Source organism: Rhineura floridana, chromosome 14 (genome assembly GCF_030035675.1).
Source record: "Rhineura floridana isolate rRhiFlo1 chromosome 14, rRhiFlo1.hap2, whole genome shotgun sequence".
NCBI lineage: Eukaryota > Metazoa > Chordata > Lepidosauria > Squamata > Rhineuridae > Rhineura > Rhineura floridana.
Window position 1 is genome coordinate 23,880,814 of NC_084493.1, and position 144,179 is coordinate 24,024,992.

General features: G+C 45.8%; 3 protein-coding genes and 1 pseudogene across 7 annotated transcripts in view; all 4 read right to left on the reverse strand.

Annotated features, from left to right (window-relative positions):
- Nucleotides 1–15,005: 15,005 nt before the first annotated feature.
- On the reverse strand, nucleotides 15,006–29,930 carry ZP3 (zona pellucida glycoprotein 3). 2 transcript variants are annotated; one of them, XM_061594901.1, is made up of 9 exons: nucleotides 29,490–29,930; nucleotides 25,686–25,804; nucleotides 24,974–25,077; nucleotides 22,948–23,125; nucleotides 22,731–22,851; nucleotides 21,562–21,653; nucleotides 21,316–21,464; nucleotides 19,374–19,496; nucleotides 15,006–15,256 (listed from the first exon to the last, which is right to left on the reverse strand). In XM_061594901.1, exons 1-9 carry the CDS (start codon nucleotides 29,886–29,888, stop codon nucleotides 15,237–15,239), a joined length of 1,305 nt encoding a protein of 434 aa, XP_061450885.1. In that variant the 5' UTR covers nucleotides 29,889–29,930; the 3' UTR covers nucleotides 15,006–15,236. The 2 variants fall into 2 exon arrangements, with proteins under 2 accessions (XP_061450885.1, XP_061450884.1); XM_061594900.1 differs by lacking the exon at nucleotides 15,006–15,256 and adding an exon at nucleotides 18,080–18,257.
- Nucleotides 29,931–33,435: 3,505 nt separating this feature from the next.
- On the reverse strand, nucleotides 33,436–73,765 carry LOC133369590 (uncharacterized). Its single transcript, XM_061594899.1, has 13 exons — nucleotides 73,412–73,765; nucleotides 57,480–61,410; nucleotides 54,364–54,422; nucleotides 52,658–52,818; nucleotides 50,773–50,897; nucleotides 49,560–49,618; nucleotides 48,680–48,816; nucleotides 48,443–48,567; nucleotides 43,611–43,669; nucleotides 42,843–42,997; nucleotides 38,840–38,949; nucleotides 36,858–37,005; nucleotides 33,436–35,258 (listed from the first exon to the last, which is right to left on the reverse strand). Coding segments are annotated over exons 2-13 (5,058 nt in total). The 5' UTR covers nucleotides 61,398–61,410; nucleotides 73,412–73,765; the 3' UTR covers nucleotides 33,436–35,256.
- Nucleotides 73,766–95,225: 21,460 nt separating this feature from the next.
- Nucleotides 95,226–144,179, reverse strand: part of C14H15orf39 (chromosome 14 C15orf39 homolog) — a 49,444-nt gene continuing 490 nt past the window's right edge. The window contains exons 1-4 of one of the 4 annotated variants that reach the window (XM_061595136.1): nucleotides 144,023–144,179; nucleotides 126,101–126,270; nucleotides 109,448–113,002; nucleotides 95,226–99,614 (exon numbers count right to left, since the gene is read on the reverse strand). The exon at nucleotides 144,023–144,179 is cut by the window's right edge and continues 488 nt beyond it. In XM_061595136.1, coding sequence (XP_061451120.1) covers nucleotides 98,791–99,614; nucleotides 109,448–112,943 — 4,320 coding nt within the window. In that variant the 5' untranslated portion in view covers nucleotides 112,944–113,002; nucleotides 126,101–126,270; nucleotides 144,023–144,179 and the 3' untranslated portion in view covers nucleotides 95,226–98,790. Of the gene's footprint in view, nucleotides 99,615–102,213; nucleotides 102,248–109,447; nucleotides 113,003–126,100; nucleotides 126,271–142,786; nucleotides 142,858–144,022 lie in introns of those variants that run through there. The other 3 variants (XM_061595138.1, XM_061595135.1, XM_061595137.1) reach the window with 3 other exon arrangements.
- On the reverse strand, nucleotides 137,703–137,821 carry LOC133370071 (5S ribosomal RNA; annotated as a pseudogene).

Sequence of the window (144,179 nt, forward strand, 5' to 3'; positions counted from 1 at the left end):
GAGAAATTCCTTGCAAAACTGTGTACATTAGTCACAACTGCCTACAAAAATGTATTTATTAGAAGACACTTGCACTAAATGCTGGAGGATTTTCATAAGGATTTTTTTAAAAACCCTCCAACTGCTGCACAAATGTGGGGAACTGAATTTAAGATTGGAAAAATGAGAAACTGACAGAACTGAAATTGACAGAACTTTCCATTGCTATTACCAGGGGTCTATTTTTCTTAGTCACAGTATTGCCCTGCTAGTTAGGAGGATGGAGTCTAAACTCGAATGTGTTGGCTCTGTCTATCATTGGCTCTGGCTCCATCTGTTGTTGGACTCCCTGCCTTCTGCCCTACCAGTCACCACTGCTGGAATTTTGAAGAAGCAGTACTCCACACTGCAACATTTTGTTGCAGGTCCCCTTGTCATTCCAAAGTAACAACCGGAAAGATAGTATTACACCTAGGATCAGAGTAATATGTAATTAGGTTATGAAGTAACAGCCACAAGGTTATAAAGCAAGCAGGTTATAAAGTAACAATCAAGAAGGACCAAGATCTTTGTTGTGGTTTCTAAGGGCTCCACGCACTGACAGAGAAATAAGGTGTTCCCTGCCCTCGCTCTAGGGCAGTGATGGATAATCTGCAGCCCTCCAAATGTTGGATGGCAGCTTCCATCATCACTGCCATTGGCCATGACAGGTGGGGATGGGTAGGTCTTATGGGACGTGGAGTCCAACGACAGATTCTCCGTATTGGCTCTGGGTGGAAAAGTGGCACTCAACAGCTGGCAGGACTCCTGAGAATGCTGTGGCCATTGGCAGTAAGTTTGTTGCCAGTTTCACCCAGTTTTGCATGTACCTCCCCCAAATCACAAAAATGAACCACTACCACCACCCCAACTTCACCACAGAGCTTCTCTGGGCAGAGTAAATAATTTCAAGGGACAACAGTCCAGTGCCACTCATGGGCAAGGTAAAGAAAGGAACAGTTACAAGGAAGCTTATGCATTTGGAACACATTGTGGTCAGGCTGATGAACAACTTCAGGTTAACTCCATATTCTTACATCACCAGAAGGTGGCATAGTTATAGCTATTGGGGTTTGTGTTGTTGTCTTTTGAGGTTCCAACCTTTAATAATGGATTAATCAATTAAAAGCTCCCCCCCCATCAACTAAAAAGGCACCTGCAGTTATTCAGGAAATACGTTTATTTATTTGTCTGCTTTGGTTTTGCTTTTTTGCATACCACTCTCCAGCCAGTTGGTTTCCAGGGCAGTTAGCAACAAGATAATCAATAAATACAATACAGTACAAACATGGGTGATTTAAAAAATAACCATGGGTTATATCCAACATTAGTTATACTCAAAGTAGACCCATAGAAATGAATTGACATCACTAAGGGCCCCTCCAGACATCCTTTTCATTGTACATTCATGATTATCTGTGCTCAGTTAATCGGATATACACAATCACACTTTCAGTACTGTTTGCATCTACAAAAGTTTCAGGGCAGACATACTGCTTTATTGTCAATCAGTGCATGTCCTATAGCTTCCTGCTGAAATCCTGCAACTTTTCATACCACAAATGTTCTGTTGTGTGTTTTTTTGTTGGTCCTGCTTCAAGTTGAATGCTGGTAGAAGGTGAACTGTAACAGGATCCCTGTTGAAGGAGCACACTTTACCCTGAATACAATCATATTGTGACTCTGGCTTTAAGAAAACATCAAACTGACATTTATCAAAGGTAATACATGTTTGAAAGGAAAGATCCTTGTTCTAGCAAACTAAAGTTGGAGGTGCAAAGAGCAATGTTTGCTCTTCCTTCTCTGTAAAAGCAAGAGCCAAAAAGGGGGAAAGTGTCTCTTCTCCAAAAATGGGATGAAGAAACAACAGGAGAGAAGCAGGAAATGAAATCAGCGACCCTAAGAGTGGCAGTCTAGCACCTGAAGGAAGGCCAGCACAGGTTAGGTTAGAAAACAGTCTAAAAAGCATGGAGGTTCTCCTTTCTATGTATCCTTCCCATGCAAACCCACCAGCAAGCTGAGTTGCATCCCAACACTTCCCACACTCTTTCGTTGAGCTTTAGTGCAAGATGGCAATAATGCAATAATACTGGGAAAGTCTCTCAGGGCTAGTAAAGTGTGGACAGTCCAGTGTAAATCCACCACTAATGTACTACTATTGCATCAGTGACGTGTTGAAGAATACACCCAAGGGGGGAAAAGTCTAAAGGGGCCCTAACATGGGTCCATTCATTTCAGTGGGTCTACTCTGAGAAGAATTTAGTTGGATACAACCCATTAAGACCATTAATGAACAGGGCGACTCTAGATACGTCTACTCATTTTAGATGGCCGGTTGGACTCTTTTTTAGTAATTGCATTTTGTATATGGATTTGTTTTCATTGTAACCCACTCTGAAATTGCATCTGCAATGAAATGTAGGAAATAAATAAAAATGAGAAAAATACTCAGGAGTAACCCGCATTGGCCTCAATGGGATCTACTCTCAGGTATGTGTGTCTAGGACCACAACCTAAGGGCAGCTGTTTAAGGCTACAAATCTAAACCCTACCAAACACAATACGATTTACTTCTGAGCAAGCCTTCATAGGATAACACTGAGCAAGCAAGCCTTCAGAGGATCACCCTGGAAATTATAATTCAGACTCAGTTTGAAAGCTGAAAATGCCTGGGAGAACAGAAAATGCCTGGCACCCAGACAGACAGCAAAGAAGATGCCAAGACCAGATGATCCTCTTTGGGGAGGGAGTTCCTTAAATGGAGTGCCATTGCTGAGTAATCAATTAAATCTCATTTGATCAATTGACAGACAGCCCTGCCTGTTTCTAATTTCAAGCATTCCAAGTCAGCCTGTGCATCTGATAGCCTACTCCTTCATAGCCTAATTTACAGGCTCTGGAGAAGCTTATCCAACGCATCATGGCTCCTCCAGATGGCCTATTTATTGAACATTCACCCTGATTTCCTTACCCTAGGCATGCAGGAGAACTTTGATTCATTTTATATTTGAAGCTAAATCTATCAAGTTCACACTTTCCAAAACAATATGAGAACCAAAACACAGACATCCTGTGAAATTTGCACTTATCTCTTAATTTTACAATGCAGTTCTCCAACCAACCAAGGTTTAGTAGCATGCATACATTAGGGGAAAGTGTGCATTAGTGAACATACAAAAATGCATTATATTAGGAGGAATTGCTTGCAAAATGCGTACCTTAGTCAAAACTGCATACAAAAATTAGTTTATTGGGAGAAATTTGCACTAAAAAGCTGGACAATCTTCATGAGGATTTTTTTTAAAAAAATCGTAAATCGCTGCACAAATGTAGAGAATTAAATTTAATATTAGATAAATGAGACACTGAGAGAATTGAAATTGACAGATCCTTCCATCCCCAGCTTGCACAAAGCTTAGGATAGAGACATTGCTCTGCCGGTTCCAGTGCATCTCCACCTCTCTTTTCTGAAAACGGGAGCACACGATGCTGGTCAAACTCTGCACCATTTTACTGTAAAATATGTTGTGATCATTTTGAGTTCATTTTTGTAAAAATAGAGCTTCAAACAGATTTTGCAACTGATCGGCAGATCAACCTATTGCTCTTCCAGGGATGGCCAATGGAAACGCTTTGCTATAGGCAACTACTGTGCTCACAGCCTTTCATGGAGTTTAGAGCATATCCAGTCTTTGTTGAGCACTTGTTCTGATTTGTTTGTGGGGAGTTATGTGACAAGCAGCATTCATCTTGATTTGCTTGTAGGATGTTTATACACTTTCCTGTTAATCATGTGTTCACGTCACATAACTCCCCACAAACTGCATTTCACTGCATTTCCCCACCACTTCCCTAACTGCAAAAAGTATGCTTGTTTAAGTGCATTTGTTGTGTCAGGGCAACAGAGCACTTTAATCCACTTTAATTGTGCAAGACTAAAGTTCCAGCATGTGCCAGAATCCTTTCTGCAAAACGGTGACCATCTGGAGGTGCTACAAATGGGGGAGACATTCACATTTGAAAGTGAACCTACCTAATTCACACTTTCCAATAAATGAGCCGAAACACAGCCATCCTTTGAAATTTACATTTTACCTTTTTTTTTTTTGCAGTGCAGTTTTCCAGTCAAGTAATGTGTACATCAACGCATACACTAGGGTAAAGTGTGTATCAAAATGCTTACATTAGTGAAACTAGCATGTGAAAATACAGTCTATTTGAGAAAATTGCTTTGCAAAAATTGGGCAAAATTGCAGATGAAAATATATATATTGGGGGAAGTTTGCACTAAATACTGATGGATTTTCAAAATAACCTTTTTCAAAAAAAGAAGCAGCAAACTGATGTGGAAATGTGCCTGAACTCAAGACTGGAAACATGAGAAACTGAAACTGATAGATTTGCTTCAATTACGTTTTGTAAAAGTCACCATCAGAGAGACATGAGGAGCCCCACCAGACCACTGTACATGCCTTCCATCTACTGACCCACTGATGCTTCTGAGGTTAGACAGCAATCCTCACGAATAAAAAGCAGCCAAGTTCTCAAGCTGCGGGGCCTGGGAAAGCAGGTCACGGCAGAGACAGTCAGGAATGAATAGAATGCAGTGGCCAATTCAGCACATTCCTCTTGGAGTTAACCCCTTGGGAGGAACGGGAGCAGACGGTATGCAGCATCCTTCCCAGTTCAATGCTGATTTGATGTGTGAGCATAATCCCCATAGCCAGATCTTCCTAACTGAAGGTTTTAGGACAGAGATGGGAGAATCAGTGGCCCTTACAGATGTTGTTAGATTCTTAGCTCATGTGAGCGCCAACCCACCACTGGCATGTGACCCTCAGAAAGTGGCCAAGAAGGGAATCCAGCCCTTGGGTTGAAAATGGTCCACCACTCCTATTTTATGAGCTGGCATAAAACCAGCTGAACTTTGATGGAAAGTGTTTTGTGTACCAGTGGAAGGCAATCAAGTTTTCATCCCATGGGTTCTTGTGCTATGAAACGGGCTCATGATAAATTTCACATCACTTGCTACCTAAACCTTTCAACTGGAGGCATCAGGGATTGAACCTGGGACCTTCTGCATGCAAGGCACATGCTCTCTCCACTGTGCTATAGCCCTCCCTGCTATCTCTCCAGGGCCTCAGACAGAGATCTGTCCCATCATCTGCTAGCCAATCTTTTAACTGATGCCAGGGATTGCACCTGCTGTCTTATGAACATAAGAAGAGCCCTGCTAGATCAGGCCAATGGGCCTTCTGGTCCAGCTTCCTGTTCTCACAGTAGCCAACCAGATGTGTATGAGAAGCCTATAAGAAGAAAATGAGTGCAACAGCACTCTTCCCATTTATGTCCCCTGGCAACTGGTAATCGGAGGCTTACTACTGGAGGCACTGTATAGACATCATGGCTTGTAGCCATCAATAGCCTTATCCTCCATGAATTTGTCTAATACTCTAAAGCCATCCAGGTTGATGGACCTGGCGGCATCTTATGGTAGCAATGGTCACAGTAGATGGGAGTTGGAGGCCAACATCATCTGGAGGGCCACAGGTTCTCCATCCTTGTTTTAGGATAACTACTGGGGAACAGAAGCAGAAGATGACAATTACGCTCATGCCCTGCTTCTGGGTGTTTTCCCCAACCCTACCTGGAGATCCTGGGAATTGAACGTGGGACCTTCTCTGTGCAAAGCAGGTGTTCTACCACTGAGCTACGGCCCTTTCCCAAATTATACAGCCACGAGAGTGGCTGTATACTGTAGCCAACGTGGATTTTTCGCATTCCGCAATGTTAAATTGAAAATACACCCCATGCCATTCTGATCCTTCCCATAAGCTCATTTCAAAACAAAACCTTACAAAACCTATAGTCCTGGACTCAGAAGTGCTTGCTTAACAACCCTTGTAAATTGTCATGGTGATACATAAAACAGTCAGAGAGAATCGAGAGTTCAAAGTCTAAAAAGCAAGAGAGAAAACCAGATCCCTTTTGGAGTTCTTTCTGTCAGAGTTCTCATAATCTATGGAAAGTAATTAAAAATCAGCCATGTTCACAGAGTACCTGTAATCCTATTACTGACCTTGCCCTATACTCTGACCTTCATCTTCTGCAGTTTAAAAGTTAAAAAAATGTCTGGCTGATTTTTAATTAATTTAAGAAATTTAGCATTGAACTCAATGGTAATGTCAGGCATGCTCAGTAAGAACCAACTGTCGGCACATGTCACCACATTCTTCCAAGCTACACAGGAAGTAAATTGGACTGTGAAAGACCAACCCAAATTGTCTTTGCATTTTGACAAATTTGTAGGGCAGTACAATATCTCAGACAGGAGGTCAGGTATCCTGCTCCCCTGGTGCATTCACTATGGCTGCCCAATTTCCCTGCTTTTTAAAGTTTGAAAGAAATATCTGTGGGCTATAGGCACGTTCTTAAACCACAAGGTTTTTTGCCTATTAGTGAATGTCTATCTAGTTTAGTATCCTCTTTTCCACAGTAAACAGGCAGATGCCACTGGGAAGGTCACAAGCAGTCTTTCAGATATATGGGACCTAAGTCATTTAGGGTTTTAAACACTAGTATGAGCACCTTCAGTTTGGCCCGGAAACAAACTGGCAGCCAATGCAGCTGTTTTAAAACAATGGTTGTATGAGATCTAAAGGGAACCCTAGCCAGTAATCTGACTGCTGCAGTTTGGAGCAGCTGAAGTTTCCAAATCATCTTCAAGAGCAGCCCCATGTAGAGTGCATTGCAATAATCCTGTCTGGAAGTTACCAGAGCACAGTGTACTGTGGCCAAGTCATCTTTTCCCCAAAGGAAGCTGGAAGAAAGGCACTCCTAGCCACTGACGCCACCTGAGCCTCCAGTGACAATGTTGGATCCAGGCATACCCCCAAGCCACAGACCTGCTCCTTCAGGGGAGTGCAACTCCTCCAGAACAGGGCACCTCCCCACCTCCCGGACAGGAGAACTTTGGACACCTCTGTCTTTTCAGAATTTAGCTTCAGTTTATTGGCCCACATCCAGCCTATCCCCACTTCCAAGCACCAGTCCAGCACCTCAACTGCCTCTCCTAATTCAGATGGAACAAAGAGATAGGGCTGGGTGTCATCTGCATACTGATAACACTTCACTCCAAATCTCCTGTACTGTACCAAAGGAGGCATCACATCTGATGGTCCATCCACTTTTGCCTCTGGCCCTATCCAGCACTGGCATGTGACCGGAGGAGGCTAAACTATTAGGGCAAATGACGCATTGCCCCACCAACCTCAGTCTACCCTCAGCCAGCCCCCACCTGCCTGCCTTCTTACTTACAACCAGCCTATCAACTTCCTTCTCCTTAGGCTCAGTGTTGCCTTTGTGGAACACAGCAGGGAGGAGGTTGGCATGAGTTGGCTGTTCCTGCCATTGGCTCTGGTTCTATCTACTGTTGGGCTCCCTGCCTTCCGCCCCACTAGTCCGAATGAGCACCAGCCTCCACTGCATGCAAGCCCTTACCCTCTTGAGCTGAAAAGGGTTTCCCAGCCCTGCTCTGCATTTGTGAGATATTTACAATGGGGGGAGTCATTGCAGGGGGCTAGGCAGGGCAGGTGTCTGTACCAATCAGCTACAATGGAGGCAAGGCACCAATGCCCTTTGACTTCCAAGCACTGTGCCCCGCATCAGCCACAGAGGATCCACCCTACCCGGTGCAAAGCGCATGCAGTCTCCTTGTTGCCTCTGAATATAGAGAAAGAACTTTGAACATAAAATGGCATTTAAGCCAAGGAGGAGAGGGGGAAAATATGAGGAGGAAATGACTGTGGTAAGAGTTTTCGGGCAGATCAAAGAACTTGCAAAGCACCTTTGGCAACAGCAGATAAAACCTCCTCCCTGCCAAGCCTCAAAGCAGCAGGTGTGGGGAGGTGAAAGCTTGGGAAAAGCAAGGCAATTCCCCTGCAAGTATAAAGCCACACATTCCAATTCCAATCTTCTTCAGTTACAGACAGATTCACACCCAGGCTCCACTTTGCAAATACTTCTGAAGACAATGTGGAATCTATTTCTTGTAGGATGGCCATGTGTCCTACTTGACAGAGGTCAGCCCTCTGTTTGAATGGCCGTCTGACCCAAGCCCAGCTTAACGATCAGTGATCCTAAGAAGAGGGAGGTCTTGGAGCTACCCCTTACCAATCAGGACCTGGACAGGTCGCCATCTACCCCACAATGATGGAATGCACTGGAATGCCACTTGAACCATAGCACCCATTTCTAAAATTGCACCACTTTAACTGCTCTGTTTTTATTTAACCTGTCGTTTGTTTTTTATTTAACTGTTTTTACATATATGTTGAACTATATACCTTTTCATTGTACTGTGAAATTGCTTCGAGATGCTTCATAAGAAGTGATTCATCAATGAAATTAACAATAATAATCTAATAATCTATAAATTAGCATGTATAACTTTTATGCAAAAATAAATAAAACAATATGCATACTTTTTTAAAAAAAGCATGATTAAAAACTGGGCAGATTTTATTTTGAAGAAAAAAATGGCAGCAGGACCTTGATCCAGAATCTGCTTCTGATCCAGATCGGCTCTCCATGTGCCGGTTTTCTGCTGCAACTTACACAGGCTACATCTAACCTTACATTTACAGCACTTTTATACCACTTGAATCAGCCATGGCTTCCCCCAAAGAATCCTGGGAACTGGTGTTGATGAAAGGCGCTGAGAGTTGTTAGGAGACCCCTGTTCCCCTCACAAAGGTACAACTCCCAGAGTGGTTTAACAAGCAATCCGTCTTCCAAGGGCACTCCAAGAATTGTAGCTGTGAGAGGGGCATACGGATCTCCTAACATCTATCGGCATGCTTCTCGAACTACAGTTCGCAGGATGCTTTGGAAGAACCCATGACTACTGAAGTGATATCATAGAGCTTTAAATGCCTGGTATGGATAGGGCCCCATACACTTACCACCTGGCTGTGATTTGTCTCCAGAGGTGCTGCTTGCAATGAACATGATTTTCAGGGGGCAACTAGAAGGATTGGAGGGCAGAGTAGGGTGCCATCACAGGAAACTGGTATGGGGCTTCAATCTGAATTGGAAACACATCCTGGATCAGAGCCTTATCACTGGGTTCCACCACTTCCCAACCAGTCTGATGACTCTCATTTTTGTTGTTATAATTATTGGATTGCATTCAACTAAATCTTACTCAGAGCAGACCCATCGAAATGAATGAACCTAAGTTAGCCATGTCTGTTAACATCACTGAGTCTACTCTGAGTAGAACTAGCATGGAATACCCCCCCCCGGTTGCTGTTGATTTTCTTTTTAATGGTATGAGCAGGGCCGGCACCAGCCTGCCTGGGCACGTGGCGCCTGCCTGTTCCATCTACCTCTCCACTGTCTCCTACTGCTGTGCACGCTGTACGTGCAGGGCTACCATCAACCAAGATGGCAGCGGAGGCTTCTTTAAGGGGCTGATGCCCCCCCCACCATCTTAGTTGAAGGCATGCATGCATTGTACACTATACGCGCGCACATGCTTGCCATAAACCAAGATGGCTGTAGGGGCATCAGCCCCTTAAAGAAGCCTGTGCTGCCATCTTGGTTAATGGTAGCCCATTAACAGTGTGCGCAGCTGCAGAAGACAGGAGAGAGAGGTAAGTGGAGCAAGTGAACAGGCGGACGTCCTGGAAGCTTCCTCCCTGCGATACATGGCAGGGACTCTGCCACAGATCACCACAGGGGAGCGCTACTCTCCCACCTGTACAATGGGCTATTCAGGGGCTCCTCTGGGCCACCAGAGCCCTCAGCCAGTGCCCAACCTGGTCACCCTTTGGTGGCAGCCCTGGGTATGAGTAACTTTTAATTATGCCTGTTTCTGCCCTGGAATCCTCCAGTGAAGAATGGTTTAGAAATACTTTAAATAAAATAAAAGTAGACACTTTAAGCATCTTTTAATAATAAAAAGCATACATATCATAATATGTCATTTCATCCTAATGAGCTTCTTGTATTTATGTTCTGGTCATTCTGCAATAATTCCTGCCTCTTCCCACACCCCCTGGCTATGCTACAAAATAGCTGGCCTGTTAAGATGGCTAGTTAAGCATTGCCAAAAAAGAGGACATGCATAAAAAAAGATTTGCATGAAATTTGAACATGCTAATTTGAATATATTCATGCATATTTAGAGATAATTTATATAATTTAGACAGAAATTCAGTCCATCTCACCCTAGTGGAGAACAAGCCTGTGACCACTTTGTGTTAAGTACTAGTTCCTGTCTATTTGGCACTGATTAGGCCTTATCTTGACTACTGTGTCCAGTTCTGCACACCACACTTTAAGAAGGTCCAGAGGAGGGCAACAAGGATGATCGGGGGACTGGAATCAAAGCCCTATGAGGAGAGACTGAAAGAACTGGGCATGTTTAGCCTTGAGAAGAAAAAACTGAGGGGAGATATGATAGCGCTGTTCAAGTACTTGAAAGGTTGTCACACAGAGGAGGACCAGGATCTCTTCTCAATCACAGAGTGCATGACCCAGAATAATAGGCTTAAAGGAAGTCAGATTTTAACTGAATATCAGGAAAAGCAACCTGTTAGAGTAGTACAACAATGGGACAAATGACCTAGGGAGGTGATGGGCTCTCCAACACTGGAAGGATTCAAGAGGCAACTGAACAGCTACCTCTCAGGTGTGCTTTAATTTGGATTCCTGCATCAAGCAAGGGGTTGGATTCTACGGCCTTATAGGCCCCTTCCAACTCTGTGGCTATGAGCACTAGCTGCCTAGAGCAATGCGTTTCCATTGGCCACACTTGATGGGGCAACGGGTTGACCTGCCAATCAGCTGCAAAATCTGTTTGAAGCTGACTTTTTAAAAAAATGCACTCAAGCTGATCCAACCAGGTTTACAGTATAAAGGGGCAGGGTGCAACCAGCATCGCATGCCCCCATTTTCAGAAAAGAGAGGTGGAGATGCACTGGAACTGGCAGAGCAGTAAATGTGTCTCTACCCAGTATCGATATAGATGAACCAATGCTCTGACTCAGTATAAAGCCGTTTCCTATGTTTTTCAGTTAAGGTGTACATACAGAAATCCCACAAACCACATAGCCTCTAAGTGGACAGCAACTGTTTTGCTTATTTAATATGCTACATGCTACCTCTAAGTGGCAGCAGAGGAAAAGCCATCACAAGCAATTTCGTCAATTTCTTAAGCAGCAGCTATTCTAGCAGGAAGGCAGGAGAACCTCTTAATGGAAGGTGGATAAACATTGCTGGATAAAAACAAGAGCTCCACAACAGGCCCAGCATCAGATTCATTAAGCTGACCTCAAGGGGCCTCTCTGAAGCACAGGCAGTGACATAATAGATTTGCACAGTGCTGAATGCTCCAAGTAGTTTGCAGATGCTGTGATGTCTTCACAACAAGCCTGTAATGGCAAGTCAGCACTACGCATGTCCTGCACATCGCAGAAGAGAGACCTGAACCATGGACACATTGTCAACCCTTGCCCCCTCCAAAAAAAAGGGAATAGCACTCCACAGAGGTTGCAAGAAGCAATCCTCCAGATTAACGTTGCTTGGAACACTGGGACCAAGAGATCCTTGTTGGCTTCGTTTACTGCCAGCATTTTAGTTAAGGCTTTGTAAACCTATTCAAGTCTTGTCCGATTTCTACAAATGATGGGTGTAAGCCACGAAAAGGGCACCTGTGGCCCTCCAGCTGTTGGACATTTTTATTATTGTTATTAATTTACTGCTTAGTGTTAACATAGCCTATTAAGCCTTTTACAAAAACCATTTATGCAAACATTAAAACTAAACATCAGTAATCTGGGGTGTAGTCATCCAGGATCTCAGGGGGTCTTAGACCCTTTACTTTTGGGGGGAGCATGGTTCTAGCAGGGTCCCTAAGTCTCCATCGTCCTATGAGCCAATCAGCATGAAAGGAGAGTGTGTTGGCCGCTGAGAAGAGTCTTCTAACATGCTTCCTTGTCTTTTCCTGCTGATTGGAGCCAAGCAGAGTATAAGGAGGCTAGTCAGCCACTGAGAAGACTCTTCTCAGTAGCTAACACACTCCCCTTTCCTGCCAGTTGGCTCCTAGGGATATCTGTTATGGGAGAAGTTGCATGCGTGAAGAACTGAGGAATGTGGAGAGTAAGCGAGGGGACGTGGCAGTGAGGGGACGTGGCATGATTATCATGAAGGAATCCTGCACTTCTGAATTTGTCACGACACTAATCTCTATAATTAAAATACAATAAGAACATAAGAAGAGCGTGCTGGATCAGGCCAGTGGCCCATCTAGTCCAGCATCCTGTTCTCACAGTGGTCAACCAGGTGCCTGGGGGAAGCCCGCAAGCGGGACCCGAGTGCAAGAACATTCTCTCCTCCTGAGGCTTCCGGCAACTGGTTTTCAGAAGCATGCTGCCTCTGACTACGGTGGAAGAGCACAGCCATCATGGCCAGTAACCAGTGATGGCCCTGTCCTCCATGAATTTGTCTAATCTTCTTTTAAAGCCATCCAAGCTGGTGGCCATCACTGCCTTTTGTGGGAGCGAACTGCATAGTCTAACTATGCGCTACGCAAAGAAGTACTTCCCTTTGTCTGTCCTGAATCTTCCAACACTCAGCTTCTTTGAATGTCCACGAGTTCTGGTATTATGAGAGAGGGAGAAAAAATAAAATGGGGGGGGGATCTCAGGCCCAGAGACTGAATGCAGCTCTCCATTCCTCTCAATCTGGACCTCAGAACTTTCCTCAGGCTACACCCATTGCTGGTCCCGCTTCACATCCTCCTTGAGTGTTTTGCCTGGCCGGAATGTGCCCTTGAACTCTGAGGATGCTTCTCATTTGCCTGAATGGGGGATAGAAACCAGCCTTCCATACAAAGGTAAATTTCACAGTCGTTGTTCTGCCCACTTTCACCTCTGGCCCCACCCAGCACTGGCATGTGGCCCCTGGAAGGTTGCCAAGAAGGGAATGTAGCCCTTAGGCTGAGAAATCTCCCCCACACACACACTAAAACAAGTTCTCCAAATGAGAGGTATAAGCTCAGGATAAGGAACCAGTACTTTATGTACCAATGCAAGATCCTGGAGCAATGGGCAAGATCCTAGAGCGGGTGGTTGCCGGCCAGCTCCAGGGGCTCTTGGATGACACTGATTATCTTGATCCATTTCAATCCGGTTTTAGGCCCGGTTTTGGCACTGAAACAGCCTTGGTCGCCCTGTATGATGACCTCTGTCGGGAGAGGGACAGGGGGAGTGTGACTCTGTTGATTCTCCTTGATCTCTCAGCTGCTTTTATACCATCGACCATGGTATCCTTCTGGGAAGACTCACGGAGTTGGGAGTTGGGGGTACTGCTTGGCAGTGGCTCCGCTCCTACTTGGTGGGTCGCCACCAGAAGGTAGTGCTTGGGGAACATTGCTCGACACCCTGGACTCTCCATTGTGGAGTCCCGCAGGGATCGGTACTGTCCCCCATGCTTTTTAACATCTACATGCAGCCGCTGGGTGCGGTCATCAGGAGTTTTGGGGTGCGTTGTCATCAGTATGCTGATGACACGCAACTCTATTTCTCCTTTTCATCCTCTTCAGGTGAGGCTGTTAACGTGCTAAACCGTTGCCTGGCCGCGATAATGGACTGGATGGGGGCTAACAAACTGAAGCTCAATCCTGACAAGACCGAGACGCTGTTGGTGAGTGCCTTCACTGCCCAGATGGAGGATGTTCATCCTGTTCTTGATGGGGTCACACTCCCCTTGAAGGAACAGGTTCGTAGCTTGGGAGTTCTTTTTGATCCTTCCTTGTCTCTCGAGACCCAGGTGGCCTCGGTGGCACGGAATGCTTTCTACCATCTTCGACTGGTAGCCCAGCTATGTCCCTATCTGGACAGTGACAACCTCACCTCAGTTGTTCACGCTCTGGTAACTTCTAGGCTAGACTACTGCAATGCGCTCTACGTAGGGCTGCCCTTGAAGATAGTTCGGAAACTACAGCTAGTCCAGAATGAAGCGGCCAGATTACTGACGCGGACCAGAAGGTCTGCTCATATAACACCTGTTCTGGCTCATCTGCACTGGCTTCCTATTTGTTTCCGGGCTAAATTCAAAGTGCTGGTTTTGACCTATAAAGCCCTACACGGCATGGGACCGCAATACCTGGTGGAACGCCTCTCCCAATATGAACCTACCCGTACACTGCGCTCAACATCTAAGGCCCTCCTCCGGGTGTCATCCCATCGAGAAGCCCGGAGGGTTGTGACTAGAACTAGGGCCTTTTCGGTAGTGGCCCCCGAACTGTAGAATAGTCTCCCCAATGAGGTACGCCTGGCGCCGACGCTGCTATCCTTTCGGCGCCAGGTGAAAACCTTTTTATACTCCCAGGCATTTTGAAGTGTATTTTAAATTGTATTTTATAGTGTATTTTATCAGTATTTTCATTATTGTATTTTGGCATTGTTGGTTCTTTGTTATTGTTTGTTTTGATATTTGATTTTGTTATACTTATTGTATTTATATATTGTGCTTGTTTTATCTCTTATGTACACCGCCCAGAGAGCCTTTTTGGCTTAGGGCGGTATATAAATTAAATTAAATAAATAAAATAAATAAATGCATTGGCAAACATGCTCATTCTTCTGTTCCTGGCTCTCTTTATGCCTTCAAGAGCTACATGCCAAGCAGAATTCGCCATGACGTTTGCCCTACCATCAGGATGCAATTCTCACAAAGAGCTTCATCTGCTGAAGTTCTGCTCCAGCCTGCTGAGCCGGCAGCCAAACGGAGCACACCCTGAAGCTGTGAGACAGTTGGCAACTACAGCAAGCTAGACACTCAAGCTAGTGTAGAACTTTTTTGTGATGAGATCTCATTTAAACTTTGGCCCAGCACATTTTTGCAGGGATCCCACCACCTTCTTTGCACTCCTGGAATCCATCAGCATCTTCCTGCCAGGTAATGACAGATCAAGCCAGTTCAAATAACATTATAAGTTTTATTAAGCTGCAACTGCAACAGATACACAGAAAAGAATAAGCAACATATACAAAGACATTGGTTCTTAGGTGCAATGGCCTCTTAGCTTGCATTCACATGGGTGACTTCCAATCACCTCAAACATCCTGGTCCAGATGGGCAGGGTCCAAGTCCAACCCCAGGTCCTCCTGAACATATTTAGCTTCTTTTCCATGTTTTCCCTCTTCCATTCAGGGCTCCTCCAGGTGACCTATTTATTAAGCATTCGTCCGGATTTGTTTGCATGAAACTCATGCTTTTTTTGTTCTTTCTGTTCTGATTTGTTTAAAGGGCAGTTATTTACAAATAAGCATCCCAATTTGCTTGCTGGTTGTTTATATGTCCTCCCATTCATCATTTGTTCATCCCACACTTTTCAGTGCATTTCCCAGTCACTTTCCTAACTGCAAAAAGTCTATTCCCTTTTTTAAAACTGCATTTGTTACACTAGACTGACAGAGTACTCTAAATGCACAAGTCTAAGTTTATGCTTGAATCTCTTCCACAAAATACTGACAGTGACTGATGGTGGCTGGTGGCTCTGTGACAGTGGGACAGCAGAATCCGCTCCAGGTTTTAGTCCTACCTTTCAAGCAACTGTGCAACGTCTCAATTTGTTTGCGGGGCAGTTATTCAAACAGAAACAGCAAACAATCTAATATCTGCATAAGCTTTGTGCAAGCTGCCGCTGGTACTATCAGACCAAACCTCTGATTCCCTTTAACCATTTCCATTCAAATTTGGGGTGTCTATTAGATTGGCTCCTTCTCTTTTTTCATCTTTCCCTTCAGTGATAATCTCTAATTCAATTTCTTGCCCTGCTTTTACTTTATTTCCAGACAAGATCATAAGGAGATTTTGTTGGAATAAGCAAGCTTGCATGCTTTTAATAGGGAGATGTCCCTTCTAGCCAGAATTTGGGGACACCTCCATGCTTATTTACTGTGATGTAATTTCCTGTTGACAGGTGTCATTTCCCCCTTTTTTCTTCTTTGTTAAGAGATGATGTTCTCTTATTCACAGATTCTCCACAGGTTCCTTTCCCAACAATCTCAACCATGAACTAAAATTTACTATCTATTTCTATCATTTCTCTCCAAGCTAGAGCCTATGTTTCCTGAACATAAGAATGTTTACTCACAACCTCTCGTAATATTTTTAGCAAAGAAGACTGTCACTGTTGCTTTTATTTAGCTAGTCTGTATGAGGGTTGGTTAAGTCTCGTTCTGCTTTGCAAAATCTATCTCTTAGCAGAGTATATAACTAAACTGTTTCTATTTCATTTGAACCAAACAGATTTTGTCTTCCAACACATACATCTTATGTCTCACACCCCACATACATACCCCACTGCCCTTCTCTCTCTCTTAACTTAGACATTTGTCTGACTGTCCTGCTGAAAACCCTGATCTAAGCAGGCTGCTGAAAATGTGGGCTCATCATATTTTAAACAAAGCTCTTACCCAAGCACTATCACTTCTGTGTCAAGAACCACTTCTGCTTATTTTGTAAGTCCTAACTACTTTTAGCTATGATTCTGTGCTAAGCCTGATATCAACTCTTTCCATTAATTCTTCCTACATTTGGTTGATCAGCCATATGGATTATATGAATATGCACATGTTATTCTAGTCCTACACGACAGGCAGTCATCAACACCAACAATGTCCGCGGCAGAATAAGGACCAATACAACCTTGGCTTTTAGCATCTTAAGCTGTAGACAGAAAGCTTGTATAATTCAGTAGAACAGATAAGAGGACAACAGCTCCTGTTCCTAAAATTTAGGGTTAGAGAGTAGTTGCAATGTTCTAGAGCAGGATGGGGATCTTTGGCTCTCCAGATATTGTTAAACTACAATTCCCAGCAGCCCTAGCACACATGGCCAATGGCCAGGGATGATGGGAGTTGTAGTTCAACATCAGGAGGGCCAAAAGTTCCCCCCACCCCTGCTCTAGAAGGGGAAGAAACAGCATCTTATAACTGAGGGAAGAGAAACAGAAGGACCGGCCCCACACTTTGTTTAACTGGCCATTTCCTCTTCTTTCAGTGGCCACAGAGATCACACACACACTCAGCAGTGTTGCTAAAACTACAAGCCTACCCACTTGAGATGTCCCGTGGTCTGGAGAATATTGTGGTGGTCAGATTCTCATGCCTGCATCTTTTCAAGGGCTAAAAAAAAGTTCTAACAGAGTTTCTTCAGTCTGGTCACTCCAGACATCAAGGACTCATATTAGTGCATTTTGCGAACTCCTAGAGGAAAGAGTTCCTGCACTTTTAGTAATTTAGGTATGGGAGGTGGCTGTCAGTGCCACCATTTTTTTTTCTTTTTAAAAGCACAGATGTGCAGATCACTCCATCTGCACCCCGTGATGGCTGGTGCCTATTGAGACTAGTAGGGTGTAAGGCCGGACGCCAACAGTAGATGGAGTCAGAGCCAATGACAAACAAAGAGAAGTCATTCTGATTTTGTTCCCAGCCTACTCCTGAGTTCTGCAAGTGCAATATAGAGACTAAGAAGGAAGAAGCAGTGCCCCACTCACCCTATTGGACCAGCCTCCACTGTCTGTACAGTAGCCGACTTGGAGATCTTTGTTTACATGCAATACTTAGCTCCTCAATGTACTCATCACTCTTAATTTAGGAGTAGAACATAGGAAGTTGTCTTATACCAAATCAGCCCCTTGGCTCTGTATTTTCTACACTGACTGGCACCGGGTCTCCAGTATCTCAGGCAAGCATTCTCCCAGTCCTACCAGGAGATCCTGGGGATTGAACCTGGGACCTTCTGCATGCAAGGCAGATGCTCTGCCACTGAGCTACATCCCGTTCCCCAGAGAGGAAACCTCTGGCTCTCCAGAAGTCACTGGCCTACAACTCCCATCATCCCCAGCTATTTGTCATGCTGACCAGTGCTGATGGACACTGTAGACCAACAGATTCCAGCCACTCCATTGGCCACCTCTGCCTCAAGACATTAAGCAATGCCTTTCTTACATACTCCCCCAGCCATTACAGTAGACAAGCCACACTCAAGTCCACCCATTTTATTTGATACAACTGGTCAAGATAGTTCCGTCATTAGAATAGTATTGGAGTGGCTCCTTTTCTTGCAGGCAAAGAGAAATCCCAAAATCACTGAGGCCAAAGAGAGGAAGACAGCTGCTATGGTCAGCCCCATCACTGTAAGCACAGACATCTCATGGGTACCTGACAAAGATTAATTAGTGAGAAACAGTGCACACTGAGTCCATTGTGCCTGTGCAACTCTAGGGCTGTGTACACAACAGATTATTAATGCCCACATGGATCACAGATACAATTTTTCCATGTGCACATTTGTTGACACTTGAGCTCTTTCATTTGAACTCCATCTCTGTTTCCTACCCACAATAGTGGGTAGTGCTTGAACCCATGGCACTCTAGCTACTGCTGGATTTCTAGCTCTTATCAGGCCCACGTAGCATGGGCAGGGGCCAGGGAGGATGAGAGCTATAGTCCAGCAACATCTGGAGGGCCACAGGTTCTGCACCCCTGAGCTATAGAACATAAGAAGCTGCCTTATACCAAGTCAGGCGATAGGTCCATCCAGCTCAATACTGCCTTCGGTGATTGGCAGCAGCTTTCTAGGGTTCCCAACAACTGAATATTGAACCTGGGCCCTTCTGCATATAAAGCATGTGCTCTGCCACTGTCCTACTACTATGAAACCTGCAAGTTTCTACTCTGTGGTAGAGCTATTGTTGGCCAGGAGGAGCAGCATCATTCAATTTCTCATTGCAGAACATCCTTAAAGACAGTATCACTTTTAGATCTGATCTTGCATGACCTGGAAAGGCCATGTTCACCCATCAAATGCTGAAGACAGATGGTGAAGGGCTACACCTTCACCCTTCCCAGACTCTTAAAGGTCATATGGTCCTTCCATTTGTGCCCTACTGACCTGCAATGCCTAGCAGCTGCAGTTCCCTACAGAACTTGCAAGGTCAAGCCTGTTGACTGTCTCCTAGCAAAGTGCAACCATCAAAGCACTTTAAATGGTTAATGTAGCTGCCTTGGAAAATATGGACCATCTAAGGCTGCAATCTGAAGCTCACTTATCTGGGAGTAAGCCCCATCAAACTCAGGAGGGGCTTACTTTTGAGTAGACATGGTTAGGATTCCACTGTAAGTTACCTTTTACAAGATCAGACTATTTATCTAGCCAACTATTACCTGTTACAATTGGCAGTGGTCTTTTCCAGCCCTACCTAGAAATGCTCAGAATTGAACAGGGGGACTTTCTGCATGGAAAGAAGGTGCTCTGCCACCAAACTATGACCTTACCTTTTGTCATTAGCCCTGATGTCCTTTGGTTTTCAGGAAGGTGCACTGAAGTTTTTTGGGCATCCAGGACAACAGGTCCTATCACAACATCAGCCTCTGCTCTTCCCACAGAAGATGAGTCTCCTGTAAAAGTAAACAGAAACTAGTTTAATCCAGTTCAAGTCCAGCTCATTTTAGTATTCTTCCTCCTATGGGACAATTGTAAACCAATCCAGACATCCAAGATGCAGTCAGGTTGGCAACAGAGGACTACATCTAATGGGATTAAGTTACAGGAGGTTAGGGTTTTGGCTGAACATCAGGAGAAACCTCTTGGATAGTAAGAGCAGTGGAAATGGAACAGTTGCCTAAGGTGGCTCTCCCAAGCTGGAGAACTTCAAGCAGAAGCTGAGCAGCCATGCCTGGGAGATGCTCTACAGCACTGGATCTCCTGTGTCGCACAGGGAGGTTGACTGGATAGCCTACAACAGGGGTTGGGAAACCTCAGGGCCCAGGAAAGGGAGACAAATGAAGGCCTCCCAGGCATATGCATCTGGCCTTCAGCCCTCTCCCTAGGACACACTCATCAACCCTCCTCCACACCCTTCTCAAATCTTTCTACCAAATTGGAATTCATTCTTGAACTGTGATGACCCCTCTTGGAGGGAGGAAGTGGTGGGTGCATTGACCTGTATGGCTAGAATGCAGACTAATGTACAAAGATAATGGAGAATAAGGCTATCAATAGGTGCTAAACACGATAGCTATGCTCTCCCCTCCATGAACAGAGGCAATATGCTTCCGAATGCCAGTTGCCAGAAGCTGCAGAAGGGGAGAATGCTCTTGCACACAGGTCCTGTTTGCAGGCTTATCATAGACATCTGGCTGGCCGCTGTGAAAACAGAATGCTGGATTAGATGGGCCATTGGCCTGATCCAGCAGGGCTCTGCTTATGTTTCGATAAGAATCATATATACTCCACCCACCACTTGCATGTGGACTCCAGAGGGTTCCCCAAGGGAATGCAGCCCTCAGACTGGAAAAGCGTCCCTACCCGTGGACTACAAAGATCCCTCCAACTCTATGTTCCCATGACCAAGGTGGGGAGACATTTTCAGTACAAAGACTGCCTTCGCCCATCACTAAACTTCCAGGGGCAGCATGTCCATAGAAGATGGGCCCCCAAATCAGGCCAAGTTCAAGGTTCTTGTTTTGGTGTACAAAGCCATATGCAGGTTGGGACCAGGATACCTGAAATATCGTCTTACCCCTTATATACCCGGTCAATCACTATGCTCTGCAGGTGAGGGCCTCCTGCAGATACCATCTTATCAGGAGGTGCATTCCACAAAACATAGGAAGCAGACCTTTAATGTAGTGGCACCTACCCTTTGGAATTCCCTCCCCTTAAATATTAGACAAGCACCATCTCTGTTATCTTTTCAGTGCCTACTGAAGCCCTTCCTCTTTCAACAAGCCCTTTAAGTAGAGACCTTATACCAGTCTGCAGCTGTGCTTGAATTACTTTAAGATTCTTAAAGATTTTTTTCTAAAAAGAAAAAGAGGTTTTTAAATATGTTTTGTTTTAATATGTTTTAAAGTCTTTCAGATGTTTTAGAGAGTTTTTAGTGCTTTTGTTTGTCGCCCTGGGCTCCTTCTGGGAGGAAGGGCAGGATATAAATTAATTAAATAAATAATAATAAATAAAATCTACATGCAAGCATTCATAGCAAGGAGTCTGCAACACAGAGGGGAAGGTTACCCTTCCATACCAATGTACTGCCACCTGCTCTGAAAATGTCTTCCGTGTTGCATTAAGGTATGAAAAATCGGAGGGATATAAAGCTTTTTTCCCCTCAATCCTAGCTACTGTAACAGGGGGGAAGGCCAGAGGGGTAGGCCACACAGGCTGGAGTCTCTCCCCCACCCCAGTTCCACAAGTTGCTCTGAACACAGAATTTACCATGCATGAGAACAGCAGCATCTCGCTGAAAGCGCTGTCCTGACCCTCTCCACCAGGGATTAATCCTGCCAGACTGGCCTCCAGGCGAGTCACAGTTCCTTGTCTCACAGCAGCTGCAGATGTCTACCACACCTTCAACTGGTGACCAGCTGTAGGGAAGTGGGTGGGGACAGAGTTACTCCTGCAAAGTTGTCCTCAGCTTCTCCAACAGTCCTGCCCTCCATAGCTCTCACTCGCTTTCCTCACCTGTTCCTGGCTTTGTTGAAAGAGCAAGCCTTGTTCAGAGGCCCAAGGGGCTGATCAGCTGCTGTGACTTTCAAGTGACAGGTAATATAGACCTGGGGATGGGGGGAAGAGAAGGACAAACTCATTACTGTAGGGACTGGGAATATGAAGCCCTGCAGATGTTGCTGGACTCCCAGCTCCCATCAGCTGCAACTAGCATGCCCAACACTCAGGGATGATGGGATTTGGGAGTCCAGCAACAACTGGAGGACTATAGGCTCCCCATCTTTGCAATACTGCTCTCCAAGCAGATGGTATACACCACAAGTCACTACACTTGATCAGACACAAATGGTATAACACCATTTCCCTTGTCCCACTTCCTCCAAGCGTTTAGGAGTTCAGGGGTGCAGCATTCACCCAGGTTTGGTTTCCTTTGGAAGATCACTGGCAGGTTATGGCAAGACTGGAGAACCTGTAGCCCTCCAGAAATTGTTGGGCCCCAACACCCATCAGGACCAGGCAGCTGGGTCAACGACCAGGGACGATGAGAGTTCAAGTAACTACATCTGGAAAGCCACATGTTCCCCTCCAGGCTCAAGGCACTGCACAACACTGGCTTCACAGAGACCAATAAGCTATTTCTTCCTGGTTGTAATGTTAAACCAAGGAACACAGCATGTAGTCCTATGTGAAAGCCATAGCACACAGTACAGCCTCTCTAGCAATGAGAGTAAAGGAGGCACTGTCAATCAGCTGATTGGCGATACCTGAAAAGCCCCTTGCACAGCACTTCCCAACAGAGCTTGGAAAAGTTACTTTTTTTGAACTACAACTCCCATCAGCCCCAGCCAGCATGGCCACTGGATTGGGCTGATGGGAGTTGTAGTTCAAAAAAGTAACTTTTCCAAGCTCTGCTTCCCAAGCGCCAACATTCAGCTGATTGGCAGTGCTTGCAAAGGCACTTTCATCCTAGCCCACCTTTCCCTGCCTTACCTTTAGGGCAGGTGGGCATGGCTTGGTAAAAATGGCCTCACGAGCCAAATGGGAAAACCTGGTGGGATTAATTAGGCCACAGGCTGGAGGCACCCAACCCCTGAAATATTGCATCTTCTCAGCTAAAGAAAAAAACAAGTGGGATTCCTCTTCGGCCAGGCTCAGGAAGCTTGATACGTTCAGTAATGTCTCACCAAGTCTCGGAGGTCTCCTGTGAATCTGAAGGCATCAACTGTGAACTGGAGCGAATCTTCTCTAAGTCTTGGGGACACAAAGGCTGAACTGGAGTCCTCTGATCTCCCATCAACTAGGCATCTAAGACACAACATATGATTACCAATGTTGCGCCACTAGTCTGCAGCAAGAGAAATTAATGCAACCTGGAGATCCTGGCAAATAGGACACTCTTACCCATTGAAGTCAATTAAGGCATATCTGGGAGAAGAGTCTCTGTCTGGGCTCACGGTGGCCACACAGGTGCTAATGAAGAGCCTCAAAGCAACGTGGTTCTCCGTGTTGACATCAGCCTGGATGTGCATGGCATCTCCCAGTTGGTACCTGTTAGTGGTTCTCTCCGCACTCCAGTCATCTGGAAGGCAAGTTTTCATACAGGGATGGAGAACCTCCGCCCCTCCAGACATCATTGGTCTATAACTTCCATCTCCCCTGACAGGAGCTAGAATCCACCAACATCTGGAGGCCACAGAAGTGCTTCTGAATGGAGACCGCAGGTGTCAACAGAACAGAAAAGCCATGGTTGCTCTGTGCCAAAGAGGCAGTTGCCAGCTCCCCCTACCCTCTGGCAAGATGTCCAAGCCTGTAACAATTCTATAGACAATAGCTCATCCGGTGAAGCTTCCCCACCACTGCCACCAAGCAGCTGTTTTAAGGCTCAGGACTTGTAACAACCGGTGACCAAGATTGCTTTCCTCCCCATCTGATTTTTCCCCCTTTTGTGTCATGGCTTTTAGACTTAGCCTGCAGGCGGGGGCGATGTTCCTTTAACTGACTGTATGCAAGCTACTTTGAGTCTGGGAGCCTTTTCATTGAAGATCAGGGTACAAGTGCTTCAAATAAAGAATCATCCATCTAGCCCAGGGATGTGCTGCAACCCTCCAGATACTACTGGACTACAACTCCCAGGGCTAGCACCAGCAGTCAGCCAGGTTGGGCACCAGCTGATGGCCTCTCACGCTGAGAGGGGCACCTGCTGCTGGGCTGGGCAAGTATAGCTCCCACTCCACGATCCAAGCCAACATCAGGTTGCAGAGCTAAGGGCCCCTGCAGTCTGGTGCTTCCTCCATCTCTGACCACTGGACATGTGCTGGGGCCAATGGGAGTTGGAATCCAACAACATCCGGAGGGCCAAAGGTTCTCCATCCCTAATGCAGTATGCAGTAATTGCTAAACTGGGAAAACTCTCCAGCAGAGGTCTCCCTCCCTTTCTCTTTCCATCCCCACCCCAATCCCCTGCTAACTGGAGATGTTGGGGACTGAACTTGGGACAATCTGAATGCAAAATATGTGCTCCATCACCAAACTGTAACCTCTCCCTACATCACCTGGGCAGTGTACTGGTTGCTGGGCTATACCATTGCAGGCAGGGTAAGGTTACACATTTGAGTGCTCCTCCACTGAACATCGATGCATACACAGAACTAGCACATCAGGGAGAAGCATTCTAGGCTACCATGTGTATAGGGAGTTGGTGCACCCCATGGCTAGAAGACCATGTAACTTGGTTCTAATCAAGAAGGGGGGCTGGCTAGTTTCTGCTGCCCTGATGCTAGTCTTTATGACAGCATTACTGATCTGAACTTTCCCAGACAGCCTGACGGCCTCCAGGCTTGAGGATTTCATCTAACATTTTTGTAGTGCCTGGGTATTAAATTGGTTAGAGCCCAGTTGAGCTAACTACTATCTATGCTGTGCAGGGATGGAGAATTGTGGCCCTCCCAAATGTTGCTGCACTTCCAACAACCATAAGCCCTAGGGAGCATGGGCAACGATCAGAGATGATGGGTGATGGGAGTCCAACTACATCTAGAGAGGGCCACAGGCTCCCATTCCTTGATGTGTGGCAGGAGTAGGGATCCTCAGCCTGAGGGGGCAAGTGTGGCCCTCCAGCCTCTCTATCTGGCCCTCAGAAATCTCCCCAGGCCACACTCCTCAACAGCAAGTAGTTTTGCCCAGCTGGAATGAACCTTGAACTCTGATGATGCCTCTGCTCCCCTGGATGGAGAATAGAGAGGGAAGTACGAGTGTGTATAAAAATTAGCCTACTGTACAACAGTAAGAATTGCATTCATTGCTCCACCCACCACTGGCATATGGCCCTTGGAACATCACCCAGAAGGGATTGCAGGCCTCAGGCTGAAAAAGGTTGCTCACCACTAACTTATGGAGTGGATGGTATTTTACTAAGGCTGCCACTTACCATTCATTAGACGCAGTGAGAAGGCCAACCTATTTTCTGCAGAAATGGTAGAGCTGAAGGGAACCCACGTCGGCTTAATGGCCTTACTGCTTACATTGTCTTTCCTGAAAGGGAAGTCTCAGTTACATTGGACGTACAACAGCAGGACCATTCAGTCAGTTCCATAAGAAGTTAATTCTGTTATTAGTCTGGATGAGAGCAGTCTCACGGGAAGTTCTAGCCAGCTGGATGCTAGCTATCAGTGAAGAAGATGGTTCAGATTTGACACTTGGAACGTGGTTCTGAAGGAGTTTTCCTGTGTATGCCTGATACGAGAAAGACAACCCTCTTTGTTTTAAGAAAATAAGAATAGCCTGCTGGATCATGCCAATAGCCCACTGTGGGAATCCCACAGGCAGCACCTCAGCACAAGAGCACTCTCCCCTCCTGCAGTTTGCAGCAACTGATATTCAGAAGCATACTGCCTCCAACCATGGCTAGTAGTCATTGATAGCCTTATCCTCCATGAATTTGTCTAATCCTCTTTTAAAGACGACCAAGTGGTGGCCATCACTGCCTCCCGTTTCTCAAGTTACATGTACTGTTCAGTTTACCTTCAGTAAAATACTATCCATTTCTTTTCTCTCTGGACTCTGCTAACACATTACTCAACCAGTTCTCTAAGTAACAATCCTAGGGAAGGAGTGATCAGAGGGGACCCCCCCCCCCTTACCTTGGATAGTGACACTCAATAGGAACTTCAGCTGGGCTGGTTCTGATGATGAGAGTATTACTTCCAGGGTTAGGACTATAGTAGAGGCTTATTCTATAAACTAGAGAGTCTGGAGTCATCTGCAAAGAGAAGTGCCAAAGATAGCTTTAGAACAGCCTTCACGAAACTGGTGCACTCCAGATGTTGTGGACAATAGCTGTGCTGACTATGACAGATGGGAGTTTGTAATCCACAACATCTGGAGGAAACCAGGTTGGTGAAGGCTGCTCTAGAGTCTGTAGCTGCTTTATATAAGGACAACACCTTCCTTGAAATAAATATCACATCCAGTGTTTGTCATCATTCCATCACAAGCCACAAGACATATTCCCTATTAAGGGTGAAATCCAAAGCTGTGTTATACCGGTTACTGTTGATCAGTAGTAGTAATTCTCCTTTCACAGACAGAAAAACCCTAAGAGGAAGTTTACCTGAAGGGTTACTTTCTTCCACAAGGACCTAACCCACAACCTGAGACCATCCTCAGAGGCCCATCTGCATGTACACCCACCTGTTGAGGTACAGTGGGTAGCTATAGCGGAAAGGACCTTCTCGGTGGTGACACTCCAGCTGTGGAATGCTCTCCACTAAAGAGATGCACCAGGCACCTGCTTTATGGTCTTCCACAGTGGGGAGGAGAGCCTGGCTGTGAGTTCAAATCCGCGCTCGTGTCTCCCAGGTGTCAAGGGCCAGCTAAAGATCACCCCCACAGTGAGTGGCTCAGGGGTTACGTGCCCTGCCACCTGTGTAGCCGTGGGCAAGCTGCATAGTCCCAAGAAGCCCAGTTGCCCCCCAGCTGGCAGTTGCGGACAAGGAAGGGGCTGGCTTGTGCAGCTTTGACAAGCTGATCAGGCCCTAGCCAGCTGGAGAGGACTAGCCTCAGAGGGAGGCAATGGGAAACCCCCTCTGAATACCACTTACCATGAAAACCCTATTCATAAGGTAGCCATAAGTCGGGGTCAACTTGAAGGCAGTCCATTTCCATTTTCCCTGCTAGTTTCCAGACCTTTTAAATTCTTTTAATAGGGATCAGAGGGAAATAATGCAGGTGCCTGGTTTTCTTGCTCACAGATCTTTCATGAAGAATAATGTATTTCTCTATGGCAGTGCTGGGGAACCTCCAGCCCATGGGCCAGTCTTGACCTGCCAGTGGGTCTAATTTGACCCAAGAAGCCATTTTCCCCTCACCATACTTTCCTATCAGCTGGTAGCCAAGGGAGTCCATCCTGCTGGATGCCGCTTTGGCAGTGTGCTTCCTGAGGGGAACGGGCTGGTGAAGCAGAGCCCTCTCCCCACCCCCATGGGCCAGCTTTGGCAGGCGGGTGGGATCATCCACCTGTCAGTTACCTAATGTCATCCTGACAGTGGGTGTTATTGGCAGGTGGGGCTGCAGGTGTGTGGGGGAATAAAGATATGGCCCACCAGGCCAAAAAAGGTTCCCCACCCCTGCTTTATGGGTGGAAAAAAACTATTAATGTCCTGGACATTTATAGACCTGTATCACTCAACTGAAACTGACCTACACTGGCAGGCAACAGGCAGTAAAAATGGGCAGCAGCAAGTTGCCTAGTATCGCATCACCACTGCCCCCCTCCTTCCTGGTGATGCTTCTGCCAGCTGTGCCACCAGCTCCTCCTCTTCCTCTCCAGCGCTGTGTATGCGGGGAGGTTTCACACACCAAAACACAATTTTCTACATGCAAGGGAGGGGAGATGCAATGAGCCAGGGAGCTCACCCACTCCACCTATTGTAATGGAGGGGGCATGGTAAGGGGTCCATGCAGATCTAGAGCTGGCCCTGTGCGTTGCTTAAGTAGATTAGCAGAAAGAACCTAGAACCACTTGACACATTGGGCACACATCCGACAAACACAAGATGTCTTGTGCATCCTGAAAAATTGTAGAATGTGAATCTTACATAGCTTGTTTATGAATTACATTGCTTCCTCCAATGAACCCAGGGTAGTAGACAGCCCCATTTCATCCTCAGAACACCCCTGTGAGGTAGACATTATTATGTGTTGCTTAATACATGAGACCCAGTGTGGTGTCGTGGTTAAGGTGTTGGCTACAACCTGGGAGACCAGGGTTTGAATCCAAACATAGCCATGAAGCTCACTTGGTGACATTGGGCCAGTCACTGCCTCTCAGCCTCATTAAAACCCTATAGGTTGCCATAGGTCAGAATAGATTTGAATGCAGTATATATTTACATTTTTAATACAGAACAACTCTAGGCAACTGACACATGCAATTATAAATACAACAATCTCAGCTTTAATACACACACACACACAAATAAATCACATAGTGGGCTTCGCGGATGAGTGGGGATTTGAACATCTCCAGTCCTAGCTGAACACGCTGGTCACCCTGCTGGCTCTGCAGCAGTAACACCATCAGCATTTGGCATTCACTTCTTTCTTTAAAAAGTTACTTCCCCACTCCAGGATGCCAGCCAGAATGTGATAAACTTTGAGCTTATTTTAAGACAAATAAACTAAAATTCTATTTGCAGACTGCAAAGAATGACAATCATTCCCATTCCTTTCATTTTTAGAAGTTTGAACTGAATGGACAATTCAAGATAAAGAGTTTAAAGCTCTAAGGCTACAATCCAATCCATGTCTACTCAGAAGTAAGCTCCATTGGGCTCAATGGGACTTACTCCCAGGTAAGTGTGTACTAGATTGCAGCCTAACATATGTACAGTGCACCAGGGACCTGCAAGAAAATGTTGCAGCATAGTGCACTCCCGGTTCAGGATCCCAACCACTCTATCCCATTCCTCCTGAAAGGTTTTGTTCCTTCATCTAGCATTCCTCTCTTAAAGCATTTGTTCATATGTCTGCAAGTGTCAGGGTTCCCCCAAGCCCACCAATAGCTCCCTCTTAAGGGCAGTATTCTTTTAACTACAGAAAACGGCACTTACACAGGAAATGCTCTGTGTGGATCCATTAGTAACACTCTTTAGATATATCAAAGATCATGTTCTTGAATGAATGAATGAATGAATGGACTGCCTTCAAGTCGATTCTGCTTATGGCGACCCTATGAATAGGGTTTTCATGGTAAGCAGTATTCAGAGGAGGTTTACCTCTGAGGCTGAGAGGAAGCTCTGCTCGTGTTCTTACAGTTAACAAAATTGTTATTAGTTTATTAACTGCTGCATAAATATTTGTATGTTATGACTGGAAAGAGGCAAGAACTCCCAAACTGGAAGACTGCATAATTAACCATGAATAAACTGATATTGTCAATTTCAGCCCCACCTGGAGGTGGGTAGGGATTGAACCTGGGATTATCTGCATGCAAAACACATACTCTACCACTGAGCAGACAATTTTATGATTGTTGTGTGGAAAAGTGGAGTGCTTTTAAAATGTACTGGTGTAACACAATGCAGGAAAAATGTAAATCAATATACTTTGTTAGGTATAACATGAAATATTTGTTTCCTCGCAACAAATGACATAGAACACTAACAGCATTATATGATTATAACACATATTTTCCTTTCTCATTCCATACTGGATTTCTTTACTTCCTTTTTTCTTTTCTCTTTAACATTGCATATGATGTACTTCTGTTTTACATAAAGAATAAAACTGAATAATAATAATATATACTCACAGCCTGAACATCAGAAATACAGAGAGCTTCCCTATTTTACCTATTCGCTCGTTAGATTTTGCTCGCTGTTTTACAACAAAACAGGACAGGAAGGAAAAGCCCTCAACACATGCATTTCATAAGGTCACCTTACCTGCAAAGTGCTGCCACACTCATGAAGCCCAGCTTCAAAGATCACCACATTTGCGGCATCATCAAGAGAGGTGTACCGGCAACCAGGAGAGCCCAGAATTAGGTCAGCAGCTTGGATGAGCCTCCCAGTCCCAAAAAGGTCCCTGTTCACAGTTACCACAATCTGAGCCTCCTCACACTGCGCAGTAACAGGGTTCAGGTTGGACAAGACCCTAGGCTGAGAAACATCCACCCAAGCCCAGGGAGAAGACTGAGATAAAACATAGCCATAGGGCTGTCTCAGTGGGGGGACGGTTCTGGAAGGAGATCTCCAATCCAGATCATCCCAAGGGCTGGAAGGCTCCACCACACCGATTGCTAAGCACAAAAGCATACCACTAAGATAGCTGGAGAGTCCCATTCTGCCTGCTTATAGAACAATCTATGATAGCCAGAGAGGACCCTGGGGGCCTTATATGCAACTGACAGGCTCCTTCACAGCTGTGTTGGGTTCCACTTCATGCTGACTCTCTTGCCTCTACTGCCAGCTACAGAACAAAGAGCAATGAGCCACAGCTGGAGACAGTGCAGTCTTGGCTCATACTGGGACTTTATCCTGAGAAACACTTAGCCTAAGGATGCTTCCTCCTGCCTTTGCTCTCAACTACCACACATTTTTCCAAAGCCTTGAACAGGGCCCGCGAAAGCTGAGGTCTCTAATCATGCATCTGCAGAGCAGAGTGAGTGCACCTTTCACTGTTTTATTGCAGGGGCCCCTGCAATCATTTCTCCAGTTCTTGACTCATTGCAAGCAGTCCTGTATTGACACCATTCTGCTCTCCCTAGCAGCTGCTCCATTGTTAGCAAAATATGAGTGCATGTGGCTGTGAGACTATAACAAGTATGTATTGGACAGTGCCTGCAACATCACCAGCAGCAAAGAATGTATCCCTTCACATGAGCTCTGCAGCATTTTAAAGCGCTTCCCCCACTTTTTAGTTCTTAGTACAAGCACGTCTCTGTTATAGACCTGTTTTTTAGAATGCCCATGTTGCTATCTTACCAACAACACACACCTATGAACATTGATGTGTATTAGTCATGGAGAAGTCCTGCATACACCAGTTCCCAGCCTATAGCAATCACATGCATCTGCTACAATAAGCAGGAGTCAGCTTTGGATATGTTATTGCAAATATTAACATAGGTGTTTGCCTTATACTGAGTCAGACCACTGGTCAATCTAGCTCAGTATTGTCTACACTGACTGGCAGCAGCTTCCCAGGGTTTCAGCCCCACCTGGAGATGTCAGGCATTGAACCTGGGATTATCTGCATGCAAACCATATACTCTACCATTGAGCCATGGTCCTTCCTTAAAACACACACATGCACTCTTCCAAAGACATGGCAAAAGCTGAATCCCACCCATTTGCTGTGCATGGGCATGACCAGCTGGCTGAGGAAGTGAGCATGTGCCCACCCTATGCCTATCAAAAGACATGCCAGTCCAGCTTCTACCATAATGATATGATTAATGAACCTTGGCAAGTGGCCAGAAGCCTGACAGCAGGATCAGTCCCACATCATCTAAAATGCATGTCGATTGATTTACTGTAAATTATAGGGTGGGAGGGGGGAGGGGTTTGCACTAGTTGCTTCTTAGAGCAAAAGCAGCATTAAGGCTGTCTTCCTGTGCACTTTTATCGGGGAGAAAGGCACCCTGAAGTCTGTAGGACTTACAGCACACATAGGATTGTACTGCAAGGAAATGTCACTGCCCTACAACTCTGGTGAGTTCCTCTATCATGGATTAGGGGAATGATGGGTTTCACACATTTTCATATATTAAAGGGCACCTTCAAATAAATCCGTAAAACCTTGAAGTCTCAAATCAGGCCAGTAGTATGCTGCAATATTTGGAATGTTATGCAATTATACCAGGGCTGGGGAACCTGTGGCCCTCCAGATGCTGTTGAACTCAAATTCCCATCAACCCCAGTCAGCATGGCCAACAATCAGGAATTACAGGAATTAACAGTCCAACAATGCTGGAAAGGACCACACGTCTCCTTGCCCTCCTGTAAGGGTCGACTCAAATTGACATTACTGACAGTGGCCAAATTCTTTCTGGAGCATCTGCCTCATGATTTTAATTGAGGAAACAAACAATCCCAACCCTCCCCCTTTAACTTCAGTATGCTTTATTTGTACTTTTGTTGTGTAATGAACCCTGCTTTTATTGGACTGTGACTGCAATAAATTACTGTTCCTCCAGCTGTTCTCACACCAGCTGAAACACTCTTGGAAGTAGATCCAGTGCCAAGGCGGTCTACAACAAACTTTTATGCAGGAAGGGCTTTCCTCAACAAAACCCCACATTTTTACCATGACAGCCGCCACAACCATTGCCCCTACATGCCCTTTAATGGGTAAACATGCTAGCAAAGCTCCTCCTAGTTGGCAGCATTACCCAATTAGAGCGAAGGATCAAACTTACATAGGAAGCTGCCTTATACCAAGTCGGCCCATTGGTGCATCTAGCTCAGTATTGTCTACACTGACTGGCAGTGGCTGTCCAGGATTTCAAACAAGGAGTCTTTCCCAGCCCTGACTGGGGATGCTGGTGACTGAGCTTGGGACCTTCTGCATTCAAGGCAGATGCTCTACCACTGAACTGTGGCACTTCCCTGCATAGTGTATGAGGTGCAGGTGGGCTCAAGGCAGGCACCACACAAGGGACTGCATGAGAGGAGACATAAGTAGATAGTAAGGAGTCAGCAGCTCGAGCAGTCTCCTCCTACCCTTCCCCAAAGGGTGCATGTGGCCTTAAAGGCTGAGGAGCAAACCTTATGAATGGCAATATGCAATAACTGAAGCAAAGGGGAAGTTGCCAAGTGATTGAAATCAGGTCAAGCATCTCCAGAACTAATGTCACAATTCTGCTGAGCAGGGATAGGGAACCTGTGGCCCTCCAGACCTCACTGGACTAGGACTCCAATTAGCCCCACCCCATTGGCTGTTCCAGATGGGGCAGATGGGGGCTGGAGTTCAAAAGACATCTGGAGGACCGGTTTCCCCATCTCTGGTATAGAACAGGGCTGAGCGACCTGCAGTGCCCCCCCCCAAGCTGCTGAATGACAAAACCCATCATCACCAACTATTGGCCATGCTGGCTAGGGCCTAATCAGAGTTGGAGTTGTTTTGCTAAGTTACTTTGAGTTTATCTTTCGGGGGGGGGGGAGCAACTAATATAAATAATAATCCAGCAACAGTTAGAGAGCCACAGGTTCTCTCATCCCTGATATAGAGGACTGGCAGAACATCACTCATGAGGTAACTCCAAGGGGTGAAAGATGTAAATTGGGTGGGAGAAAGCTTTGGCCCTCCAGATGTTGGCTGAACTGCAACTACCACCATCCTTTGCCACTGGCCATGCTTGCTGGGGCTGATGGGAGCTGCAGTTCACCAACATCTAGAGGGCCAAAGTTTCCCCACACCTGGCATCAGTGATGTCAAGAGCAGGGGTGGAGAATCTGTGCCCTCCAGATGTTGTAGACTGCCAACTCCCATCAGCCTCAGCCAGCATGGCCAATGGTCAGAGATGCCACAGGCTGCCCACCCTTCATCAGGAGATGTGTTCACTTGTTCTGAAAGTCTCATGAATGAGAATAAAACAATAACGTCACCTGCTTATCTGTACTATTCCCTACAGAAAAAGCATAGTGTCATAGAAGATGGTGGTCTCTCCAGCAATGAAGCTTCTTGCAGTAGACAGGATACTACGAACAAATGAAGCAGTCCCAAACCAAGTCATATCACTGATCCATCTATTTCGGCACTATTTTATACCCAGATTCACAGCAGCTGTCCAGGGTTTCGACACAAGCATCTTTCTCAGCCAAATACCAGCGATGCCCTAACTCACCTTTTCAACACATAGATTTTTCAAATAAAACACACTTCAAAAAAAGTTACATTACAGTTTATTCAGAACTATATTTAAATACATAACATTTAGAAAACATAGCAAGAAGCCTGAAAAAAGGTATATCGTGTTTAGTAACCAGGTTCAATTTTTTTTGCTATAAAAAAAGTCAGCCAGGGGATCATTCCAGGTGACCTGGAGGTGGCACCATTTGCCAGGGATAAAAGTGAAGTTGATGCTAAAGCCTTGCTGTAAAAACTGAAAAGATGCTCCCTTGAAAAGGCAACATGAGCAGAACATATTACATTTTTCCCTAGGAGGGACCTTTTAAATTAGGGCTGGGGAACCTGGAGCCCTCCAGATGTTACCAGACTACAGCTCCCATCATCCCTTACCACTGGCCAATGGGAATTGAATCCAACAACATCTGGAGGTAGATAGGTTCCCTACTCCTGATTTAAACTAGACATCCAGGAAATACAGATATAAGGCAACTAAACTAGCAAGGCTCTGAAGCCAGGAGTAGCATGAAGGAGACATTTGCAGATAAACCACTGGCATGTTTTGCTAACCCTGTGGTTAAACATGTAGTAGCAAAAATTAAAGAAGCTAAAAATCTCATTTGGAAATTGCCCACTTCTCCACAAAAGTGACTTTGCCCACTTCCTTAGTGCATCCAAGAATAAGATCTTGTGGATCCCAATCTGAGCTATTGGAAAGCTTGTTACAGAACAAGTTGACTTTGAGGGCAACCTGGATGACTCTTTGAGATCACAACCCTAACTGGACGTCTGTCATCAAGGTCATTCTTGTGACACTCTAGCTCAGTGTTTCTCAACCGGTGTGCCTCCAGATGTTGTTGGACCACAACTCCCATCAGCCTCAGCCAGCATTCCCAATGGTCAGAAAAGATGGAAATTGTGGTCCAACAACATCTGGAGGCACGCCAGTTGAGAAACACTGCATCTAGCTAGTAAACTAAACCAAAAGCCCCTCCCAAACTCTTCCAACAATGGATGCCTCCCCCAAGATCCAACATAAACTACGAAAAATAGTGGCAGAGTGAAAAGCACTCTCAGCAGAGAGATGCCTTCAGAGCTTCCAAGTCTGCAGGTTGTCCAACAGAAAGTATAGCCGGCAGATATTTATAACCAAGGCTCTCCCACCCACCAAATCTGACACACATATCCATCCCCAACACCCCTTGAGCTATTAACCCACCAAGATCTGATCAGGAAAAAAATCAGCAAACTTCTATAGACATACAAAGTGATAAGATACGCTTTAAAGACACATTTAAAAGATCAACTTAGTAATAAAAAACACGAGACTGCCATGCTGCTTTTGGAGGAGAGCTCTTTGCAATGACACCCTCCAGCCTAGACACAGCGGAAAGGTATAAACCTGTGGACCAGTGGGCTCAAGTTCTGGGACTGCCCTTCCCTATAGGTATTGATAGAACAGAAACAGCTGCCGCCTTACACACTTTCGTTCTGGACCGTTTGCCTTTCCTTGCATTAAAACCTAAGCTTTAAAGAGATGCCCAGTAAATCACCTGTGGCATTTATGAAGGGAAGCCATTACATGCTCTTTTTAAAATTTAGATGCCTCCACACACCCCTCCCAATTTTATTTAACACACGATACATCATCATGCAATTTTGCTTTGGGGTCAGTATTTGTGACTCTTCATATTCTGAAGTCACCAGGAGACACCTTCCTGCATCCTCAGCCAAACATCTTTCAGGATCACCGCAACAGGCGAAAAGGCCCAACCTCAGATGGCATGAAACATCCCATCTTCATCCCATCTTCATCCCAAGCCAACTGCTTTTGGAGGAGAGTATGAGCGCTGAGCACCATCCTGTGGGTTGAAAGGCAAACAGATTGCTATCAACTCAGCCCCCCCTAAATTAAACCAACTGATTTAACTGGGAGATTTTTCATGTCAGACTGAGCCTGAAGTTTCACTTCCTATCACTAATATTTCTAATCTGCTGGAATAAAAAAATCTAAGTGGCACAAAAATCCCTCAAAATATGACAGTACTGTACAAACTAGTAAAAGTATTATGGGTTTTATTCAACCTGTCCTACTCAGAGCAGACCCATTGAAATGAATGAACTTAGGTTGCTTTTTAAAAATGTGTTTTTAAATGTGTATATTTGTTTTTAATTGTTGTAAACCACCCAGAGACCTTCGGCTATGGGGCGGTATACAAATGCAATAAATAAATAGACAATAAATAAATAAGTTAGCCATGCCCATTAACTTCAAGGCTCTACTCTAGCATTTAATATCACCCAATAAAAACAGGAATTTGGTAATAAAAGGGTCCAATCTTATGGGTCAGGGAAAGTCTGGATAAAAATATGTCTTCAGAAGGTGTTTAAAGCAACCGATAGATGATGCTTCATGTGTGGCAGCAGGTAGAGCATTTCAGAGTGCTGGGACAAAGGTAGATGTCCATTTTTTGGTCACTGCCCTGTAATATTCTGTAGGTGTGGTGCCACACAAATGTAAAGTCCCCAAGATTATCTAAGTCAGGGGTGGGTAAGCTGTGGCTCATGAGCAGATTTGGCCCACAAGGATTTCCCCCAAAACCATGTCTCCCTGCTCCACATCTGTCATAGACACAGCTATAGAAAACAGCTGAACTGCCCAGGCATCAGTTACGAGTACAGTCTTGCTTGGTTTCTATCTCTCTACCCCCACTTCCATGGGCTAAATTTGATAGGTGGGAGGGACAACACACTTGTCAATCATCTGATGTCATCTCAGACAACTGACAGGTGGGTAGTAGATAAAGATCTGGCCACTAGGCCAAAAAAGTTCCCCACTCCCAATCCAAGTGATCTTAGACATCTGTACAGGGGCAGGCAGCAGCCTTTTGGGTAACTAGATCCTGGAACTTTATCCACTTAGCAACATCAAGAGAGTGTGTCTTTATAAATTTTGTTTGTATTGAGAATTATAAAGCTTGGAAACCTGATGTACTCTGCTCATAAAAAGGACACAGGCTGCTCTTTAGTTAATATATCCAGTTACCGGCACATTGTCACTTCAGAAGTCACATGTTGGCAATGCACAAACCAAACTGTTCTTGGCAGAAAGCCACATCCTCTCCCTGCTCCAAGTTCAAGGCATGCAGTGCCACAAAAACCCAAATACCATCACTGGCCCAAAGATTCTTAGGTTCTTCATCCAAAAGCCCACTTTGGGGAACGCAAGAACATAAGAAGCTGCCTTATGGACCCACTGGTCCATCTAGGTCAGTGTCGTCTACACTGACTGACAGCAGCTTCCCACAGTTTCAGGCAGGAGTCTCTCCTGGCCCGACCTGGAGGTGCCGGGGATTGAACCTGGGCCCTTCTGCATGCAAGGCAGATGCTCTGCCACTGACCTATGGCCCCTGCCCGCATTGTAGAACTTGCATCTCCTTTAGAGCCAACTGTACACTCACATGCTTCAGTATTTTCAGACCGTCTTGAATATATCTCATCAAGAGTAGAGTGGAATCCTGCATTATCCAGTTCAAACGTCTCCATGCCTGCTTCAGGGTCGTGTCCTCTGTTAATAATAATTTTTTCTCTCCGGCCAAGCATCTTTGGCTTAGGAGAAGTGGAAAGTTAGTAACACTCACAAAAGGACAATAGCCTAGCAGGTTTGCATTTTGAGAAAGTATACTTTCCAAACACTGGAACTAAGGGGCACTCAGCTGAATAGGCTGCTCATGGTACAAGATCAAGCTACTTCCACACAGGCATACCCCCACTAAACATGCACATTGTTCTAGGTCTTAAGTCATAGGATCATTTGAACTTCTCTGTATTAGAAAAATAACCATTTAGTGCTTTACCAAACCCCCTCGTGCCTGTAAAAAGGCCCTTTATGAATCTGCCCATACACTACGTTCTACATCGAAGGCCCTCCTCCGAGTTCCGACTCATAGAGAAGCTCAGAGGGTGATAACTAGAACTAGGGCCTTCTCAGTGGTGGCCCCCAAACTCTGGAACAGTCTCCCTGATGAGGTGCGCTTGGCGCCGACATTACTGTCTTTCCGGCGCCAAGTCAAAACCTTCCTCTTTGCTAAGGCATTTTAATCTAACTTAATTTAGTTTTAATATATGTTGTAATTGCTTTTAGTTTTCTTATTCTTTTACATTGTTGTTGTATTTTACTATGGATTTTTTGTATATTTTTGCACTTTGTTGTACACCGCCCAGAGAGCTATGCTAGTCGGGCGGTATAAAAATCTAATAAATAAAAATAAATAAATAAAAATAAAATAAAATAAAATTTAGACCAGGGACTGGCAATGTGGTGCTGTCCAGATGCTGAACTCATCATCCCCTGGCCATCGACCACACTGGCTGGAGCTGATGGAAACCGGAAGGCCACAGGTCCCCCAGACTTGTGCAGCCAGGCACTGCAGAAAGCAGGCTTGATGTCCCCACCCATCAGCTGATAGGGGGTGTCTTCAAGCCTCCTGATCTCTGCATGCCCTGTGTGTTTTGAAGTCCCAACGATTATCACCTGATACCATTGGGCCCCACCCATCTGTGAAATCTGGCCCACAAGCGGTAGGTTAGGTAAGGATCTGGCCCATTGGACAGATCAGCCCCCACCCCCACCCAACAGCCTTATTAATTAGAACAGAAGAGCCTGCTGGATCAGCCAGTGGCCCATCTAGCCCTGCATCCTGTTCACCCAGTGGCCAACCAGATGCCTGTGGGAAGCCTACAAGCAGGACCTGAGTACAAGAGCACTCCCCCCTCCTGCCATTTCTAGCAATGGGTTTTCAGAAGGATACTGCCTCCAACTATGCAACTGCCTCCGTGAACTTGTCTAATCCTTTTTTTAAAGCCATCCAAGTTGGTGGCCATTGCTGCCTCCTGTGGGAGCCAATTCCATAGTTTATTACTGTGTGAAGTAGTAACTCAGTGCACCTTGCCTACTAGATGTCAGGTACTGAAGAAAAAATGAATAATGCACTCCCAAGTTTAACAGTAAAAACGTTTTGCAATATCAAACAATGATTTTGATGTTGGCGAGGGAAGAGGGTTAACACCATCCAGCTCCCTCCTGTGGGGATTCTAACTGCAATCAAGTCAGCAGGAGGAGCCTTTGGCCCACCAGGTATTGCTAAATTACAACTCCCATCAGCCCCAGCAAGTGTGGCCAGGCATGATGGGAATTGTAATTCAGCAACATCTGGAGGTCCAAAGGTTCCCCACACCAGGCCTACAGGAAGAATTGTGTGGCAGGAGCTTCTTTGTCCGTTTGGCTTGGACATTGTCACCTGCTCTGCTCCTGGATCTGACCTTGGGAGAGGGGGGATGCTCTTTATCTAAGCCGAGGCAGGCAGAACACATGCAGCTCCAAAGCACTGATGGCAATGGCTACAAAGCGTATGATCGTATGGTTTATGCAGGAGAGCCTTACCAGCAAAGCCAGGATCGGAAGAGCAATTAGTGCAAGGCCACACAGGACAATGATGGCTACAGCATAGCCAGGGACACCCATATTTCTAGAGGGAGGCTCCAGGCCATCACCTAAGTAAAGAATTAAAATGAAGAAAAGCCATGGAATCATCAAGTCAGAAGGTTCCTCAAAGGTCATCTAGTCCACCCCCTGCTGACACAAAGGGAGAAAGCAGATTTTAATTCAAAGAATGTTGTCCTAGCCTGACTGGAGCCCTTTTCTTAAGACAGAGTCATCCCACCCATTAGACAAGGCAAGCCCTTTCATCTCAGGATCAGGAGAGGTGGCTGATTAGTGCCCCCCCAGCTCATCCATCACCAGCTGGATCCACCCAGTAAGCCAGCTGCTGCCTTGCCAGCCCCACTGCCCAAGACTCTAGGACAGGGGCAGGGGAACCTTTCAGCCTGAGCTTCTCAGCATCCCTTCCAAGGGCCACATGACAATTGTGAACAAGGCCAGAGGCAAAAGTGGGGGTGGCAATTAGTCAGGATTACCTTTGTACAATAGGCTAGTTCTCACACACACACACCTCTCTATCCTCCTTTGTCAGGATTGTCAGGATTCAAGGACACATTCTAGTCAGGTAAAACACAATTAAAGAACGAGGCCTAGGGGGCATTTCAAGGGCCAGATGAGCAGCCTGGAAGGCCAGCCACATTCAGTCCCCAAGACAGAGGTTCCCATCCTTGCTCTAGGATCTGCAACAAGGTGGCGGTGGCACTCCTAAAGACCTGTCTGGGTCATCTCTGCATTAAACAGAAGCAGAGAAAGGATCCTTCCTTGGAACTATGCACTGTGGATGAGGTGGCCCTGGAGGCCACCCATTCAATAAACAGTTTCAATTGTTCAGTTTGGATTACTGTGGAGCTCTACAAATAGAATTTGCCGCCACAAGCCTGCCACAGTGCCTCCCTCTAAGGACCCTGTGTTCTTTAGAGCAAACCTCAGAGGCTGAGGTGGTCACCACTTCACATCAGGCAGCAAAAATGTCTTGTACCTGCTCAGCTTAAAACCAACAAGGCCATCCACTTAGCCTTGTGCCTGCATCTTATTCATACATCCACGCCACCACAAGTATGACTTGATTTTTGCAAGCTCATGAGGCCAGACAAGGACAGAAAACCTGTCAAAGTTACCTTTTAGCACAATATGGTGTACTGAAAGATATTGTTGTATAAGCGAGGAGGTTAGGTGACATTCACAAATCACCTCTGCCGTATTTAAAGTGTGTGTGTGATCTTGCATAGGATTATTATTGAAGTTCATCTACTCTGTATAGTGGACGGTAGGCTGCGTAGAAGTGTGACTTGGCTCACTCAACAGGTAAGGGCAACAGAAAGCTGTGAACTCTTTTACAGCAGGTCAGCATAGCATCCTTATTAGATCATAGGCACAAAACTAGCGGAATGTACACCAGCTGCCTCAGCGGTCCTTTGAAGACCTATGCTCATCCTACTATAAAGGAGGGTTCATGAGACTATATTGGGCCTCTCTTTCAGACAGACTGGGCAGGAACAGCAGGCATGACAGAGAGAGAAGTCTGGCAGTGGCAGAGGCCCAAGAGGAAGATAAACATCACCCTACACAGCTAAAGAACCATCCAGGCCGTGAAGGATAGAGTGGCAACTAGTTGTTCCCAGGGAATCTCCCAAACTGCTGTCAAGGAACACGAGATATTTTATGCTTCCTTATATGTGCATACTCAGCAATAAATGTCATTAGATGCTTATCTTTTGGTGCTCTTAATTGTGTAGCATGAATTAATGAACTAACTACCCAATGAATTGGCTGTCACCTTGGAGCAGAAGCGCGCCTTGTGACAGAACATATGGCTGGCTTAGGCTGCAATCCAAACCCAGACCAGGCAGTCTGGTGGGGTTTAGCTGAGCAGTGGGGCCTTCACCACATCTGCATCCCTGCCATTCATGGCAGAAGGTGGAGAGCAAGCAAGTCACTGTGCCAACATGCCCAGTATCATCATGTGGCTCTCATGGGGGAAGGCCTGCCCTCCATACCTCTGGAACATCCCATTTCAGGGTTTTCTGCAGGCTGCCCACCCATTCCATGTGTGGAACAGGCAGTTCTATACTGGCAGTGACACTGGCATCATTACAAGCAAAGGCCAACTGAGGGACTCCTCTGCCCAGTCTAAACCCTTCCAACCCAGTGCCAAGGGTGTTTGTGGTAAACTGGCACTGCAATCCATTGTGGAACTTAAGAACATAACAAAAATGTTGTGCCATTCAGAGAGAGCAAGTTAAGAAACTGTTGCCTTCCTAGATGTTGGGAGTGTTCCGAGTCAAGATGCACCCAACGCATAGGAGGCAGCAGGAACCTCTGAAATGAGTTCTACCAGACGAGGGAAACCTGCAGCGCTCCAGATGTTGTTGGACCATAACTCCCATTATCCTTGACCATTGCCTGTGCTGGCTTGGACTGACGGGAGTTGTTAGTCCAACATCTGGGGAGCCACAGGTTCCCCATTCCCAAGTTAGAGGATTGATTTCTTCAGTTAGTTGTCTTGGCAAACAAGAGCATTTAAAGAGCAATCCATCATACTATGCAATGAACTTTTCACTGCGCTCCCAATTCTCCCCTTCCCCTGGAATGGAAGGGAAGAAGATGCACTTTTTTTATTACCACATTTATGTCCCACCTATCCTCCAAGTAGCTCAAGAAGCTGAACCCTGACAAAACCGAGGTACTGTTTGTGGGAGACAAGGGAAGGCTGGGGGATGTGGACCTGGTGCTCAATGGGGTACGATTGCCCCTGAAAGACCAGGTCCGCAGCCTGGGGGTCATTCTTGACTCCCAGCTGTCCATGGAGGCTCAAGTCTCGGCTGTGAGCCGGGCAGCGCTGTATCAACTCCATCTGATACGGAGGCTGTGCCCCTACCTTCCCAACTATCTGCTCCCACCGGTGGTACATGCCCTGGTCACCTCTCACCTAGACTACTGTAATGCGCTCTACATGGAGTTACCCTTGAAAACGGTCCGGAAGCTGCAACTGGTACAGAATGCGGCGGCTCGTCTGATTAAAGGCAGCCGCCGGCAAGATCACATCACTCCAGTGCTGAAGGAGTTGCACTGGCTACCGGTTGTTTACCGGGCCCAATTCAAGGTGTTGGTTTTGACCTTTAAAACCCTATATGGTTTTAGCCCAGTCTATCTGAAGGAGCGCCTCCAGCATCGTCAGGGATGCCGCTCAACAAGATCAGCCTCAGAAGACCTTCTCTCGATCCCACCGGTTAAAACAGCTAGACTGGTGAGGACTAGAGAGAGGGCTTTTTCAATAGTGGCCCCCACCCTGTGGAACTCTCTCCCAAATGATCTGCGCCATGCCCCTTCTATGATGAGCTTCCGCCAGGCCTTGAAGACCTGGCTCTTCAGGCAGGCTTTTGGGGTGGGTTAGGTTTTTACTGTTATGGTTTTAAATTTTAATGTTTTAATGTATTGTTTTTTATCTTGTACGTCGCCCAGAGTGGCTGGACAACCAGCCAGATGGGCGACTAATAAATTTAATAAATAAATAAATAAATAGCTCAAGATAGCAAACACTGTTCCCCTGCTCCCTCCATTTTACTAGGCCAGGGATAGGCAACATTATGCCTTCCAGATGATGTTAGTGGAAAGCTAGGCAACAGGTTGGCTACCTTTCCACGAAGCCAGTGTTCTTTAACCTTCGGGCCCCAGATGTTGCTGGATTGCATCTCTCATTATCCCTGACCACTGGCTAAGCTGGCTGAGGATGACAGGAGTCAAAGTCCTACATCATCTGGGGATCCAAAGTTGAACAGCACTGCACTAGGCTACCATGAGCAAATACTAGACTAGTGGAATTTGAAACCTTCCAGCTTCAGTCCAGTATGAATTTTTAAAAAACAAGAGTATTTCCGATTAGTACATTTTCAGAAAGTTGTGTCTTTCCCTTTAATGGGCCATTTTGAAAATTATACTGGAATACCTGCTACGTTAAAGGAGAATGGGTCCACTTGAAGGTTGGATGAATCCAGATAATCCTTTGGGCCAACTGAAAGAGCGAGGGTCTGTAGGATGTCCTTGCTTGTCGGAGCCGGATGCTGAAATATCACATCTCCATGACATATCAGGGATCCACCACTGCAGTCAGAACAAAGAGACAACCTTAAGGAATTTGAATCTCCAGTGCTTTTAAAGTGCTTGAATCTTGTTCTATCACCTGCTACTTAAGGTAATCAAGTCTTTAACAGAAATAGGTAACATTCTGGCTTTATACCAGCCCCAGATAGCTCCCTTGCAGGTATTGAGAGGATGCATTTTTTCTGTTAAAAGTGTATTGCAGCCCTCAGCCCGGATGGGCAACTATTTACAACCACCTTTCCCATTCTGGTGCATAAGAGCATAAGAGCAGACTGCTAAATATGACCAACGGCCCATCCAGTCCAGCTTCCTGTTCTCATAGTGGCCACCCAGATGCTTATGGGAAGCCCGCAAATAGGACCTGAGCACAAAAGGACTCTCCCCTGCAGCCATTTCCAGTAACTGGTATTTAGAAGCATCCATACTGCATAGCTTTATCCTCCACGATAACCTTATCCTCAGTGATGATGTTGAATTACAATTCCTCTCGTCTCTGATCATCAACCAAGCTGGCCAAGGCTGATGAGAGTTTGGAGACCAACATCTGGAGGACACCATCTTGGCTAGTCCTGCACTAGACAAAGTGAAAACAAAGGCAGGGTTGTTTACTTACGTGATGTCTCGGATTGCCACTTGCAGGAGGTTTTTGTACTTTCCCAATACATGCATTAGCTGGAATAAATAATAAGTTGTTACACTTGGCCACCTGCTCTATAGAAAATCCTATGAGATCATACAGCCTAAACTCCTCTTTACCGGCTTCTTGCACTGAACTCATTGTCATTCCCTTTGGAGCCCTAGCTCACTATTGCCGATCCGGATGCAGAGGCTCCCCAGGATTTCAGACAAGGGCTGCTTTCACACATGGGGCTGATTGCATTAGTTTAACAGATTAAAAAGGTGGCCCTTCTGTCCCGATTTCTAAAATCCCTTTCACACTGCAGCACCTGTTGCATTAAGGAACAACAGCTTTTCCGGCCAATACACTGGCATTTCGCACAACCGTCTTTCACACGGCTTGTTTTCGTCCCACACCCATGTGCACTGTTCCCCACTATGTAGGAGGTCTAAGATCTCTTCCTGTCGCCATGCAAGCCCTCTCCCTTTAGGATCTGACTTCTTAAATTGTTTTAGTTGTATCAAGACAGGTGTGTGTGCGGGAAATGCTGCTGCTGCAAAAAAAAAACCCTGCGCAACTAAAGGGTGAGAACGCACTGCATGCTGAGATGCCTGTCACATGAGCGGCTGCAGCTAGCGAAAAACTCCTGCAATCTTCCGGGTTCCCAGCCGTGCTAACAGATTATTCTGGTATCATTTATCATGGAAGTTAGCACTAAACGTCCACTACATTCCACTAGAATTCCGAAGCTAGCTTGTGTGTCGTGTGAAACATCAAATATAATGGGCAAATTACCAGGTAAGAAATTGTCAGAATAATGGAATAAAGTGCAGTGTGAAAGCAGCCAGGGAGTCCTTCCCAGCCCAAACCAGAGATGCCAGGGACTGAACATGGAACCTTCAGCATGCCCAGCAGATGCTCTGCCACTGAGCCACAGTCCATTCCTGCTACCAGCACACACCTCTCCATGTCCCTCCCCCAGTTGATTTGCAAGTTGTAAACACCCCTAGGGGGCAGGAGGCCTTTGTGAAGTGCCATGCACATAGTTGGCATACTCTTTGCCCAGGCCTTTAACACCTGAGGGGTATATTTTGTCATTTTAGGTTGTTTTTAATGCTGTACTTTAAAATGGTTGTAACCTGCCCTGGGACCTTTGGGTGAAGGGCAAGTAATAAGGTTGTTCTGTTCAGTTCAGTTTATTTATTTACGGTCATAGACCCACAAGGAAAAGAGGGAGAATACAGTATAGAATATAAGTCAAAAGAACAATATACAATGTGTTATATACAATTAGTAGTGCTTGAATACAGGAAAGCTCAGATCTGACTGTACCATTATGAAGGGGTAGTGACAAGGGTACGCATCCGCTGGGTCGCATATACAAATTTGGCTACTTGGATAGAAATTTCTTTATCAGATCCAGAGAGCAGGTGACTAATAATAGCTTCAGGCAATTTATAACGTAATTTTAACAATATTGGGTTCAAGAATTTCACACGAATCCGAAAGTACAATGGGCAATAAAGAAAAATATGCTGAAGGGTTTCAACGCTATCAACACCACAGGGGCAAACACGCAGTTCGTATGGTACCCCCCTAAACCTCCCTTCCATTACCGCAGAATTTAGGGAGTTAAACCTGGCTTTGGAGAAAGCTAGGCGTAGATTAGGGATTGTAAGGAAATCTACATATAAATTGGGTTTTCCGAATGTAAAGTGTAGCTTCAAGTGCAAAGGGGAGCATATACTAGAAGCCCTACTGATTGAGGTCTGATAATCAATGTCCTTAAATCTAGAGCGGATAATAGCTAAGGCATCGCTTGGGGATTGCGATGCCAAATATGCCCTAGAGAGACCCATTTGCAACAATTTCAATTCCAGTTTGTTGTTCCAACTGGAGGTCCAATTATCTTTCCAGAGTAGAGATATTAATCCGGAAGAGATATTGGTCGATATTTTAACCCAGAAATTAACAGTTGTTAACCAAGCCTGACATTCCATCGAGGTGAGTCCACATTCCAGTCTAAGCACCGCTGAAGGAACACACCTAGGCATCCCTAGCAAGCGGTGTAAAAAAAGGGAGAGAACGGCTTCAACTGATGCGTCTACTGAATGTATCCAAATTGGAACTCCAAATAGAATTTGAGGGATAATTTTATTCTTAAATATCTGGGTAATAGCCGGAATATATTGTCCTCCTTTATAATAGAAATAACGGAGCAAGTTCTTTATAGAGAATCTAGCGCTCGCTATCACCGATCTTTTATGGGAGGTCCATTTCAGCGAAGAATGGAATGTAATACCGTGATACTTATATTGGGAAACTTGTTCGATTGAATGACCATTGATTGTCCAAACTGGTGTAATTATTCGTTTGGAAAAAAATAAGATTTTAGTTTTGTCGAAATTTATTGATAAATGGTTCTCTAGGCAGTAAGCCATAACACTCGTAGAATACGTTTAAGACCCACCTTTGATAATGAAAGTAGCACCGCATCGTCCGTTAGGAGGGGGGCTAATATACAGCCCTGTCTCACCCCTGTGAACGTGGGGATAGATTTGGTTAACCCACCGTCCTTGAGAAGAACAAGAAGGCATCTGCTGCCCAGCATGCAAAATGCTTTAAAGCAGGGCTGGGAAACCTGTGACCCTACAGACATTCTTGAACCACAACTCTCATCATCCCTGATTGTTGCCCGTGTTGACTGTGGCTGAAGGGAGTTCGCAGTCTAACATCTGGAGGGCCACGGGCTCCTGTGGCAGGAAGGTGCAGGAAAGGGTTAAAGTTAGATAAGGGAACAGGTGTTCCCCCTTAGGCACCTTTGAAAGTGAACTTGTGGATGCCAGCTGCTCTGGATTGTAGGGCCTTAACCTAGATATTCTTGAGGCTCACTCACCATACCTGCCTGGAGTTGTGGCATCCCAGGAAGGGTGGGGGAAGGCCTCCCTACTCACCTTTACTGTATTCCTTTCCATGCCTGCTTAAAACATTTCTGCTTGAGCAAGCTTATCCAGACACAGATGCAGATGCATTTTAATCTTTTTAGTTTATTGTTTTAATGCTTTAATTTGTTTAAAAACCGTTTTTATTGATAATTTTGATGTTTCTTGTAAACCACTTAGAATTATTGTTTTTTTTACAAGTGGTATATAAACTATTTTAAACAGAAATAAAGTGGGGGCCCAGGCTTTGGGGCTGTGTCTTGTCATGCACCTGGGAACAGGCAGGGTTCAGCTCACCCAAGGATTGAAGTTAAGCTAGTTTTCCACACTCATTTCCCCTGGAGATATATTTTTAATAAAATGTGGCCCTAGTTCAACCCACTGCTTGTGTCATGCCTCTTTATTCCTGGGCCCGCTCGCAAGCCCAGTCCCAACAGCTGTGCAACGCTGCACCTGGGAGCAATTTTGTGGCCAGCTTGGGGGGGGGTGAGAAGAGGTTGCCTGGCATGCACATGCAGGCAGGCACCCGTGTCAAGGGCATGGCCACAGGCTTTTTTGGCCTTGGACATACCCATCCCTGCTTTAAATGAAGATATCAGCCTTCCTCACAAGCCGGAATTAAGTCAAGGTCTTACAAGGTTTCATTTGTTATACCACTACCCCAGAAACCTGGAGGAGAATTGCCCCTGGAGTTGGTTTATCCAAGGTTAGATCTGCCCCAGAACTTCCAAGGGTAGTGTCGGAAGGCAGAGCTGGGGTCGCAATCCCGGGGAGCTGGATCCCGGAGAGTTGGGAGAAGAGTATTCGGATGGATGGCAGAGGGAAGGGGGAGGAACTTCCCCCCTTTGGAGCGAAGACGAAACAGAGGAACTGCCAGTGATAAGGTCGCTTAGCAACGGGGAGCCTGAGCCCTCCCTGGACATTCTCACGCCTCCCCCTCTTTCAGGCTCAGAACAAGAGGGGAAAGAGGGAGGGCTGCTCACAGCCGAAAAGCGGGGAGGCAGTTTACCATCAGCCCCTCCCCTATCCCCCATCCTGGAATCAGAAACTTCAGAAGAGGAGGGGGTGATGCTTCCCCCCTCACTGCGCACACGCAGACAGCTGAAAAGACAGGAGAGAAGGGGGGGAAGGCGGGCAGTACCTGAGGGGCAGTTAAGGAGGAGCGAAAGATTGCGCACCCGTTTGGCCCCTTCTTAAAGAACAGGCGGGAAGAAGTCCCTTGCTCTGTCAACTTTCTCCCAATGCCGCAGTATCCCTGTATTGCTTCATGAGAAAACGCAGTCTTTGTTTGGACATTACCCTAATAAAACACGAATTAACTACAGCCATTGGTCTGGTTCCTGAGTCACATCCTGGGCCTGACAGGTAGAGAATATATAACAGTTTATTGCTGTTGGAAAGTATTGGGTGGATATTATAGATGTCCTTTCTCAGCCAAAGGCATTTCCCACCATTCTGTTACAGCCCCTGCTAGAAGTGTGTGTTTGTGGGGGGGAGCTTTGCAGCAAGATAGCTGATGCCAAGTTTGTGCAGTGAATAAGAACACATAGGACACATTACTGATGCATGCAAAGCCAACGTGGATGTCCTTTTCTTACACACAGGGCAGGATAGACGTAGCAATCTGTTCTACCCACAGAAAGATCGGTCGGTCCTTTCGTTAACCAGAAGTGGCAAGAACGATTAGAGCAGCAGTTCAAGGGCAGATTCCAGATAGGAAAAAGCACTTGGAGGGCATAATGGAACAGGGCTGGTGAGAGACCGAGGGCCAGATAGAGAGCTCTAGAGGGCCACATATTGCCTATGGGCTGCAAGTCCCTCACCTCAGCATTAGAGGTTCTGCCATCCATTAACATTTTGCTTGCATTCACATCTCATGCCTACCGTGTTGGAGATATCCCTGGCAAGGTTCTGGTGTTCCACAGAAGAACGATCCATCATTCTCTCACTGAATATCCTGTTGGTTACCAAGAAAGAAACGGGAAAGACCTGGAGGCTAAGCCTTGACCCTGAAATCAGAGAGCATCACATGAAGTGTAGAAAACTGAGCTCTCACCTATTGACCATCACCAGCCCTAAAATAGGCCAGCCAGAGGTTGTGCATGGCAAGCAGCTACTGACCATTGATCAAGAGAGATGTGAGGTCCACGGAGTAGTTTTTAAGTTCCATCAGCACTTGCAGAGCCCAGCCAACGTCCACATGAATGGCAGTATCTATATAGATCTCTCCATTTAAATCTATGCCACCCTGGCTATTCCTGCATGCAACAGACAGCTTATTACCTTGTGTCCATAAGAGTATTGTCCTCCCGTCCGCAAAGTGGTGCTACAGTACAGCCTTACTACCCATTTTACTTTTTATCCCGATAAGCAGATATCTTGCCAAATCTGTTGACAAAGTATTTTTGGATTGGTCTCTTGACTGACCGAATACCACACTTACAAATCTTTTGAGAGTCTATACAAAGCCGAATTAGAGATACTCAAAGTACTCCTTAAGCAGTATGTTATTGGCAAAAAGCAATTTATTCCTAGCCAAGCCAAAAGGTTCCATCAGCACACACCAACACTGCAACTGAAGGAAGGTTCTCAAGTTGTGCCTGGCTTAGACATGCCTGTCCAATGCAGTTTCCCCTTTGGCAGTTTCCCCTTTCTAGGGTTCACGTTATAAAGCAGGCAAGGGGCGCGTGTGGAAGCCTCAAATGTTGCTGAACTACAACTCCCCTAATTCCCAACCACTGGCCATGCTGGCTGGGGCTGATGGGAGTTGGAATCCAACAACAAGAGGGCTGCAGGTTTCCTTTCCCAGTTATAAAGCCTTGCAGAGATACCAGCTGTTAACTTGAGCCAGCACACAAGCTAGCATACGGATGCCACGACCATCAGTGTGCTTCTTCAAGAGTCAATCCTCCCCCTGCCCAGCACATAAGGAACAAGCTACTTTTACACTGCCCAATGGCACCACTGCCAAGGCCTGAAGGAGGTTAACTCATGTACATACCCAGCTTGATCAAGAGACAGATTCTGAACTGTATACCGTGCTCCAAGCAACAGGCTCACCTACAGACAAAAAGGCATTGCTGCACTTACCCGTAATTCATCATTTTGAAGATATTAATCTTAAGGATTAAACCTCCAACTCAATGCTGCTTTTAAGATGGAGTCCTCCACCACCACCCAGGGCTTTGTTGGCAAAAAAAAAAAAGGAAAGATAAAGCTACAAGAACCCATTCAAGCCATGTCCTCAGCTACATTGATTGGCAAGCAACTGACCAGGTAAGAGCCAACCATGGCACCTAGAGGATCACCTACCCTCATATGAACCTGCCCATTCATTTAGGGCTTCATTTGGAGCCCTTCACAGATGCTGCAGTTTCTGGAGGTTAGGCAGCTGGCTTTAAAAGAGAGTTAGACAAATCCATGGAGAATAAAGCTATCAACAGTTAGTAGCCATGATGGCTATGTTCTACCTCTACTGTCAAAAGGCAGTATGCCCCTGAATGCCAGTTGCTGGGAATCATAACTAGGGAGAGTGCTGTTGCGCTCAGATCCTGCTTGTGTAGACTTCCGGAGGCATCTGGTTGGCCATTGTGAGAACAGGATGCTGGACTAGACAGGCCACTGAACTGATCCAGCAGATTCTTTATGTTCTTACTAGAGAGGGCCTTCATTGTTGTGACACACCAATAATATGGTGCCCAACAGATGATGTTGAGACACCCCAGCTCTCATCAGCTCCAGCCGGCATAGCCATTGATCAGGGAGTTGTAGTCCCAACAATTAGAAGGATCACAGGTTCCCCACCCCTGCTAGACATAACATCCAGGCTTCTACCCCATCACGTAGATTCGAAGAAAGCCCAAAGCACTTCTTACAAAACTTTACTTGGTACAATCCATTGCTTATTTTTATTTTACACTACTTTTTTTACTGCTGTTTGCTCCAATTTTACATGGCTTACAACTCAATAAAAGCAACATTGAGAGCTATTGTAGGAGGAATAGATAAACTTTTAAGTGAAGATCAACTCAGGCAGGATGTGCCAGCCACCATGAAGGACTAGACTGATAAAACCCCAGCTCACATCTGATTTACCTGTGCAAGTGAGCAAGGCAAAAAAGATTAGTGCAAGTAACCCACCAACAAAAGGCCAGCATATTCCAGAAGTTAAGCCTCCCGTGCCTGAAGTCAGAGGGTGTTGCACCCAAAGTTACCTTGTTTCTCAGCCTTTCCAAGTGTTCCCAGTTTATCATGTCACCAAAAAATGCTGAAGATCCCAGCCCCAGAACAGTGAAGGATACAGCCAACTTCTCTGGTTCTAGGTTTTGCAAGCTGAACCCTAGGGGAATACAGGAAACATTCAGGGAATATGCCTGCTTACTTCCTCCCTGCTCTAGGTCAGGCTTGCAGAACCTTTGGACCTCCATATGTTTATGAACTACAACTCCCATCAGCCTTAACAACCATGGGGTTAATGGGAGTTTTAGTTCAGCAACATCTGAAGGGCCAAAGGCCCCCCACACCTGTTCTACGTTATCAATTGTCAAGTTAATACTGCTGTAGACACAATAGATCTTGAGACAGCAAGAGTGTGTGTGTTTCAAAGCAATAGATTTGGAGTAGAGACCTGGGTTTGACTCCCCCACTGAGTCATGAAGCTTTCTCAGTGATCTTGGGGCAGTCACTCTCACAGCCTAATCTACCTCACAGAGTCATTGTGACCACAAAAGAGAAACCATATATACACCCCCAAGTTACTTGGAGGAAGGGCAGGATAGAAGCAAAATAAGTATGCTGCCTGCCCTCTCTCCAGCCCCCTTCCCCATATGATTCAGAAAGCCATTTACACTGTGCTGACCTAGGACCCCAAATGCCAGAGTTATTTAGCTCACCACCAATTTAGTTTGGACGCTTAGGGCAGTTAATATCTCTAGCCATAACATCTATAGAGCAGATTCCAGATCTTAGGATAAAATTAAGAGCGCCCATTGAATGTGCTCATTTGAAAGCCACCCCAACCCTCACCAAGAGATGCAAAGTAGTAATTCTGATGGATGCAGTTATCACTCTGGAAGCAGCACCAGATCATTGCCAACATGCTGCGCACACTCACACACCCCCAACAGCTGTTTTGGCAGCAAAAACAATATCAAGCTTGCTCTGCACCGATGACAGGTACTCACCTTTTTTAAAAAATGCAACTTTTTTTACAAAAGATATAAAATGTTTCATCTATATATGCCAACAACATTTCATAATATCATGTATCCATGTAGAAGTTATGAGTGTAGATGTAGGTATCTGTAATTACTACTATATTTTAGGCAGAGTGTCAAATTATGCAAGTGAAAATATATAATTCTGACCATAATTGTGGAATTTTACATTCCAGTAATTAACAATCACTACTCCATTTTTCAGTAAGTTTGTTTGGTGCACATCCTTCAATATCGTTTATAATACATATTGTGTCAACAATGCTATGTTCCATACATTTTTATACCATTGTAAAGCCTCATCTGCACTATGCATTTAAAGCAGTATCACACCACTTTAAACAATCATGGAGTTCCCCAAAGCATTCTAGGAACTGTGGTCTAAGGATACTGAGAGTTTTGCCCTTCACAGAACTACAGTTCTCACAGTTCCCTGGGGTTGATTGTTAAACCACTCTGGGAACTGTAGCTCTGTGAGGGGAATAGGGGTCTCCTAACAACTCTCAGTACCCGTAACAAACTACAGTTCCCAGGATTCTTTGGGGAAAACCATGACTGCTGAAAAGTCATCTGATACTGCTTTTAATGTACAGTGCAAGTGAAGCCTAAGATGTGAACTGGTTTGTCACAAGGTTCTCCAACTTTGGGTCCCCAGATATTGTTGGACTACAACTCCCATGATTCCTTGATCAGTGACTAAGATGGCCGGGCATGATGGGAGTTGTAGTCCAAAAACATCTGGGGATCCAAGCCTGAAGAACAATGGTTTATCAGATTTCCTGTTTCATGCTATGACTAGTCTGGCTGTAGTAATCATAGCTGTTGCAAACCCCAGTTCTTCCTTGTTTTTATCATGCCTTCCCTATATCCCAAGAAAACTCACCTTTTGATCGAAGAGATTTCACATCCACCCTCCAGTGAAAGAAGGTGTCCATCTCCTTCTTCTCTACCTCTGTGACAACTGTCCGGATGATGTCAGAGGGTGTGGGAACAGGTCCTCCCACCTGGAACAGAGCTACACTCTCCACGATCACAGAGCCATTCCTGTGGAGGACCCAGGACAACAGCTATGCATTTGGCTACTTGCAGTAGACTTCCTACTATACGCCCAATAAACCGCAAGCTTTAGGTACCACCATGCACAAGAATGAGTCTCTGGAGATAGACTTGATTGCATCACACACACCTTATTTCCATTCTGTGTGGAGGAAAGAATCCACCAGCATCAGAAGCACCTTCAGGTTGATCACAGAGAATGGTAGAGTTGGAAGGGGCATATAAGGCCACTGAGGCCAACCCCAATGGCAAGGGATGATGGGAACTGTAGTTCAGCAACATCCAGAGGGCCAAAGGTTCCCCACACCCGCTATAGATCAAAGTGTTCTCAGAATGCCTGGAGGGAGCAGGGGCTTGGATGCTAACCCCGCCTACAGTGTTTCCATTCCCAATAGCTCCACCCCGACTTTCATGCATTCAACAGGGAAGTCTCAAGGGGGAATCTTCTCATGTTTGGTTGAGCCCATGTAGAATCTTCCATGTGATCAGGAAATCCCATTATGCAGGGTTCCATATTTCATGGAGAATTTTATGCTCGTTCAGCTGAATATGAAGAGTCAGACTTTCCAGCCAAATGTGTGATGGTAAGGGTGGAACCAGTGGAAAAGGGGTGGAGCTAGGATGCATGGTCCTCTTTATGTTCTGAGAATCGGTGGAAGCAAAATCTGAACAGGGCTCTAATCTCATCTGTTTAAATCATCTGATGTCCTATGGATATTTTAGACTATAGTTCCCATCAGCCCCAGCCACAATGATGGGGGCTGTAATCCAACAACATCTGGAGGGCACCAGGGTAGGGAAAGCTGTTTCAGTTACTCAACATGCTGGCTGCACTTCCATACCACCCAAGAGTATTTAGCAGTAGTTCACAGGACCACTAATGGTGAAGTCACTTAGTAGGCCAAGTGCAGACACAGCCAGGAAGTTCCTGTAACAATTTTGATAGCAACTGTGCAAAAAACAACAGGCAACAGCCTGGGGAACTTTGGTCAAGTTACACTGTGAAACAGTAGACAAGCTCTGTGTGTGTGGCAGGTGACCATGCACACAGTACATCCTTAGGCAGCTGCAATCGTTTCACCAGCAAGTTCCCTGTGCTGCAGTTCTTGACCAAGTGTCACATCAGTGTGGCTCCAAGGCAGGGATGGGGAACCTGTGGCGCTCCTGATGTTGGGACTACAATTCCCATAATTCCTGACCATTGGCTATGCTGGCTTGAGCTGATGGGAGTTGGAGTCCCACAACATCTGGAGGGCCACAGATTCCCCATCCCTGCTCTAAGTGGAGATCACAGTGCATTGACAAAGCCGGTCAGCACAAGAGGAGAGTTGATCAAGAACAGAGATCAAGTCGCCCCAACAGTCATGGATTAGGAAGGAATGAGCTCTCTCAGCTTGCACAGTCAAAACTGAGACCTCCACATTTAAGGCCAATCCTAAATTCACTTTTGTGACTAGGCTAAAGCCAGGTGCTTTCTGAACAAGTGAACATCTTTCCCTGCAAACCAATCATGCCATCCGTGAGGTTACTTACCAGAAATTGAGGATGTTTGTTTGCAGAAAGCTCTCATATGTAGATAGCATCTTGTTTAACTGAAAGCAGAACACAGGTATTTATTGTGCAGAACATAGGTATTTATTGTACAGGGACTATTTGCCCAGAGGAATATTTAGAATGCAGAGTTCTGACAAAACAAATGTGCAAATGGACACACCCATAGATACCACCCAATGTTTATTTTCTTCCTCCTCCTACAGGACAGCAAGAGGCAAACTGGTCAACAATGGCAACATTTCTTGCACGTGTGTGTGCAGAAAGTCCCAGGTTCAATTCCTGGGATCTCTCATTGCTGGATGTCAGGTTGTAGAACTGGAGAAGACCTCTCAACTTCAGCCACTGCCAATGACAGTCATGGCTCAGATGGACCAAAGGTCCAAGCTGGTGTAAGGCAGGTTGACACAGGAGAGTCTGCTCCCATGCCACAAAGAAAGCTATGGACTGGTATTTGTCCATGGGTCAGCACCACCTAGATGGTAGAGCAGGAGTTAAAAAGGGCTGACCATACCTTCTGTAGAGGAGCAGGGATAGAAATCATTGACCTCGTCTGAGAGGTTTTGATGGAAATATCGTTCACTGATAAGGGTAGAACATTATGTCCGATCCTCTTATGGCTCTTTTGTCTATTTTCCAACGAGATAATTTATCACTGGATTCTAAGGATTTAATAGTTACTTCACTTGTGGCAGCAAGAATTGTAATTGCTCATCACTGGAAAGATTGACTGCCGTTTAATAGATTTAAGGTATTCTCAGGTACAGAACATATATGGCTTTGATGGAAAAGCTAACACAACAAAAGTTGGCAAGGAGAGATCCCAAATAAAAAAAGACACATTTCTTATTAAGTGGTTTATGTTTGTGAACTATGTAGCAGTGGGTGGGTATAATGTCTGTCAGCCATCAGCTCATGCCTCTTTACAGAGGGATGTCTTTGGGACATCTCTCTGGAGTTTATTGCAGCTAAATCCATCTACCAACAGTGAATTTCTAAATCTCTATTACATACTATGTATTAAATTTTATGCTGTTAAAAACTTACAGTAATCTCAGTAACTCTCTTCTCCCCCTTTTTCATTTTTTATTTTATTTTTTAATTATTATAATTTTGAAACATTTTTCTTTTTGTCTCTGGGGTTTTCCCCTTTGCATAACAAACAACAAACAAACAAACAAAACAAACCACCACCCAACCACCCAACCACCCACCCACCCACCCATCCATCTGTGGTTTGACTGTATAAGCTATATATGTTAGTACATATTTTAATTTGTACACTTAAGAAATTGAATTTTTAAAAAGGGGGGGGAAGGGCTAACCATTCATTTCATGCTGAACACCAGACCCAAGCCTTTTCTACCACAGCCAGATGCTTTACCATGTATTGAAGGTCTATGGCAATGTTCTTCGGGTCCCCAGATGTTGCTGGACGACACAGCCCATGATCAATTGGCCAATGGCTAAGCTGGCTGGAGATGATAGGAGTTGTAGTTCAAGAACATTTGGGGACCCAAAGTTGAAGAACAGTGGTTTATGGCAAGTGTGGAGAACCTTCAGCCCACAAGCCTTCCCATTTGGCCCACAAGGCAGCTCTTCTGAAACCACCCCCTTCCACTCCACACTTGACATCATATGTAATGTCAAAGTGAGAGACAGGTGGAGACGTGGCTGCAGAAAGCCCGGCTGAATTTGCCAAACATCAGCTTTCCCCACTCCAGTGGGCCAACTTTGACAGTTGGGCAGGTCAACCCACTAGTCACCCGATGACAGATGATGGACAGGTGGGTGATCCCACCCATCTGTCAAAGTTGGCCCACCGGGATGGGGGAAAGAGATAAAGATCCGGTCCACCCAGCCAGAAAGGTTCTCCCCCACTGCTTTATGGCGACTTTGCCCTTTCAAAAGAACTGTTCAGCATAGAGACAGCACTCCTCGGAAAGGTGATTCAGATACTTGTTTTCTGGGACATTGTGTGTATATGCAGATTTACTGCCACTGATTTAAAGCCAGGTTTCTGGTTAACCAGGCATTTTGAAAGCAACACTATTACCCTACACTAGATAAGCTGGCATCCAGAACAGCAGGTACATCAAACAGCCAAAATCTTCCTTGTGCCATTTCCTGGTTTCACTTTTAACCCTTCCTGCCCATCTGCAACCCTCCTGAGGTCGAACCCAACAGACAGGAACCTCACCAGCTTTGGTAAGCTACTCAACCGTGGTCCTGAGATGTAGCATTAGCAAGGTCAACATTTCAAGCTCTCTAAAGCAGGGATTGCAAACTGGCAGCCTGCAGGCCTCAACTGGACCACTAAACCCTTCCCCTAGTGGCCTGCTAGTCCCACTGACCCCAGTTCCCCATAGGTGGCCACAGCAACACTCCCACTCATCATGATGCTGGGCTGACCTCTCCACCCAAACTGGGGGTACAGATTGTGGAAAATTTTCTTCATCACTTTCCCTTGCTATAGCATTCTAGTTGGGAAGGGTTGATTTCCCTTTGTAACTGCCTGCTTTTTGACGGGCAGTGGGATGGCCATTCCTTCTGCTGTCATACAGCCTCCAGAGGGCTGGCCTACAGCAAATGCAGCTTTCAGACCAAAACAGGTTCAGACACCCTCTACTGTAAGGGGTGGTCAACTTTACCACTCTGTACTGGCCAGGCATCAAGTCACAATGATTCTTCCTTTTAGGCACATGGAACCAGTCTTAACCAGGAGGTCAACTCACACATTCTGGTTCCAATCCACATTTCAAAAGCATATGCCTTTTAGATATGCCACTCCTTGACGGGTTTGTATCACAGCACTGCAGCAGCATTTCACAGATGCCTGCAGCCACATGGGCAAGGTCAATTGCATAGGTCTTGGTAAGCAATTGCTGGTCAACTGGGAACAAAGGCAAGGCAAGGACTCATGGAGCTGGTCTCACACATGTGTAGAGGCTCACCACCAAGGAATCACAGGACAACGATAGGATAAACCAATGGAAGAGTAGATTACCATAGTGATAATGTCAAAAGTACACTAAGGTCTGACCTAATGTTAGTTGAACAGATTTTTTTTCATAACCATGGTCTACTAGAGTACTTACAGTTAACTTTACTTCTTTCTCCAGCTTCTTATAGCTTTGAGAGGACTTGTTCTCCAAGGATTCCTCATAATCAATTCTGGTGAGACGGAACTGCAGAGGTAGATGATGCACAGCTAGAAGAGGTGATACAGGTGTACTAAAGGTCAGATTCTCACTCCTAGTAAACTGGCTCATTGTTGGAGCCTTGAACTTTGTCACTGGCTGCTTTGAAGTGTGATCACCTTGGGTAACAGGCACCATTTGTTCTGTTGCACCACTCTCCCCAGGACTGGTCACCTTCGTGCCAAGAATAGCAGTGGTCCCATTCTTCACAGCATCTGTTGACCCTAGTGGAGAAACCAAAGCCTTTCTAGTCAAGAGAAGTTGGGAAGCAGTAGGAAGCAGTAGGGTACTTTGAGATGGAGTGAAAGATGCTGGGATGGTGCTCGTCATACAAGAGGCACTCCTGCAAGCTGCTCCTGCAGTAGACTTTGATGACTTGTCAAAAAATGTTCTTAGGTTGGTCAGCAGATTTGTTGTAACTGATGACACCGGGACAGCCTGGGTAGATTTGCTCTCCACGACAGACAGATCTGCAGGAGCTTTAGAGCCAGAGAACTCTCTATATCTTGGGCTGTAACTCTGCAAAGCCATTGTGCTAATCACTTCTGGGACAGCTACAGTAAAAGCATCTGTGACCTTGTATCCTAGTATAGTTCCCAATGTAGCTGTCACAGCAGAGGCACTGAAGTCAACTTCAGGGGCCAGTGGTGGTGTTCTGTATGTAGTGCTAGCCATAGTTTGAGAAGTTGTGGCTTTCAAGTCATGTGTCCATGTTTCTTCACTTGAGATACTGGGCAGCATTGTGTTGGTAGGCACCACCTGCTCTTTCCTACCCATTAGGCCCTGAGTAGCCTCAAAGTTTATCTCCAAAGCTGACTCAGGAATGCTGCTCCTAGAGGAACCAATTGAAGTGAAGCCTGTCGATATAGAATCATGGGCTGGAGTGACTAAAGATCTTCCTGGCTCTGTTATATATGCAAGGGAAGCTGTGGCTCTAGATGGTGTTGGGATGGCAAGCTTCCATTCATGAGAAGTCGTGCTGAGAGGTTCCACTGCAGGACGACCTGTAGGGCCTCCTGCAAGTAGATCAGTGTGCGCCATTCTAGCAGAGGCCTCTCCAACTGGCAATGTAACTCCTGCTGTTTCCAGAAATGGGCGAGACAGGAGTGTAGTGTCATTTCCTGCTGTAAACATGTGTACAATGTAATCACTAGCCATCTTTGTGGCCAAGGACACTGCTAGAGTCTCTGGCTCAGAAGGCTCCTTAGACATCAGCTTAATCCTCGACGTGGCAAGAGAGGTGGTATTCGGAGGACGGGATGACATAGCCCCGCTTCTATTAGGCCAGGCATAGTGTGCTCCTGTTGGCTCAACAGGAGGCTCTGCAGAAGTCAAGCTGAAGGCCAAGTCTTCAGGTGTAGTACCTTGTGAAGCCATCACTGGAGGCTCTGAGAAGATAGGCATCAGTTTAGCAGCAGCTGGAGTCTGATCTGTTCTTTTATGGAGCTCAGTTATCTGCTTCCTATAACTAGCAGTGGTGGTCGCACCTTCCAACATACCAGCTTCTGATGGACCAGTTTGGAGGGGAACATTATGCCCAGTTTCAGCACGTCTAGAATACAGTGTGCTGAGTGGAGGAGAACTCGAAGCTTGCCAATGTAGGAAGCTAGAGACTATGTAGGTCATGCCACTTTTGCCCTTTGAGATGGTGTCCTGTGTAGAAGCTTCACTAGGACCAATATGCTCCTCTGGTACAAGAGAGCCATCTTCCTTCAATTCCAGGCTGCTTCCTTCAGCTAGGGAAGCATTTGCCATACCAACAGTTGTCAAGGTGTCCTCTTTAGTAGTAGCAAGGTATGGAGCTAGAGATGTTGAGTCTAAGTTAGCAGCCTGCTCTTTTAGTTGAGAACTCTGGAGTCCAACAGACAGGCTGACTTCTGTATGAGTGACAAGGTCAGATAATGTAGTGGCAAGAGAAAGTCCAAACCCTGGCACTCCAGCTGAAGATGGAGGAACATGTGTAGTGGTTTCTACAGCCAACTGGATAATAGCGCTATTAGATACAAGAGCAGAAGACTCTGTTAGATTAGGAGACACAGGTAAAGTCACATTTCCAGAAGGCAACTCAGCTTTGGACAACTGAGACCCTTGCATGGTGTACTCTGCCATGGATGGTTGACTTGAAAAGCTAGTCAGAGCAACTGTGGATGATAGGCCATAAATAGGTGGGATTGTGCTCTTGCTCCTTCTATAAGGGAAGACAGAACTGAGAGGCACCTCTGGATTGACATGGGCTCCATCAGCTGCAGTAGACAGCACAGATGCATAAGGAGACTCTGCAGTTGTGGGAATGGGTCTATGTAGAGGCAAGCCAGTGCTCAGGGGTTCAAGCTGCTGGTGAGTGGAAAACCTGCTAGGCTTTCTAGAGCCAGTGAAGCCTGCCAAAGTTATAACAGCAGGTAAAGTAACAGGGGTCAAGGCTTCACCTGGATAGCTAAGTGAGGGCAAGATAGAGGACTGAGACAAAGTTGCAGAAACAGCTGCAGAAGGCCTCCTACTCACCAATTTAGTGGTACCAAGTTCCTGGACATTATGCACAATAGTCTGGTCAGAGTAAGTTTTGCTTGAACTTGCATCAGAAGATTGTGAAGGAGAGCCAGGCAAGATATTGGCAGAAGTGTGTAACCTGGACGTCAGAGAACTGTGGGCTACATCTCCACTACTTGAGCAGAGAAGCTTCATCCCTATATTAGTGGTTCCAGGAGTTGTTCCAACAGGAGATGTCATAGAGTCTTGAAGACTATCAATCAATGTCTCAGTACTTATGGATGTTAAGGAGGATGCTTCTTTCTTCCTGTGCTGGCCATTGAGGAAGTCAATCTGTGTAGAAGGAACTGCACTACTGTGGCCAGCTGTTATCCTATTTACACTGGTTCTGTAGACCATTTCAGTCAAAGACAGCCATGTGCCATGGAAGTCCTGATCAATCCTGGGGATGTGCTCCACAGCAAGTGTTTTTTCTGAAGACAAGGTAGCAGTGTCAGCAGCGGTTGGCTGGTCAGTAGCAGATGCTATATTTTGGGAAGCAGATGCAGTTTGGAGTGTTGCATTTGTATCCAAGTGAAAGGAGCTACTAGTGTCTGGAAAGGGCAATATTGGGGGAAATGTAGCTGTCCTCCCCATGGTGTAAGCAAGTGGCATTTTTCCAGTTCCTTTTGCTTGCGACACGAGGGACAACAATGTCATGGTAATTTCTGGCTGTTTGAAACCCTTAGAAGAAAGCGTAAGAGAAGTATCAGTAGTTTTAGCAAGTGCATCAACTGTGAGTGATGCTGCATGATCCAGATTTTTAGAACTATCCTGGTCCATTTGCAAGGCAGGGGAGCCTACACTCAGAGGTCCTTGCCCACCAGCTCCAGATTCAGTATTTCCATGGATGTCATTTGAATCCTGTAGAGTATTTGCAACAGGGGTCCAATCAACAGTGACAACCGTGTTAGCCGATAGGTTTGTGGCATATGGATCTCTCCCTGTAGGCAGCCACAGTGGGCCATTAGTAGACTGGTTTTGCCAGTCCTGTTCAGTTAACTGCCACCCATTTGCCAAGTTCTGGAAAGGCAAGGAATCTGAAGACCCTGGTTTTGTGCCGGGTGGAGTCTGGTAAGTTGCAGCTGAATGGCTTTCACTATAGGCAGCAGTGCTGGCAAAGAGAAGAGGAACAATGGCCAAGACAGTTTGCCAGGTCTGTCTTTTGGCAACTGTTACCAAGCCCAGATGAGGGGATAAGGCTATTCTCTTGGCTTTACTTGAGCTTCTGGAAAAGGCCACTTTGTCACCTGGTGGTCCTGTCCCTTGTCTTATCATAAAAGAACCCATCTTGGTTGCTCAGCTGTGAATTGGAGGGAAAAGATATTTGATCAGTAATCAAGTCTGAGAACATGTTTACCTAAATCATCACATATTCTATCCTATGGGCCAATAATAAATTCATTCACCAAATGTGGATCCTTCTGTAGCCAAACAGCACCACTCACACACAAAAGGAACGTTATTGGCAGGCTTGGGGGAGCTCCGAGATTTGAAGAAGTGCAAATCACAGTAAAACCTAATTAAGAGGGGCCCACAGAACGCCAGCCAACTGTTTTTGTGGGGAGGATGGAATAGAGTATAGTGGTAAAGGGCCACAGGGAGCTTGGACAGTCACACACTGCTGCAGAATTCTGTTCTATATTTTATAGGGCTGTGCACTGTATTTGTACAAATTACAAACAAACCGAATAAGGCCAATCCAGGCCTATTTGTATCCTGTCCACATCAGGCTGAAGCAGCTGCACATCCCTGCAGAGAGAATTGGCTAGTCCTGAATCGATTTGTACAGATTTGTAGCTCAAAAACAGTCTCTAATAAACCCAGATAGGGCGTCTCTGAAATGGAGCAATCATAACACTATAAAGGAGAACTCCAAGGTGAGGAGGGAGGAAAGCTAGAATATTATCATCCCACCCAATACTTTCCAATCACAGTGCTTGGAAGGGATGAAGAAATCTTTTGTAAGTTCTGTCTCTTAGAAATGTTTGGTGGAGGCTTGATGGCATTTGTTCAGCTTGTGTATGTTTTCTGTTCTTCACAAATCAATCCCAGTCCCATCCCTTATTTACATTTTTTGTTGTCTACTTTTTTTATTTGATTCTGATTGCAAATAATTATGAAAACTTGTGGGCATATTTAGCCACACCTTTCTAAATTCAGTATTATTATTTTCCAGTTGCTACCCACAAATGATAGAGCTGACTTGTGTAGTTACACATTTTTAATTATTATTATTAGCCATTATTATTATTTTCAATTACTAACTCCAGTGAATACTATTAATATTAAAGAGTATTTTTATTTTTCCCTCACTCACTATAGCTGTTGGCAATCTGTCCCATACAACAGGGTAATTTTTAAAAAATATATATCTTTCTTGGAAAAAGCAAATTTTAAAAGGTGGCTAAGCATGAAAGCTCCTAGACTATGTGTGTGTTATGTGCCTTCAAGTCGATTACAATTTATGGAGACCCTATGAATCAGCAACCTCCAAGAGCATCTGTCATGAACCACCCTGTTCAGATCTTGTAAGTTCAGGTCTGTGGCTTCCTTTATGGAATCAATCCATCTCTTGTTTGGCCTTCCTCTTTTTCTACTCCCTTCTGTTTTCCCCAGCATAATTGTCTTTTCTTGTGAATCATGTCTTCTCATTATGTGTCCAAAGTATGACAACCTCAGTTTCATCATTTTAGCTTCTAATGATAGCTCTGGTTTAATTTCTTCTAATACCCATTTATTTGTCTTTTTCGCACTCCAACTTTCACACCCATACATAGAGACTGGGAAAACCATGGTCTGAATGATCCTGACTTCGGTGTTCAGTGATACATGTTTACACTGAGGACCTTTTCTAGTTCTCTCATAGCTGCCTTCCCCAGTCCTAGCCTTCTTCTGATTTCTTGAAATTTGGCAGGGTTAATCTATTCTATAGTGGCTACTATGTCCCCAAATGTCATGTCTGCACATAGTTTATTTTCATGGTAATGTCAGCCTGTGCCTGCTTGATGCTACCTACAAGTGTCTAGAAATAAACTTTTTTTTCAAAACTTTGAAGGAAATAACAAAGGAAACACAGGCATATGGCATGGCTGAGCACTCAGTCTTTGTTCAAAAAAAATATTTTTTGGAAAAAGCAAACTTTAAAAGGTGGTTAGAATAAAAACCCCTAGAGCTAGCCACTGAAATCTGACAGGGTTGATATCCTCTATTGGAGCTACCATGTCCCTATGTGCATACTGCTGCCAGCTTGTGCATGCCTAATGCTACCCATTCTTGTACAATATTGTAAAACTAATTTTTAAAAAACCTCTTTTTCAAAAATTTGAAGAAATGAGCAGGGGAAACACAGGAACATGAGAAATGGTATGACTGTGCATTCAGTCTTTTTAAAAAAACAGAAAACGCAAACTTTAAGGTGGCTAGAATGAAAACTCCAGGAGCTACCCATCTGAAATTCTGCAGGATTCCCTCTATATGGGCTACCATGTCACAAAATTTCATGTCCCTGTGTGAAAAGACAAAGCTGCTATGTTATTTGTTACCTGGCAGGTTTAATCCCCTATATAGCAGCTGCCATGTCTCCAAATTTCATGCCTCTTGGTCAAAAAAACAGGAAAGTTGTGCCCATACAGTTTTGCAATGTAAGTCAATGGGATTTCCGGAGATTTGTAGTAGAATCATAGAGTTAGAAGGGGCCTATAAGGTCATTGAGTCCAACGCCCTGCTCAATGCAGAAATCCAAATTAAAGCATTCCCAATAGGTGGCTGTCCAGCTGTCTCTTGAATGCCTCCAGTGTTTAGTGAGCCCACCACCTTCCTATGTCATTTGTTCCATTGTTGTACTGCTCTAACCATTAGGAAGTTTTTCCTGTTGTTCAGTCAAAATCTGGCTTCCAGTAATTTGAGCCTATTATTCCATGTCCTGCATTCTGCGACAATCAAGAAGAGATCCTGGCCCTCCTCTGTGTGGCAACCTTTCAAGTACTTGAAGAATGCTATCATATCTCCCCTCAGTCTTCTCTTCTCAAGGCTAAACATGCCCAGTTCTTTCAGTCTCTCCTCATAGGACTTTGTTTCCACTCCCCATGTTGCCCTCCTCAGAACCCATTCCAGTTTGTATGCATCCTTCTTGAAGAGCAGAGACCAGAACTGGACGCAGTACTCGGGATGAGGCCTAACCAGTGCTGAATAGAGGGGAATGAATACTTCATGCGATTTAGAAACTATACTTCTGTTAATGCAGCCTAAAATAGCATTTGCCTTTTTTGCAGCCACATCGCACTGTTGGCTCACATTCAGCTTGTGATCAATGACAATTCCAAGATCCTTCTCACATGTTGTATTGCTGAGCCAAGTATCTCCCATCTTATAACTGTGCATTTGGTTTCTTTTTCCTAAGTGTAGAACTTGGCATTTATCCCTGTTAAATTTTATCCTGTTGTTTTCAGCCCAATGCTCCAGCCTATCAAGATCCCTTTGAATTTTGTCTTCAAGCGTATTAACTATCCCTCCCAATTTTGTATCTTCTGCAAATTTGATTAGCATTCCCTGCACCTCCCCATCCAACTCATTAATAAAGAAGTGGAAGAGCGCTGGGCCCAGGACTGAGCCCTGCGGTACCCCACTCATTACCTCCCCCCAATTTGAGAAGGATAGATAATCACTCTTTGAGTACAATTCTGTATCCAGCTGTGGAGCCACCTGATAGTTGTTTCATCCAGCCCACATTTAGCTAGCTTGCTAAACAGAATATGAAGGGGCACTTTTCAGATTTGGATCTGAATCGGGTTGAATTGGGTCCAAATCTGTCGAGACTGGATTGAGCCTGATCTGTATTTACAAATCAGAGCCACAAATTGGAGCAGGAGCACATGCACAACCCTAATATTTTATATCCTACTCTTCTGCTCAATGGACTCAGAGAACTGCTTGGAAAACCTATACAGTTAAAAAGCAAACATTACTGGAACCACATATCTAAGACAATCTGCAAACGGCAGCCATTATTCTCAACACTGCAGCAGAAACAAAACAAATTCATTTAGTCTGTTTTTTTAAAAAACACAGGAGGCGATAGCCTGGTAAATCATCAGAGGGCACTCTAGAGTAGGCTTTCCCAACGTGGTGCCCTCTAGGTTGTTTTGGACTACATCTCCCAACAGCCTCAGATTTTGTATCAGAACAGTCTGCACCAGGTCAGGGAAGGCTACTCTAGAGACTTAGTGCCATTGCCAAGAAAGCCCTCTTTGGTACCCACTTGTCTGACAACCCGAGACAAGAGCACAGAGAACAGACAGGTTGCTTTGGGAGCATATAGCCTCCAAGGCCAAGACCATTTAATACTTTTTAAAAAACCAGCACTTTTTAAATTGAGTCCCAGAAACTAAGAGATAACCAATGAAGATGGGACAAGATTAAAACAAGGTCCTATGAAGCACCAGGCTAGGAGTCTGGGGCTGCTGCATTCAAGTCCAACTGATGCTTGGAACGTTTTAAATAATTCAGCCTCACATAGGGAGCATTTACTTAAAAGATTTGACATATCACCCTAAAGCTGAACCGGGTGGTTTACAAAGACAGCAGCAAATAAAACACATTAGAAGACCCAGGACAGCATACATCTATGCCTGGTGTCAATGAGGTAATGTTGGCACTGTCAAGAATAGCTACGTTTGGTCAAGCTAAAACGGCTCAACCAGAGGGAATTCTGGGGGGCTTTGTTGCAAAGACCTCTGGGATACTCTGTGCTGGGGAAACCCAAGTGTTTTAGTGCCAGACAGCTGCAAATTGCTAATGTCCAGAAGATGCAGCTGAGTCCTATCTGTTATCTCATATCTACTTCCTAAGATCAAAGTCAGGAGTTTGGGTATCCAGATCAAAGACCCCTTGGTGTGACTGTCTAGCCCTCCTTATCTTCAAAGAAGGTGATCACGGAAGGGGCGCCTAGGATGGCTAATTGGCCCCCTCCCTGTTGACACCCAAAACCCCATAAAATGAGGGATGATCCTTCAGTTACTTGTTCCCTATTCCAACTACCTTACTCACCTGAAGACGCTTGTAAACCATTGGGAACCAGGCTTTCACCTTGAAGCGAGTATGAAACTAGACTAAGAAAGCTTTTGTTATTTTCTTGTGTGTTTGAATCTCTCACAGTATTATGTGAATGTATCTCATACTTGGCCCTGTTGAGAGTAATTGGATTTAAAGGAAAGTAATACTGCTCTTTTTTAGATGTACCTTTCTTTTCTTTTAAATAACCTACCTTTTCTTATTGGTGTGTATTGCTTTGAGGTAATGGCCCTAAATCCAGTCCTTGATTACACGCTACTGACTACTGTTGAATAATTTTGGTTAATGCTCCAGAGCAAGGAGTTTAACAAGTGATCTGCTCTAGGATTTCAGATAGTGCTCTGAGTTTCCCCTTACTCAGAATGAAGAACTATTTAAAGAGGATGGTGGCAGTCTACCTTCTAGGGTTGGCGTTAGGTATAAACTAACCCTGGGAAAGTGAGTGTTGCCTGGGAAGCAGTGGCCCAGGGAATTGGGACTGTTCTCGGAAGCAAAGACACACATACCCCCTTGGGGTTGTTGAGGTCAAAGGACCCAAGGGGACAATCTTTGACAGGCACAACAGAGGCAAACCTCCTTGGAAAGGGACTCCACAGATGGGTGCCGCCACTAAGATGACTCTCTGCTGGCCACCCACCTTTTCCTCCCAGGACTTCAGGGTGGCACACATGGTTCTTCCCTCCCCATTTGATCCTCACAACAACCCTGTGAGGTAGATTAGGCTGAGAGATAGTGATTGCCCCAAGGTCACCCAGTGAGGTTCATGGCTGAGTGGGGATTCAAACCCTAATCTCTCAAGTCATAGCCCAACACTCTAACCCAGCCTTTCCCAACCAGTGTGCCTCCAGATGTTGTTGGACCACAATTCCCATCTTTCCTGACCATTGGCAATGCTGGCTGAGGCTGATGGGAGTTGTGGTCCAACAACATCTGGAGGCACACTGGTTGGGAAAGGCTGCTCTAATCATTACACCTTAATACCCAGGCAGGTCAGTATGGGAGCAGGCATGCCTACCAAGTACCTGGCTTGCAATTCATGTAGGGTTTGAAATGCAAGCATCGGCACTTTTGAATTGTTTGGAAAGGGACCAGAAACCAGTTTATATTCTTACTAGAGGAGTTCCCAACAGCAGCCTGAAAACCGTACTTCAAAGTAACTGCAAGTTTCTGAACCGTCTTCAAGGCTCCTCCCACATACAACTTATTGCAGTAGGCAAATTCGAGAGGCTTATTTAAATAGCATTTCTGAATGACTTAGAAGGACCTTGCATGCAGAAGGTTCCAGGTTCAGTCCCTTGCATCTTCAAGGTAGGGTGGAGACAGAACCTTACCTGAAACCCTCGAGAGCTGCTGCCAGTCAGTGCAGACAATACTGAGCTAGATGGACCAATGCTCTGACTCAATACATGGCAGTTTCCTATGTTCCAGTGTCCTAACACTTTAAAAATCTCTAAACAGTACACAAAAACAACACAAAAAGAGTAAAACAGTATTATAAAAATAGATAACAAGAGGAAGAAAAATGGGATTCAGAGATAAAAAGGTCCAATCTCATGAGTCAACTATCAGGTGGATCCACAGTTGGCTCCAGAATCGTACTCAAAGAGTGCTTATCGATGGTTCCTTCTCAAACTGGGCAGAAGTAACGAGTGGGGTGCCACAGGGCTCGGTCCTGGGCCCAGTGCTCTTCAACATTTTTATTAACGACTTGGATGAGGAGATACAAAGCATGCTTATCAAATCTGCAGATGATACAAAATTGGGGGGCACAGCTAATACCGTGGAAGACAGAAACAAAATTCAAAGGGACCTTGACAGGCTGGAGCATTGGGCTGAAAACAACAGAATGAAATTCAACAGGGATAAATGCCAAGTTCTACACTTAGGAAAAAGAAACCAAATGCACAGTTATAAGATGGGAGATACTTGGCTCAGCAATACAACATGTGAGAAGGATCTTGGAATTGTCATTGATCACAAGCTGAATATGAGCCAACAGTGCGATGTGGCTGCAAAAAAGGCAAATGCTATTTTAGGCTGCATTAACAGAAGTATAGTTTCTAAATCGCATGAAGTATTCGTTCCCCTCTATTCAGCACTGGTTAGGCCTCATCCTGAGTACTGCGTCCAGTTCTGGTCTCCGCTCTTCAAGAAGGATGCAGACAAACAGGAACAGGTTCAGAGGAGGGCAACAAAGATGATCAGGGGACTGGAAACAATGCTCTTTGAGGAGAGACTGAAAGAACTGGGCATGTTTAGCCTGGAGAAGGGACGACATGATAGCACCCTTCCAATTCTACTATTCTATGAGTCAGAGAAAACCTTGGCAAATCACAGGTAACTGCAACCAGGCCATTGCTATAGTCCACCCAGAAAGCCAACAAGAGAATGAATAACCTCAACATGCAACTTTGTATCTCATGAAGTTCATTACTGAACATTGTGTGCAGGAGACCATCATAACCTTGGTGATGCACTGCAACATAATGGGCAGGGCACAGCACACCAGAGAGACCCTTGCTCAGAAATGAAGCTTCCTGGGTGACCTTGGGGGGAAATAAGTCACTCTGGCAAGTTGGCCTAACTCAAAGGGTTGTTGTGGGGGATACAAGAGTAGGGAGATCCACACACACTATCCCAAAGGCTCATTAAGAACGTTCCTAAACAGCATCTGTGCTGCTAGTTTAGAAAGATGGGGACGTAATATGACCTGGCCAAGGAACCAGGATGGCAGCTCTGTCCATTCTTGTACAAGTCAAACCAAGATTCAGGCAATTTTGCTCCACTGCCCACCATCACAAAAAATCCAGTGTAGTGGTTGGAGTGTCGGACTAGGACATGGGAGACCAGGGTTCAAATCCCGACTTGGCCATGAAGCTCACTGGTGATCTTGGGCCAGGTCACTGTCTCTCAGCCTAACCTACCTCACAGGGTTGTTCTGATGGTAAAATGGAGAGAAGAACCACGTACACAGCTTTGAGCTCCTTGGAGAAAGTGAGACATACATGTAACAAATAAGTTACTAGCCTACACACAACAAAATGTTACTAGCCTGGGAGCAGGAGAAAGGACTTCCCTTGCCTAACAGCCTATTTCATTTCTATGCTAGGCACAGAGGAAGAATGGAGTGCTCCATCCATTCTCTGCCAGCCCACTCACTCGCCTGCATGCAATTCCGAGTCACCTGTGGCTACCAAACGAATTTTTAAAACTTCCATTAGCCCTGGCCTGGCCTTGCTGGCTGGAGCAGATGACAGGTGTAGTCTAAAACATCTGGAGGGCACAGTGTTTTTTTGGGGGTGGGTGGGAGGCTGCCTCTAAGCATTTATTCTGCAGCTCACACCAGGATTTATAGGCAAAGGACTCTTCAAAGCAACTGAGGTGCATTAGGAGAGGGGGGGCTGCTCCTGAAGACTGGAGGCCGAGGAGCAAAGCAACTGCGAACCTAGATTGTGTCCTGAGCTACATGTTGCATATCCTGATCCCCAGTCCCAACCATACACAAGTTGCCACCTTGATGACAAAGATAAAGCAAGGCTATGAGGAGCAATTCTTCCTCATCACAAGGAATTACCACCACCTTCTCAAATTGTTCAGGTTCGCAAGGTAAAACCTGTGTTCTGAGGGTTGAACTGTGTGCATTAATAAGTACAGAGTTAAAGTTGCCCCTCAAGCTGTTATTTAGTCAAAAAAGATCTGGATCAGGGGATAAATCCCAATAAGAGGGATTTAACCCTTTGCTAGGCCACTGTCTCCAGCTGAATCCCCTGTGCCAGTGGGATCACTAATTGCATTGGCATCAAATCATGCTTTATTATTTTATTTTAATTTATTTCCCACCTTTCCCCCAAGGAGCTCAAGGAGGTGAATGTGGTTCTTCCCCTCCCCATTTTACACTCACAAGAACCCTGTGAGGTAGGTTAAGCTGAGAGAGAGACTAGCCCACGGTCACCTGGTGACAGGAGTGTAGTCGTCCAGCGTCACGGTGGGGGGGTTCATCAACCCCTTACTTTGTGGGGAGCAGGCTCTCAGCCAGGTCCCTATGTATGTGCCAATCAGCATGAAAAGGAAATGTGTTAGCCACTGAACCCTTGTCCTTTTGTGCTGATTGGGGCCAATCAGAGCAAAAAGAGGTGAGTCAGCCACTGATGACTCTTCTCAATAGCTAACACACAGCCTCCCCTTTCATGCTGATTGGCTTCTAGGGATGTCTGTTATAGTGGAGTGTGGACTCAGATGTCAGAGAGCAAGGGATATAACAGAAAGTGGAAAGTGGGTGTGGCAATGGGGGGTCGTGGTGTGACTATCATGAAGGGACCCTGCACTTCTGAAGTTGCTACTATACTACTGGCAGGCAAGTTTCATTACTGAGTGGGGATTCAAACCCTGGTCTCCCAGGTCATAGTCTAACACCCTAACTGTTACACCACATTGCCTCTCATATGTCAGACTCTTGGAAGAGGAAGCAGGTGCCAGCCACTTCTAGTTAGCTATCTAGTGAAGAGCTAGCATAATGTAGGTGTTTAAAAGCCTGAGCTATGAATCAGAAGTCCCTGGTTCAAATCTCCCTTCTGCTGGGAGCTCATTGAAGCAAGCTACTCTCAGCATCTGTCCCCTTCATCTGCAGTATGGGAGGAGGGGGATGTACCTTACCAAGTTGTTGCAAGGATAACAGCTGCATAAAGCATGTGAACTGCACTATACAAACAGTAAAGCACAATTAGATCTAGCTGTTTTTGAGCCCACCTATCAGCAGCTTCATCAAGACTGAGAACCAGCACAATGAAAATGGGGGGGGGGCTTTGTCCACTTAGCAAAACTGGCACACGAAGGCAAAGGGCTAGACTAGGACTCTTCCCTACAAGATTTATTTATTGCATGGAGAGGCACCAAATCATGCAAGCACAGTCTAAAGTGTCGAGTTCTACTGAATCATTCATACCAAGTTTCTGCAAGAGCTAGAAGATCTCGTTCCCTCTTTGGCGCTTGGAAAAGTTACTTTTTTGAACTACAACTCCCATCAGCCCCAGCCAGCATGGCCACTGGATTGGGCTGATGGGAGTTGTAGTTCAAAAAAAGTAACTTTTCCAAGCTCTAGAAGCCCCCCCTCTCTCACACACACACACACTCACACACACACACACACCCAGGGTGTAGTCATCCAGGGTCTTAAGACTCCTTACTTTTTTAGTAGCAGGCTCCTTACATCTCCAACATTCTACGAGCCACATCAGCATGAAAGGGGAGTGCCTTAGCCACTGAGAAGAGTCTAACATGCTTCCTTGGCCTTCCCTGCCAATTGGAGCCAATCAGAGTGAAAGGAGATGAGCCAGCCACTCAGAAGACTCTTCTCAGGAGCTAACACTCTCCCCTTTCATACTTATTGTGCCTAGGGACATATGTTGCATTTACAAGGATCGCATTCTAAACTCTGTAGATTAATAAGGGGGAGGGGGCATGGCTGCAACCAACATGAAGGGACCCCACACATTATCTCCTATTATCATAATCCCCATAAATTCTGCATAGCTGTTCCCACAGGCACCGGCTTCCTTCTCCACTACCCACACAGGACCCCAACCGACCAAGATTCCAAGTGCAGCCTTTAATATTCCTTAGAGAAGGCTAGCCTGTACCAGGGCTATCAGATCCACCTCCCATCAGCATGACCAGCACTCAGGGGTGGTGGGAGCGATCTCAGGCCGGGTTCTCCTTTTTTTAGCTAGCCGGGATTATGGCTCACAGAGCCTAGAGCGACTGACAACATAGACAGAAGATGAAGTGGAAAGACTGGAGACAGGCAAGGTGGAGAGAACAGCAAAGAGAGAAGCCAAAATACTTTACAAGCTTAGAAATACTTTACATGCTTCCTAGGATATGCAATCAGTTCCGTTTTTTATTTGCACCCCTCCTCTTCCAAAAAAAAGCCCAGTTAGTGGTCTGCCCTCACCACCAGTTCCCAACAACCCTGTAAGGTAGATTAGGCCAAGAGGTAAATAACTAACACAAGTTTGCCCAAAAGCGTGGGGGCTAGAAACCAGAGTTCCTTAGCCCCTCAGTTTGCTGGCCACTACCCCACAGTGGGTCGGTCTGGGGAGTTGGCAGAAGTCAAAAGACTTTGTATCTGCACGCCAACAGCCTACTATTCCAAGAAAGTCAAAGCATTAAGATGCAGGCCAACATTAAGCAATACTTTAAAGTTGTTACTACAATTTTGCAAGACGGAGAAAAAGAAAAATGTGAAAAGATTGGGAAGAGACAATGGGTTGGATTCCTCCAAGTCCTACTCAGTATAGGCTCATTGAAATTAATGAACCTTCGTTAGTCATATCTATTTACTTCAATGGGTCTCCTCTGAGTAGAGCTAGCACTGAACGCCACCCAGTTCTTGAGAGGGGAATATAACAAACTAAATTGCCCGCTAGCTCCCTCAACCCATTTTGCAGAAACCGCCACCGTTTTCTTGATTGATTGATTTTATTTATATGCCACCTCTCCACAGCAAGCTGTGCCCAAAGTGGCTTACAACTAAGAGAAATCAGTTTACAAAGCATAATAAATTCAAGCAGGACAAAAACCAACAATGTAAAAACATAAAATAAATTCAATATTACAAAAGAAATAATCTAGATTGAAGTACATTAAGTACAAAGCAAATAAGTACATTTTAGCTCAACTGAGATAAAATAAAGCTAAATAAATTAAACTGTTACTATATTTACATGCCTAAAATACAAATTTTGTTCACACTTATGCATTTGCAAAGTGAGTGAAGACACACAGATCAAAGTAAAAGCAAATGGATTACAGAACATTTCCTAAAACATTATTCAGACTTCAGTGTGGTGTGTTTCCTGAAGTTGGTTTTCTCAGATGAGAACCATGGGCCATGTGGTGGAGCCAATAGTAACTCCAATAGTATTCCAAGGAATGTCATATACCACATCCATAGTAAGTTCCATGGTAGTTCACAAAGCCTATAGTTTTCCCACACGTAGATATATGCTGTCAACTGAACAGTTCTAGACAACATATAGGGCACAGCAAATAATTCAGACAACCCAGTGTCTAAATGTTTCCCATCATCTATGATTTTTCATCCAAGTATCGTATATAAAAAAACAAAAGACAGAATTCTTAAAATGCTTATGCTAATCTATATCAATTTTTACTCAACCGAAAAAAGGCTTCAATTAAAAAAATATTTTCCAGACTGTAGGCAGTTTTCTTACCTGCAAAGGAACTAACTAAAGCGCGGCAAGGAAGTATCGCGCAAGCCGCTCCTCTAAGTTTCCTCTTGTTTCGTTTGCCCTTTTTCGGCGGCAGGGCCTGGGAGTTCCCAGAAGCCCAATGCCTGTTTTAGCTTGGAAGGCTAATTAGCACCTTTTGCAGGAGGGAAATCAACTTCCAATCAAAAAGGAGTGCCATTTCAGCAAAGTTTTTGCAAAATGATCGCGATCATTTTGAGCCTCGGCGGGTTGTCTTTTGTTGGTGTTTATGCCTCCCCTGGTGACTGAGCAGGCTTTACCCGTGAGGTATTCGATTGTGAGACGTTCGGGAAGGACTTTTGGTTTTGAAAGCAACATAAAGAATGATAATAACAAGACAAAGAGACTGCACGCTTTAGTACTGCTGTGCCTTTAAGCTGCAAGAATGAGCAGGTGACCCTCTTCTGCCATTAAAACGTTTCATGGGTTGGTTTCTGCACAGCAAGTGGCTGTTCGATGCACAGGAGAAGTCCAGGCTGGCTTTATTATCAGTGGGCAACCTAACAAATAGCCCAACCGTATGCCTATTTGCTAAAACGAGCAATGTTGAGGCCAAGGTAGGTTTGCCAACTTTTTGAACCAGCTCTTGTAGGTGGGCCTTTAGGAGCAATTTGGTCTGGAACAGCAAGCAAGTGAACTTGACTATTCCCATGCCACGAAAAGCATCACTGGTTTGTTTTCTGCAGATCAAACATCTCTTAAAAACCCAGCAGCAGACTAGACCAGGTCCCCCCCATCAGTTGGCACTCCTAGTTCAATGGGACAACAGTGAAGTAAGCATTCATAGCAAAGAAGCTGTGGAATAAGCACTTAGGAAGCTGCCTTATAATGAGTTGGACCATTGATCCATTTAGCTCGGGATTGTCTACACTGACTGGCAGCAGCTCTCCAGGGTTTCAGGCAGGGGTCTCTCTCAGCCCTACCTGGGGGTGAGGGGGATTGAACCTGGGGCCGTTGGCATGCAAAGCACATTCTCTACCATTGCTGCGGCTCTTCCCTTTATAATCCTTGAATGCAAGGGCTGCTAATAAATTCCTTTTAGCAGGACATCCTCATGAATAAGCGTATCCATCCAACATGTTCTCTCTGTCTGAAGAGCTGTCATTCAGAAGATGGACCAGGCCTGTTCTGTGTTGTCCCAGAGGCCAGGTTTAGAGCCAAGGGCTGGAAATGGAAATGAAGCCACCAACTTGGATGGCTTTCAAAGAGGTTTAGACAAATTCATGGAGGATAAGGCTATCGGTGGCTACTAACCATGATGGCTGTGCTCTGCCTCCATAGGCCGAGACAAGTTGCCTGAAACCACAGGAGGGGAGAATGTTTTTGCATTCAGGTCCTGCTTGCAGGCTTCCCATTGGGGCATCTGGTTGGCCCCAGCGAGAAAAGGATGCTGGACTAGATGGGCCACTGGCCTGATCCAGCAGGCTCTTCTGATGTTCTTAAGATCAGGAGAAACTTCCTGCTGGTAAAAGCTGCTCAACAGTGGAATAGACTCCCCATGGGAGGTGGTGGGCGCTCCTTCTCTGGAGGTATTTGAACAGAGGCTGGATGGCCATCTGTCAGGTATGGCAGCATTGCAGCCCCTGCTCTTAGCAAAGGGTTGGACTAGATGACCTCTAAGGTATCTTGCAACTCTGTAACTCTATGATTAACATAAGAAGAGCCCTGCTGGATCAAGCCTGTCACCCACCTAGCCCGGCATCTTGTTCTCACAGTGGCCAAATGCCTGTGGGAAGCCCGTAAGCAGGATGTGAGCACAACAGTACTCTCACTCTCACTCTCCCCTCCTGTGGCTTCCAGCAACTTGGCTTCAGAAGCATACTGCCTCCAACAATGGAGACAGAACATAGCCATTAGAGTTAGCAGCCATGGATAACTTTATACTCCATGCATTTGTCTAATCCTGTTTTAAAGCCATCCAAGTTGGTGGCCATCACCGCCTCTTGAGGGAGCAAGTTCCATAGTTTATACACTGAATTCTCTGCAAACTTTCTCAAGGTTTAATACAGGTACCTCACAGAGCCCTTGCGCAAATAATTAAATCATCCAGTCAAGTGGATTGCTGGTATTCATTAATTACATTTTATAAAATCTTGCTCATACTCCAAGGACTTCAGGGAATACACGATTCTTCACCCCAATTTTATTCCCACAAGAACCCTGTGAGGTAGGTTAGGCTGAGAGAGAATGAGTAGCCTAGGTGTGGGGAATCTTTGCCCTTCCTGATGTTGCTGAGCTCAAACTCCCTTCAGCCCCAGCAAGCATGGCCAATGCCAAGGGATGATGGGAGTTGTAGTTCAGCAACATCGGGAGGGCCAACAGTTCCCCAGAGCTTGGAAAATTTACTTTTTTGAACTACAACTCCCATCAACCCAATCTAGTGGCCATGCTGGCTGGGGCCGATAGGAGTTGTAGTTCAAAAAAAGTAACTTTTCCAAGCACTGGGTTCCCCACACCAGGACTGGCCCAAGGTCACCCAGTGAGCTTCATGGCTGAGTGGGGATTTGAACCCTGGTTTCCTAGGTACTAGTCCAACACTCATGACAGCTGTTATAGCACAGTGGGGAGGAGAGCCTGGCTGGGAGTCCAGAGTCTGTGAGTTCAAATCCCTGCTCATGTCTCCTGGGTGTCAAGGACCAGCTAAAGATCACCCCCACAGTGAGTGGCTCAGGGGTTATGTGCCCTGCCACCTGTGCAGCCGTGGGCAAGCTGCATAGTCCCAAGGAGCCCAGTTGCCCTCCAGCTGGCAGTTGCGGACAAGGAAGGGGCTGGTTTGTGCAGCTGTCGCAAGCTGAACAGGCCCTAGCCAGCTGGAGAGGACTAGCCTCAGAGGGAGACAATGGTAAACCTCCTCTGAATACCTCTTATAATGAAAACCCTATGAATACAAAAAAAAAGGATTCATAGGATTGCCATAAGTCAGAATTGACTTGAAGGCATACCACAAAGTCCAACACTGTAACCACTACACCGCACCAGCTCTCTAACCATAGTCTTTCCCAACCTAGGCTGCAATCCAGTACATGTCTACTCAGAAGTAAGCTCCATTGGGTTCAATGGGACTTACTCCCAGGGTAAATGTGTATCAGATGGCAGTCCTAGTGTCCTCCAGAGATTTTGGACTACACTTCGCCCCACAGGTTCCCACTTAGGGATGATATTGAGCAAATGGAGGAGTGAGACCTTATATTAACAGGAGGGGGGGTTGCCTAGTGGCTAGGGGAAAAACATGGCTCCTGTGCCTTTAAGTAGAATGTAATGAGTAGAGAGGAAGTATGGAGCTAAATAAACACTGATCACCTGCTAATTGCTGCTGATGGAACTGCTGTTAAAGCAACAGCCTCAAGGAGTGATTCCAAAGGTCATCACCTTAAGGAGAATTGCTGCAGCAGATTTTTGATGGGGGAAACTACCCCAAGCCAAAAGGTCAGCAGCTGTTTGGTTGTAACAATATAGCTGCATATCTTTCTTAGAACCTGTTAAAATGCAGGAAGCAGCAAGCTACCATTCAACTTTCCTTGGAAGACTTTCTAAGACCTGATAGTAAGAGATGGGATGCTGGAGCAAAAGAAGTTGCAAAGGGTATTGAAGAAACCCTGTTTGTAGTTTATTATAGTGGGGATCCCTCCCTCTGCTGCAATGAACAAAATATGGTTGCCTCTGTTTTTTGTCATCCCAAAAGCAAATGTAGCTGTGTTGGTCCATAGAGAAAAATTCTAAAATCCAAACTATTACAAAATAAGTGTGTTTTGGAGTTCTCCAGAACTGTTCATCATCAGGATTAAACAGAGTGGTGAAGGGGAAAAATAGAGGGACTAGCATGTAAATAAAGCTGTGCTAGGTATTTTGCACCTCCTCCCACATTCCACCTTAAGATTGACTGAATGCAAACTCCATTCATGGCTTCAATGTTGTTTTTTCCCTCCCCCTCCCCCTCCCCATTGTTTACCAGTGCTTCTCCCAAACTTTTACTATCTAGAGTTCCATCCTGATAAGGAGTTCTGGAAGATCTGCAGGCTTATTTTGTTACTGTTTTGGTTGGCCTAATAAAAGTGATGCCCAAATGTCAATTTTGTGATTTTTGTGGTTCTGTAAGCTCTTTGCAGATGTATTACCTTGGGTACACAGGAAGCTGCTTTACAGTCAGCCAAAATGGAAATAATCCCTGACCAAACAAAGGCAAAGAACAGGAACAAAGTCAAATCTAGCTGGTATTTGTCAGCAAACATGAGTCTGTTCTTACATCTGGGAATGTCTTCCCAGATATTCCAAGACCTGTTAATGGTACCTTTCGTCTGACTAGTATATACATCAAATGTTAATGGCACCTTTAATTTTACCAGTTTGCCTGTTTCTCAGTTTAGGCTTTAAAGGGGCTGTTCTCTCCACACTTTTGACTTTCTAAACCATTTTTCTCTCTGGCACCATACATTTGAAGCAGTATTATACCAATTTAAACAGTCATTGCTTCCTTCAAACAGTCCTGGGAACTGTAGTTTGTTAAGGGTGCCAAATGTTGTTAGCAGACAGCTGTTCACAAAGCTACAGTGGTAATCAATTCCCTAAGGAGCCCAAGATGGTGTGCATGGTTCTTTGCTTCCTCATGCTATCCTCATTACAAAAATGTGAGGTAGGTTATGCTGACAGACAGTGACTGGCCCAAGGTCACCCAGTGAGTTCAATGGGGATTTGAACCCTGGTCTCCCATGTTCTAGTCCCACAGTTTAATTATTACACCACACTGGTTCTCCTTGCTATGGTTATATGCCGTCAAGTCGATTGCAATTTATGGCGACCCTATGAATCAGCAACCTCCAAGAGCATAAACCACACTGTTCAGATCTTGTAAGTTCAGGTCTGTGGCTTACTTTACGGAATCAATCCATCTCTTGGTTGGCCTTTCTCTTTTTCTACTCCTATCTGTTTTTTCCAGCATGATTATCTTTTCTGGTGAATCATGTCTTCTCATTATGTGTCCCGAGGATGATAACGTCACTTTCATCGTTTTAGCTTCTAGTGATAGTTCTGGCTTAATTTCTAACACACAATTATTTGTCTTTTTTGCGGTCTATGGAATGCGCAAAGCTCTCCTAACAGTTGCTAAAATGTGTGTAGTTTCTTCTACAGAGGTAGACCATCCCCACCCCCAGTTCAGTATCCTCTGCCTAGACTGGCAGCAGCTCTTGAGGGATTCAGACAAGAGTCTTTCCCAGCCCTACCTGGAGATGCTGGGGATTGGAGCAGGGACCTTCTGCATGCAAATCATATACTTGGCCACTGAGCAGTGCCTCTTTTCCAAATCCCTAGTAATCCAGTGGTAGAACTCATGCTCTGCATGGCCGGTACAAAAGATCTCAAACTGCACCACAGCATAGCTGCATGAAGAAGCAATTGGCTGCTCTCTCCCTTTGACAGCATGGAAACCAGCAGTTATTCGGATCTAGCTTTTATCTATTGTTTCTCTCCTGCTGCTGTGTACAATTTTCAGTCGTAGCTTAAGGAGGGGTGGTTGTTTACTGCTTTTATAAACTGTGATTGGGTTTTCTGTCTTTTACCTGCAGTTATGTTTTTTGATCTGGTTAGGCGAGCCAGATTTAATCAGCCAAAAGGAAGACTTGTCACCGCCACAAGGTGTTGGGTGCTAGCTTAGGTGGCTTTTATTAAAGGGGATTAGACAAGTGATAAGTTGTCAAGTAGCATCTTTGGTGGGACGTGATCAGGCCCATTATGCTCTCTAGTCCTGTGGCTCAAATGACTGTGGAATGTCTGCCAGATGAGACGAGGGAAGACGCCAAGGCAATGTAACTTTATTTTTTGGGAGGATTGCACCTCCTTGGTAGAGCATCTGCTTTGCATGCAAAAGATCCCAGGTTCAATCTTTTGTCATTAACTAGTGGAAAATAGTGCGGGGTGGTGGTGGAATAAGAGCAATTTTTGGTACAGCACTACTGGAAAATCCCCACCCCATGAGAGCTGCAAGTTGTGACCATTCATGATTTAATGCAGCCTTGTATTTGTTAGGATTGGATTTAAAGCCCAGTTGCCTGTAGAACTATAATTCACTTGCTTTACCTGAACCAGCTTGAGCACTATGGGAAACAGAACCAAAGTGGCCTTTATTTGACTTTTGATATAAAATGTCGGTTTATTTCCTGGTGACCTGACCCTTACCTACATTCCAGTGGCTCGAATAATAAAAGCCGGTTTAAGCTGGAAACGTCCCTACTATGCATTTCTTGTATCACATCTATGCCTATAACCTTGCTTATTGTTACAAATGTGCCTTGCATAGAAATGTTAAAAGTTGTTCCGCTGCCCCACAAACCTTGACTTGTAAAACCCTTTGATATGCAAGCGTAGTGATTTCATGTCTGTCTCTGTTTATGGGGCTCCCGGTTGCAGCTGGGCCTCCCGTCAATAGTTGCCTTTGTCTGTTTGCTGCATAGTGCTTATCTCAAGGACGTGCGAAGTATGCAGACATAGATTCTGAAAGATAGTCTCAATGTTTCCATCTTTGTCCTTTACCCGGTACCCCTTTACCTCCTTTAATATGCCTTGAGGCTATAATATCTAGCAGTTGCTTCCTTTGTATTTTATGACGTGAGCCCGATATTGTAAACTTCGGGGTGAGCCTATATAAACCCTAAGACACCATTAAACGAGGTTCCCATGCTGGCCTGCTTCGGCTTGTAAGTATTGGGTCCCCTTTGCAAAGGAATTGTCTTGTCTTTATTTGATCTCTGATAGTGGGTTCATTTGCACTCAGCTCCGCACTTTTCCCGGGTGTAAGTGAGTTGGGGTTGACAGGGCGGCTTGCGTGTTGGGTTTGGACCTAACAATTGGGGGCTTGTCCGGGATCCCTTGTGCGGACCCCCTTTTTGCCATTGCACCCCTTAATTTGACAACAGGCGCCACGAGAGATTTTCTCGGTTGTCAATAAAAGCGGGTTGTTTTGACATTACGGGGATAAAGCACAGTTGAGGAAAACCTCTATCAGACATCATGGGAAACAAAGGGAGTGTGCCGGTAAAGGACAGCCCTTTAGGAATCATGTGCATGCTGTGGGAAGAGGAAGAGTTGCCAGTGCGCAAAAGAGGCCTGAAAAAGAGAAAGATGATAGAGCTCTGTGAGGAGGAGTGGCCGCGGATGACTGCAGTGTCGGTGGCGGGTGAACGGTGGCCGAGGGGTGGGTCCTTTGAAACCGCTCCGCTTTTGGGAATACGGAGACGGATTGGGGATACCCACCCGGATCAATTGGAATTTTGGCTCCTATGGAAAATAGGATCTCAAAAATGGGATAGCCTCACTTTGATGGCAGTAAGAACTTTGTCCATTGAGGAACCCCCTCCTCATTATTTTAATGACAATACGTCAAGCAAAAGAACGGTCTTGAACCATTCCATAATACCCTCCGCTCCGGATCCGCTCCCAGCTCCCAGGAGCAAAGATCCCAATCCGGAGGAAGGGGCCCTTTCATATGTGTCAGACGATGAGACAGATGAAAAGGGGAAAGAGAAGGGGGCCTCGGGGTATGGACACGCGCCAGCGAAAAAAGGAAAAGGAAAGAAAAGAGGCAGAAGCGTTGGAGATGCCTTTGCTTGTACATGATCAGCCGTACGTGGATGGCCGCGGGGTTATCCAGCGTACTGAGGTGGTTGAATTGAAGAGTTGGTTGGAATGGGACCTGAAAGAATGGAGCAGGATGGCTGGAACTTTTGGGGAACAGCCAAGAAGGATAAGGGAACTGTTGGGCAGGTTGTTTGAGAGCCACAATCCGATGTACTCGGATGTGGAGCATTTGTTGAGAAGGGTACTGACAGGTGAAGAACATAGCAGGTTGTGGGCAATGGAGACCGCATGGGCTGCGGAGGCAGCAGTAAATAGAGCTTGGTCAGACCGAGCACAAATGGCTGCAGCTTGGGTGGCGGGAGACTGGATGCAGCCTCGCCGCGCCCAGCTGCAGACCGATAGGGATAGGATTTTGACACATTTGGAGCGGATGTCACAGAAACCCCCCAACCAAGCTAAATTTATGGCGATAAAACAAGAAGCCAGCGAACCTCCCAGGAAATTCTGGTCGGGCTTGTTAGAGGGAGCACGTAGCTATACCAATTTGAACCCAGAAAACGTGCTGGATTATCCGACCCTCATTGCTAATTTTGTTCATCAAGCACAGCCAGCAGTGAGGGATTATTTTTTGAATTTTAGACCCGGATGGGGGGGGGGGGAGGCTGTGACTGTGATCTTGGAAGTGGCGGATTTTGTGTGGGATAAGGATAAGGAAAAAAGTAGAAAGAAGGAGAAGAAGGAGGATTTTGAGATGCTGGCTCTTGCGATAAGAGGCCAGCCACCAAATAGAGGGTATCGAGGCAGGGGAAGAGGTTTTCCGAGGGGGCCGAGAGCCAGAGATCAGAGAGGAAGGGGACAGATGAGGCAGTCGTGGCAGGGAGATAGAGCTTGTTTTCAGTGTGGAGATTACTCTCATTTCAAGAAGGATTGCCCGTGGAGGACAGGGAACACACAATACACACCTAACAACCCTTCTTACCCAGACTTTTCAGGTACGAACGCGGAGTTTCCGCCCCCGCCTCCACCTGCCATTCAACAGACACCAGCTTCATGGGACCAGTACGGCGGCCACCAAGTGAACCAGCAATGACTAACTATGGAAAGGGAGGGGCTGGGAACAGGGCTAATGAATCTTATGTCTTTAGCAGGTTTTTTTCTCTCCCTTTCTCTCCCAATCCAAGAACCCAGACTGTCCCTAAGTGTGCAGGGGCACGAGGTAACTTTCCTGGTGGACACTGGAGCCACATACTCCTTGATAAATGTTGCCTGTAATGATTGGTTAAGTAAAGAAGTAAAAATGACAATGGGGGTAGATGGAAACCCCACACCTATGTGCATAACGTCACCATTGCAAGTAAAGTACAATGATAAAGTGTTTAACCATGTTTTTCTTTATTCCGCCTCATGCCCTATTTCTCTTATGGGCCGTGATATGTTATGTAAACTGGAGGCTACCTTAACCTGCACCCCTGATGGGGTGGGTTTACTGATGAGTGTATTGGGGGTTCCAGTGGGAACTGCAGTTAAACACAAACATTTAAGACATGCCTTGCCAGAAGATCTTGCTGATCTACCGCCCGACTTATGGGGCACTGAAGATACGGATGTGGGACTGCTGCGATCGGTAAGCCCTGTAAGAATCCAGGTAAAGCCATTCCTTCCCCCACCTAATGTTGCACAGTATCCTCTATCGCTGGAAGCAAGAGAAGGTATACGCCCCATCATTGAAGGCTTTATTGCAAAAGGAGTCATCCAGCCGCAGCGAACCCCCTGTAACACGCCTATCCTACCCATAAAGAAACCCCCAAAGAAACCCGGAGATCCAGTCTGGTGGAGATTTTGCCAGGACTTCAGGGCGGTAAACAGGTATGTGGTCCCTTTGCACACTGTTGTTCCAGATCCAGTGACAATCATCAGCCAGATTCCATGGGACGCAAAGTGGTTTACCGTCATTGATTTAAAAAATGCTTTTTTCAGCATTCCTCTCCACCCAGATTCACAGCATTTGTTCGGGTTCGAATGGGATCAGCGCTCTTTCGTTTGGACCCGAATTCCTCAGGGATACTGCAACAGTCCCAGGGTGTTTAGCCAGTGCCTGCGAGACGACCTCGAGGGGTTCACCCCAAAAGGGGGTTCAGTTCTTGTTTTGTACGTTGATGATATTTTGATCGTGAATGGACACCAGGAGGCGCTGCGAGAAGACGGTAAGGCCTTTCTATTATACTTGCATTCAAGGGGTCACAAAATCGACCCGAAGAAAATCCAGTGGCTATCAGAGAAAGTTAAATATTTGGGTTTTATTCTAACGCCAGAAGGGCGACAAATGGACCCCGGGCACGTATCTACTATACAGAATTGCCCGCTCCCAAAGACAAAGAGACAATTGAGAGGTTTCCTGGGGTTGATTGGGTTTTGCAGACCGTGGCTGCCATCTTGTGGAGAATTGAGCAAACCGCTACATGCGCTTACCGCAAATAAAGCTCCTGATTTGATACAATGGAGCCGGGACAATGAAAAGGCGTTTGAATTACTAAAACAAAGTGTAGCCACTTCTATGTCTTTGAAACCACCAAATTACGGTAAACCCTTTCATTTGTTTGTACATGAAAGATCGGGGGTAGCTAGCGGAGTTTTGACACAACTGTATGGTCCCAGCCATTTCCCAGTGGCATTTTACTCACAACAAATTGACAATGTAGCTCGCGGGACCCCCACATGCACATGCACGCTGACGGCGGCGGCTTTACTCCTGACTAAAGTAAAAGGATTGACCCTTGGTCATTCCACTACTGTCTGGACTTCACACGCACTTTCAGCTTTATTGCGAAAAGGTGCCACGCAAGTTTTTTCAGCACAGAGACAGCAACAACTGGAAGCAGAGTTGCTGGAAGATCCTAATGTGCGGTTTGAACGCTGCGGACCGTTAAACCCAGCTACCCTTCTGCCTGAGCTGCCTCCGCCTTTTCCGGATCATGACTGCGTGCAAGTTCTGCAATCCACTTTACAGATCAGACCTGATCTTTCTGATGAACCGCTCCCAGACTCAGATATCGTTCTCTTCACTGACGGCAGCTCCTACTACCAGGATGGGGTAAGATACACAGGTTTTGCAAGAACAACACAGTGGGAAGTAATAGAGGCAGCAGCACTCCCGGGACGGTGAGGAGCACAAGCAGCAGAAATTTATGCTCTGGCTAGAGCATGCCAGTTGTCGGCAGGTAAAAAGGTGGCCATCTTCACAGACAGCAGGTATGCTTTCGGAGTTATACATTGTCATATTCATTTGTGGAAGTACAGGGGGTTTACAACGGCTGGGGGAAAACCCATCCAACATCTAGAACTTGTGCAAAAGTTGTTGCAAACCATTCTTGAACCTTCACAGCTAGCCGTGGTGCATTGTAAAGCACACACCAAGGAGCAAGACCCTGTAACCCTAGGAAATGCCCTGGCAGATCAAACTGCATGCCAGGCGGCATTATTTCCTATAAGTATGCCGACTCTGGCACTGGTCACCACTGCTTTTGTCCCACCTGTATCTGTTTCAGTACCCCCACAGGAATTGAAGCGATGGACTGAGCTAGGAGCGATCCTGAAGCTGCAATTATGGACCATGCCTGACGGTCGAGCGTGTCTTCCCAGATCCCTGTACCAAACAGCAACAAAATGGTTCCATGACCATGGGGGTCACTATGGTACACACGCATTAGTGGACTCAATGACGCGTTTCTGGTATGCCCCCAGAATTCAACCAGTGTGTAGTGCAATAGTGAAAGCATGTCACATTTGCCAAGCAAACGGCCCCGCCTTACCGAACAGGGCCCCGCAAGGGGGTAGACCCGTACCGGCCGCACCATTCTTACACATTCAAATTGACTTTGTCGATCTCCCAAAAGCTGAAGGAAAGAAACACCGCTTGGTCATGGTATGTCCCTTAACAGCATGGATAGAGGCATTCCCAACCACGAATGCCACTGCCACAACGGTGGCCAAATTACTGCTAAAGGAGATAATACCACGGTTCGGGGTTCCGGAGGTTATAGATTCAGACCGAGGAACACACTTTACGGAACAGATTCTGGCAAAAGTGGAAGAAGGTCTGGGAATCAAACATTTGTTTCATACTGTTTATCATCCACAATCATCCGGAGCGACGGAGAGACAGAACCGGGAGATTAAGACTGCATTGGCTAAGTATACTCAGGAAACAGGTTTAAGGTGGCCTCAGGTACTCCCTCTCGTCCTTTTCCATTTGCGTACCCATCCGACTCGAGCCTTAGGGCTCTCACCGTATGAATTAATGTATGGCAGGCCTCCAGCCAAAGGGGGGAGCTTGCCAAATGTGGATGTTTCACTATTGGGGGGGGATCACATAACTGTATCCCAGTATCTTTCTCTGCAGAATAGAATTCGCGAATTGTGGAAAACTGCTGGATTAACTAAGACGGTGCCCCTTGAGGACCAAGTGCATCCATACCGCCCAGGGGACTTTGTTTGGGCAAAGAAATTCGTGAGGGGCGACTCTCTGCAGCCACGTTACACAGGACCACACCAAGTCCTTTTATCTACACAAGCAGCTGTCTTCCTGGAAGGGCGAAAGTCGTGGATACACCATTCCCACGTAAAACCTGCTGTAGTGGCGGCAGCTCCGCCTCCCCGGGTCCCCAAAATACGCTTGCAGAGGAACGAGGAAACCGGCCAGTGGCAAGCGGCTCAACTTCCTTTTCAGGACGCAGATATCGAGTAAACGATAGCACCACGCCAACGCTGAAATGGCCCGACAAGAATGGAGGATGTTTGTCTGTTTGTGGGTTGGAGGCGTCTTGATCCACTATGCCTGGCCCCTTTGTTGCCCCCCTAATGTGAAAATATGCAGTGACAATGACTATTACTACCTAAAAGATTTCGGACGAACAATACCCAAAACACAGGACTGCCCGGACCCTTTCCTGTACGATGTGGACCAAATAAAGGAAGGAGTGGTGAAGGCTGAAATTGTGGGATGTTTATGTTACAAAGCAGCCGTCATCTTACAACACAGTTACACTGGCAGCTGGGTAGTACATTGCACTCGCATAGAAATTGAATGGCCCATCAGACTCGCACTTCGGTGCAGACAATATCACCCAATGCCTAACTATGGTTGTCCCTTGAATTTGGATGTTAATACTATAAGATCAGAGTATAATATGCTTACTTTTCAGATCCAAACAACAGAAAAAGAGAAGTTTTGTGTGGGTGTTGGTATACCGTCCTGTTATGCATGGCTGAATGATAAACTGAGGGCATGGAAACCCTCACAGAACCAGGTAACACATGCCCAGAGCTTGGAAAAGTTACTTTTTTGAACTACAAGTCCCATCAGCCCCAGCCAGCATGGCCACTGGAATGGGCTGATGGGAGTTGTAGTTAAAAAAAGCAACTTTTCCAAGCTCTGCACATGCCACACATGAAATTAAAACAATAGGTGGATTCAGGCAAAGAAACACAAAAATAGGCGATGGCTGGGATGGAAACACGTTTGTCGCTTTGATGGAAGAGACAGCCCCTAAGAAAGGCACTTGTTATGTCTGTGCTCATACACCCCCACACGGTCAGGCTGGAGTCCCCTTGACCGGGGCCCCTCTGCCGTTAAAGGAGTATCTTTCTTTTGCTTCACATTCCAGCTCACAGAAATTGGAAGGGGGGCTGGTCTTAAGCGGGCCCATCGCCAGGTCAATCTGTGTAGACAGTGGAAGCCAGCCGACGGGAGGAATGATGTGTGATGGCTTAATTTTCTCTACAAGCTCGGGTAATTGGACATTTTTAAATGGGACACACAGAGCAGTGGGCCTGACATGGTTATCCATCTGGCAGTATTTATTGCAGCTGACCTTTGCAGACCATCACTTAGTGCCTTTCCTCACGGACTTAGTGGATCACCAAACCCCAGCTGGACTCTGGTGGCTTTGTGGACACTCAGCGGTAAGGAAACTACCAACATCGGGCTCTTGGACCTGTACTTTAGGGAGGGTGGTGCCAGGACTCCGGGTTTCCCCCACTCTGCCAACTCTGCGCCGTCGTAACAAAAGAGGCACAGGGGAGGCAGTATTGAGAGGTTTTTTCCCTATGTATGGGGCGGCAAAAACTTATCAGGAACTCATAGAACTTTCTCAAGCCTTTGAACGTTTTATGAACGATTCGGCTATTTCCTTTTCAGACCTCACAAATGAGCAGGGGCAAATTAGAACTGTAGTTTTGCAAAACCGGCTCGCCTTGGATTTTTTATTAAGCTCTCACGGGGGGGTCTGTTCGTTAATAGGGAGCGAATGTTGTACCCATATTACGGACAGCAAAGCTGATGTCATTAAACATATTAATGATATCGGGAAGATCTATCACGAGGTCGAGCGCATGGGGAATTTCTCCTTGTTCTCTGGTTTTTCTGATTGGTTTTCGGCATGGTCAGATTGGCATAAAATTGTATTCTATGTTGTCCTGGTGATTGCTGTATTGATCTCTGTCTGCTGTTGTTTGCAATGTATTCCAAATCTAATGCAACTGGCCTCAACCTGTTTGAACAGACTTGTACTGTCATTTTCCTGAAGACCACAGCCAACCTACATGGAAATGGCTTTGAACCCACTTTGGCAACCCAAGCAAGGTAATACAGCTACCTGAGAGACTAGTTAGTCTCTCAGGGCTGAAAGGGGGGACTGTTAGGATTGGATTTAAAGCCCAGTTGCCTGTAGAACTATAATTCACTTGCTTTACCTGAACCAGCTTGAGCACTATGGGAAACAGAACCAAAGTGGCCTTTATTTGACTTTTGATATAAAATGTCGGTTTATTTCCTGGTGACCTGACCCTTACCTACATTCCAGTGGCTCGAATAATAAAAGCCGGTTTAAGCTGGAAACGTCCCTACTATGCATTTCTTGTATCACATCTATGCCTATAACCTTGCTTATTGTTACAAATGTGCCTTGCATAGAAATGTTAAAAGTTGTTCCGCTGCCCCACAAACCTTGACTTGTAAAACCCTTTGATATGCAAGCGTAGTGATTTCATGTCTGTCTCTGTTTATGGGTTGCGCCCGGCTGGGCCTCCCGTCAATAGTTGCCTTTGTCTGTTTGCTGCATAGTGCTTATCTCAAGGACGTGCGAAGTATGCAGACATAGATTCTGAAAGATAGTCTCAATGTTTCCATCTTTGTCCTTTACCCGGTACCCCTTTACCTCCTTTAATATGCCTTGAGGCTATAATATCTAGCAATTGCTTCCTTTGTATTTTATGACGTGAGCCCGATATTGTAAACTTCGGGGTGAGCCTATATAAACCCTAAGACACCATTAAACGAGGTTCCCATGCTGGCCCGCTTCGGTTTGTAAGTATTGGGTCCCCTTTGCAAAGGAATTGTCTTGTCTTTATTTGATCTCTGATAGTGGGTTCATTTGCACTCAGCTCCGCACTTTTCCCGGGTGTAAGTGAGTTGGGGTTGACAGGGCGGCTTGCGTGTTGGGTTTGGACCTAACATATTTAAGCACTAGCCTGCTAGCCGTATGTGCAAAGTGGCTGCTTTGTACAGTTCTAGTGGCCTCACCTCAAAAAAGATATTGTAGAGCTGGAAAAGGTTCAGAAAAGAGCAACCAAAATGGTCAAGGGGATGGAGTGACTCCACTATGAGAAAAGGTTTCAACATTTGGGCTTTTTAGTTTAGAAAAAAGGCAAGGCAGAGGTGACATGATTGAAGTGTATAAAATTATGCATGGCATGGAGAAAGTGGATAAAGTTTTCTCCCTCTCACATAACGCTAGAACTCGTGGACATCCAATGAAGCTGAATGTTGCAAGATTCAGGGCAGACAAAAGAAAGTACTTCTTCACATGGCACATAGTTAAACTGGATTTCGCTCCCACAAGAAGCAGCGATGGCCCATAACTTGGATGGATTTCAAAAAGGATTAGACACAAACATAGAAGAAAAGGCTATCAGTGGCAACTAGCCATGATGGCTCTGCTCTTTCTCCATAGGTGGAGGCAGAATACTTCCAAATACCTGTTGCTGGAAACTGCATGACAGTGCTCTTTGCACTCAGGTCCTGCTTGGGGGCTTCCCGTGGGCAACTAGTTGGCCACTGTGAGAACAGGATGCTGGACTAGATGGGCCATTGGCCTGACCCAGCAAGGTTCTTCTTATGTTCTTATGACGGCTGGTGACTCTTTGGATTGGTAGCTACCGGTTCCACGCGCAGGACCAGCCAGACAGGCCCAGCTTTGCAGTCTCAATGCGTGGATGAGACGATGGTGTCGGGTGGAAGGGTTTGGATTTGTTAGGCACTGGGGAACATTTTGGGACAAGCCGGGCCTGTACAAAAGGGATGGGCTCCACTTGAACCAGAATGGAACCAGACTGCTGGCACTTAACATTAAAAAGGTAGCAGAGCAGCTTTTAAACTGACTGAGGGGGGAAACCCGACAGGAGCTGATGAAGGTCCGGTTCGGAATAAACCTCCCCCCTGGGATAAAAACTAAAGAAATGATGAAATTTTAAAAGGCGTAGGCCTAGAAGTAGGCATTGTGAGAGCAGGGGCACAGGATATAAATTCAGAAGAGCAAAATTACCACAGGCCAAACCACAAGTGCCAAAGACACTTGAAGAGAGACACTGCTTACAAGTGCCTGTACGCTAATGCTAGGAGCCTCCGAACCAAGATGGGAGAACTGGAGTGCTTGGTCTTAGAGGACAGCATTGATATAATGAGCATAATGGAGACCTGGTGGAATGGAGAAAAACAGTGGGATACGGTTATCCCTGGATATAAACTATATCAGAAGGACAGGGAAGGATGTATTGGTGGCGGAGTCGCTCTATACGTGAAAGAAGGCATTGAATCCAGCAAGCTGGAAACCCCAAAAGAGGCGGACTCCTCCACAGAATTGTTGTGGGTGGTGATACCATGCCCCAGGAGGGACTTAATACTGGGAACGATCTATCGTCCCCCTGATCAAAATGCTCAGGGAGACCTTGAGATGAGATATGAAATTGAGGAAGCATCCAAACTAGGAAATGTGGTAGTAATGGGTGACTTCAACTGCCCGGACATAGACTGGCCGCATATGTGTTCCAGTCATGACAAAGAAGCAAAGTTTCTAGATATTCTAAATGACTATTCCCTAGACCAGTTGGTCATGGAACCGACCAGAGGGACGGCAACCCTGGACTTAATCCTCAGTGGGGACCAGGACCTGGTGCGAGATGTAAGTGTTGTTGAACTGATTGGGAGCAGTGACCACAGTGCTATTAAATTAAACATACATGTAAATGGCCAATTGCCAAGAAAATCCAACACGGTCACATTTGACTTCAAAAGAGGAAACTTCACAAAAATGAGGGGATTGGTAAAAAGAAAGCTGAAAAACAAAGTCCAGAGGGCCACATCACTCGAAAATGCTTGGAAGTTGTTTAAAAACACTATATTAGAAGCTCAACTGGAGTGCATACCGCAGATCAGAAAAGGTACCGCCAGGGCCAAGAAGATGCCAGCATGGTTAACGAGCAAAGTCAAGGAAGCTCTTAGAGGCAAAAAGTCTTCCTTCAGAAAATGGAAGTCTTGTCCGAATGAAGAAAATAAAAAAGAACACAAACTCTGGCAAAAGAAATGCAAGAAGACTATAAGGGATGCTAAAAAAGAATTTGAGGAGCACATTGCTAAGAACATAAAAACCAACAACAAAAAATTCTATAAATACACTCAAAGCAGGAGACCATCTAGGGAGGCGATTGGACCCTTGGATGATAAGGGAGTCAAAGGTGTACTAAAGAACGATAAGGAGATTGCAGAGAAGCTAAATGAATTCTTTGCATCTGTCTTCACAGTGGAAGATATAGGGCAGATCCCTGAACCTGAACTAACATTTGCAGGAAGGGATTCTGAGGAACTGGGTGTCCTTCTAGATTCAGCCTTGACCTTGGAGGCCCATGTTTTAGCAACTTCCAGAAGCGCTTTGGCCCGCCTAAAACTCGTTCGCCAACTGCACCCCTTTCTGGAGCTCTCTGACCTAACCACGGTCACTCATGCCTTGGTTACGTCTAAGTTAGATTATTGTAATTCACTTTACACAGGACTTCCTCTTAAAACATTTCATCAACTGAAACTAGTCCAAAGAGCAGCTGCCAGGATGTTAACAGGAGCGAGTTGGTGAGCCCACACTACCCCACTCCTAAAACAACTACACTGGCTCCCAATTTCTTATCGAATTCAGTTTAAAATTTTGATGTTAACATTTAGAGCGTTATCTGGCTCAGGCCCTAGTTATCTATCAAATCGTATCTCATTTTATGAACCTGCTCGTCCCCTAAGATCTTCTTCAGACCCTGGCCTTAATATTCCTTCCTTTTCTCAAATTAATCGGACTGGCATTAGGAATAAATCTTTTTCGGTGGTAGCTCCAACTCTTTGGAACTCTCTTTCGCAGGAAATTTGTTTTTCCCCGTCTTTGATTAGTTTTCGTCGTCAAGTTAAGACCTTTTTATTTCGGTTAGCTTTTGAAGTATAATGTGAGAGATAATTGTTTTTATATATTGTTATATTGTATAATTTGTTTATATTATGTCATTGTTTTTGCTGCTTAGAATTCTTTGGAACTGAAGCGGGATATAAACTTTTTAAATAAATAAATAAATAGTGGTAACGAGAGAGGAAGTTCTAGGCTTAATGGACAATATAAAAACTGACAAATCACCGGGCCCAGATGGCATCCACCCGAGAGTTCTCAAAGAACTCAAATGTGAAATTGCTGATCTGCTAACTAAAATATGTAACTTGTCCCTCAGGTCCTCCTCCGTGCCTGAGGACTGGAAAGTGGCAAATGTAACGCCAATATTCAAAAAGGGACCCAGAGGGGATCCCGGAAATTACAGGCCAGTTAGCTTAACTTCTGTCCCTGGAAAACTGGTAGAAAGTATTATTAAAGCTAGATTAACTAAGCACATAGAAGAACAAGCCTTGCTGAGGCAGAGCCAGCATGGCTTCTGCAGGGGAAAGTCCTGTCTCAGTAACCTATTAGAATTCTTTGAGAGTGTCAACAAGCATATAGATAGAGGTGATCCAATGGACATAGTGTATTTAGACTTTCAAAAAGCGTTTGACAAGGTACCTCACCAAAGACTTCTGAGGAAGCTTAGCAGTCATGGAATAAGAGGAGAGGTCCTCTTGTGGATAAGGAATTTGTTAAGAAGGAGAAAGCAGAGAGTAGGAATAAATGGACAGTTCTCCCAATGGAGGGCTGTAGAAAGTGGAGTCCCTCAAGGATCGGTATTGGGACCTGTACTTTTCAACTTGTTCATTAATGACCTGGAATTAGGAGTGAGCAGTGAAGTGGCCAAGTTTGCTGACGACACTAAATTGTTCAGGGTTGTTAAAACAAAAAGGGATTGCGAAGAGCTCCAAAAAGACCTCTCCAAACTGAGTGAATGGGTGGAAAAATGGCAAATGCAATTCAATATAAACAACTGTAAAATTATGCATATTGGAGCAAAAAATCTGAATTTCACATATACGCTCATGGGGTCTGAACTGGCGGTGACCGACCAGGAGAGAGACCTCGGGGTTGTAGTGGACAGCATGATGAAAATGTTGAGCCAGTGTGCAGCAGCTGTGAAAAAGGCAAATTCCATGCTAGCAATAATTAGGAAAGGTATTGAAAATAAAACAGCCGATATCATAATGGCGTTGTATAAATCTATGGTGCGGCCGCATTTGGAATACTGTGTACAGTTGGGGCTTTTTAGTTTAGAGAAAAGGCGGGTCAGAGGAGACATGATAGAAGTGTATAAAATTATGCATGGCATTGAGAAAGTGGATAGAGAAAAGTTCTTCTCCCTCTCTCATAATACTAGAACTCGTGGACATTCAAAGAAGCTGAATGTTGGAAGATTCAGGACAGACAAAAGGAAGTACTTCTTTACTCAGCGCATAGTTAAACTATGGAATTTGCTCCCACAAGATGCGGTAATGGCCACCAGCTTGGATGGCTTTAAAAGATTAGACAAATTCATGGAGGACAGGGCTATCAATGGCTACTAGCCGTGATGGCTGTGCTGTGCCACCCTAGTCAGAGGCAGCATGCTTCTGAAAACCAGTTGCCGGAAGCCTCAGGAGGGGAGAGTGTTCTTGCACTCAGGTCCTGCTTGCGGGCTTCCCCCAGGCACCTGGTTGGCCACTGTGAGAACAGGATGCTGGACTAGATGGGCCACTGGCCTGATCCAGCAGGCTCTTCTTATGTTCAAGAAGCAGGCAGGTGGGGGCTGGCTGACAGCCGACTGAGGCTAGTGAGCCAGTGTCCCATTCATCCTAGTGTGATGTAGCTGATAAAGAGTGTCAGACTAGGACCTGGGAGACCAGGGTTCAAATCCCCATTCAGTCATGAAGCTCACTGGGCCTTGGGTCAGTCACTGTCTCTCAGCCTAACCTACCTCACAGGGGTGTTGTGAGGGTAAAATAGGGAGGGGGAGAGCCCTATTTGCTAGCTTGAGCTCCTTGGAAGATAAGGTGGGATAGAAATGTGGTGACGATGGTGGACCAGCCTCCACGGGTGAAAAGGTATTTCATGCAGGCAAGAAAGGTGGCTGTTAAAGGAGGGACAGAACATTCTATGCTTCACTTGCACCCAGCACAGAAACCAGGCAGACTGTCAGAGGGGGGACCCCCCCCTTCCCACCCAACATAGCAATGCAGTTGGAGCCCCCAGCAAGTGAGCAACTGACCTTATAAGATTGCTTATGCTTGAGAGCTGTATTTGTACCAGAAAGAAAATCAGTCATAGATCAATTTGTCCTGTATGCATGAGAAGTCAAGGGGGGTATGTGTTTGTAGGTGGTATGTGACCAACCAAAATGTTATCATCCATTTTTTTAAATTTGTGTGTGATAGAAGAGCTCTGCTAGGACAAACTTCCCGCAAGCTGGTGCCCTCCTGTTGTTGGGCTCAAGAGTGTTTTTGTCTGGCTGGAAGGTACCCTTGATAAGGCCTCTTATTTGCCTGTATGGAGGGGCAACATCCTTTGCATTGTTTTTGTTGTTATTATGTGCCTTCAAGTCTATTAGGACTTATGGCGACCCTATGAATCAGCAACTTCCAACAGCATCTGTCGTGAACCACCCTGTTCAGATCTTGTAAGTTCAGGTCTGTGGCTTCCTTTATGCAATCAATCCATCTCTCCTTTGGCCTTCCTTTTTCTACTCCCTTCTGTTTTTCCCAGCATTATTGTCTTTTCCAGTGAATCACGTCTTCTCATTATGGGTCCAAAGGATGATAACCTGTTTCATCATTTTAGCTTCTAGTGATAGTTCTGGTTTAATTTGTTCTAACACCCAATTATTTGTCTTTTTCTCAGTCCATGGTATCCGCAAAGCTCTCCTCCAACACATTTCAAGTTGTTTTACAAAGGCAAAATTCCCCTGCCCACTTTTGCTGCTGGCCCCACCCATCACTGGCATGTGCTGTTTAGTTGGGGTCCTTGGGATGAAGATGGCTCCCCAGTAGGTGGTTTGAATCCTGCTGTGCAAGTTCAAAAGTGACAGCTCTCCGCCCCAGAGTAAGGAACCTCCAGCTGGCAGGCCAAATGACACCCCTTCCCCGGCTTCTCTGTCTAGCCCTCGACACTCTCCCTCTCCCCAGGCTTACCCCTCCTCAGCCCTGTTCCACATTCTCCTTAAGTGTTCTTGCCCGACTGGAATTTGTCCTCAAACTGCAACACCACCTCTTGCTTGCCTGGAAATGTGTGCAAGGCAGGGTAAAGACTTCTGCACGGCTGCGGTATAACCTGCCGTGCAAAGGTCCATCACCTCTATTGTTCCCACCCATCACGGACATGTGGGCTTCATAAGGGAAGGCAGCCCTTGGGCTGACAAAGGTCTCCAGCCCTGCCTGAGGCCATACGGTGGCTTAACAGTCAATCCCTCTTCCCAGGGAATTCTGGGAATTGTAGTTGTGTGAGGGAAACAGGGGGCCCCTAACAACTCTTAGTAGCACCCGTAGTAAAGTACAGCTCCCAGGATGCTTTGGGAGAAGCCACAACTGTTTTTAAAGTGGCACAATACTGCTTTAAATGTATAGTGCAGATGGGGGCAAAATAATAGGAACTCTCTCACACACTCACACACGGTGCTTGCTATTAAATGGAATGATGAGCAAAGGGAAGACAGCAGCACATCAGTTCCAAAACAGGCATTTTAATATTGGTGAAGCACCTCTTAAGAAATTGTATCCTTACAAAACTTTTTTTTAAATAAAAAGGCAAAGATGCTCCCACTGAAACTGTACAAAACATACAGTATGAAACACTTGTTTCCAAATGGCTGCACAGTACTATTTAAAAAAAAAAGGGGGGGGGGAGACTCATTTTTTTAAAAATTGAAGAGTGCAAGGTAGGGAAATATCCCATCAGGCTTTCCTCTTTTCCAATCCATCGACATGTTCAGTACAAACCTGGAGAGAAAATTAAGAATAAAACAGGGAGGAAATGCAGACACTGCTGCCTCTAAACAGCATCACTCCAAATCCTTGTGGGCCTCTGTGATGCATCCATTGCCTATGTATGATTTGCTTAAGATAAAACACTTCCTAGGTGACCCAGCTTGCTGTATTGTCTTCTTTCTGGTCTCCTGTGAATTCTGCTAAGAGCTAGCTGAAAGTATGTGTGTTGGAGAGGCCAGTTCTTTCTTCAGTTATCTGCAATCCATGCACAACCACGTCTTCCATCTCCATCCCCCAGGCCAGGGCATGTTCACACCATACATTTATTCCACTTTAAACAGTCATAGCTTCCCCCAAGTGCTCAGTTGTCAAGTGATCCCTGTTCTGCTCACAGGGCTACAATTCCCAGATGGTTTAACAATCAATCCCTCTTCCCAGGAACTCTGGGAATTGTAGCTCTGTGAAAGGAATAGAAGACCCAACCAACTCTCAGCACCTAACTACAGTCCCCAAGATGCTTTGCAGGAAGCCATGACCATTTAGTGGAATAAATGTATGGTGTTAATGTGGCCCAATTCGAGTTGATTGCTGCCAATTTCAGCATGTGCTGGGGGTAGCCAACATGGTGCCCTCCAGCTATTGTTGGACACCAACTTCCATCAGACTCTGCCAGCATGACCAATGGTCAGGGATGATGGGAGTTGTAGTACAACAAGAGCTGGAGGGCATGTTAGCTACCCCTGTCATAGAGCTACCTGCCATTATTGATACCACTTTTCTTTTTCAGAATTCATTCCAAAAAAAGTTACCAGCAATAACTTTGTCACCAGCATAAACATTTCTTCAAGGGTCTTGAGTGATATCCAAATTTCCACATAACAGAGCTGAACTCACTCATAGTTGCTTTTCTGATTCTCTTTTATAGAGGCAATACAAGTTCAAGAGCTACTAAAAATGGAGACTTAAGTCCAGAAACAATAGCCAGATCTAGTTCAAAACTTGCAGATAAAGTACCAAATTAGAAGCTTTTTAAAAAAAATCTGAAGGCAGCAGCAACTCCTTATAAAGGCAAACATGTCACATTTCTAAAATGTGGTAGTTTAAGCCACAAAAAAATCAGCCATTTAAGTATAGAAACCATGTTCTCACTGACATTATGGAGAAACCACAATCCTTCAAACTCATCATGTTCTCTTTTTTAAAAAAAAAAAACACTCACAGGAAGGTAATAGTGATAAAAAGGTATTAAGTGGTCCACACTGAGTATTAAGCATGGATCATTGTTCTCATAAAGAGCAGGTGAAGTGATAAAGTTGTTTCTGGACTGAGTCTCTTCAGATGGCAGGTGGGGGCTACCAAGACTAAACGTTCCCCCAATCCCACTCACAATCATTGTACATAGAAAAGTAGCACATGTTGGGAAAGTTTAAAATACAATCTTTCTTCATGCCATGCTAACCTATCTGCAAGGATATTTTATATATGTACACCTATTGTACAAAGGCACATTTAGTCATGTTACTCCCCATCTGGATCTGAAGAGTGGCAACTCAGAAATCAGGGTTATCACCTTATCTGGAAAGTTCAAGCAGGTTAATTCAGCAAGGAAAGAAGGTCTTAAAAATAAAAGAAAGGACCAGAGTGTGGTAGGAAGCATAGGCTCTCCCGTGACTGAAATCCTCTTTCCTAATAGGAAAAGGAGACCCATGAAAGGCAGCCCTTTCTGCAATGCCAACAGGAGTTTGCCAAAAATGCTTGCCTTTTACTTTAAAAATTGGGAGGCCCCAAGAAAGTGTGTGAGAGCAGCTGTTTCTGCTACAGCGCCTCCTCCTGTCTTAGTGCTGCAATGATCCCTTCCGTCCACCCATGCTGCAGCACGCAAAGCAGTCATGGCAACCCTGACATGTTGAGCCAGGAGCTGCAGGGGTAATCAGATCCAACAGCGAGATATTTCACATTCAACATGTTTGTTGAACTGTAAGCCAGTTAAAACACATGGGGCCAATCCACACTTCATGGCAAACCGTGCTTATATGGGAAATGCACTGACCTGGGCCGCTTTCTTCCTCTCTGTTAGCTCACGGGAGAAGCAAGCCACAACCCCTAACTTAGCATTATGGGTTGAATTATGGGGTTGAGGTTTCTTTCCCTCAAACAAACTCCAACGGATAAGCCACAAACAAATGTTGGCTGCAGACTGTGGCTTGTTTTGAGCAACAGAAACCACATTTCCTGAGCTGGAGACAGGGTTGTAGCCAAAGTCAGTCCTACTCAGAGAAGACCCATTGAAATTAATAAACACAACTAACTTAGGTTCATTCATTTTGATGGGTCTACTCTGAGAAGGACTTAGCTGGATACAACTCATAATGCTAAGCCATGGTTTGTTTCCTTCCATGTGATACCCGGAAGGAACAAAGCGGCTCAGTTCCATTAGCTACTGGTTGGGGGGGGGGTGCAAATAGGGCAAGTGGCCAGTAGAAGTTTCTTCTCCAGTTATGCCGCTGAACCAGCAAGGCTGGATTCATTACTTTTGTTAGGGGATGGGGGGAGGACCGCAGAAGGTACAGCGAGCTACAAACTTCCATGCAAAATCTTTCCACTTAATGGAATTATCCTCTAGCACCTGGACTCACAACTGCTTCAGCTTTTTGTGTGGATGACTTCAGAATACGCAGAAAGCCAGCTGGATGCCTCATGTTTGGCAGGGAATCCAGTGAACTACACCACCTTCCCGCATCAGGAGCCACCAGGTACAATCAGAAGCTGGCTTTGGGTCTGTTCTTAACTTTCTGTGCCCTTCCACATGCTATTGGACTACAACCTCTATTATCCCTGGCCATTGGCCATCCTGAGTAGGGGTAATGGAAAATGGAGTCCCGACAACAGCTAGAGGACCACAGATTCCCCACTTCAGCATTACTGGCGATTGCCACTTTCTCATGCTGTTCTGGCAATGTAAGAATGGACCCCCAAATCTATCCACGCAGGGGATCCTGATCTGGCCTACAGCAGCCAGCTTCATCCATCAGCAGCAAGTCCAAAATGTTTTGGTGTTGGGTGGGAGAGCATAGAAGCCGTCTTTTGCAACATCTAGCCGCCACCAAAATCTACCACAACATGGCAAGGTTTCCTGAAGCCATGTGGAGCCCTGTGGCATTTGGCAGAGGGCATAGGAGGAACATTGGCTTGAGTCCTTGTCACCCCCCCAAAGGGCACTGCAATTAGGCCTGTGTCAGAGCCACAGAGGTGCCCAGGACTTTGGAAAATGCTGATGCTTTCAGCCTTCTTTCTCTCTCACACACACAGACACACTCACTCACTCATCCAGCTCCAACCAGCCTTTCTTATAGTCCTGCAAAATCTCGAGGTAATATTGCCATTCGGGTTCACTGTCATATTTCACCTCGTAAACCGTCTTCAGAGGGTTCTTGTGGTGTTTGTGAATTCGCAGCACCACTCCCTGATACCACGCCTCTGTCTTGTCCTTCTCCTCATACAAGTGCCTGATCCGCTTGCCGACTAGTTCTGGATACTGAGAAGGCAAAGCGGAGGCTCTTGCACCACCGCATGTCCGTCGCCTGAAGCTCTTCAGGAGCAGCGAAGCCGGCTTTTCCCTTTTCTTCCCCGCAGCACTATGGACTGGAGGCCCCTGGATATCTCGAAGAGCATTCTGGAATTTGATGCAGACCACAGACCTCTGGAGGTGGTGAAGGCTCTTTGAGGTACTGGCTGTTTTCCTGGCAACTTTATTAGTCAGTTTCACCTGAAGAGCTCTGGGGAGTTTAGCGGCCGGCAGGAGTCGCCTCATAGCACCAGAGTGAAGGGGGAGTCCTTTGGTCTTCAAGGCCACAGAGGCAGAGTCTTCCTCAGGCCGCAGTTCTGTTCCCTTTAATGCACAGCCCCTTTGGATGGAAAGTGAGGAAGGTCCCTGAGACATATTGTTGCCTACTTGTTGGTGGGTCTTAGAGGGCAAGCAAGGAACCGATCCACATTTTTTGCCTCGCTTGTGCTTCCCTCTGAAGCCCTGGGCAAGAGACTTCGTTGTCGTACCCTGTAAACATATGGCTGCATCCATTGCCTTCAAGCCTTCTGCAGCTGAAGCTTCAGTGTTGCTCTTTGGGGTCTCTTTTGCAGGATCACCTAGCAAAACAGAAGAATAAAACGTTTCAAGCAAATTAGTGCTTGCCCTCAATGCGCAACCACTTTTGAACCATCACACTCCTAAATTCTTCGCTCAGAAGATGCATACCCTTCTTCAGTCAGAGCACACAATGAACTCTCCTGGCAGGTGAAACCCCACATCTGATCTAGCTCCCCCAAAGATCTTTTTAGTCCATGGAGTGAGAAGAAGATAAACAGGGGCCTGCTGTCCAGTTGCCAGTGGGATGAATCACACTTGCTGGTTTTCTCACAAAGAATACTGCTGGCCTAGGTGAACCTTAGTCTGATCCTGCTAGGTACTTTGTATGCTCGTAAACACCCAGGTGGGGAGCCTGTATCCCTCCTGATGAGTTGGATTCCCAACTCCCATCAGCCTCAGCCAGATTGGCCAACAGTCAGGAATGATGGGAGTTGGAGTCCAGCAAATACCAGGGGCGGCAGCAGATTCCCCATCCGCTTTCTTAAGCCTGAACACAGTCTCTAGTTCAACAGCTGCCAAGGCCCCAGTAGCCCATCTGAGGCCCCTGATCAGAGACCTCCCATAGCAGGGAGCAGCCAGTATAGCAGGGTGTGTAGAGTGTAGCTCTAAGGCAAGGATGGGGAATCTTTTTTTTTCTGTTGAGGGCCACATTCCCTTGACAGCAATCTGCCAGGGGCAGCATGCTAGCCATGGGAGGGGCCAAAAGTGGCCAGGAATCCTCTTTCCTCTCTCTCTTTGTGCTGCCCTTTTCTCTCTCACTCACATTTTCTACCACCCCCTTCTCTCTCTCTCTGTCTCTTACACCCCCTTTCCTCCCATCTCCTTCCTTGTCAGTCACATGAAATTGGGCTGAGGGCTACATGCAAGACTGCAGTTTGCCCACCCCATGCCCTAGGGCAGGAGTAGCCAATGCAGTGGTGCCCTCTAGCTGTTGTTGGATACCAGTTCCCATCAGCTCCAGGGATGATGAGAGTTGTAGTCTAGCAACACCTGGAGGGCACCACATTGGCTACCCCTGATGTAAGGCATTGTGTTACAAATGTAAATCTAAAATGGAAGCTCGCTGCTGCCACCAGGTAAGCCCACAGCTGGGATGGGTCAGGCATTGACATTGGAGGGGACCCAGGGTGGGCACTTTGCTGAGTGCCTCTCAGATCTAGAGCTAGCTCCTTGGACGCTTATCAAGGATCCTGCAATAAGAAGATCAATCATGGCAATGAAACCAGTATAAAACCATTTACTCCAGAAATGTGGCCCTGAAACAAAATGCACAAAGAAGCTCTAAGCAACTTTAGAAGGAGATCAGAATTCTCCATATAAAGGCTCTCATAACTGGACTCATCTGGCGTATGTTTCATCAGTACCTGTCCATATCTGTTTCTGTCAAGGTGCCTTAAACCAAGTCAGACAATGTGGCCCATCTAACTTAGTATTCTTTGCTCTAATCAGCAGTGGCTCTCCAGGAGTTTAGGATCAGAGGATTTATTTTCCAGCACTCGCTACTCTTGAACCGGAGGAGTAAAATCAGAGCTTAGGAACCTGCAGCCCTCCAGAGGTCACTGGACTACAATTTCCATCATCCCTGACCATGAGCCATGCTGGCTGGGGCTGATGGGAGATGGAGTCCAACAACACCAGAAAGGCACCAGGTTTCCTCATCCCCATGTTAGGGATCAAAGGCAGGGTTTTTCTGGATGCAAAGCACCAGCTCTACCACTACGGAATATCTTTCTCCCCAGCAAATGAACTCAAAATCAGCCGCTTGCATTCACAAGAACATAAAGGAAACCTGCTGGATCAGACCAGTGGCCCACCAAGTCCAGTGTCCTGTCCTCACAACCGCTAACCAGATGCCTATGGGAAGCCTGCAAGCAGGACACGAGTGCGAAAGCACTCTCCCCTCCTGCATTTTCTAGCAGCTGCAATTCAGAAGCATACTGCCTCCGACTGTGGAGGTAGAACACAGACATCAGGGTTAGTAGCCATCGATAACCTTATCCTCCACGAATTTGTCTAATTTGTTTTAAACTGTCTTTAATGTTCAATTTTATATTGTTGTGACCCGCCCTGGGACATTCTGGTGAAGGGTCCTCCTCCTTCTCTTTTAAAGCCATCCATGCTGGTGGCCATCACTGCCTCCTGTGGGAGTGAATTCCAGACTTAAAACTGTGTGGTGTGTGAAGAAGTCCCTTCTTTTTTTGTCTCTCCTGAATCTTCCAACGTTCAGCCTCATAGGATATCCCCGAGTTCTCGTGTTATGAGAGAGGGAGAAAACCTTTTCTCTATCCACCTTCTGCACATCATGCATAATTCAACTTTTGGTACCCCTGCCACCCACTTCTCCCAAGAGCGTTATAAAAAGCAACTGGGATTCTTTCACTCTCTTGTATGTATCTACATCAGCCTTCCCCAAGCTGAGGTCTTCCAGACATTGTTGGACTACAACAGCCATCAGCCCCGGCTGGCATATGTACCGGTCAGGGAAGATGGGAGTTTGGAGTCCAACAACAACTGAGGGCCACAGGTTTGGAACAGCTGGTTTACAGTGATATAAGCAGCTGAACATAACATATACCCACACAAAGAACAGATACCTACTTGGAGGTATGCAGGCCAGCCTGTGAACTTGGACCTGGAAAAAATAAAGTTATGCATAATCATCTGAAGTGACAGTGAAAGTGTTGGTCATACTTGGTGGGGGATATTTCATCAGAGCTAATTAAAAAGGGCTAGAAGTCCCTCTGCAAATAGAAATATATATATAGACACATGACGCTGCCTTATACCAGGTCAGACTATTCATCCACTTAGAATCATAGAATCGTAGAGTTGGAAAGGGCCTATAAGCCTATCGAGCCCAACCCACTGCTCAGTGCAGGAATCCAAGTTAAAGCATCCCTGAAAGGGGCTCTCCGGCTACCTCTTGAATGCCTCCAGTGTTGGAGAGCTCACCATCTCCCTAGGCAATGGGGTTCACTGTCGTACCACTCTAAGAGTCAAAATGTTTTCCTTATGTTCAGTCAAAATCTGGCTTCCTGTAACTTGAGCCCATTATTCCGTGTCCTGCACTCTGGGATGATTGAGAAGAGATTCTGGCCCTCCTCTGTGTGACAACCTTTCAAGTGCTTGAAGAGTGCTATCCTATCTCCCCTCAGTCTTCTCTTCTCAAGGATAAACATGTCAAATTCTGCAGTACAGTAGGGCCCTGCTTTACAGTGCTTCGCTTTACAGCGTTCCGCTAATACAGCGGTTGTGAATTGTAGAAAGGCCCTGCTTTACAGCGCTTGTTCCGCTTTTACAGTGGTTTTTTGCCACTGGGCGCCATTTTGGTCAATGTAAGTCAATGGGATCCGCTTTACAGTGGTTTTCGCTTTACAGCAGGGGTCTGGAACGTAACCCACTGTATGAGCGGGGCCCTACTGTATCTCCCCATAGGGATTTGTTTCCAGTCCACTGATCATCCTCGTTGCCCTCCTCTGAACCTGTTCCAATACTTAGCCCAGTATTCACTGCTCTGACTGGCAGTAGCCCTCCAGGATCTTAGACAGACACCTTCTAAGTGGATCTGCCGGGGATTGAATCTCACACCTTCTGCATACAAAGCAGGTACTTGCCCAGTGAACTATGATCCCTCCCCAAAAACAGGTCAGATGATTTCTCCATCTACCCCAGTACTGTCTACTTTGGCTGGCAGTGCCTCTCCAGGGTCTGAGACAGAGACAAGACTTCCCTATAATCTGCTGCTCAATCCTTTTTAAACTGGGGATGCTGGGGACTGAACTTGGGACCTCCAGATGCAAAGGAGGAGCAATGCCACTGAGCTATAATGCCTTCTAATAGCTTGAGGGTTTTGATAATAGTTTTTTCTAACCTGCTTTGAGTGCCTCTGTTTGGGGCAGAAAGGCACGATATAGTTATTTTAAAAGAAAAAACACACAACTAAATAAATGACCCACATTCCACACTTTAGATCACACTTTTCAAATAATACTAATCTGACTTAATTTCTCTAATGAATTCCATTGCAAAGAACTGCATTTTTGCATGTTTTAGAATCCTTCCATCACCCTGTCCCCCACCCCTTCCCACCCAACTCATTAAGGAGGATGGTGTAAAGTGGTGGTGAGCAACCAGTGGCCCATAGTTCAGGGATGCTTAATATAACCACCCATTGTCGCAAACCACTGGCCATGCAGGCTAGGGCTGATGGGAGTTGGAGTCCAATAACATCTGGAGGATACCAGGTTCCCTTCCTTCCTATGTTGTACAGCAGGGCTGTGGAACCTTTGGTTCTACTGCTGTTGCTGTTCTCCCCATCCTTAACCATTGGCCATGCTGGCTGAGGCTAATGGGAACTGGAGACCAGCAACATCCAAAGGGCCGAAGGTTCCCCAGTCCTGTGTAGGGGAAGGAAAATATAAGATACGAAGGGAACAATAGGAACATAAGAAGCTGTCTCATGCTGAGCGAGGCCACTGGTCCATCTAGCTCAGTACTGACTACACTGACTGGCAGTGGCTCTCCAGGATTTCAAGCAGAAATCTCTCCCAGCCCTACCTGGAGATGCCAGGGATTTACCCTGGGGCCTTCTGCATGCAAGGCAGATGCTCTACCACTGCCTACGGCCCTTCCCCAAATATATATAAAATGATAAGGAGGTAGGAAGCTAGGGGAGGACCAAAGGACTATGTCAAATTGCTGTTTCCTAAATACTAAAAATGTCCAAAAAAAGTTCATTTGTGTATTTGTGATGTAAGATTTATGTCACTTAACAGTGCAATCCTGTATCATAGAATAGTAGAGTTGGAAGGGGCCTATAAGGCCATCGAGTCCAACCCCCTGCTCAATGCAGGAATCCAAATCAAAGCATTCCCGACAGATGGCTGTCCAGCTGCCTCTTGAATGCCTCCATTGCTGCAGAGCCCACCACCACCCTAGGTAATTGGTTCCATTGTCGTATGGCTCTAACAGTTAGGAAGTTTTTTCTGATGTCCAGTCAAAATCTGGCTTCCTGCAACTTGAGCCCATTATTCCGCGACCTGCACTCTGGGACGATCAAGAAGAGATCCTGGCCCTCCTCTATGTGACATTTCATGTACTTGAAGAGTGCTATCATATCTCCCCTCAGTCTTCTCTTCTCCAGGCTAAACATGCCCAGTTCTTTCAGTCTCTCCTCATAGGGCTTTGTTTCCAATCCCCTGATCATCTTTGTTGCCCTCCTCTGAACGCGTTCCAGTTTGTCTGCATCCTTGTTGAAGTGCGGTGACCAGAACTGGACGCAGTATTCAAGATGAGGCCTAACCAGTGCTCAATAGAGGGGAACTAGTACTTCACGCGATTTGGAAACTATACTTCTGTTAATGCAGCCTAAAATAGCATTTGCCTTTTTTGCAGCCACATCACACTGCTGGCTCATATTCAGCTTGTGATCAACGACAATTCCAAGATCCTTCTCACATGTTGTATTGCTGAGCCAAGTATCTCCCATCTTATAACTGTGCATTTGGTTTCTTTTTCCTAAGTGTAGAACTTGGCATTTATCCCTGTTGAATTTCATTCTATTGTTTTCAGCCCAATGCTCCAGCCCGTCAAGGTCTCTTTGAATTTTGTTTCTGTCTTCCACGGTATTAGCTGTGCCCCACAATTTTGTATCATCTGCAAATTTGATAAGCATGCTTTGTACCTCCTCATCCAAGTCGTTAATAAAAATGTTGAAGAGCACTGGGCCCAGGACCGAGCCCTGTGACACCCCACTCGTTACTTCCGTCCAGTTTGAGAAGGAATCATCGATAGCACTCTTTGAGTACGATTCTGGAGCCAACTGTGGATCCATCTGATAGTTGTTTCATCCAGCCCACATTTAGCTAGCTTGCTAATCAGAATATCATGGGGCACTTTGTCAAAAGCTTTGCTGAAGTCGAGATATATTATGTCCACAGCATTTCCACAGTCTACAAGGGAGTTATCCAATCAAAAAATGAGATGAGATTAGTTTGGCAGGATTTGTTCTTCATAAATCCATGTTGGCTCCTAGTAATCACTACACTGCTTTCAAGGTGTTTACAGATTGACTGCTTTATAATCTGCTGCAGAATTATTCCAGGGATTGTATCAATGGTTGCCAACCTTTTTAGACCCATGGAGTGCATTTGAATTTTTGAGTGACTGCCATGAGTGTCACCCCCTCTGGTCACTTCTTTCCCCCTCCCCTCTCCAAATCACCAGAGGGAGGGAGAGAGACAAGGCACACATTTTGCACTTCCAGGGGATCTAGGTAAGTTAGATCCAGCAGAATTAACTTGAACCTTGAAAAGCACATTGAGCTGAAACAGGAAGTGGGAAACAGTGTCGCTCTTCCAACTTCCTCCATCAGCTCTATGTACTTTTCAAGGGAGAAAAAGGTAACCACCCTCATCACCTCATGGCCAAGGGCTTCATGGGCAGGTTGGTGACCCCTGCTACACATGTCTACTCAGATGTAAGTCCCATTTAGTTCATTCGGACTTACTCCCAAGTAAGTGGATCAATCCTATAACCACTTAGCTGGGCGTAAGCCCCTGTACACTCATGGGGTTTGCCTCTAAGTAAACATTTGTAGAATTGCACTGTTAGGCTAACTTATTGTGACATTGGTTCGCACAGGTAATAGTTTCCTGCTGCTAGCACACTGCTGCTAGTTACATGTACAACCTACATGTTCTTTTTTGTTTTGGGGTGGGTTTTTTGTGTGTTTTGGCCAAACTATGAGGATTATAAACACTTAGGGTCATAATAATGTAAAGAGGCAAGCAGAGGTAGTTAGGATTCCCCGCTTGCCACCCAAGTCCCATGTCACGCCCCATGCAGTACCCGTGATTGCACATCTCTGGATTGGTCAATAAGCACATATGCTACATGGAAGACAAAGGCATGCCATGCGCAACAAAAACCGGGAAGCAGGAGTTGTCAGACACGCCGCTATGGTGGCTACAGGAGGACCAAGCAGTCCAAAGCCAGCAAAGCAACTTTTCCATGTGTAAGAACATAAGAAGAACCCTGTTGGATCAGGCCAATGGCTAGGGTTGCCAGGTCCATGGCCTGTGACTGATCCTGTATCTTTAGATGAAGAGAAAATCAGCCAAGTGCAGGTGTTCTTGCCACACTGTAATGGGAAAAACCACAAGATGGAATTCTCCCTTCCCCCTGCACAACTTTTAAGAAGGCCTCTTGGTTGCCAGGTTCCAGCAGACTCTTATTTTATGAGGGAGAACAGCCTTCCACAACCTGGTGCCCTCCAGACAGTGACGTCTGTGAACTTGAGTAGCTTTAAAATGCATGAAGGATAAGAATAAGACAAATGCATGAAGGATAAGGCTATCAATAGCTACTAGCCACTATGGCTATGCCCTACTTCCACTGTCAGAGGCAGCATGCTTCTGAGAACAGGATGCTGGACTAGATGGGCTGCTGGCCTGATCCACCAGGGCTCTCCTTATATATTTAAAGTGTGCCTCAGAGGGGCCTGTCCACTTACAGAATCTTGGGCAGCCACCAAGGAGAACTCCGATCTTCCAAAAGACTCAGGACGGATCCCCAAAAAAGCACTTATTCACACAGGGCATAGTTTTTGTTATACCTTCAAGTCGATTACGACTTATGGCGACCCTATGAAGCAGTGACCTCCAATAACATCTGTTATAAACCACTCTGTTCAGATCTTGTAAGTTCAGCTCTGTGGCTTCCTTGATGGAATCAATCCATCTCTTGTTTGGCCTTCCTCTTTTTCTACTCCCTTCTGTTTTTCCCAGCATTATTGTCTTTTCTAACGAATCATGTCTTCTCATTATGTCTCCAAAGTATGATAACCTCAGTTTCATCATTTTAGCTTCTAGTGATAGTTCTGGTTTAATTTGTTCTAACACCCAATTATTTGTCTTTTTCGCAGTCCATTGAAAACGTAAAACTCTCCTCCAACACCACAAAAGGTATGGAATTCACTCCCACAAGTTGCAGTGATAGCCACCCACCTGGATGGCTTTGAAAGAGGACTAGACATGTTCATGGAGGATAAGGCTATTAGCCACAATCGCCATCTCCTACCTCCACTGTCAAAGGCAGTGTGCCTCTGAATATCAGTCACTGAGAATCATGAGTGTGGAGAGTGCTTCTGTGCTCAGGTCCTGCTTGCAGGCTTCCCATAGGCATTGGGTTGGCCACTGTGAGAGCCGGATGCTGGGCTAGATGGGCCACTGGCCTGATCCAGCACGGCTCTTATGTTCTTAACACCCATCAGCCCCTGCCAGCACTGCTATATTGTGAGCTGCCCCAAGTGGAGCATTTAGACTAGAAGGGCAGGAGATAAATGACTTACTGTATGAATCAATTATATATACTATATATTAGATTTCCCCTCCCACTAACACTTTCAGCATTCCTTCTCCCTCCTTCCTGCACCCTGAATGTGTTCCTTCCTGGCCTATCCAAACTGAGAGGAATGATCACAGATGTTTGCACATCCCGCTGGATTCTGAGCTAGAGGAGAGATCCTGCCCTACATGCCACAATCACAGCCATATAAATTCCCAGACTGCACAGGAGAGATCTAATCCAAGAATAGCATTGGTGGCACGGAGTGCCTTTTACCAACTCCGGTTGGTGGCCCACCTACACCCCTATCTGGACAGGGATAACCTGGCTTCAGTTGTCCATGCTCTGGTAACCTCCAAGTGAGATTACTGCAATGTGTTCTGCGTGGGGCTGCCTCTGAAGATGGTTCGGAAACTGCAGCTTGTGCAAAATGCAGTGGCCAGATTAGTAACAGGGACCGGACAGTTTGAATATATAAAACCGATTCTGGCCCACCTGCATTGGCTGCCTGTATGTTTCCAAGACCGATTCAAGGTGCTGGTTTTAACCTATAAAGCCTTACACGGCTTAGGACCACAATGCCTGATGGAATGCCTCTCCCAACACGAACCCATTCATATACTACATTCAACATCAAAGGTCCTCCTCTGGGTTCCTACTCAGAGGGAAGCTGGGAGACTGGCAACAAGGGAGAGGGCCTTCTTGGTGGTGGCCCCCAAATTATGGAATAATCTCCCTGATGAGGTGCGCCTGGAGCCAACACTGTTACCTTTTCGGTGCCAGGTCAAGACTTTCCTCTTCTCCTAGGCATGTTTTAACAGCATTTCAATCACACACTTTTAACTTGCCTATCGGTTTTTATGGGTTTTAATTTGGTATGGTTTTAAAGTTGTATACTTGTTTTTAATGTTTTTAATTGTAACCGCCCAGAGAGCTTCAGCTCTGAGGCGGTATATAAATGTAATAAATAAAATAATCCAAGCAAGGAGTGCAGGGATGAAAGCAATACAGTAGTTGTTGTATTGGGGGATGGGGAAGAGTAGAGAGAATTGCATGTTTACAGTAGTGTGTCAGAAGAGCAGGGTCCCTTCATGACAGTCACAGCCACACTCCTCCCTCTTTTTTTGCTGCTGGGTTGAGAATGAGATTCTTGTTAATGCCTCCTCCCATAACAACAGATGTCCCTAGGAGTCAATCAGCACGAAAGAGGAGAGTGTTAACTACTGAAAAGAGTCTTCTCAGTGGCTGACTCACCTCCTTTCACTCCAATTGGCTCTAATCAGCAGGAAAGGACAAGGAAGCATGTTAGAAGACTCTTCTCAATGGCTAATACATACCTTTTCATGTAGATTGGCTAATAGGATGCTGGAGACATAGGGACCCTGCTCCCAAAAAAGTAAGGGGTCTAAGACCCCCTGAGACCCTGGATGACTACACTACTGCTTGTTTTAAAGAACAAGCTGGTTGCCAGTTGAGCTGCACTTACCAAGCTGTTGTTTGACACAGTCATGCCAGTGGAGATTCAGGAGATCCGGGTAGATATTGGGCAGTTGTTTCAAGGCCAGCAGCTTCAGCATCCGGGAGGTGCAGCTCTTGAGCTCCAAGTCCCTCAGCAGCCTCTCCTCGGATAGGGTGGTGGGACGCAGCTCCACCTTGTGATCCTGCAGCACGTGGTCCACAGACACGCTGGAGAGGTTGGGGAAGAGCGTCTTCTTCACCACATGGATGGGGATGAAGATGGTGCCTGCTCGGATCACGTGAGGGAAGGGGCACTTGCAAGTAAACAGGATTGTCTCCAGCTGAGACAGCAGCTTGTTCAGGGACACAGCCATGTCCTTGAAAGCCAGCCAGATCTCCTTGCCCTTGGATGGCGTTGGCGCTTCGGAGGCCTTGGAACCATTCCTGGCCTTGCCCGAACCTGCCACCTTCTCTTGGAGCCCCTCTTTGGACTCGGCCTTCTCTAGCCACTCCTTGAGCTGCTCCGGAGAGGAGGCAGACACTGAACAGGATATGATGGCGCAGACGGAGGTATGCAGGGTAGTGAAATGCTGCCTGGGCGTGTTTTGCTGGCCGTTAGATTTGCTGCTGGTGGGAAGCAAGACTTGAGACTCTACTAATGCAGGAGAACCAGCAGGCTCATGAGAAAGCCGGGCTTTTGAAGCATCTGACAGCTTGTTAAAACCATTCTGTGGCAAAAGTGGTGTTTCAGGCTGAGTCACTCCTTGGTGGAGGCTTTGCTGAGCAGGCGGGCTGTTTTGCCGCATTGCTGCTGGATAGAAGCTTTGCTGTACTGGAAGGCTGTTTTGCCGCATTGCTGCGGGGTGGAGGCTTTGCTGAATCTGCAGGCCAGTTTGCTCAGTCGCTGCTTGCTCCAAGTCTTGTTGCAGAGAGAAATCACTGGCCAGAGCAAATATATGGGAGCTTAGCTGAAATGAGGACGAGCTTGGTTGCACTGCGGAGCCTGCCCCAGTGGCATGTGATTTGGGGATTTTGAATTTTTTGTACAGGAACGTTGCAGAGCTGTGAAAATTGCTCTTTCCCACAGAGTCACTTTTCATGGGCAGCTGCAAGTTAGTCTCCTGCCTCTTGTTCAGCTTCTCTTTCATCTCCTTTCCCTTTGCACTCTTCGAACTTCCCCTTGCAACAGCCTCTGTCTTCCCAGGTTGCCTCTGAAGACTGGGCACATCCACCACACCTTCCATTTTAAAGCTCAGGTCTAAAGCATGGCCTTCTGTGGCAAGTCCCTCAACACCACCATTTGCACAACCTATCAGGAACTGCCGACTAGACACAGGCTCACTTGGGAGCAAGAGTTTGACCTGGCAACTCTCCCAAGTCCCAGCACAATCTCCACTCCCTCCCTCTGTCCCTGCAGATTTGCCACTCGGGTCACTGTTACTAACTTCTGCTATCACAGTGTAGGCCATTTCCTTCCCTTCAGATGGCTGCACCCTGGATGCTTTCGATGACCCTACGGAGTCTGGCTGGGGCGAGCCTCCACCTTCCATGCTTCTGCCCAAGCTATCGAGAGAAGGCTCCTCAGTCTGGCAACTTTTAGAGAGGGGAATCTCTGCTGACTCGGCAGAACCCTCCAAATACTCTTGGTAAGGTGCCAAGCTAAAGACATTGTTGATAACTGGCATAGGAGGGGAGGAAGGAGGAAGCAGAGGTTCCTCAGGTCTGTTAACGACCACCATTTTGTGTTCTGGTGACTGTAGCATATTCTGGAAAGATGAACAAGAACCCCCGGGGATGTTTTTTGGTGGATCTTCCTTGGGGCAGGAGTCGTGGGATGTTACAGGACTATCAGAAATGACTACGCATGCTTCCGATTCTGCTGTGCAAACCCTGGCATTCCTTTTCTTGCCTTCAGATGTCAACGCAGAATTTTTAGGAGAGTAAGAGGGTTCCTCACCCTTAGCCCTGGCTTTTTCCAACTGGCCAAGGCCCACCCTGCAGGTGGCCTCCTGCACTGGCCCAAGCCCATCAAAGCCAGGCAACTTGTCGACAGAGTGATGCCCTTGGAAAACCTGGTGCTGAGGAGTTGCCCGTTTACTTTGAAAGCTCTCGTTGGTTAGCCCTGCAACATGTTCCCCCTCACGCCAATCCAGAAGGCCGTCTCTGCTGGAGAAAGAACCACAATAGGAATCTTTTTCAGACAGGGCACATGCAGAGATGGGCGTCTCCTGCACCAAGTCCACTTTGGACCTCGCACTCTGTTGGGGCTCATGTTCCCGCAAAGGCTGAAGGCCCGGAGAGGTCACTGGAGGAGGTCCAGCTGACCTGTAGAGGTAGCTCTCCAGGTGACTAGGATAATAACTCCTTGGCGTTTGCGTTAAGTAAGATCCTGCAAGAAGTTGGGGATCCTCGCCGCCACGGGAGCCAAAGCCTTTGCAGGCTGGCGAAGGAAACAAAGAGTTTGGCTTCTCTGCCTGAGCATAGCTCTGGTGGTACAGAAGCATCTGATCATGGGATGTAAGTGGGTAGGAGGTTAAAGGGTAGCATGCAGTTGACCTATCTTGATACATGAGGTTCTGGGGATTGGTCAGCGAGCTGGCAGAAGGAGGTAGCTTAGACCATGCATGTTTGCCAGGACTTCCACCATGAGCCTCAGGAATATTCTTCTGGCTGTTGTACACAGCAGGGTAACTGGTTTCCAGAAAAGAAGTGTTACTCATCTCTTGACATTTTTCAAACACCCTGCCGAAAGCTGAAAAGCTGGCTGAGCTCATGGAGGCATCTTTGGGCCCTTGGTGTAATGGCAGGAAACCAGAATCAGAAACCACCGATTTTTTGGACACAGCAGGGCCACAACTGGGGCTCCCCACATGAACTGGATGTCCCGATGGTGACAGAGCCCATTCTGCGCCCGGAGACCGCTTCGGCACACTTTCCACCTGCATTCCCAAGGCTAGGGAGCCTTTGGGGCTGTAGTCGGACTCCACTGAGTAACCATGGTTTCGATACACTGGTTTAGGCACCGCCAAAGTCGGGAAACCTACTGGCATTCGAGGAGAATGCTGTGCTGGGTAGCCATGCATCCAGCCCTGCTGAACAACACCCGCATGGCCCATGTAGTTGGCCCACTTCTCCTGAGCAGTCAATGCATCTCGAGCCATACACCCGTTGCCCTTCTCGTGCACGGGGGTTTGCCCCCGTGCCCCAACGCTTTCTGCTTCATGCCTATACAACATGCAAAGAGCTTTCTCTGTCCTCAGTTGCTGGCTTACTGCACTGCCTGTGCAATGTGGGTAGGCCTCGGTGGGAGTCCAGTGAGTCAAAGACTTGGGTCCTTCATGGCATTGCAGCGGGTACGTGAAGTAAGATCCATTGTAGCTGTAATGGTTTTCCGAGGCATAGCCAGGCAGTGCGCTTGATCTGCACAAACCTGCCGCAAGGACGTGGCCTGGCTCCACATCCAGCCTAGGAAGCTTGTTGTAAGTCACGGCCCCCACGGCCTCCAAGTGTCGCTTCTCTGCCATTATACAGCCCTCACAGTCTCTGGTCTTGAAAGTGCAGCAGGAGAATCACTCCGGATACTCTGAAAGAAGAGGAAAGAAAAGGCAAACAATCAGCGATCCAAGCTCACCACATTTTAAAAAAAAAATCAGGCAAAGATTTAATCTCATAGCCATAATCACCAGCACTTTCTGTACAGTGGGGGTGGGAAATCTGTGACATCAGTCATGCTGGCGGGCGTTGATGGGAGGTGGAGTCCAACAACATCTGGAGTCCCCTATGCCTGAGTTTATGACTATCTTATGAACAGAATTTAGGTCTTACAATGTGACATCCTTCCAGCAGAGGGCATGCCAGCTATTTAGGCACAATGCCTTGAGAAGATCAGCAGCATTATTACTATACACCTGGGTAATTGCTGTGCCCATCTACCAAACTTCCCATTTTGAACCAGGCAATGTTTTATACGCAAAATATTTATCAAGGAAGTTTATTAAAAAAGGGGGGGGATGAATCACAAACGTCCACATGCGTTTTGTTTTCATTCTGCTTCTTCCACAGAACCTTGAAGGTCAAAAGTACTAAGCAGTACAGTGAAGTCCCATTCTGAAACACAGCAAATCGGCTCAGATTAATCCGGCATTGTCCACATATTTTCAAGCTGACTTCACTGTCTTAAGAGCTAAAAACTTGTTTTTAAAAAATGAAAAATGCTGGCTGGGGCTGATGGGAATAGAAATATATATATTCAAAGTTTCCACATAACAATTAACAAAATAAAGGTGGTAACAATAACAATATCAACATTCAAAATTCCTTGTTCATAGAATCTTCAAAACAAAATACATCCAGGAAAAACAGAATCACTTAATTACCCATATAAATTAAAATTAAGGAAACACAGAGAATTTGAGGGGGGGCACAGAGAGGGACAGAGAGCTAGAAGATTGCTCTCCAATTATGCCATCACATAGCTGAATCACAGCCTGTGCCTTATCGTGCCAGTATTGTAGGGGTTCCCAAACTGTGGTCCACAAGCTTTATTCAGGTGGTCAGCAGTATGTCTGTGGATTTGTGGTTGAAGACAGGAGACCAGACATCCCTTACATTAAATATTCCTATTGATTTTCAATTGTTTTTTCAATTGCTTCTTTTCTTTCTCATATAGTATTTTATTGTATTATTACAATCTGAATACAACATATAAGAAAGAAAAGAAGCTGCCAAAATGCATTTAAAAATCATACAGCGTCTAGCACAGCGCATGACAATTGCTACAACAGGCAAAAAAATCATTAAGTGGCCCTCCAAGACCATTAGAAATTTTCATGTGATCCGTGGGGAAAAACATTTGGGAACCACTCCCAACACCGGTCGGGCAAGCTCCGCTTCTATGTGAGCAGACGTTTTGTTGTCTACCCTCCCTGGATCTTATTATAAATACTCTTCCTTCTTAATGCCTTGACCCCAGTCTGGTCTTTCTCCTTGCTTAAGCCCTGCCAGTCCAACCATGGCCCCCCTCCTCCGGTCATTATTCCTAGGCTGGCCAAACGTCCCCGGGAAGATGGATTGACTGTTAAACCACTCTGGAAACTGTGGCTCTCTGAGGGGAATAGGAGTCTCCTCTAACAACTCTCAGCACCCTTCATAAATTACACTTCCCAGGATTCTTTGAAGAGAAGCCATGACTGTTTAAAGTGGTACGATACTGCTTGAAATGTATAGTGCGATGGGGGCTATATGGGGCTGGCTATAAGGGCCCAAGCAGCGGGGTGGGAAGAAGGAGACACTTTGCCCTACCCCGAGGTAAAGAGGGGCTTGGCCTGAGCTGAAAGCCTTTTACCAGAAGGCAAGGGTGGAAACTGACAGGCCCAGGGGCAAAAGGTGGCCCACCCAGCCTCTCTCCCCAGGCCATATCCTTCACTGGCCCCAATCCACACCCTGGGAGCTTTGCCTGGCTGAGATGGGTTCTTGAACTCTGATCATGCCTCCGTAGCCTTTCCCCACTTTTGGGTCCCCAGATGTTGCTGGACTACAACTCCCATCAGCCTCAGCCAATGGTCAGGAATGACAGGAATTGTAGTCCAGCAACATCTGGGGCACTGCAAGTTTGGGAAAGGCTGTCTCAGAGGATAGAAAGGACTGATCAGGCATCCCCAGTGGACATGGCATACTGATCAACTGTAGGGTGGTGTGGGATGGAAAACCAAGAGTGGGAAAAGAAATGGAACGAAGCATCCTGGAAAAGGACACCAGTGTCCTGGAATGCAGAACAAGAGCACTCCACACTGCAATAGTTTGTTGCAGATCCCCCTGGTCCCTCCTCTGATTTTTCAAAGCAGGCAATTCATTTTGGGAAGGAGGATGGAGCAGGGGGGTTGCATTAAGAGAGTAACTATCCCAGGTCTAGGCACTGCTAGCTCCTGTCTCAAATATTACGTCACTTAAACATGTCCCCTGCATCCACATATTTACACCTTCGCTTACGTCAGAAAGTCAGCAAAAAGACCAGCTAAAGAAGAAACACTCAGTCAGTGCAAGGTCCCTAAGGGACTTCAAAAAGAAATTTTTGGAAGGGCCTAAATTTTTGGAAGGGCCTAAAAATGTTTAGTAACTAGATATCTCTGGCCTCTTTGCCTCTCAGCAACAACCCAACACCAAGCTGCTAGGCTGAGTGCCTTTCAGTGAGGCAGGAGCATTTAAAGCTTCTGCTTTTTGCCTGGAAAATTTCAGACTTCACCTCCAGTACCTGGTCTCCTCCAGCTAACCCTTCGAAGTCTGCACAAGGTAAACAGCTTAGACAGAACTGCCTTCACGGAGCAATCCTATGCATGTCTATGCATGCTTTGTAAACAGCGTAAAGGTTTTTCACAGACAAACAGTATATGCGTTTTGTTGAATAAAATAAATAAAGGTCTAGACAGAAGGAAAGCTTATGTTCAATTAGGCTTATTCCCTACTGAGCAAGTGTTTGGGATTTCAACCTCAGCCCCTGACATGGGCCACATCGGCACCATATGCTTAAAGCATTCTTATATCACTTTAAATAGTCATGGCTTCCCCCAAGGCATCCTGGAAACTGTAACGTGTTAAGGGTGCTGAGTTTTTAGGAGACCCGTATTCCCGTCCCAGAGCTACAATTCCCAGGGTGGTATAACAAGCAATCCCTCTTCCCAGGGAACTCTGGGAATTATAGCTCTGTTCTAGGCCGAGTCAATCCAGAGGCCTTGTCCCAGGAGTCAGTGTTGCATATTTTAGTCTTTGACATTCGTCTTTCTCCTTTAAGGCAGGGGTGGAGGGAACCTTTGGCCCATGGACCTAATTAGTTCCAATTTTACCTGCGAGGCTGTTTTCCCCAAACCGTGTCCCCCTGCCCAACACCTGACATCGTAGGTGATGATCCCCCTGTCAAAGCTGGCCCACAGGAGATGAGGAAATTAATGATTTGTCTTGCTAGCAGGATCCAGTTCTCCAACCCTACTTTAAGGAGTTCAGAGTGGTATATATGTGACTCTTCCCCCCACCTTTTCTTTTTATCCTCACAACAATCCTGTGAGGTAGCTTAGGCTGAGAGGTCACCCAGCAAGTTTTGCAGCTGACCAGGGATTTGAACCTAGGGTCTTCTCAGTCCAATAACCACTATACCACAGTGGCTTTTCCCAATTCCATTTTGTGTCTGGGTGCCATGTCTTTACAAGTGCAATATTTAGTATTAGTATCTGGATTTAAGCTCTGAACCATGTAACGCTTGGCATCTCTAGATGATTCTGATTTTCTTGCCTATGACAAACAACTCTTCATCTGTCAAAAGGTGATTAAATGGATAACATTTGGATATGATTAAGATCCATTGTGTAATGTTGCCTAACAGAAATTCCAGTTTCTGTGATTTTTATCAGTGTCTGCAGGGCATGAAGGCCAATTTATTGTGTATTTGTGTTTAAGCTATCCTATTTGTATGTAGCCATTCTTCCATGGAGCTCCAGGGGTGTACATGACCTTAACCCATTTTATCCTCTCAACAACTCTGCAAGGTAGGTTAGCATGTGTGAGAGAGTAACTAGCCCAAAGCCATCCTAAATGGAGATCTTGTATCCAGCGCTTCCCAATTCATGATCCAAATATTCTTGTTACTACATCACACTTGCACCCCAAAATAAAATGAGGGGATTGGTAAAAAGAAAGCTGAAAAACAAAGTCCAGAGGGTCACATCACTCGAAAATGCTTGGAAGTTGTTTAAAAACACTATATTAGAAGCTCAACTGGAGTGCATACCGCAGATCAGAAAAGGTACCGCCAGGGCCAAGAAGATGCCAGCATGGTTAACGAGCAAAGTCAAGGAAGCTCTTAGAGGCAAAAAGTCTTCCTTCAGAAAATGGAAGTCTTGTCTGAATGAAGAAAATAAAAAAGAACACAAACTCTGGCAAAAGAAATGCAAGAAGACAATAAGGGATGCTAAAAAAGAATTTGAGGAGCACATTGCTAAGAACATAAAAACCAACAACAAAAAATTCTATAAATACATTCAAAGCAGGAGACCATCTAGGGAGGCGATTGGACCCTTGGATGATAAGGGAGTCAAAGGTGTACTAAAGAACGATAAGGAGATTGCAGAAAAGCTAAATGAATTCTTTGCATCTGTCTTCACAGTGGAAGATATAGGGCAGATCCCTGAACCTGAACTAACATTTGCAGGAAGGGATTCTGAGGAACTAAGACAAATAGTGGTAACGAGAGAGGAAGTTCTAAGCTTAATGGACAATATAAAAACTGACAAATCACCGGGCCCGGATGGCATCCACCCGAGAGTTCTCAAAGAACTCAAAGGTGAAATTGCTGATCTGCTAACTAAAATATGTAACTTGTCCCTCGGGTCCTCCTCCGTGCCTGAGGACTGGAAAGTGGCAAATGTAACGCCAATATTCAAAAAGGGATCCAGAGGGGATCCCGGAAATTACAGGCCAGTTAGCTTAACTTCTGTCCCTGGAAAACTGGTAGAAAGTATTATTAAAGCTAGATTAACTAAGCACATAGAAGAACAAGCCTTGCTGAAGCAGAGCCAGCATGGCTTCTGCAAGGGAAAGTCCTGTCTCAGTAACCTATTAGAATTCTTTGAGAGTGTCAACAAGCATATAGATAGAGGTGATCCAGTGGACATAGTGTACTTAGACTTTCAAAAAGCGTTTGACAAGGTACCTCACCAAAGACTTCTGAGGAAGCTTAGCAGTCATGGAATAAGAGGAGAGGTCCTCTTGTGGATAAGGAATTGGTTAAGAAGCAGAAAGCAGAGAGTAGGAATCAACGGACAGTTCTCCCAATGGAGGGAACTTGTTCATTAATGACCTAGAATTAGGAGTGAGCAGTGAAGTGGCCAAGTTTGCTGATGACACTAAATTGTTCAGGGTTGTTAAAACAAAAAGGGATTGCGAAGAGCTCCAACAAGATCTCTCCAAACTGAGTGAATGGGCGGAAAAATGGCAAATGCAATTCAATATAAACAAGTGTAAAATTATGCATATTGGAGCAAAAAATCTGAATTTCACATATACGCTCATGGGGTCTGAACTGGCGGTGACCGACCAGGAGAGAGACCACGGGGTTGTAGTGGACAGCACGATGAAAATGTCGACCCAGTGTGCGGCAGCTGTGAAAAAGGCAAATTCCATGCTAGCGATAATTAGGAAAGGTATTGAAAATAAAACAGCCGATATCATAATGTCGTTGTATAAATCTATGGTGCGGTCGCATTTGGAATACTGTGTACAGTTCTGGTCGCCTCATCTCAAAAAGGATATTATAGAGTTGGAAAAGGTTCAGAAGAGGGCAACCAGAATGATCAAGGGGATGGAGCGACTCCCTTATGAGGAAAGGTTGCAGCATTTGGGGCTTTTTAGTTTAGAGAAAAGGCGGGTCAGAGGAGACATGATAGAAGTGTATAAAATTATGCATGGCATTGAGAAAGTGGATAGAGAAAAGTTCTTCTCCCTCTCTCATAATACTAGAACTCGTGGACATTCAAAGAAGCTGAATGTTGGAAGATTCAGGACAGACAAAAGGAGGTACTTCTTTACTCAGCGCATAGTTAAACTATGGAATTTGCTCCCACAAGATGCAGTAATGGCCACCAGCTTGGACGGCTTTAAAAGAAGATTAGACAAATTCATGGAGGACAGGGCTATCAATGGCTACTAGCCGTGATGGCTGTGCTGTGCCACCCTAGTCAGAGGCAGCATGCTTCTGAAAACCAGTTGCCGGAAGCCTCAGGAGGGGAGAGTGTTCTTGCACTCGGGTCCTGCTTGCGGGCTTCCCCCAGGCACCTGGTTGGCCACTGTGAGAACAGGATGCTGGACTAGATGGGCCACTGGCCTGATCCAGCAGGCTCTTCTTATGTTCTTATGTTCTTAAACATCAAATGGTATATTTATATTTCTGCATATTTTGAAGATTGTCTCATTCAATCAGCAGCACTGGGCCACGAGCCAGGAATATTTGTCTTTTTGTAAGCCAGTACATGTTCCAGCATTCTCTTAGGCTCACCCTCTGACCGAAGTTCAGGGCCAGCCCCAGACATGCCAGGGCCCTTGGGCACAAGTCTACCCTGGGCCCTGCTGCTCCCCTTCTGCGATTTGCGGCAGGATCACTGCTGCAGATCGCATGGTGAGAGTTCTGGAACCCCCACCATTCTTTGCTTCTTCAACCTACCTTTCTCAGGTGTTATGTGGTTGCGCGTGCAGCACTGCCCTTAACCAAGATGGTGGTCAAGGTTTCCCTAATGAGCTGAAGCCTCTGCCGCCATCTTGGCTCATGGCAGGGATGCGCGCACATAGCACACATGCATGCCATCAGTCAAGATGGTGGCAGAGGCTTCAGCCTCTTAGGGAAACTCAGCCACCATCTTGGTTAAGGGTAGCGCTGGCTGCGCAACTAAACAACAGCCAAGAAAGGTAGGTTTAAGAAGCAAGGGAATGGCAGGGGCTCTGGAGCTCTTGCCATGCAATCCGTGATAGCGATCCTGCCACAAATCACAGAAGGGGAGTGCCGGGGCCTTCAGGGGCCCCTGTGGCCCCAGGAACCTTCAGTCAGGGCCCCACCTGCCCGCCCTTTGGAGCCAGCCCTGCTGAAGATGCTGAAGGCATGCTTTTCCAAACTGCGTGCTGCTTCAGCAATGGGTGTATCGCACACCATAATGGTCAGGGATGGTGGGAACTGTAGTTCAGTAACATCTGGAGGGCCACAGGCTCCCCAGCACGGGTCTATTTCATTGTATTTTAAAAACATTGTAAGGGTGTGCTAATCTGTCAATTTTCTTTTCTCCCAATTTCTAATTTTGTGATCTTTTTTTAAGTCCTCATGAAAATTCATCAGTGTCCTAATTCTTCCTAATATGCACATTTTATATGCAGTTTTCCCTAATACTGTACACACATTTCTGCAAAGCATTTTCCCCTAACAGAATGCATTTTTGTATGGTATTTTCACAGATATATGCATTTTTATGCTCACTTTACTCTGGTATATGCATTTTTGCACACATTATTTGGTTGATGTACTGCACTGAAACATTCGGAGCCGTGCAAATTTCAAACGATGGTTGTGTTTCAGTTCGCATATTGTTTTGGAAAAGGTGAGCTGGGCAGATTCGCTTTCAAACGTGAACTGAACTGAATTTCTCCCCCATTTCTAGTTGTGAGCTGCCTCAAGAACTTTGGTTAGTACATGTGGTATATATAATCAAAAAGAAATTAACAAAACTTCCATGTATTGTCTAGCTTGGCCCTGTGTTCAAAAGTCAAGCTATGGAGTCACCAAGACTACATTCACACCACACATTTATTCCACTATTATTCTACTTTAAACAGTCATGGCTTCCCCCAAAGTATCTTGGGAAGGGTAGTTTTTGGAGGGTGCTGAGAGTTGCAAGAAGACCCCTATTCCCCTCACAGAGCTACAATTCTCATGAGCTCTGGGAAGAGGAGCTGCCTGTACACCACTCAGGGAACTGTAGCTCTGTGAGGGGAACAGGAATCTCCTCTCATCACCTTTCACAAACTACACTTCCCAGGATTCTTTGGGGGAAGCCACAACTGTTTAAAGTGGAATAACAATAGAAAAAACGTATGGTGGGAATGAGGCCCAACACTCCCTGCTTCCTAACTCACCCCCACCAATAACAACTACAAAACCAATATAGCCCCATGACACAGTTGCCGCATCATTGTCTCAATTTAACAAGTGAATCACAATTACATCACAGGATCAGTGGCCACGTTCATAGGCAGATTGTGTCAGCATCGAAGCCAAGCTACAACAGGCTGAGATTCCGAAGTTCAGAGCTGGACTCGTACTAGCCTTTACCAGCCTTTCTATGCCCATCAGGAGATGTTAATGAACAGTTTCTCTCCTAATATAACTATGAACTGAGACGAACTGTACATGTGGCAGGATCGGAATTGTAATCTCCAGCAAAACAAATGTGTTGGAAAATACATCTGGGGAGTTGAACTGGCAACCCACAGGCTCCATCCGCACAATATCATAATTATAATCATCATCATCACATACACACTGCTATCCGTCCCAGAGGAAAAACACACAGGTGTCTATAGCAGATGCAAAATGACTTATAACTGCTGAATTCTTCTACACATCTAATAAATGTGCAACAGCCATGTCCTCTGCTGCATCAAGCCACACAATACATACAATGCCCACATGTTCAGCCCAAAAGGGAAAAACAGAAGATGGAGGGAAAGAGATTTCTGGGGGGGGGGAGGAAGGACTGATAGAAGGGGGAGGGTTAATTCCCCTCCCCTGCACCATGAACTAGCACATACACACCGATGCTTTTCACATCTTCCACACATCTTTTCTGCCTGAACCCTGAGAAACCTTTTCGGGAAGAAACTGCAGTGGGTGTTGTGACAAAGTGAGAAAGACTGTGTGTGTTTTATTTTTAAAGGGGGAGAATTATGTATTTATTCCTTACATTTGTATCCCACCTCCAAGGAGCTCAAGGTGGCTTAAGTGATTCTCCCCCTACTCCAATTTTATCCTCACAACAACCCTGTGAGGTAGATTAGGCATAGAGACAATGTCTGGCCCAAGGTCACCCAGTGAGCTTCCTGGTCTCCCAGGTCCTAGTCCGGCACTCAAACCACTGTTTCACACTGGCTCTCCATTTATCTGGGTGAGGCATGACCGACTTTACCTACAGTCCCTTGCCTGCAGAAGCAGACCTACCACCTTGTAGTTGAGTTCTGTAGCTGTTGCTGGAAGCTCTATCGTACTTTCGCTGGAATCCACTTTTCTGTTGGTTTGTGTACATTCCACACTTTCATAAGAATGTATCAGGGCGGTATACAGCATATAAAAATAAAATCAGCAAAACCAACCATAAAAACATAATTTAAAAATCAATAAATACAGATTGGCTATACAGCCAATCTGTAACGCAGCCGAAGCTCTGCTCACAGCCGGAGTTCGATTCCAACAGAAGGAAGAAGTCGAATCTCCGGTAAAAGAAGCCGAGGTCTACTCAGCCTTCCATCCATCCGTATATACGGTCTGCCTAGTAAACGCCGCAAGACGTCACCCTAAGAGTCGGAAACGACTCGCGCTACAAGTGTGGGGACACCTTTACCTTTTTTATACAGAGAAAATTCAAATTGCAAAGCATCTACTGTTCCCTCCTGCCCCCCTTCCCAACAGATGATCCATCCTTGGAGTCAAAGGTCATAGGGCCATTTGCTTTGGCAAACCCCATCTTCCCCACTACACTCCTGCATGCACCAACATGCATGAATAAAAGTGACTTTATTAAAATGAAGTAACTCATTGCATGACTTTTGGACCCAACATTTCTCAGAAGGCAACTCGTTATCTGAACACGGTTGCGCCACTAGCCACTAGTTGTGCAATGCACTAAGGCCGAGGCTTTAAAAGGGTTTCCAAGGGCTTTAGGCATGCCTCAGTCTGCATGCATTTAATATGCAGTGGGAAAAGTAGACACTGTACCTCCAGAATGCATGTAAAAAGTATTTTCACACAAGCTTCCTGTATCAAGCCCTGAAGGATTGAAGCCACCTATGTCTTTACTTGGCTGGTGCAATACTAAGGTTTATGAGATGGCTCTTGCACCTTTGCTTGTGTCTAACTCTAAAAATACCTTTATGCCTTGCTTGTGGTCTCCTCATAAGCATCTGATTGGCCACTGTGCAAAAGGGTATAATGACCTAGATAGGCCTTTGCCCTGATTCAGCAAAGCTCCTCATGACACAAGAAAAAGTTGTGGTGTATCCACAACTCTTAAATCATGATTGCGTAGAACGGAACTATGAAGCCATGAAGCTGACTGGGTGACCTTGGGCCAGTCACTGCCTCTCAGCAATGGTAAACCCCCTCTGAATACAGCTTACCATGAAAACCCTATTCATAGGGTCGCCATAAGTTGGGGTCGACTTGAAGGCAGTCCATTTCCATTTTTTCCAACAGCTGGAGAGAGTGATTTCAAGCACTGCTTGTGGGCTTCTTGAAGGGATTTGACTGACCACAGTGGAGAACAGGACCCCATCTGCACAATACATTTACAGCAGTGTTATACCCCTTTAAACAGTCATGTCTTCCCTCCTCCCACCAGGGGAGGAGGAGAAGTCATCCCCAGTCAGCCTCACAGCATGTCTTTCGTATTATGCAGATGCTTCTCATTATATGGCACCTATAAGAGTGCCAGTTCCGCAGATCAAAGCAGTTGAGTGGGCACATGTGGTGTAACGCAATTCCACAAGTAAACTGGTTCCAAACTGTTAAGGCTTTTATATACCAACAGCAACTCCTCGAAATAGCCCAGTAACAAATCAGCAACCGGTACAGATCTCTGAGCAGAGGTGTTATATGCTGACAGGGTCTCACTTCTGCCAAGCAACCTTGCTGCAGCATTCTGCATTAACTGTAGTTTCCGGGTCAAGCACAAAGGAAGCCCCACATAGAGTGCATTGCAGTAATCGAGTCTTGAAGTCAACAATACCCACCATTTATGAAGGCATGCTGTTCTGCTGTCGAACAGCTTGCACCATTAGGAGAACCATCCTAAATTTTAGCTGAAATCTCCTTCCCTGCCATTTCTAGGCACTGACTCAAGTCCTCCCTTCTGGAGCAACAGAGAGCCCTCTAGCTCCATTTTCTACATGACAGCCTTACAGATATTTGAAGACCCCCCTATCATGTCTCTCCTCCTCTTCTCCTCCAGGGTAAACATCCCCAAGACTTTCAATAGTTCCTCTGAGGACTTGATTTTCAGAGCCCTCACCATCCTGGCTGCCCACCTCCAAACATATCCCAAATTACACTGGCAGAGCAATTTGGACAAGAACCCTAAACTTTCATCTCCCTACAGCACATCTAGTCCTGCATTTCCTAGCCATTCTAAAAAGTATAATATTTTATCTAGATGAAAATTCATAGCTGCCCATCCAGGGCAGCAGGTTCAGAGTTGGGGCAACTGAAGAAAAGGAAGAGGGGTGCGGAGAGGAAGGAAGGAGAGGAAGGAAGGGAGGAAGGAAAACAAAGGGATGAGAAAATAAAAACACCAGGAAAGGATGGGGGGACAAAAGGGAAGTGATTTGAGGTTAAAGAGTAATAGAAGAAGAAATAACATCAAACAACTGGACATCATATTTTATATTTATCCGAGATAAGACCAGATCTTTTCATTGTATGCATTATTTGGAGCTGGGGGGGGCAGCTCTTATTTGGAGCTGGGGGGACATGAGCTCTTTCCCACCTTTCATACATTCCTGGAAACTTTCTACAGCAGGACTGGGGAACTTGTGGCCCTCCAAATGTTGTTGGGCTCCAGCACCCATCAGCCCCAACCAGCATGGCCAAGGCTCAGGAATGGTGAGACGTGAACCCTAATAACAACTAGAGGGCCACAGATTTCCCCCCATCTGTCCTCTCAAGGGAAAGTGCAACAGCCCTCCTATGTCATCAGTCTTGCACAGGCCACAGCAGCATATTCCCTATCAGCATTTGCTTCAAAACAACCCAAGTATGTTATGGTTCTACCCTCTGTTGCGATGCCTGTTGATGCTCCTCCTCGCTGCCTCTTATCAGATAAGATGCTGTTCCTGTCCTTATCAGTGACTGAGGTTCAAAGGTCTCTCGCTGGCTGTCACTTTGCTCCAGAGAAATTCCAACATGGCTCACACAGAGCTGGGCTTTTCCATACACCGCCATCCCTCTTGGTCCATCATGGCTCCTCTGATGGTTTGCCAAATCCGGCGGTCCCCAGAGGGCCTAGCAGGGCTGGATTAACATAGCTCAGGGGCAGAGCATGTGCTTTCCACCCAGAAGGTCCCAGGTTCAACCCCAGGCTTCACCAGTTAGAAGGATCGGGTAACATGCGACAGCAAAGACCTCTGCCCAGGACTTTGGAGACCCACTCACTGCAAGTCAGCATAGACCAGGAATGGAGAGCTTGTGGCCATCCAGGCGGTTTTGGATGCTCTTACTTCCATCAGCCCCAGACAGCATGGCAAACAACCAGGGATAATGGGAGTCCAGCAACAACTGGAAGGCCACAGGTTCACCATCCCTGGTGTAAGCAATACCAAGCTAGATACATCAGGCAGCTTTCAATGACACCCAGTATTGTCTTATTCAGATTGGCAAGAGAGACATCAGTTGGCAGTTTCCCTTAGCCCTGCAACTAAAGATCCTTCTAACTGGAGATGCTCAGGGTTGTGTTCAACGCTAGTCCTACCCAGAGTAGACCACTTACGTTAACGGGCATAACAACTTAGGTTGATTCATTTTAATGGGTCTACTCTGAGTAGGATTTAGTTGAATAAAACCCATAATACTTTTATTGGTTGACCACAACCCTGATGACTAAATCTTAGACCTTTGGCATGCAAAGCTTGGGCTCTGCCACTTAACTATGGCTCAGTACTATAAGAACATAAAAGCAGTCCTGCTGGATCAGGCCAAAGGCCCATCTAGTTCAGCATCATGTCTTCTCAGTGGCCAGTCAGATGCTCTTGGGAAGCCTGCAAGCAGGACCCGAGAGCAAGAGCATTCTCCCCATATGCAATTCCCAGCAACTGGCATTCAGAGGTATACTGCCTCCAATAATGGAAGGAAAACATAATCATCTTGGCTAGTAGCCACTGATAGCCTTACCTTCCATGAATTTGTCTAATCTTCTTTTAAAGCCATCCAAGTCGGTGACCATCTCTGCTTCCCGTAGGAGCAAATTCCATAACTTAACTATGAGCTGCTGTGTGAAGAAGCACTTTCTTTCGTTTGTCCTGCGTCTTCCAGCATGCCACTTCATTGGATATCCATGAGTTCTAGTATTATGAGAAACAGGATTCCTGGAGTCAGGATGATGTCCCACCTACCCCAAAACACACCCATGTATTTGTCCTTGTGTGTGCGGTAGTGCCTCTTTGCTTGCTGGGAACCCCAGAAGGAGTCACAGCAAAGGAGTAGAGAAGGGAAAGCAAGTGGCCGGGGGGTGGGGGCAGAGAGAGGACAGCAGGGCAAAGAAGGCGGAGGGTCGTGTGGGAGTTGCATGGGGTGGAGCAGCCTTTCCCTATGTTTGGGTCCCTAGATGTTGCTGGCCTACAGTTCCCATCATCCCTGACCGCTGGCCATGCGGCTGGGGCTGATGGGAGTTGTAGCCCAACAACGGCTGCATTCACACTGTACATTTATTCCACTATTATTCCACTTTAAACAGTCATGACTTCCTCCAAAGAATCCTGGGAAGTGTAGTTTGTGAAGGGTGCTGAGAGTTGTTCGGAGACTCCTAATCTCCTCACAGAGCTACAATTCCCAGAGTCCCCTGGGAAGAGAGATTGACTGTTAAACCACTCAGGATTCTTTGGGGGAAGTCATGAGTATTTAAAGTGGAATAATAGTGGAATAAATGTCTGGTGTGAATGTGGCCAACATCTGGAGGATCCAAAGGTTGAGAAAGGCTGGGATGAAGCTTTCATTCCTCCTGCAATGGAGGTGGGGAACCTCAGGCCTGGAGGACAAATGTGGCCCTCCAGGCCTCTCTAGCTGACCCTCGGAACTCTTCCCAGGCCACACCCCTCACTGGCCCTGCTTCGCACCCCGAGGTTTGCCTGGCTGGCATTTGTCCTTGCGCTCTGGTAATGCCTCTTCCTTGGATGGAGAACAGAGAAGAGTGCGAGAGCGTAAGCGGAAACTAGCCGACTATACAAAAGTGAAAGTTCCATTTGTGGCTCCGCCCACTTTTGCTTCTGGCTCCGCCCACCACCTGAATGCGGTCCTCATAAGATTGCCCAGAAGGGAATGCGGCTCCTCTGGCTGAACCGTCCCCACACTCTGCCCTACAAAAACATACAGACACCTCCCCACCAGCTCCTACTGAAATGAAGGCCAGGCTTAGCCAGGCCACAGAGGTCCCTGTCGTCACTATACTGAGGAAGAAGGAAAAAAGGGGGAGGGATGTTTAAAAAGAAGGAAAAACACTTGTCAGTATTTCAGCAAAGTCCTTTGTGAGCAATTTTGAAACCTCCCTGTTAAGAAAGAAGTGGGCAGCTTAGATAAATAAAGGCTAGCTCCTGTTTTCCAATGGGATTTTCCCAGAAGCACCGACGGGGTGGAAGCAGCTGCCACTCTTCAGAAGCCAACAAGAATGTGCATCAGCACAGGCCAAACGGCAAAACGCTAAATATTTGCTGATTGCAGCCGGGGTTATCTGGGGGCATCAAAAGTCACAAAGGCCAGAGAGGAGGAGATGGTTTCACCACCTCCCATCCACTCAGGTCCTAAAGCAAGAAATCTAAAAAAGAACCATGCACACACACACAAACAAAACACCCAAGCTAGCAACAGCGAACGAGGAAGTCCTTTTGTAACGGGTACTGTCACTTGTGGAGGACAGCCAACAAAATGAACTGTGTATTATCACCTCAGCCCTTGGCAGAGATGAGGGCCACATTTCCTCCACATCACCAACAAATTTAAACAATACCCTTGTGGGCGCCTCTCATCCCACGTTTTAGATCATTGGGGGTTCCATGCATAGTGCTATGGAAGGAGCCCCAACTATAAACCCGGTACTGGTGCACGCAAAGCTCACCTACAGGATTATGTAGGTGCTACCAATCTGCTAATCAGCCATGGCCACATCTGCACCAGACATTTAAAGCACTATTATACCACTTTAAACAGCCATGGCTTCCCCCAAAGGATCCTGGGAACTGTCATTTGTTAAGGGTGCTGAGAGTAGCTAGGAGACCCCCGTTCCCCTCACAGAGCTGCAATTCCCAGAGTGGTTTAACAATAAATCCCTCTTCCCAGGGAACTCTGGGAACTTTTGATGGGGAATTTGGGGTTCTTGGACCGGAGATCCTTGCAGAATTTAGAGAACACAGGCTTCAGGCAAAAAGTAGTCCTTTATTCAATACAAGTGTACACAGGGTCAGCCTCACCAGAGCAAATAGCGAGGACTGAAACGGGGCACTGTCTGCATGGATCTTTTATACAGTTCAGGACAAAGAAATTAGTACTTCCCAACCAAGGGGCTTCACATAAGCATTACGTAGGGGTTACGCTGTATAAATTATTTTAGCCAATCAAATAACTTTATTAAAATGAGCATATATATTTTTCATATTTGGCAAGCATATTTTATCTCATTTCTCACTGTCTCCTTGACTAATGGTTTTAATATACTCCTGTCCCCCTAACTAATGTACCTGGGGGCACAGAGTACTGAACATAACATTCCACCTTTGTTATACTGAGCCTAACCAGTGCATCTATCGTTAGTAAAACATTCGCTATATGCCCAACTGCCCCTAAACAATAAACTTATTAATTAAAAGTTAAACACAGGCCTGCTCTGCTCCATCTCACAGGTTCAAGAGTTCAGACTGAACTCCACTTGCCTCTCTGAAGAAGGTGAACACTAATCCTAAGCCCTCACAGACCTGTTGCTTTACTCCTTGTGACTTCTTGTAATTTTAAGCATATACCTTCTAATATCTATTTTATACAGGCATACCCCACTTTACCATACGCAATGGGACCAGAGCATGTATGTAAAGTGAAAATGTACTTAAAGTGAAGCAATTATCTATGCATGTACTGCACTGCAATCACCACTAGATGGCAGTGGCGTCATGCCATTAAGTGTCCGTAATTGCAAAGCACGCCTACGTTAAGTGGGGTATGGTGGCGTATGGAGCATGTATGTTATAGCGAGGTGACGTTAAGTGAAGCGACGTTAAGCGGGGTATGCCTGTATCTGGATATATAAAAATTCTTCATCACTGTAGCTCTGTGAGGGGAATGCGGGTCTCCTAACAACTCTGAGCACCACAGTTCCCAGGATTCTTTAGGGGAAGCCATGACTGTTTAAAGTAGTATGAAACTGTTTTAAATGTACATTGCAGATGGGGTGAAAGACTCAGGGGGTCATAACAGTGGTCTTCAAATCCCTGAAGAACTATAACGTGGAAGAGGGAAAGGTCTAGAGTCGCTTCCAGGGGACCTGCTTCTTGAGTATTCATCCCCACTTATTTGCACACAGAATTGGTGAGGAGGTTAGGTAACACCTGCAGTTCCTTGAGCACTCTCCAGGGCATTTCCCCCTCACTTTCCTTATTGCACATGATAAGAAAAGATGTGGTGAAGACCTGCCAGGGTGTCTGGGAGTTTTCTTCACCACTCTTCCCTCTCTCAAACTTACCTGAAAAGGGGGGAAGCCAGTGAACTTTTTTTAAAAAAAAGTTGGTGAGATATGTTCTAACACTATTCAAGGGCCCAATCGAAGGGTTGATTGTTAAACCACTCTGGGAACTGTAGCTCTGGAAGGGGAACAGGAGCTTCCTAACAACTCTCAGCACCTTTCATAAATTACACTTCCCAGGATGCTTTGGGAGAAACTGATGTGGCACAAGAGTGTTTTCAATGTCTAGTGCAGATGTGGCCCGTGTCTTGATTTTGCCCACAACTAACATCAAATGTGACGTGGTGGGTGTGGCTTCGCCAAAGCAGCCTTGGATTCATCCAATCCAATTCCCACAGTGGTTTAACAATCAATCCCTCTTCCCAGGGAACTCTGGGAATGGTTCCCAGGATTCTTTGGGGGAAGCCAAGACTAAAGTGGTATAATACTGCTTGAAATATATAGTGTAGATGAGATCTATGCCAGTGATGGAGAATACCATTTTGTAAAAATAAAACACAGCAACCAATGCCTCCCTCACAGCCAGCTAGTCAGGTTTCTCAGTAAGACGTATCCAAAACAGGCTAATGGTAAACATTACAACTAGATTCCAATATTTTCTCAAACGCCAAGCCCAGCCAGCTCAGCCACAACACTTGATGAGCAATCTGGCACTCCTAAGCACGTTTACTGGGAAGTACACATCACTCATTCTGTAGAATTTCCTGGAAAATGAACTTAGCATTGCAGACATGTGTGGTATCCAAAACGAGAGAGAGAGATTTCCTGATACTCAGTATACCACTTATGTGCTAAATGAGAAATTCGGAAAGCCAACAAAATGGGTACGTGATGTAGTCATGATGCTTTCCTGGTGATGGCAAACCCTGTGCTGGTCCTCAGTATACAGTACTGAGACATCAGGCCAGCAAGGTAGAGGGGCACAAAGCTACTATCCTGGATGCACATCGGCTCCACCGATCAGGGACCTCAGGGCCCAGGAATAGATGTGGCCCTCCAGGCCTCTCTATCTGGCTCTTGGAGCTCTCCCTACGTGATACACTCTCACCCCAAGTCACATACCTTACCAGCCCCACTCTGCATCCTCAAGTGTTTTTGTCTGGCTGCAAAGTGTCCTTGAACTCTGATCATGCCTTTTGCTTGCCTGGATGGAGGGCAGAGAGGTGTGCAGAAACTAGCCTACTGTAGAAAATTAGAAGGTACATGAGTTGCTTTGTCCACTTTCACCTCTGGCCCTGCCCACCACCAGCATGCGGCCCTCAGATGGTTGCCCAGGAGAGAATGCAGCTCCTAAGCTGAAAAGGTTCCCCACCCCCAGGGTACATCACCCTTTTAAATCAGATCTCTGGTTGTAGACAAGTAAACTCTTTGCAGATGCAGAATCTCATGAACATACATCCTGGTCTACTCTCCAAACTGCTAAGCAAACAACACTGATTCCTCCACTGTTACTAAGCTAATTGATTCTCTTGCCAAGGATTTAGGTAGGGACGGGCAAATGTCATTCTGGTCCATGTCACTTTTGCAAGTATTTACCCATATTTCCATTCTGTTCCCACATTAGTCTGCCTTTAAAAAAATAAATCCTTTAAAATATTTTAAAATGCAGAGAGCTGTGTTGCAACATTCAGAGATATGCCAAAATCTAGTGGATCACCAAGTTTCAATCTGCATGTGATTCCAAGAGGTGTGGATCTGGTCATCTCACATAGGTATTTTGCAAAGATCAAATTCCTCAAGCATCCCTAGATTTGCATTGCTAAATGCTGGCCTGGGGAAAAAAATGGGGTGTGGGGATTACTGTGTTTACAATCCCTGGGTGTACCCCAATGCTGGTCTGTAATATGGTGGTAGACTACATGACTTTGCATGTAAAAGGACCCACAATTGATCACCAGGTAGGCTTGGCAAAAACTCCTGTCTGAAACCCTTGAGAGCTGCTGCCAGCCACCAATGCGGGCAACACCAAGGCAGTATCCAGGGCCAGTCCAAACAGACAGAGTCCACAGCAAAGGGGCCAGGCCTTTGGCAAGGCACAGCAGTCCAGAGGTCAGGGTCCAAGCAGTCCATGAGCAAAGCACAGCAAGTCAGTCTGGGATAGCCCAGGGCCAAGTCTAGAGCCAGCAGGTGATGAGCCAACAGGCCAGGTACAGGACTGGGGCAGAGACATTGTTTCAGCAGCTCTCCAAGCCTAGCACTGGGGTTTTTGAGCTGGAGCTGCTGAAACCACACCCAGATGGGTTGGGTCTCCAACTGGCATTTGAAGAACCACCTCTCTTTTGGGCTTGGGACATGTTCAACCTCAGTGTCAGAGGCCAAACTTGCCCTAGGTGTAGATGGTCCTCCTTGGCCTTGTCGCCAGACCCCAGCTGCTCACCCCCAGAAGGAACCTGGCCCAGGGCTAGATCTAAGGCCAGAGCCTCCTGGTCTTCCTCTAATGGAGACTCCCCCATCTGGGAAATGACATCACCCCCCATCCCATAAGCCCCCACGAAACAGGCCCTGGCTTATTCAGGCAGTGACAGCAGAACTGGTAGACCATGGAGGGGGTACAGACAGTGGAGACTGCCTCCCAGGATGTTCTTCTGGACCATACCCCTTCCAATCGATCATATATTGCAGTCTGCCACAACGAACATGGGAATCCAACATGCGGGCAAACTCATATTCTTCCTCTCCGTCCAGCAGGGTTAGCAGTGGCGGACCAGCTTGGTCACAGAACGGGTGACCTGATGTAGCCGGAGAAAAAGGGAACGGTGGAACACAGGATGGATGTGGGGCGTGGAGGGTAAATGCAGATGACAGGTGACAGCATTGATCTGAGTGATGACAGCGAAGGGTCCGATGAAGCAGGCATCCCACTTACAGCTGGGTTTGCCAATGGAGAGGTGATGAGTGGATAGCCACATTCGATCACCAACGTTCAGCGGTGGCCCAGCCGGTCTATGCCTATTGGCAAAGTCCTTGCAGGCTTCCTTTAGCTCAGTCCAGTTGCTCCTGCAAGAGCTGTTGTGCTGCCCAAAGTTCCTGGAGCAAGTGGTCGGCAGCCAGGATGGTGGAGTGCGTGGAAACAGTCGGGGTGGGTCTAAGGCCACAGCCTCCTGATGTTCCTCTCATAAGGACTCCCCAGATGCAGACCCCCCCAGCCAAGACCTGACAGTTTGATATTAGAGGGAGCGATGGTTATCTAGAAGTTTACGGTTCAGAAGCAGTGTTACCACTGAATACCAGCTTCTAGGGAGCAATATGAGGAGAAAGACATACTGTCTCCAAGCCTCGCTTGTGGACTTCCCAAAGGGATCTGGCTGGCCACATTCAGAGTGCTTCTGAGTACCTGTTGCTGGAAGCCACAAGAGGGGGGAGAGTGCTGTTGCATTCAGGTCTTCTTTGTGGGCTTCCTAGAGGCATCTGGTTGGCTACTGTGAGAACAGGATGCTGGACTAGATGGGTCACTGGCCTGATCCAGCAGGCACTTTATGTCGTTATCCAGCAGGGATCCTCTTATGTTCTGGAGAGGTCAGGGATACAATCCAAAACCTTCAGCACAGAGAGCACGTGCCATTCCACTAAAGTACAGGAGCCCTCCAGTCTGCTATGAATATCCATTCACCTCCATGTGTCTGTGCATTGGGGAATCTATTGCTCATTCTCAAGTTGTAACATTCCCCCCCCATGTGCATGCGAAAAAACTGAACAGGTAAAGCAGCCCCTGGGGTTCAAGGCTCACAAGCAACAAGCTGTCACATGATGCCTGTAGATGAAGTCATAGGAGCATAGGGAGCTGCCCTATACTGAGTCCATCTAGCTCAGCATTGTCTACACTGACTGGCAGCGGCTCTCCAGGGTTTCTGGCAGGAGTCTGTCCCAGCCCTACTTGGAGATGCTGGAGATTGAGCCTGGGATCTCTCTCTCTCCCAGCCCTCCCTGGGGATTGAACGTGGAACACTCTACCACTGAGCTACAGCCCCATGTTATCATAGAATCATAGAATAGTAGAGTTGGAAGGGGCCTATAAGGCCATCAAGTCCAACCCCCTGCGCAATGCAGGAATCCAAATCAAAGCATTCCCGACAGATGGCTGTCCAGCTGCCTCTTTAATGACTTCAGTGTCGGAGAGCCCACTACCTCTCTAGGTAATTGATTCTTCCCATCACAAGCATAAATAGTCATAGACGTCCCATGTCCTTCTGCTTCCGCTAACACCGGAAGAAAAAAGAGTAGGCCCATAGCCGGGAAACCCGATTTTTCCCAGGCTAATTGTTATTCAGCTTTCTCTGTTGCACCAAGAAGATAACACAGCCAGATCAGCCCCCTAACAGGAGATGCCAAGTGCTGCATTCCATCCCCGTCTTCCTTATCTTAGCATAACGAAGCTTCAAAAGCTTCTGTCTCTTGCAAGCAATAAATCTTTATAACAACGCTCAATTCAAAGCCACAATTTAAAGGAATAATTGGCAATTTAAAAGCTAACTAGCCAGAGAAAGATCACTGTGACCCAGTGGAAATCTATATTTGAGTGCCAACTCTTGGTACACTCAGAGGTACATCAAACAACTGACGTTCTATAAAAGTAAAAAATGTTACACAGTAAAAGAACTTTGCTTAAAATGCCTGCATGTGTAGCCTTGATATTAGAATTATGGCTTTCTTTTCACATAAACAGATTTCCTGTAAAACTGATAGCTTTGCTTTGATCTGAAAGAGATATCACCCTCTGATAACTGGGAAGCAATTATTAATTTTAGATATACACTATACATTTTTCCTCTTCAAAAGAGAGATAGGGTATAAATAGCTTTTCAATGCCATGTCAGTCTTTTTGTTTTTTTGAGACTCAACTTTGCATGCCAGGTAATTAACTATTTTGTTTCAACTCTGCAATACTGTATAATAAACATGATTTTATTGCCTTGGTAGACACAGTTTTACATGTATTGATTAACCTTAACCTCTCTCTTCTGTAATCCTGAAGTACATATACTAAAGAAGCATGTCCGCTAAAATCAAGAGACAAAGCCCCGTCTGCACTATACAATGAAAGCAGTATTATACTACTTTACACAGGCATGGCTTCCCCAAAGCATCCTGGGAACTGTAGTTTGTTAAGAGTGCTGAGTGGTGGTGGTTGTTATATGCCATCAAGTCAATTATGACTTCTGGCAACCCTATGAATCTTTATATATATATATACACAGAGAGAGAGACAGAGAGACAGACAGACAGACAGACAGAGCAACAAACAGAATTTCACCCAAGCTTGCTCTGGATCCCTATAAGGATTCCATTAATCACCTAAAAATATATGCACGTAACTGTGTTTAACCCATCCACCGAGCCTCCATACTGTCCAGAGAATACCTCCTCCATCATAATGACGGATTCACCAAGCAATCAGGGAGAGCTACCCATTGCTAGCAAACTCTGAACATCTTGCTAGAGCCATCAACAAGCTTCAAGTTGTAGCATTTCGCCAACCTCCTAATTTGCGCAGACTGTTGGTGAGAGCTGTGCTTAAGCCACCTATCACCAATCCAGGGTCTCATCCTTGTCACTCCAAACGCTGTATCACCTGTGTGTACCTCAGGGAGACAGCTACTTTCAAAATCACTAGGACAGGCAGAACATATAACATCAAACAGAACATCACCTGCAGGTCCTGCAACATAATTTATGTCATCGAATGCAAAAGACCAGGATGTCATATCCAGTACTTGGAAAAAACTACAACTGACCTACGCATACACTTCAGAAACCACAAATCAGCAATCTTAACAAAAAAAAGTGGAGCAACCAGTTGCAAAACATTTCAGTACTGAGGGCCACAGCCTGTTGCACTTTTCTATAACATCTATAGAGATGCCAACGGATCCAGCAGCATTGACTAAAAGGGAGAACTTTTTGATATATTCTCTGGACACATTGGCACCACGTGGCCTTAACCTGGAGGACAGTACCAGCATTACTTAGCTTCTGCAAATGAAGATGCTCTGAGCATTCCATCCTCAAAGCTCTATAACTGCCACCTTGGTAACAGCATTAGTACGTTAGCAGCTGATGAAGGTGGAAGCTGAAACGTTTTGTTAATATAATAAAAACCTTTGTTTGGTTAATCACAATTACGTTCACACACACACACACACACACACACACACACACATTACACAGCCACAAGAGTGGCTGTATACTATAGTCAGCATAGATTGTTTGCATTCTGCAATGTTAAATCGAAAATACCCCCCATGCCATTCTGATCCTTCCCATAAGCTCATTTCAAAACAAAACCTTGCCAAACTTATAGTACTGAACTCAGAAACGCTTGCTTAACAATCCTTTAAATTTTCATTGTTGTTGTTGTTGTTATTATGTGCCTTCAAGTCGATTACGACTTATGGCAACCCTATGAATCAGCGACCTCCAACAGCATCTGTCATGAACCACCCTGTTCAGATCTTGTAAGTTCAGGTCTGTGGCTTTAAATTTTCATGATGATACACAAAACAGTCAGAGAGAATCGAGAGTCCAAAGTGTAAAAAGAGAGGGAAAACCAGACCCCTTTAGAGCTTTTTTCTGTCAGAGTTCTCATAATCTGTTGAAATTAATTAAAAATCAGCCATGTTCACAGAGTGCCTGTAATCCTATTACTGACCTTGCCCCATACTCTGACCTTCATCTTCTGCAGGTTAAAAGTTAAAAAATGCCTGGCTGATTTTTAATTAATTTAAGAAATTTAGCATTGAACTCAATGATAATGTCAGGCATGCTCAGTAAGAACCAACTGTTAATGTTCTAAAAGCGAGACTCACAGTTGCTGGGCTTGGCTAAACAGGGGGCCATACCCAGGGTACCCTTCACAAACTACACTTCCCAGGATCCTTTGGGGGAAGCCATGACTGTCTAAAGTGGAATAAAAGTATGGTGTGGATGTGGCCAGGGACAGCTTTGGTTTAAATTTGGGCGGGAGGCTACATATGCCTGCTGTAGAATAAAAAGGTGGGGGAAACCCTGAAAAAGAATGATACTATTCACAATGTTTTCCTTTTGGAAAGGAAAGGGACTTCCCCTCTGCCCAGTGCCCACACATCCAATCGCCTCCCCCTCCCCTCCCCTCCCCTTCGTGCCCTCCCCCTCCCCCTCCCCTCCCCTTCGTGCCCTCCCCCTCCCCTCCCCTTCGTGCCCTCCTTCTCCCCTCCCTGCCCCTCCCCCAGGTCATTTTCACCTATCCTAAGCATGATTGCACACAAGTAAATCCCACTGAACTCAAAATACATGCAAATGATCAAACCCTCATCCCTCCTATCCAGTCCCTTTTGACCCTTCCCTCCCCTTCCTTTCCCCTCACCCATGCCCTTCCAATCTCCTCCTTTCCCTCCCCTCCCTGTCCCCTGTGGTCAGCTTCACCTATCCTAAGCATGATTGCAGGGGAGTGAGTAAGTCCAGAGCTTGGAAAAATTACTTTTTTGAACTACAACTCCCATCAGCCCAATCCAGTGACCATGCTGGCTGGGGCTGATGGGAGTTGTAGTTCAAAAAAGTAACTTTTCCAAGCTCTGAAAATCCCACTGAACTCAATAAGCATGCAAATGATCAATCCATTCTCAGCAAACTTGCACAGGATCCCATTTCTTACCTCCTGGATTAAAAAGCAAAAAAATTCACTAACAGGCAAAAAACCTTGTGGTTTAAGAATGCACCAATAGCCAATAGATATTTCTATCAAACTTTAAAAAGTAGGGAAATCGGGCAGCTATCAAATTCTTCCAAGCCACACAGGAAATGAATTGGACTGTGAAAGACCAACCCAAATTGTCTTTGCACTTTGACAAATTTGTAGAGCAGTACAGTATCTCAGACAGGAGGTCAGGTCTCCTGCTCCCCTGGTGCACTCATTATAGCTGCCCAATTTCCCTGCTTTTTAAAGTTTGATAGAAATATCTGTTGATTATAGGTACATTCTTAAACCACAAGGTTTTTTGCCTATTAGTGAATATATATATATTCATAGAGTTTTCATGGTAAGAAGTATTCAGAGGTGGTTTAACTTGCCTTCCTCTAAGTCTACAACACCCAGTATTCCCAGGCGGTCTCTCATCCAAGTACTAACCAGGCCTGACCCTGCTTAGCTTCCGAAATCATATGAGATTGGGCGTGTTCAGGGTAGTATGGCCATAGGTTGAGTGGTGTTAGGAGACCCCTATTCCTCTCACAGAACTACAGTTTCCAGAGTGGTTTAACAATCAATCCCTCTTCCCAGGGAACTCTGGGAACTGTAGCTGTGTGAGAGGAACAGGGGTCTCCTAACACCACTCAGCACTCTTAACAAACTACAGTTCCCAGGAGTCTTTGGGGGAAGCTATGCCTGTTTAAATATGGTATGATATGGCTTTACATGTATACTGCAGATGGGTCTGAGATTCTTCTGTGAACCCTAAATATTCTGTGCGCTGATACAGAGGTTGAGGATAGATCCTGCACTCAATGAAGCAGCTGTTTCTGGGATAATCTAAGGTGCTACTTTAACCACTGAACCAAATGTTTGATACATAAAAGGTACTCTTAAGGCAGGGAGATCCAAATGGTGGCCCACAAGCTTCATTCAGGTGACCTGTGGCATGTCTGTGGTTTTGTGACTGAAGATGGGAGACGGCACATCCATCGCATTCAATATTCATATTGATTTTTAATTGTATTTTTCTTGCTTCTTTTATTTCTTATGTTGTATTTTATGATACTACAATTTGAATTCTATGACCTCAACTCCCCAATTCCATAAACGATTATATTGCCTTATTGTATATTCTTATACAGTATACAGTAATCCCTCAGTTAACAAAATAGATGCGTTCCTGGGTGATACTTCTTTAATAGAAACTTTGGTACCAGAGATAGGAATAACATGGAAAGAATAGGGATAGGTCCCTACAGTGCAAAAAAGAAGAGCAGTTCAATGTATTTCAGCACACTTTTTATTCAAAACTAACAATATACATGTCTGAAATGAAACAAGCAGGACAGGTAACCCTTGCATACAGACCACTTGAAGGCTTCTTCCAAAATGCATCCAGGGATGGCTGCCTTGCCTTTTTTCTTTTATCATGGAGCATTTTATTATAGCAATCTAAAGTTTTGAGCAGTTCTCCTCTCCATACACTTGAGCAGGCAGGCAAGGGGCAGCCGCTGCCACCACTACCACCCTGTGCTTGCTCTCGCTCTGCCATCCTCCCCTACACTCGAGCAGACATGTCTGCAGTAAACAGTGCTTCCAAGGCACCTGAAGCACTGTTTACTGTGGAGGTTGCCTGTGCCCCCTGGCAAGGAGCACCATTCCAGCCACGCATGAGAGAGCTGCCTGCAGCAGCCACAGTCCAGTAGACAAGGTGGCCTATTCTGAATATGTCAGAGTGTGTGTGTGTCCCCCCCCCCCACGCACCCGAAAAAGACTTTGTTAAAAGGAGCTTCTTTCCTGGAGGATTTGTTAATGGAGGTATTGCTGTTAAGAAATAAAATAAGCAACAATCATACACATCTAGGACAGCACATTACAATTGCTACAACAGGCAGAAAAATCATTAAGTGGTCCTCCAAGACCATCAGAAATGTTCAAGTGGTATACGGGGGAGGGATTAGGAGCCGCTGCTCTTGAGCTTTTCCCCTGAGCAGGGCAATATTTTCAACACGCCCACATTTTATTAACCACAATAAGCCAAACATTTGCAATCTCAGAAAAACACAAATTTGCTAAGGCTTTCCATAAAGACAGCCCTTGCCTTGTGATGCTGATTTTCAGTCTTACTCAGTACAACAGAAACTGAAAATGCTGCCATCCGGTTACATGACCATTCTGATATATAGATATAATTATCATAAAACACTTCTGAAAACTCTTTGCCAGGGGAACGCTACCTGTTGGCAACTCCATTAATGTGGCCTTGCTGGAGAATTCCTTTTGTCTCTGAACAATTTTGTGCCAAGGTCTCAAATCCGACTTAGACGGCCTGCACAACACATCATCCATTTTACTTGACGTTGCTTCTAACTTCTGTAGCAGCAGGCAGCGTTGTCAATATAGTTCCAAAGGTCACAAATATTTTCAAGCTGGTAGAAACGTGCTACTCTTTTTCTGCCTGTTGCTCTTGTTATGCACCACCAGCATTGCTACACTCTTGTTGGCAGAAGACATGCAGCTGTGCATAACCAAAAACATAATTACTGGGGAGCACAGAAGGGTGTAACCGCCACTGATGGTAGGGGAATAGCTCCGTACACCAAATACCACTGGCATAACATTCTACCACATCTGATATTAACCTGTTTAAGCAAATAGATCCATAACCAAACGGAAACATTACAAATAATACTGGCTGGATTTTCCCTAATGGACCTACACCTGCATTATTTATCTGTAAACACCCAGTGCTTCTGGTTTATTTATTTAGGAGGGTGGTTGTGGGGGGAGGGAAGTCTTACGGTATGATCATGTATTGCATTGTAGTTTTGTGCCATAGTTTTCCAGTTTCATTGTTTATGTACACGTTGTATTGGTTATTTTGTAAACCACTTACTGTCCTAGTATTAAGTGGCATATAAATATATGAAATATATATAATAAATAAAATATATAATATATTTAGGCTATTTGTGTCTCGCCCAACTATCTCAGATCTCTGGGCAGGTCACAATAAAATCAGTAAGACATCTAAGTTAGTTTAAAACACATATTCCAGGGAAAAATACAATAAAGACAACATACTGTCTTGCTATCATTTGGGTTGTATTCACTGTTAGTCCTACTCACCCACTGAAATGAACGGACACAGCTAAATTATGTCTATTAATTTCAATGGATCTAGTCTGAGTAGGACTTAATTGGATAGAGTCCTCTGTGTGAGTGAATGAGTGAGTGAACAATCTTATGAATTTTTACTTATAAGCAAGTCTCCCAAATAGGGACAGAGGAGAAATTAGATTTGGTTTGTATTTAAAGCCAAATGTATCCAATTTACACTTTCTGAAATGATGAGAACCAAAACACAGACAGCCTTCGAAATTTGCATTTACCAGGATTTTACAATGCAGTTATCCAACCAAACCATGTTTACAAAAATGCATACGTTAGGGGAAAATATGCTTTAAAATGAATATATTAGGAAAATAACTTACAAAAATGCATTATATTAGGAGAAATTGCTTGCAAAATGTGTACATAAGTCAAATCTGCATACAAAAATGTGTTCAGTAGGAGAAATTCATACTAAAATGCTGGAAAATTTTCATAAGAATTTTTTTAAGAAACATAAAATCCTAAATCTCTGCAGAAATGTGGAGAATTGAATTTAAGATTGGAAAAATGAGAAACTAAGGGAACTAAAATTGATGGCTCTTTCCATTCCTACTCTCAAGTAAGTGTGCTTAGAACTGCAGCTAAGACTTAGCTAGAATAAGCCCCATTGAACAAAGAGAGACAGTTCTGATTGAACCTGCACATTGTTATTATTATGTATCTAGTGCCATCAGTATGCATGATGCTTCACAGAATACAAGAGGGCAGACGCCTGCCCTTACAATCCAAAATGTGTGTTTCCACACAGTGGAAATGACAGGGGGAAACTAAGGAAGCACAGCTAGGGGTAAACAGATGATGCGTGCTATGAAAGGGCCATAGCTCAGTGGTACAACACATGGCCTTGGATGCAAAAGATCCTCAATATCTCCAGGTAGGGCAGGGAAAGGTTTTTGTCTGAAAGCCTGGAGAGCCACTGCCAGTCAGTGAAGAGCGGCGTTCTGCAACATGGTGCCCTTCAGATGTTTCAGACTACAGCTCCCATCAGCCCTAGCCAGCATGGCCAGTGGTTAGGGATGTTGGCTGCTATAGTGCAAAACATCTGGAAGGCACTGGGTTACTGAAGGCTGATTTACAAAGTCCAGTTGTTATAAGACAACTTTCTATGTTCCAATCAAAATGTAAGAAGAGACTGCTGGATCAGGCCAGTGGCCCGTCTAGTCCAGCATCCTGTTCCCACAGTGACCAACCAGATGCACATTATGGGAAGCCCACAAGCAGGACCTGAGCACAACAGCACTCTCTCCCCCTGTGGTTTCCCACAACTGGTATTCAGAAGCATACTGCCTCTGACAGTGGGAGTCAGAACATAGCCACTATGGCTCGTAGCCACTAATAGCCCTATCTTCCATGTAACACATACATAGTCTTAATTAACAGTAGGCCCTAGAATGCGGCTACCCTGTAAATCTGGAAACCTATGTATACTTACTTGAGAGTATGCCCCACTGAACTCAGTAGGGCTCACTTCCAAGTATGCATGTATAAGATCCCCTGGCTGCAACTGACTCCTTTGGAGGCATTAAAACACACAACACATCCAACCAGAACTATCTGGCTTAGTGCAGGGGTGGAGAATGTTGTTGAACTACATTTCCCATCATCCCTGATCATTGCCCACGCTAGCTGAGGCTGATGGGAGTTGGAGTCCAACAACAACATCTGGAGGCCCACAGGTCCTTCACCCCCAGTTCAGTGCAACTAAAAAGGCATCCCCTTTCTCCGTTCTTTATTGCTCAGGTTTCTTGAGTTCTTCTTGGCATGTGTAGAAAAAAAAACCCAGCCAAACCCTTTCTTCAAGTCTTCTGGTCCAATCATTACACACTCACTCACACCAATGGCATTTCCTAAACTCTGCCCACTGAGCACATTTGTGTACATGAGTGCTATAGTTACCACAAACATAAGCTTTTCAGGGCCGAGGCGGTGCCCACAGTTCACTGGTGCAAGGAATCACTTTCGACAGGGGCTGACCACATGTCTGCAGAAGAACAGTCTCCAGCCCTATACGTGTATGTGCACACTCCTATAAACCATACACACACAACTCGGGGCAATTCATAAATGGCCACAAAGGCCGTAACCAGAGCCTCAAGGCCATTATATTTTCGTAACCATCCAACAAGAAACAGATGATCTTGTGGTAACAAGTAAAAAAATATGAAAAAGAAAAATACCATCCTTTCGCCAATGGGGGCGAGTGGGGGGGGGAAGGAGTGGTGTCACCCTATAAAAACACAGAAAACTTTTGTCAGCAGAAAATGAAAACCAGCCCTCGGGGAGGGGGTGATTATGTTACCTTCTGCTGAAAGAGAGAGACCACTCTTCAGTTTTTCTCTAGCACTTTTAAGCAGCCAGCAAATCTGATGAGGGAAAGCTTCCAGGGCTTTTAAACAGTTTCCCCTCCCCAGATATCAAGCCTCCTCCCCTGATTTCAGCGAAGCCAACGCACACAGTTAAAAGCACCTCTAGAATTCTAGCCTTAATCTGCCTAAAGGCTCCACTGTTTAAAACACAAACACACACAGAAAAAAGGAAAATAGTAACAGAGAAAGGCCCCCCAAAGCACGTACAGAGCGTTTTACAGCCAGCCTTTTCACATCTGTATTGAGATGTAAGCTCTATATTTACATCTGTATTAGAAGACTGAAGTGGTAGGCATCTCTCCATTTAAAAAATAATAATAATAAAGTAAGCACGGCAGTTTGTTTTCTTGTTTTTAATTGGTTATGTGGCACTTTTTGATCACAGAGCTGACTGCTGTCTTACTCTAACGGGGCTTTCCCAGTCGAGTTTGCAAGAAAGCAAGGAGGCAGCTGGTCCCTTGCCTACAAAGATCCCTTCCTGGAATCCAGCCCATGAAGTACCCTTTGGCACCCTTCCAGATCCACACCATCAACAGACTAAACAGCGCTGCCTTTCCCACCCACCCCCTTGCTTCCTTTTTAAAAAAAGGCTCTTCTGTTTATCTTGGAGGAGAGCTTCTCCGCCAGACACCAACCCAAACCCTCCCCCCCCTCTCCTCCCCCCCCCGCAGTCCAGAACACCTGGGAGCTGTTGGAAGGCGCCCTCCCCCCCCCTTCCGCGTCCAATAAAGTGATGCAATCGCAATGCTTATCATTCCGGGTTTTTGTTGTGGCATACTTTCGATTAGATCAGGGAGGGGAGATTAACAAAAGGCCGCTTTAGTCAGACACGCGCGCGCGCATACACACTTCCCCGAACCTCCGCGTGTTTACTCAAGAGTCAGCCCTCCTCCACTCCATCGGGTTTCGACTCCCAAGTAAACATCTGACAGGCGTGCAGCCCGAAGCGACCATCCTCCTAACGCAGACTTAATTGCTAGGCACCGTGGGGGCTTACTTCCGAGTAAACATGCGCTGGCAAAGCGAGAGGAAGTCATAGATACGAGGGAAAGGCCACGATCCTCCAGCCCGCCCTAAAGAGGGGTGTGGGGGGGAGGGAAAGGGTTAGTTCTTTCTCCGTCGCTGAGAAACGGAGTTAAGCCCTGCATGGGCAGAGAAGGTGGCCTCACCTGGTGCTGTCGGTCTTTGGCTCCGTCGCTCCCCGCAGGTAAGGCTGCCCCCCACAAGCGCATCTTACTCCCCCGGGCGGCTGGGGAAATCACTCGAGGGGGGGGAGGCTCGATAAGGCAACGGGGGGGGAGAGGGAGCGACGCACGAGGTTTCTTT

Coding starts and splice junctions, on each gene's coding strand:
- ZP3 (XM_061594900.1), bottom strand. CDS start 29,888: ATGGGACTCTCCAGCTATCTTAGTGGTATGCTTTTGTGCTTAGCAATC. Junction 23,126..24,973: donor CTCACTGCGTCTAATGAATG/GTAAGTGGCAGC, acceptor CTTGCCTTCCAG/ATGACTGGAGTGCGGAGAGA. Junction 18,258..19,373: donor ATCAGGGCTAATGACAAAAG/GTAAGGTCATAG, acceptor AATCTTTGTCAG/GTACCCATGAGATGTCTGTG.
- LOC133369590 (XM_061594899.1), bottom strand. CDS start 61,397: ATGGGTTCTTTTATGATAAGACAAGGGACAGGACCACCAGGTGACAAA. Junction 54,423..57,479: donor AGAAAGAAGTAAAGTTAACT/GTAAGTACTCTA, acceptor TTCTGCTTTCAG/TTAAACAAGATGCTATCTAC. Junction 38,950..42,842: donor ATTCTCCTTTAACGTAGCAG/GTATTCCAGTAT, acceptor TTCTTTACTTAG/GTGATGGCCTGGAGCCTCCC.